The sequence below is a fragment of the Budorcas taxicolor genome, chromosome 11 (genome assembly GCF_023091745.1).
Source record: "Budorcas taxicolor isolate Tak-1 chromosome 11, Takin1.1, whole genome shotgun sequence".
Taxonomy (NCBI): Eukaryota; Metazoa; Chordata; class Mammalia; order Artiodactyla; family Bovidae; genus Budorcas; species Budorcas taxicolor.
Window position 1 is genome coordinate 101858942 of NC_068920.1, and position 144179 is coordinate 102003120.

A 144179-nucleotide genomic window follows, 5' to 3' on the forward strand; every position below is an offset into this window, starting at 1 on the left:
CACCAATCCTTTGTCTGAATTTCAGTCTTAGTTGAAAATCATTTTTTTTCTTTCATGATTTTCTTTCCCCATCTAACAGTATTCAGATCTGTAAACCAGTATATCATTTACTAGCAACTGCAGATTGGCAGGTCTAAGGAATAAATTCTTGTCTCAGAAGGCAGTAAACTGGAAAAATCTTCCTAGACGTAGAGTGCTTAATTCCTATACCACACCACCACAGAGCAGATATTTTAAAACATAAGCACAATAAGATAGAAAAGGGTAAAAAAAAAAAAAAAAAAGAAAGAAAGAAAAGTCAAGGACAAAAAACTTGGAAAGTTGCTTATATTTCTGAACCAGGAGAAGCAAAGACAATGACTACAGGGTCAAGTTTGAGGGCGTCTTCAAAGGGACACTGATAATAATGCATAGCTAGCTTTGTTTTGGGGGCACATAGCCCGCTGGCTTCATATTGGTATTTAATTGGATCATTCTCCCAGTATGAAGCCCTGACCTTTTCTCAGCTTCTCTGGGGAGGAAATGTGGTATCTGTGTCTCTGGATTTGCATCATGGTTCCCCCAAACTGGCTCCCTCTGACAGTAGATTATGTGCATTCCTTACCTTTGGGATCATCCAAAAACTAAGAACAAGAAGCTCAAAAATTTCTTCTCTGCATATTTTACCCTCAAATACCTTGTTGCTTCTCTTTGCCATTAGGAGTATCTTAGCTCAACTGACTCCTCACATAGATAATCTGTAGACTCACTGAAATACACTACATTTTTTTTTTCATTTAGCAGTGAAATTAAAGACCTAAGACTTAGCTACCATATACACATTGATCGTCAACTTCCAAAGGTTCAAGGTAGTTGAGAAATATTGACTGGCTTCCATCCTTAGTCCATTACATTCAAGCAAACATTTCATTAACCTGGATAAAGAATGAAAATGTGTTTCTTCTGAGGTATTTGTTTCCTTTAAACTGGACCCAAATTATTCAAGAAAAGCAAATTTCTTATAGTTTCTTTCATAGATCCACAAAGTCAACAAATTTCCAAATTAACAAACTTAACAGACTTCTCACTCAGTCCTGTCTGACTCTTTGCGACCCATGGACTGTAGTCCACCAGGCTCCTCCATCCATGGAATTTTCTATGCAAGAGTACTGGAGTGGGTTGCCATTTCCTTCTCCAGGGGATCTTCCTGATTCAGGGATTAAACCCAGGTCTCCCACACTGTGGGCAGACGCTTTACCCTCTGAGCCACTGGGGAATCCCTAATTTGATAATTTCCAAATTATCAGGGAGAAGGCAATGGCAACCGACTCCAGTACTCTTGCCTGGGAAATCCCATGGATGGAGGAGCCTAGTAGGCTGCAGTCCATGGGGTCGCAAAGAGTCGGACACGACTGAGTGACTTCACTTTCACTTTTCACTTTCAAGCATTGGAGAAAGCAATGAACCCACTGCAAGCCAATGAACCCATTAGCAACCCACTCCAATGTTCTTGTCTGGAGAATCCCAGGGATGTGGGAGCCTGGTGGGCTGCCATCTATGGGGTCGCACAGAGTCGGACACGACTCAAGTGCCTTAGCAGCTGCAGTGGCAAATTCAGTTCAGTCGCTCAGTCGTGTCTGATTCCTTGCGATCCCATGAATTCCAGCAGGCCAGGCCTCCCTGTCCATCACCAACTCCCGGACTTTAACCAAACTCATGTTCATCAAGTCAGTGATGCTATCCAGCCATCTTATCCTCTGTCATCCCCTTCTCCTCCTGCTCCCAATCCCTCCCAGCATCAGGGTTGTTTCTGATGAGTCAACTCTTCACAGGATGTGACGTACCTCTTGAGAAACCTATATGCAGGTCAGGAAGCAACAGTGAGAAATGGACATGGAACAATAGATTGGTTCCAAATAGGAAAAGGAGTACGTCAAAGCTGTATATTGTCACCCTGCTTATTTAACTTCTATGCAGAGTACATCATGAGAAACCCTGGGCTGGAAGAAACACAAGCTGGAATCAAGATTGCCGGGAGAAATATCAATAACCTCAAATATGCAGATGACACCACCCTTATGGCAGAAAGTGAAGAGGAATTAAAAATCCTCTTGATGAAAGTGAAAGAGGAGAGTGAAAAAGTTGGCTTAAAGCTCAACATTCAGAAAACGAAGATCATGGCATCTGGTCCCATCACTTCATGGGAAATAGATGGGGAAACAGTGGAAACAGTGTCAGACTTTATTTTGGGGGGGCTCCAAAATCACTGCAGATGGTGACTGCAGCCACGAAATTAAAAGACGCTTACTCCTTGGAAGAAAGTTATGACCAACCTAGATAGCATATTAGAAAGCAGAGACATTACTTTGCCGACTAAGGTCCATCTAGTCAAGGCTATGGTTTTTCCAGTGGTCATGAATGGATGTGAGAGTTGGCCTGTAAAGAAAACTGAGCGCTGACGAATTGATGCTTCTGAACTGTGGTGCTGGAGAAGACTCTTGAGAGTTCCTTGGACTGCAAGAAGATCCAACCAGTCCATCCTAAAGGAGATCAGTCCTGGGTGTTCATTGGAAGGACGGATGCTGAAGCTGAAACTCCAAATTATCAGGGTGCAAATGATCAATACTCTTGATCTTGGGCATTAATGATGACTACTCATCACCTACATTATTAGGAAGATATTTATCATGAGGTAGAGTATTGATCCAGACGTGAACAAAGATTACAAATTTTTAAATGTATAAGCTCAAATAAAAAATGGAAATGTATCACTCACTCATAGCTACCTTGAAATTTGTATTACATTTCCTATGTTAACAAGGATGAAAGATAAATTCATATAATTTCAAACTAGAAGCCACCTTCATGTCATTTTAATTCAGTGTTCTCACACTACACATGAAGGAAACAGTGTCCCAAATAAGAAGAGTGACTTGTTCAAGCTCACATAATAAGTCACTGACGGTTATGCATTCATTTACTCAACATACATTTATTTAGTCATATGCTATATATGAGGCACTGGAGTAAAACCAGGAAATATAGAAACTGCATATACCTGGTCTCTAATTTCAGAGAGCTTACGGAATTAGGACCACAGACTCTGTAATGATTTGTGATAAGTGCGCTAATAGAAATAGATATTAACAATGAAGGTTGACAGGCAAAGGAATATTTAAGCTGAGATTGAAAGATAAAATGGAAGTAAGCATATGAAGAGATGGAAAAAAGAGCTTACCACTAGGTATTCGGCCAAGGACATCACGTGTGTGAGAATTCGGAGGTGAGAGGAAAGATGGTGCACTGAAGGAACAAAACAGGATGAGGCAGCCTGGAATAAGGGCTGCGACTCAAGAGGAGACTGGGTAGCTGCAGAGGCCACGTCACGAAAGGCCTGCAGGTAGAGGTAACAACTTTGAACTTCCTCCTTCGGGCATTCTGAAGTCATTAACAGGGCAGTGAGCTAATCAAATTTATAATTTATAAGTTCAGTCTGGCTAGCACTTGAAGAAGAAAAGGGCAAGACTAGAGAAAGGGAGGCCACTTAAAACTGTAACAAGTGAGAGATGGAAAATGTGGACACTGAATTGGGGATATTGAAGAAATACTTAGGAATAAATATGACAGACCCTGGTGATGAAGCATGAAGAGGTAAGGAAGAAATAGAAGGGAAGTACGCCTTCCACATTTTTGGCTGGGGCAAATGAACACTTGATAGTTCCATTCACTAGAAGAGCAATAGGATGGGACCTCTTTTCCATGAAAGAAAATGACGCGTTCTACTTAGGTTAAGCAATTAATGGTCATTCAGGTCATCAAGTGAATAAATATTGCAAAAATCTAAACAAGAATGGAATCTGGGCCTGCAGACCTCCCATCCAGTCCTTTTTCTCTGGAACTGCATGAATGATTCCTTCTTGTCTAAAGGGGCTGAATGGTCAAAGCAACTTTCTACAAAGTAAATATTAAACAATTTTGAGAAATGGAGAGCTTCTTTGGAATACATACTTAAGACTTTTCAATTTTTACAGTCTCAAAAGTTATGGTACAATTTTTCAGCTAGTACCTTATCAGTTATAAAAGAAAAAAAAAAGAGATAATCACCTTACATTTTATGCACTTATCACATTATAGCTCATAAAGAACTTTCACAATTGTGAGTTACCACATTTAATCTCCCAATGGAAATGTCCTCTGCACTGTTTGCAGTCACTCCCATGAAGCAGATTTCCACAACTTCTAGTGAGATGTCCATGTCAACCCAATGACATTGCTTGAGTACTCAGATCCACAGTCAGCTGCCCTCTGGTATCTGATCTATACATGCTCATCTGTTAATAAGGGAACCAAATTAGAATATCCTCAAGATCCTCTCTAGAGCTTCCCTGGTGGTGCATATGGTAAAGCGTCTGCCTACAATGCAGGAGACCTGGGTTTGATCCCTGGGTTGGGAAGATTCTCTGAAGAAGGGAATGGCAACCCACTCCAGTACTCTTGTTTGGAAAATTCCATGGATGGAGGAGCCTACCAAGGTCCTATTTGGCTTTAAGTTTCTGTGATTGCAAGCCTGAGGTCTAAGGTTCTAGGATATTGAAATTTTTCTACATTATTTATAAATTAGAGACACACATAAGGAAGAAAAAGAAATATATACCATGTTAGACAGCTCCAAGAGGAAAGTGATAGCAGGAGGAAGGAGCTTCAGTGGAGACTCACTGGGATGGTGAGCTGACAAAAGAGTGAGGAAGCCATGGAAAATAAGGGGACCTGGGTGCGTTATTTAAGCGTCATGTTGACTCAAATCCTTGCAACAGTGTTCCTGCTTTCCCAACTTAAAGAGCAGGAGTAGATTCCTAGCCCAAAGTCTGCTCTGCCTCATCAAAAATCACAAAGGGGACACTTATATTTTCATCATATCACCATTAAGAAGCAGTAAGCTCTTCTTTTTCTTGGTCTTCATGGGGACAAACTGCAATAACTAAGAGCAAAGAGTCAAGGACTGCAGGAGGGGCAGAGGGAGGAAAGGGTGTTTGATATTTGATCAAATCACGGGTCATGTGTATAACATTTTTTTTTAACAGACACACACCACCTATACACCCATCACACATACATATGTATCTATATGTGCACATGCTCCCCATACAAATACATGTGCACACACACCCTCAAACACATGCACATCCCCACAGTCACACATATGCATACCATTCTCCATAAACATATGGGCAGCACATTTCCTCTTTGCCTGGGCTACAGAGCCACCCAGCCCTCCAGCTTCCTTCCAATGGACTGGCCATTGGAAAGACACTGAGGTTTGATCTGGGAAACAGAGGAGTGGTCTCCCAAGCTATACTTGTTTCTTCTTCTTAATGTGCTCTTAGCACGATATCACCAAGTGTTTTTTCCCTCCAAGGACAATATCGCCCACAGCTCTTTTCTTCAAAGGAGCAGAGAAATGAGTGGGCTGTATAGTGTTCTGCTTAAACCCATAGTTTCTGCTTTTTAAAATGTGTTTAATGAGAAGACTTGTCATTTGTAGAAAGGAACAAAAAATCAAGGGCACATTTAGATTTTTCCATACTAATTAAATGCTTATTCCCAGGGAAGCATTTGGGTTTTCAACCAAATCTCCAAAGTTTGTTGGCCTCCTGGATTAAACAAGTCCATTTCCCTGCGACCTGGCCCTGACTTTTGTTTCATTATGTAGATCTGACCTTTACCTCACAAAAGTCTTGGCACGGAGAAGACACAATGAAAATTTTCTCTCCTACTGAAGTGCTGAATTCAAGATGGCTCCCATGCAGAAGCTCTGCTGTCACAGGACCCAGCTCTGAGCCTTGCACACGCTGTTCTGTCTGCCCTGGAGTACTGATGCTCATCACTGCCTTCTCAAATGAGCCTCAGAGACTTTTCCAGCCAAAACTGCCAAGCCAAACCACAACATCTCCAAGCAAGACGGAAAAGTAAATCAAATCCCCAATGGCAGATGAGACTTGAGAGTGTCATACTATCTCAAGCTTCTGTTTCGTACAATGTTCAGCATAGTTGAAACATACAAACGGAGCATCTTTTCTTCTCGGTCTTTCTTGTATTTTATTTTTAAGGATTCAGGAGCAGCAAAATAATCAGCATTCACTGAACTGAGTAGGGCATCCATGTATACTCTTACAGGGTGTCAAAGTATAGGATGTTGTCCTGTAGAAACTTTTTTTTTCTTTAAATACAGAGGGGCTACAGTCTGGAATATCCAAATGTATCAAGACTTTGCATCCCTATGCTGGGTTATTTGAAACTCCAAAAGACACACTACAATGGGGAAATTACTTAATCTGCTTCAAGATTTATTGCTATTGTGCTCCATACACCAGGTTAAAATAGAATACCTCAGAGAGGCCTCAGCGGGTCAGGAGTCTAATTTGCACTGCAAGTATTTCACAGCACATTACAAAGTTTTGGACAGAGCCTTTAATCCTCAAAATCATTAAATTCTACCTTTGCATTGATATGCATATAAAAACATTCTGCCAAATGAATCTGCTTTGTGTTGCCCTCAAAATACTGCTGCAACACAGAAAAGAGTAAGAATCTGAAACATTCTATGGCTCACAGGGGTACAGTTTATCAAAAGGTGAAAGAGAGTTTGTGTAAAGCAAAAAAAGGAACTATTGTGTTGGATTGATTTAAGACTAAAATATGCTGTTCAAAAAAATAGATTTTTCACCTGTCAGGCAGTCGTTTTTACAAATGTATGATATGAGTACTGATTAGTGAACATGTTCTGTTTTATGTGAATTATAATATAACCCTTTGCTTCCTTGCTTTTCATCTTAGAGTTTCCCCTTTTGTGGGACTCATATAGTGTTTCAGTTTCTAGGAAAAAAAGGTTAAGAGACACATTCACTGCAAAGTAGAATTGATCTTCCGAAATCATCAAGTGGGCTTAGAGTGCAAGAGGAAAGCAGTGTTGAGTAAAAACAAAGAAACTTCTGCGCAGTGTGGAGGCTGTCAGTACATAAGGCACCAAATTCCATTTTCATATAAGAAATACATGAGCACTGGCTCTCCTGACACTTACGCTGACATTTCTCTGAAATTCTTATGACTTTGTCATCAACCCACATATTTTCAAAACAAATTGTCTCATGTTTGTTTGCTTTAAAAACAAGATGCCATTGTCCTAGATGAAAATGCGACTTTACAGTAAAAATGTCAGCATGAAAACACAAGGAAGGAAAAAAACTGAGAGGAAAATAAAAAATAGAGTCTAAGTAGTCTTTTCTACAGGCATGAATATTGGTGATTAAAAGTGATTTCAAAAACTATGGCGAATATATTCTTATATCTCATAAGAATACTGGATGAATAACGATAGGATGTTTAAAAGCAATTTGTTTTTATGACACTTTTTTGTGAACTTGCAGAAATTAGTGACAACAGCAACAAAATCAAGGGCTATTGACATCTCATAGCTGAAAAGCATAAGCTGGCATCATTTTGCAACCTTGTTTTCCTTGGTTACAGGCAGAGTAAAAATAAAATATATCTGGCAGTTGAGAAATGGCAGGGTAGCTTCTGGAAATTGTATTATAGATTATTCACCAAATGAATTGTTTCTCTTTACTAAGATGTGAAACAGTAGATTGCAGGAAAAGCAATACAGATGTAACTCAAAACCATAAGGCAACCCCACCTCCAAACCCACCACTTTTTCAAGTAGGCTGTGCTAGGCTGCAATTTTGATAATATTCCAATGTCTGTTTGGAGAGAATCGTTGACTCATATCCAAAATCTGCCCTTCTACTCTTTTCAGAAAGTCAGACATGAAAGGAGATTGAATTAAGTTGAGACCACACAATCTATTTTATCATTAAGAAAATACATATAAAAAATTAAATGAAAAATCACATCATGGAAGCTCACTCATTTGCTTAGTGATAGATAGAAAACATAAGCAGCAAGTATATGACAACTTTTACTGGATATTTCTCAAGTCCAAACAATGAGTCCTAGAATTTAGCATCTAAAGAGAAGCTTTCTATGATTGACTCTGAAGGAATGGCAAGAAGGATGACCGATGGCAGGGAAACTCGCTGGAGATCCAGATCTCCTTCAAGGTACCAATGTGCTAGTACTACTTATTGCATCCAAAGAAATGATGCTTTCAAAGTATGGTGCTGGAGAAGACCCTTGAGAATCCCTTCAACTGCAAGGAGATCAAACCAGTCAAACCTAAAGGAAATCAAACCTGAATATTCACTGAAAGGGCTGATGGCTAAAGCTGAGACTTCAGTACTTTGGCCACCTGATACAAAGAGCAGACCCACTGGAAAAGATCCTGATGCTGGCAGAGATTGAGGGCAGGAGGAAAAGGGGATGACAGAGGATGAGATGGTTGTATAGCATCACGTACTCAATGGACAGGTGTTTGAGCAAACTCTGGGAGATGGTGATGGAGAGGGAAGCCTGGTGTGCTGTATTTCATGGGGTCACAAAAAGTCAGACATGACTTAGTGACTGAACAACAACAACTTATTGCATTCAAATGCGCTCAGCTCTTTCTGAAAGATTAGCCATGTCTATGGCCTCATTCAACTGGAACAGTCTAATTTGTATAAGCCAGCAACCGCAAGTTTAATTTAAACTTGTCTGTCAAATTTCATTTCAGTTGTCTTCATAACTAACTTCTGAACAGTCAATGATCAAATTATATATAGTGTTGGTCAGAGATTTTCTGTATCCAGAACACAGATATGACTATTTACAATCTTGATCTAGATGTTGTTTTCCCTACCTTTTTCTACATTATGTAATTACTACTAAAACCTCCATGCATTCGTAGGAATGGAGATACAATCACCTGGACTCCAACTTTCTGCAGCAATGAATGCCCTGATGCTGGTTGCTTTGCCACTGATAGTTGGGAATTTAAGCAGCTTAGCAGTTAGGGAGAGAGGACACAAAAACAGGCTGTGCTAAAAAAAGAAAAATAAGCCCAGAAGCTTAAGAAAATAAGACAAAATATGATAGAAGAACTCTGAAGAATTAGGGAGTAGGTTATATAGGTTAAAAAAAAAAACAGATTTAAAACAAAGAGTGTTGTGAATGAAACATATGTATGTGGGTAAGAGTAGGGAGACTATAAGTTTCAAAAATAATAAACGCATCTGGCTAAGGGGAACAAATTAAAAGTGACGATTACTATAGATGAGAACATGCATTCACCAAATGTCCTCTAAGGTACCCATTTTCTACAGATGGTCCAGCCCTGCTGCCTAGAGAAGAAAGAAACGAAGAGGCTCCATTCAAATAGAGGGTTATTAAGCAGTCGTTTGAATCCAGGAGCCTCTAAAATTATTGTAAGTCATATTTTTCCTTGTTTTAATTAAAAAGGCTTTAACTCTCCCCTCATCACTTGTGGGCTGAATTGGTTTCATTTAAGAGAGGCAGTTATGTATGAGAGCGACCACTCTCTACTGAGTTAGGGGATCTCTCATGCAACACATCTCACCAATTACAAGGTAGAGATGCAATACTATGATTTATCATACATTTTACTGTTAAGTAATATAGCATTATAGATACAATTTGTACCTATCTCTGTGCAGATTAGAGAGGTGGCACATGAAGAGAGGGTCATTAAACACAGAGCAAGGGCAAGGGCCAAGCTCTTCTCTTTAACAAGCTGCTCCAAGTACCACCTCTCTAATCCATGGAGAGGAAATAATAAATTGTTCCAGTAGCCTCTTCCAAGTCGTGCTCTTTGGGGCTGCTGGTTTTATTAAAACAAAGAGATGTAGGGGAAAAAACATCATTTCTGTGTGCAAAAACAACTTTGGATTTCTTGAGATGATTTCTCTCATTCCAAAGGTGATGGGATTCTTCACACTTGCATGAATATGGATGTGTGTGTAGACACACATCACACTCATGGATGCAAATCCATATCCCACAGAAGCAGAATGCATATTGACATTCTAATTTAAATAAGGACAAATTACAGAAATTTGCTGCTCAGATAATCTCATTTAGGTGTTGCATTAGACCACTACTAGCCACTAAAATTATAATGCAAGCTATGTATGTAATTTTACATAGTAGCTGCATTTTTAAAGTATAAACAGGTGAAATTAATTTTTTATTTAATCAGATACATCCAAAATACTATCATTTCAACATGTAAGCAAAATTAAAACTATTAGCGGGATACGTTGCATTATTTCTTTATGCTTAGTCCTTGAAAGTAGGTATATATTTTATAATTAAAGCACATCTCATTTCAGGCTATACATTTCAAGACATCAGCAACCACATGGGGCTTGTGGCTTCCATGTCAGATAGCACAGCATTAGAGCTACGCACATCTTCAGTGACCCCATGGTCTCCATTATGGCTTTTCTGCTTTGTTTGGAAAAGGGTGTGGGGTGTTTTTTTTAGCCATTTTACCCAAATAAGCAGAAGTTCTCATAAGTACAAAATGGATGAATGATATTTCACTACACTGAATATAGCTCTTTTCAATTCCACTGAGATCTAGGCTCCTGCTGCTGAAAAGTTAAGTTCCTTAAACTCTATCTGCTCTATCTATATTTCCTTTCTAAGGTCAATAAATGTGGACATAAATATCAACCCTAACAGACAACCCAGACTACTCTTATTGGAATACCCTATTTGTAATATTTTTTCTGTAAGTCTTCCGTAGCACTACTTCCAGATTTATTAAACTCAATTAGACTTTCTTTTGCCCTGACTATACCCCCTTTATAACAGGAAAATTATATAATCCGCTTGAATGGCAGTACAATGAGGTAGGCAAAGATATAAGGACACCGTCAGGCTGCCTCATAAACCCTAGCTAGTCATGGGACAAGTCATTGATTTCTATTGGCAATCTAATGGTAATGTCAGACTGTAACTTGAATTCATTCTTTGCTCCTCTCTGAGGTAAACAATGGGCCAAAGAGTAGAAATGTACTAAAGTGAAAATACAGTAATACTTTCAGAAATAATTGGATAACCTGACTTGTTTGATATCTGAGAAAGCATAGGCTAGCAGGGCCTCACATAACACCTGAACTAATTGCCCCCAAAATTAGTATCTGTCTCTGGAGATTGGAAAAAGCAATTCAACTGTGACTAGAGTTAGGGAACGAGTCAAGAGAAAGATGAAAGGCAGGTCATTTGAGGGAAGAGAGGAAAACAGAAGTCCATTACTTTCATATTAACCTCAGTCATTCTATCCATTAAGATATATAGCTGTCATACAGATATGACTGTTTGTTTGTGGGAAAGACCATGAGTTTAGTTGGGTCAGACGGATTTGTTCTAAACGGTGGCCCTAGCAGTCATATGCCATGCATTATTAATGAATTTCTGTGCATATTAGCTTTCCAATCTGCAGTAATGGCTCAGCATATTTGTCCAGCTTCAGTTGCCTGAAATGCATGTGCTCCCATGATCAACAAATGCTCCATCATCTATGGGCTAGGGAAGAACATGACTCAACATCTGCTTAGGAAACAGGCATATGGCAACAATGAAAGAAAAATAGCTTGTATTTCTTCTTAAAGGTTCCTTCCAGCTCCATATTACTTAGTTTCTAGCATCACCACCTTGCCAGCAAGATCCCATTCTGGGGAGCTAGCCCATATATTTTAGGCAGTCCAAAGTTCTTTGTGAGGCTATGTCTACTATTTGAGTTAAGTTCTTCCAGAGTAGAGTCAGTGCAGATGGTGTCTGTATTCATGTAAATTCTGTTAGGAAGAGGCCACAATAATTTCTTCCTCTGTGCTCCCAAAATCCTTTGTGCTCACTAGTCTATGACTGGAAGCCAGGATTATTGTCACTTCCATTGTTTGTCCCTGTGTTGATGAACGATTGTCCTACAGACTCTCATGTACTGAGATATATATATATTTTTATAAAATTAGGCAGATGATAGCTAACTATCTAGATAGAAAATAGATAAATTTATATCTGTAAGACACACAGACATAAAATTAGGTGGGCCATAATGCTTACTGATATGATAATCATAACCCACTATATTTGAACAGAACAACAGAAAAGCATCTTCCATGTCACTTTGATCCTCACAGCAGTCCTGTGAAGTCAAAATTCAAATTGTTCAAAATTGTTGTCCCCATTCTAGCTTCTAATGGGTTGTGTACACATACATGCTCAGTAGCTCAGGCATGTCTGACTCTTTGAGACCCCCTGGACTGTAGCCCTCCAGGCTCTTCCTCTGTCCATAAAATTTCTCAGTCAAGAATACTCCAGTGGGTTGCCATTTCCTCCTCCAGGGGATCTTCCTACCCAAGGATCCAACCCATGTCTCCTGGGTCTCCCATATTTCAGGCAGATTCTTTACCGCTGAGCCATTAGGGAAGCCCTGATCAGTTGAGGTTGTCCAGTTTACATCACAGCCTAACTCCTGTCCCTTAGACTCGCAGTTCTCACTTATTCACTTATGGATCTCTGTTGGTCTGTGACAAAATTTAAAGTGATTCACACAGACAATGCCAATATCTGATTTTTTTTTTCCCCCTTGAGAAGAGCTCTTAAGTCTAATATTTATGTTCTTTCTATTTTTAATCCTATTCAAAGGTCTTTTATATTCATGAAGTGATATCAATAGATAAAAGGAGCCTTTTTAAAGCACTCAGAAAACTAAAATGTTGACAAACTTATATCCATTACAGAAAAGGAGAAAATAGGAAGTAAGGAAGGAAAGGAGGAGGGAGGGAGGGAGGAAAATGTTTACTAATTAGTGAAAGCAAAACTCTGGGAACTGCAAGGTTAGGTAAAATGAGTTCTATGGCCCTTTAGCTTAGGTATTCTATTTTCTTTGGGGAAAACAAGGCCAAGATGAGAAAGAATCAAGGAATCATGGGACAAAAACATAATAAAGATTCCAGCTAAAGGGAATCAGAGGGCTAGACCAACAAAGACAGTTACATTAGAGAAACAAGTGATATGCAAGGTTCAAGACCTGAAAGAATTTATTATAAAAACCCAATGGGAAACAAAGAAAAAAAATTAAAACACTTCAGAAAATCGTATTTAGCAGTCATCATCAACAACATGGGGCTTCCTTGGCGGCTCAGACGGTAAAGAGTGACTACAATTCAGGAGATCCAGGTTCGAACCCTGGATTGGGAAGACCATGCGGAGAAGGAAACGGCAACCCCTCCCATACTCTTGCCTGGAGAATCCCATGGACAGAGGAGCCTGGCGGATTACAGTCCATGGGGTCGCAAAGAGTCAGACCCGACTGAGCGACTAACACACACACATCAACAACATGAAAGGCTTAACCTGAAAAATTAGAAGGAACAAGTAAGTCCTTGCTATGGACTAAATAAATGTTTGTGTGCCCTCAAAATTCATGGGTTAAAACCTAAAGGGAGATCACTGTGACATGGGAGTGAAGTCCTCATGGTGGGATTAGAGCCTCTATAAGAGAGACCCCAGAGAGCTAGCTCATCCCCCCCGACCCCCACCTCCTGCTACATGAGAACACAAGAAGTCAGCAGTTTATGAACCAGGAGAGTATCCTCCAAGATACCACATGTGCCAGCACCTTGATCGTGAACTTGCTGTCTCCAGGACTGTGAGAAACAGATGCTGTTTAATTTTTGATATAGCAGCCAGAATGGACTCAGACAGCTCGCCTATCTGGGCATGAGTGAACGTGGACCACAGTTCTGATGCCATTTTGCATGTGGCTAACAAGTTGTTAGCTTCTTGAAAACTTAGTTTCTTATTCTATGAGGTAGGAAGTGATGAACATACAGATCCTGGTGAACATATAGATCTTCAAGATATCTTCCAGCTCTAATAGCTCAGTGATAATAATGATAAGCAAATCGAACTTTTATTGAGTTAATATTATGCAAGAACTGCTCTCAATCTTCATGGCAGTGCTGCATGGTAGAGATCATTACCCCAATTTATCTACAAGATCACTGAGACCAGGAGAGTCAGGAAAGTATGAACTGCCCGAGGCCTTGAAGTCAGCTAAGTAACTGAGCTGGGATTTGAACCCCAGTTTGCCCTCTTGATTCCATCACGATGCCTTACTTGTCTACTGTGCCATAGAACCTTTATCCAAAACCCAACTTTATAAAGAAAGGAATGGCTTAATTATTTAAAATATTTTCATATTTCATAGACTATCATAACTATGAAAGAAACATCCTGGAACTAGCATCAAAACCCCTTTTGACCCAGAAACACCTCACCATCATAGACCCAGTGTGCAACGAAGTCATCTCACCAACACTGCACCTAGTAGAATTTTTTTCTTCTGAGATGGATTTTTATTCAAATCTTGGACATCATAACATGATATTCAGACTTGAGTCAGACTTGGAATTCCTAATTAAATCATTAATATTTGCCATAATATGTCCATTTGTAATTAAACAGAGCAGAAATCCAGCCCAGGCCTGTCTCCTCAGAGGAAAAGAAAATCATTATGACTAGTATTGCTGGATCTGATCACTGTCTCCTCTTTTCTTCATCATGTGAAATGCCCAGTCCCCATCAGCCACCACAATGGCAGGAGAGCTACAGGCCACCCCAAATGGTGTGACAACTGCAGGAATGATCCGCTGCCAAGGCACGGGTGACAGACAAATGCAGGGCATTTTCGTCCCTGGGTCCCCCTCAGCAGAGTCCTCAGAGGTAGCGAGAGAAGGGTGAAGCAGTCCAGGAGGGCTTGAGAATTGTGTCCTGAATTCCCCCACCTCCAGCTCTAAACTGTAAAATGCTTACTTACCTAATGTCACATTTCTGGTGCCTGGTTTTTGCTAATAGCTAACATGGCCAGCATGACTTCACCCGTGCTGTGTCCCTCACATCCTATATCAGCTCACTGAATCGGGCTATAGTCTGAAGGTGGGTGGGCAGCCCGGGCAGGAGCACAAAGCACCTCCCCAGGGCTCCCTGGGACTTTCCTCTCACAAAACCAAAGCAAAAGCAACATGGCTACTGGCAGTGCCAAGAAGCCTCAGGGAGAACAGGAAACAAAGCGGGTAGTTTCTGAGGCCAAGAAGATTTTGATTAAAGCACTTCTCGGGTTTCTCTCAGCCTGTGGCCTGAGGTCAGCACACAGATCTCAGTCTCTCAGTCCTGGCAGAGAGTAGGTGGTCAGGAGGAGTTCTTGCCCTGCGAAGACCCCGGGCCAGCTCCTGACTTCACAGGGGACCTTACAACGTGCTCCCAGCTCCTTTCCAATTGTCAGAGATCATATTAGTGCAGTTGTGAAGGTTTGACATAAGGATGAACAGAAGGGTTGTTACTGGTTACAGAGAGGAGAGAAGTTTCCCTTCCAAAGGAGAACAAAATCCTCTCCTAATGAATAATGCTGGGGGTGGGGAGGGGAGTGGTGGCCTCTCTCAACAGCCCTCCCCGCTCCCCACCCCCACTTGCTCACTCTCACTCTCTCAAGTTAAAATCACAGAGCACAAGGCAGAAGAAAAAATGTGTTCCCTGTTGACGTTTGTCCTAATGTGAGTCTATAAAGAGCTCATGGTCATGTACGGGGACAAATTGTCCCTATTTCTCAAACCAAGGACACACACACAAAAGGTCAGTCACATTTTGGCATTTTGTGGCACAGAGTGATTCCATTACTATTAAGCCTTTTCTCAGCATCCCTTGTCTTCACACCACCTCAAGCCACCATTAAAATCTCAGCATTGTATCAGCTCTTAATGGAAGTGAGACCCATGGTTGACTGCAGCATGGAGTGAGGGTAAAGCTGTGAGAATATGCCTGGTAATGATCAAAAGGAGAGAAATCTAGGGAGCTCTCAGATCCAGAGAGAGGCGGGGCCCAATTTGTGCCAATATGGGCAAGTCACCAAGAGGCCAGATAAAAGGTCCTCACTTGGAAATGAAATGCTAAGCTTTCCCAGAAAATAAATTAAACAAACATAGTGACCCTTTAGGTTTGATATCATTGCATTAATAGTAATAACAATAATAAAGCTGACATAGACTCACAACCTGTAATTTGTAATATTTAGCTCCACGTTTCATATCGGTATAAAAGTTAAAGCATATTTTTCATTAATGCCAATACAAATTGGATTCTTTTTCTGCCTCTAATTGACCCCACCCTCTACTCCTGATTAACTCTTCCTCTACCTCATTTTTGCAGGTGCTTCCTTATTCAGTGTTGAGTCAAAAATCGAGGCTGTCCTTCCCAGAGGGACCTTGAATCCCACTTAACCTGGCTGGTGTGATGCGCTCTGCAGGAGGGAAGCAATGAAGCAGAACAGGGTGATCACAAACTGAGAACTGTTCCTCCAAATAACAGAAAGGGAGAAATTGGACAAAGTGCCTTTTTCATCATCTCTCCATTCCTGTCCCATTTTGCATAAGGAATCCCTGGGCATTCTGATAGGTATTATTCTCTTTGCATTTGCAGAATGACCTCTAGGGAGGTCACTGTCACTCCCAAGGCCTATGTGACCCTGTCAGGGCTGGCCATTCCAGACCAGCCACAGGCAGAGAGCATACTGTACCATGGAGGGTAAGGAAGGTCACTGGGTTGGCCAGGAGAGTCTCTCATCCGATAGCTGTGTGTTTTGCAACCAACCTGGAAACATTAACACAAAGGCCTGCCAATAAGCTACATGGTGTTTGCATATCTTATACACACCGAAGGGAGAGAAAAATGCCTGGTGGGAAAAAAAAGAAAGAAAGAAATATGAACTCAGCTATTAAGCAGCTATAAAATGTTTTGCTCTCTTCCCTATTTCAAAAGCTTCCATAGCATAAATAGTGGTCAAAAGTTCAGTGAACTGTCTTGTAGTGTGGGGTTCCATTCAAACGGGGCTATTTTCTGAGAGTCTCCTGACACCATATCTAATTTCCAAAATGAATATGCTTTAATTTTCCTTCTTCATGCATTGTGCTTTTTCCTCATTTAAAAAAGCAACAGCCTCTGGCAGTAAAGGACATCACATTTCTGTGTGAGATGAAGCTTTTTTCCCTGTATGCAGGGGAATGGCATGGGTCAGGGGAGAAAAAATATATGCAAAAAACAGCACACCCCACTGACCCCAGTATATTTTACATTACAATTTTGCCATTTCCAATATAGGTTCATTTTGCAATGGACCATATCAACCATATTTCAGGGCTTAAAAAAAAGTGGGGGGGAGGGAGTGGTAGGCGAGGCATTGTCTGCATACAGTATGTCCTAGTACCAATTGTCTGATTAGGGTGTAGTGTCACCTAGAGAGAACATACACAGACATGTACACAGTTCCAGCCACTCAGTGCAGGGTGCCTTTGCAAAATATAGCAATATATGTGGATCCTGCCAATTAAAAGAGGCATTAGGGGACTTCCCTGTGAATGTAGTCAAGAAGAGGTAACTATTTTTAATGATGCAAATGTCATATTCAACATCTCTAAGCTCATTTGAAAACACCAATGTTTCCATTGTAGTTTTATTGAGAAAATCTGCAAATAGAAACTGGGGATCTCAGCTGTCTTAATATATCTACCTACACATAGGTGCACATGCTCAGTCACTACATAGTGTCCGACTCTTTGCGACCTCATGGACTGTAGCTCACCACGCTGTGCCGCCCATGGGATTTCCCAGACAAGAACACTGGAGTGGGTTGCCATTTCCTTCTCTAAGGGATCTTCCTGACCCAGGGGTTGAACCTACATCTCCTGCATTGGCAAGTGGGTTCTTAACCACTGAGCCACCAGGGAATTATCTGCATATCTATTTACACACTTTGATGCTTTTGAACTGTGGTATTGGAAAAGACTCTTGAGAGTCCGTTGGACTGAAAGGAGATCCAGCCAGTCAATTCTAAAGGAAATCAGTCCTGAATATTCATTGGAAGGACTGATGCTGAAGCGGACACTCCAATACTTTGGCCACCTGATGCAAAGAACTGACTCACTGGAAAAGACTCCAATGCTGGGAACGATTGAAAGCAGGAGGAGAAGGGGACAACAAAGGATGAGATGGTTGGATGGCATCATCAACTCGATGGACATGAGTTTGAGCAAGCTCTGGGAGTTGGTGATGGACAGGGAAGTCTGGCATGCTGAAGTCCATGGGGTAGCAGAGTCAGACATGACTGAGAGACTAAACTGACTGACATTTACATACAAGTGTGTATCTCAAGAGGTTGCGAACATATAGAGATGTATAGACATAAAAATACAGAATCAGAAACTTACTTAAGTCATCTTTTTCTAACTCAAGTATCTCCTATAACTTGGCAATTAATTAAGATATTCTACATGATGATAATCTTCTTAAATTTTGACATATACAAATAAAGATGATGTGTTTATTTTTTCTTGGCTGAGTCACTCCCTATTATGAATAATTACTCTTGCAACTGAAGTATTTTCTATTGGTCAAGCCCTAGTAGATCAATGAATTGATTAACCAGAAAGTATTTTTTGAATAAGATATATAGAATCTGTGAAAGGCATATAAATCATGACCAATGTCTTCAAAATACCTGCCATTCAAGAGATGAAATCAAATGAATAGGCTTGAAATCATTTGACAGTAAGCTTTAGAATCTGAAACACCAGATGAATATTTGGTACTTCATTTAAACTGCCTTGTATTGGCAATAAGATGTATTAAGTTGATAAATTAGTGATGTCTAGAGTAGTCAAAGAAAGCTTGATGAAAGAGGGGATACTTCATCTGGAGGTTGAAAGATAGATAAGACAATAAGAAAAGAAAACAAAACCATAGGAAAAGGCTGGTAGTTTGGACATCACAGGTAAAAGACACAGAGGCCAAGAACTTATTGGGATTCCCTTCATAATTGGTCATGAGCATATCCATGCTTCATATAGTACACAGTACTTGTAATACTGGCTTTCTCTTGGGGAAAAAATATCAGTGATGAGCAATATAGACTCAGTGTCCTAGAAACTGAGGCCCCCAGGCACTCATAAAACAAAGAGGAAGTGAATGGGGACTTACTTCACCGAGTCCATATGCCCAGTATAACAACCGTCTCATGGAATGCTCATTACTCCCCATGAGCTTTGGGTTATTGTTCCGTTTTGCAGATGACAAAAGTTTAGGTAAGAGAAGTGAATATGCCAGAGGTCACTAATAAGTGTTGGTGCTGAGCTTAGGCAGTCTACCTTTAGAATCAAAGCACATATAACTAAACTGTACTTCCCTCCCAAGAATCAGTGATATGAAAAATGAATAAACAAGAAACAGTGTCTCATAAAAGGCCAGAGACTCTTCACACGAAGATAAATAATGGTCATTTGGAAAGCATATGATAAAATTGGTGCGGACTTTGCTTTAGGAAAGCCCTATTAAAATCTAAACCTATTTATCAGGTATATTAAGGAGTAATTACTCACGAGATGGCAGTTCTCACCATGGGGTTACTTTAACCAGCAAGATCTCCAGGCACACTTAAAATAGAACTCCATTTACAATGAATTTCAGGCACACTATAAAAGATGAAGGAAGCTGCCTAATACCAAAGTCTTTTAAGCCGATTTGTTACAATATTACCTACGTCAACATCGCTCAGCACTGTCCAATAAAAATAAAATGTGAGCCACATATATGATTTAAACTTTTAGAGTGGAAACATTTTAAAAAGAAATACGTGAACTTGATTTTAATATTTTAATATAATATATCCAAAATATTATTTTGATAATCAATATAAACATTATTGAGATTTTTTTTCACTTTTACTTTTTTGTATTTCTTTCAACATCTGGTATATATTTTATATTTACAGTTCTTCTCAACTAACATTAGCTGCGCTTCAAGTGCTCAATAGCCCCATTCAGCCAGTGGCTATGGTACTAGATGGCACAGATCTAACTCTTTGTCTATTTTAAGGTTACACTTGGCTCTTCATTGGGACAGACTATTGAGAACCTTAATTCTAGAAGCAATCCATATACATATAGTTAATGTCTTATTCTCTAAGAGCTATCCCAATTGCACTAACAGATATATTCTTATGAACCCAACTTTCCAGTAGGAATGTAGCCATACCTTTCTCTTCTGGCATGACTGGTTCACACAAAGTATTACTGAATCTCACCAGCTGTATCTTTGAGCTGAAGGCATTTATTTCTTCCTTTATTAATGCAATAACTTCCAAAACAGTGTTGGAAACAATCATGGTAAGCAGAATGGGAAAGAGATAGGTGACTTAATTACACCAGGAACCCAAGCATTAAAAACTTGATACATAACAAGAAAATGAAACATGGCTAGACAGACTCTCTGTTTAAAAGGGAAGCTAATATTACAGATATACAACGGGAAGAGAAATTTTCCAGCATATACAAAGAAGAATGGTTTCCAAGTAAAACAGTTTTACCTCATGCTGTAGATAGATGTTTCATTTCTGTAGCTGCATGTACAATTTTTACTACAAGAAATTAATTATCAGTGCTTAGAAATATGATCACTAACTCTTTGTGATTGCCCTCCTCTCCTCACTCGTGGGTAAGGCATAGCTATTTATCTACATCAAGTGACTTGATTCCAGGATCAAAGGTCTAGTCCTCCAACATGAACTGGATACCCTGCCAAACTCATGGCACAGCTTTATTCCTTAGAGCTCTTCCAAGGGCCTCTGATATGAGGGAGTCCTTCTGAATGATAGCAGGCAAGCTAGCCTCCAAGCATTCAGCTCTGTAGCCATCTCACTTGGTAGCCCCAACGTTCTCTAAAATAAATGAAACAAGTTTAACATTCTCAGGCAGGGATCATTCTTGTAGACAAGTTGTCGACACATTCAGCACACATGATCCGACAAACCGCAGGGGAGGAAGAGAGTGCAAGTGATCTGAAGAAGCCGGCAGCACTCCAGCATCTGCAAGGATATCGTTCCCCATTTCATTTGCCTATTTCAGTAACTGAGAAACAGTAACATTCTTCCAAAATCGCCCAACTAACTAAAATAACTTGAAGACTCTGGGGTGCCGTATATTGGCAACAGTTCAACAATAAACAAATAAACAAAAAACAATAAATGAAAGCTTTAATTAGATCATTTAAGTTACGAGTATTAAAAAAAAACAAACCTATATTAGGGAGCAGATATTGGGATGTATTCAATGTGGAGTCCAGATACAGACATTGCAAGATGAAATCAGGCAGAAGGCTGGATCTTTTCCCCTAGTACTTCAAGTCTGCATTCCTTTTTCCCATGATGCCCCATTGATTTGCAATTTAAATTGTGGTATCTGTACCACATTTATCGCACCTATTGCTTATCCGCATATAAATCTATTTTAGAGCTGAGCACTAACTTAGAAAGATTTGTTATAAATGTCTTATTTTAATATTTTATGCATGTACTATAATTTGATTCAAACTGCTGTTTGTCTAAAATACATAACGATGTGTGCTGTGATCGGGCTTCTGTTCTTCAGGAAATATATTTAAGGCAAAACAATTAACTCATCTGTGCATCACACTCAGAGTCAGCTCGTGTTTTGAATTACTTAAATGTACATTCATCTTCTGTCCGCATTTCTATAGGAATCTTGTTATAAACCGAGGTATGAGCATCTCATCTTCCCTAGGTCAAGATGGGAATCCCTCTTAAATTTTGTCCTGTATCCCCCTTTCCAGGGTAGAGGAAACCTTCCTTGAAATCAACAGGCTGCCTCCAAGTAAAGCTACAATAAAGGGGCCCATGAATCTGAATGTAGGGATGGAAACTATTTTGGGGGCCCATAGCAATGCAAGATACTATCCTAGAGCCTTCAGATATTATTTCTTAATCCTCTCCAAAAAACTGAGGTGCTTATTATCACACTCATCTTGCAGATGGAGTCACTGAGGCTCAGGAAAGGTCAATAAATTACCCAAGGCTCCCCGAGGACAAGTGGCCAAGCCTCTTGATTCTAAGCCTTTACTCTTTCCACATACCATGCTGCCTCCAGTGCATTCCATTTTAATATACCCCAATTCAAAAGAGCACCATTCAACATAAAAGCTAAGCTTTGTGATACATTACTCCTCAGCTGTTTTCTAGTTCACTGGAAACATCCTCCCATGTCTGGTGGGTGACTGAATAGACTGCATCTCAACTCAATTCCCACAGTCTCCCCAAGATGATGAATACACTCATCGCTCTATTAAAAACAGTTCTAATGGTTTGTGTCTGTATGTATATATGAACGAATAAATAAGTAAATTGAAAAGTAAAGAGATGAAAAGGTAGACCCAGTTTATCTAAAGCATGTGCATGGATTCACAGATTGATGTGAAGACTGACCTAGCGGAACACAAAGTGGAAGGCAAACTCACTCTTCCCACTCCAAACCCCAAAGCGCATTGTATGAGCAAAACCTGGTAAATTAAAGACAGTCTTCTCTGACAGATTAAATGCCCCTATGATAATCTCTCACAGCACTAAGTAGCTTAGTCCTTATCACAGTTGCAATTTTACATTTGTCAAACTATTTGACTATTTCCCCCATAGATTACATCTTTCTTTTCTCTCCTTCTGTGGCTTCTCTAGTCCTAAGCACATAGTAAATACTCAACAATCATTTATTGAATGAATAACAAAGGAATTTCATATAAATTTGTATCATGAAAGGATTTTGTTCCATAAAGCCCAGGCCAGCTAGTAAAACCATATCCCTCTTCCATATCAGTTGTTTTTTTTGGTTCTTGCCCTGTAACCTGCTCCGTGATATAGCCTGGAACCATTCCCCAAGTCCCACTACCAAAATGTGGGTTGTGAAGTCGTTGCACTGATACATCTCATATGTGAAAGTACTAGTGGTGTGTGTGTGTGTGTGCATGTGCGTGTGCATGTGCATGTGTGTGCGTGTGCGTGTGTGTGCATGTGCGTGTGTGTGTGTGTGTGTGCCCAAGCACAAAGGTGCACTCTCAAAGCTGGGAGAATATCATTGTTGGTGTTCCTTTACTGGCTACACGGCAAGTTCTTCGTCTCCAATAATTTGGAATAGTAGTAACCTATTGGAGAAGGAAATGGCAACCCACGCCAGTGTTCTTGCCTGGAGAATCTCAGGAACGGGGAGCCTGGTGGGCTGCCATCTATGGCATCACACAGAGTCGGACACGACTGAAGCGACTTGGCAGCAGCAAGGGAAAGGATCTTCATTGTCCATCATCATATCCCTAGCTCTATGGAGAGGACTTGCACATTGTAAGGTCTCAACAAAGGGATCATTTGAACCAGGTTCCTGAAGGGAGGGCTCAGAGGAGAAGCAGCCTGAAATCATTCAACTGGGGCAAGCAGAGTAACCTTCTCACAAACTTCAAGCCAAAATGAAAACAGCCCCAGCACCCTCACAGGGAGGTCTTATCCTAGGACCTCTCAGTTTCTCTCTCATGCCTTCTGCCAGACAGACCAACAGCTTATGACTCTGGCAGAAGAGATTCAAGTGCCAGTCATGTGCCAAAGTCTGCATTCAGCCCATACTCCTTTTTCTCCATCTCTGCCATGCCTTGTTGGAAGGGACTGTAAGATACCAGATTCAGTGGTCTGAAAAGCCTTATGTTCACCAGTAAGGAAATGTATCTGTTCAGCCAAGATCCATGCGAATACTGACGTTTTTATCTTAATTGTTAGTTAATTTTCTTCAAACATGCATTCGCTAATACCTTTGGCAAATGCCTGTATTTTTGCTAATTCAACTGAATTCAGTGAACAATACGCTGAGTCCCTACAATGTGCATGGTGTGATGCTGCGTATCACAGGAGATCAAAAAAAAAAAAAAAAAACACCACCACACACACACACACAACAGATTAATGTCTAGCTTTAAGGAGGTCTAATAGGAGAGACAGACATGTATGCAAATAACTGCCACTCAGTTATCTGTCCTTTTGGGTTCCAAACTTTGATAATGTGGGATTTATATCTTGTGTCTTCTGTCAACGAAGTTGCTAATACTGGGCTTATTGACAGTCTTAAAATGTCTACATAGGAAAGACCTAAGGTTAAAGATTTGGAAAGGACAGAAGAGCTTGAAGTTGCAATTACTTCAAGCTGTGTATGTAAACCTGAAAAATAAAAGTTTGTTTCAAAGACTAAGGAAGCAGGTTAGAGGTTTGGTGTGAGCAGAAGATGGGCATCAGCACCAGTGGGATAAACGTTTAGGAGACTCTAATCCTGCTTTTTCTTTCTTTCCTGTAATCACCACAATCTGCAATTACATTGTTTGTTCATATTTACTTGATGGTCTGCCTTCCTCACTAGAGCATTGGAAAGGGAACCAAGCACAAGGCCGTGGTTTCTCCCATGTGGGCAAAGACCTTGTCTGTCTTGTTTATTGCTACATCTCCAGTGGTTTCTGGCACACGTTAGGCTTGGGATCAGTATTTGTTGAATAAATGTATGATGAACATCAGAGAATACTGAACTCACAAGGAGAAAAATGCATACTAGTCTAACTCTATGCAGAGAAGCAGATATAAACCTCATTGGGATAACACAGGGCTTCCCCGGTGACTCAGCGGTAAAGAATCTGCCTTCCAGTGCAGGAGATGCACGAGATGCGGGTTCAATTCCTGGGTCGGGAAGCTCCCCTGGAGAAGGAAATGGCAACCCACTCTAGTATTCTTGCCTGGAGAACCCCATGGACAGAGGAGCTTGGTGGGCTCCAGCCTATGGGGTCGCATAGAGTCAGACATGACTGAGAGCATACGCCTACACACACTGGATAACAGGAGAGGAAGAAGTGTCATCACTTTGCTGCTAAGTCACTTCAGTCGAGTCCGACTCTGTGTGACCCTATAGACGCCAGCCCACCAGGCTCCCCGTTCCTGGGATTCTCCAGCCAAGAACACTGGAGTGGGTTGCCATTTCCTTATAATTATTCACAACATGTCATTTCTAACAGACAGGGGCGGGGGCAGTGATTGCATTTCCTTATTATCATTCCTAAGTACCTTTGAATGGAAAAGTAAACAGTAAAGAACCACTATGAATGTCATCACCAAAGGACCCCTCTGGATGTCAAGGTCAACACCCTGGAGAAACACCATAAGCCGTCAACACTCATCTTCTGGAGAAGTAGCCCACGGGGCCCCTGGCCTCACTTCTTCATCCAAAGATTTACTTGGCAGTGTGCTTGTATATGTCTAACCTTTTCTTTTTAAAATAAAAACCCTGAAGAAGAGAAAGTTCCTGCTGAGACCACTTGTCTGGCATCCGGGGAAGGGCTCAGAGGACTGCTCATCTATTTAGTGACAGAATTTTCCATGCTCCATAAATTCTGTTGCTTTGTAACTGCAACCTTGTGGTTGGTGTGTATCCTTTCCAATGCTCTCGATCTCTCTTTGCTTTTACACTTCTGGGTCTGGTGCCCTGTAGGAGGTTTGTTTTGGATATTCAGTAATCTTGAAGCCATAGAGCAGCAATCTTTCCACCCTCTATGATGAGTACTCAAGGGGCTACCTCTTCAAATTAACTATGTAAATTTTAGCAGGAAGTGACAATGAGAATAAAGAAACACTTCTCTCCAACTTGAATCACTAGCAAAACAGTTGGCAAACTTTAAAGTGAAAAGCCAATAATTTCTAGAAAGAAAAAAAGCAATTGAGTAATTACAGTTAATTCCTCTTTTATACTAATTATTTATATATAGGTTGTTCTAGCCTCGATTCAGGCTAGAATTTGATGTTAGAAGAAACAGGCAGCATATTAAAGCACCCTTTGGCCCAGAGATAAATGCTCTCTTCCCGATCTAGACAGAAGCCTGAATCCCAGGTAGTCCTTGCATGTAAATATCAGTGACCACAAGGTGAGAGTGGGTGGCTTTTCCATTAAATCAGAAAGTTATGCAAAAGATGTTGCACATTACCTGGTAGAAGATAAGCTCATTAAATGGTTGTTCCAATATCCACCATCTAAATCCATTCCAAATAGAGAAGAAAAACTCAATAATATGTTGGTGGGTTTTGGTATCATCTTTGAGATAAAAGAAAAAACTTTTTCTTGTTAGGAATGGAGCATATGTCGATCCAGTATATATCTGTATCTATACGTATGTGTGTCTTGGGCTACACTTTTCCATCAGAGATCCATCCCTGGTCCTTCATCATTAACCAAAGCAGAGGAAGGGAATGAATCAAGATCACATGGGAACGTTTTACTCAGAGATCACTGGCAGCTACCCAACAAAATAATTTAGTGCTAAGGAATATATTTCACTAAGCCTCCAATGGCTTTTCTAACTTTACTCTTTATTTCCTTCATAAAAGTCCTCTCGGTCTGTAATTATCATGCTACCATCTTTATATTTTCTTGTTGATTATTAATGTCTGTCTACTCCATTAAAAAGTCATCACCATGTGTACAGAGACCTTGTCAGTCCACTAGAACTTAGAGATAACTGTCAAGTCCCTTATTTCTAGCACTCCTTCACTCCTAAGACTTCAAATATGGAAAATAAGAGTTTCCCTCACTGACCACTTTCTCAGTTTTATTTCAATTCTTTCTAATGCATGCAGTGTTTTGTCAGCAGAAAACTTGACTCCCTATTCACACAAGGCGGCTTCCCTGGTAGCTCAGTCAGTAAAGAATCTGCCTGCAATAGACCCAGGTTCAATTCCTGGGTTGGGAAGATCCTCTGGAGAAGGGAATGGCAACCCACTCCAGTATTCTTGCCTGGAGAACCCCATGGACGGAGGAGCCTGGCGGGCTACAGTCCATGAGATCTTAAAGAGTTTGAACATGACTGAGTGACTAACACACATACAAGAAATCTTAGACCGTCTGTATCCTAATTGGTTGTGACAAACAGAAATACTCCCATGCTAGTGGGAAGTCAAGAGGAAGGGAATTTTGTTGTAGGGAAATAAAGAGGTCTCATGGAATCTGGAAAAACTGCAGAGCCAGTTGTGAGAGCTCAGAAAGCACAGAAAAACATTCAGCCTTAGAGATTCTTTCTCATGGTGTGGTGCTTTCCTCTTTGCTCTATTTTATCATAGCTTTAATTTGTACATAACTGCCATGGCCACGTCTAAGCCTGTTCGCCCTTCCATTGCCTAGTTTTTTAATTCAAGCACTTCCTGATAATCAATGAGGCTACCTCAGTGCACAATCACAGAACTGCAGAGAAGGGGACTGGATTGGCTCAGTCTAGCTTTTCTTAGAGGTTTACCAAGATATGTCATTGACATGCCTCTCTGGAGTCACATCCCTTCATCAGAAGTCTATTCTTGGTCTGTTGTTATTGGCCAACACAAGCAAGGAAGATAATAGACCAGGGTCATATGAGAAGAAGAGGCTGCCAAAGGGCAGAGCTTCAGAGAAAGGAAGAGTGGGCAGGCAGTGCACAAAACAGGGCAGGGCACACTATCAAGTCCCTGTTAGCTATGGTGCCATTTATACATATCTCAGAACATATTACCATGTAGCTTAGATAATGTGGTTCACTCCTGTCTTCCATCAACATATAAAAACATAATGATTAAGAAAAACGAGGGACTTCCCTGGTGATCCAGTGGCTAAGACTCTTCGCTGTGAATGCAGGGGGCTTGCATGCAATCCTTGGTCAGGGAACTAGATCTCATATGACACAACCAAGAGTCTGCATGCTGCAACCTAAGACCCTGCCTGCCGCAACTAAAAGATCATGCATGCCACAGTGAAGATCAGTGATCCCACATGCTTCACCTAAGACTGAGTGCAGCCAAATAAAACGAACATTTTAAAAAATGAACATACTGTTCACAACAGGTTACGCAGTATATCCGCTAGTATATTCCACTTTCCATCCTTTTAGCATGAGTACTAGATAATAGTGAACATGTTGCTTGTATTCATGATGATGATAATTAATCATATGAGGCTTATTATATGTCAATCCATTTTATAAGCTCTTTATATCTACCAGATAACTCTCACAAAATCCCTATGAGGTGGGTGTGATTATTAATCCAATTTTGAGATGAAGAAATTTAATCACAGAGAGCTGGGCTACCAGGGAGCTAGTTAATAATGTGACCAGACCTGATTATGACTCATTTTAAATACGGAAATAAAAAAATAGTAATTGGACTTCCCTGGTGACTCAGTGGTAGAGAATCCACCTGCCAGTGCAGGATACATGGGTTGGATCCCTGATCCAGGAAGATCCCACATGATATGGAGCAACTAACTCTGTGAGCCTGTGTTCCAGGGCCCAGGAACCATAACTATCGAGCCCACACACTGCAATTGCTGAAGCCCATGTGCCCTAGAGCCCTTGCTCTGCAACAAGAGAAGCCACCGCAGTGAGAAGCCTGTGCAATGAAGAGGAGCCTCTGCTTGTTGCCTTTAGAGAAAGGCCCAGGCAGCACTGAAGACCCAGCACAGCCAAAAACAAATAAGTTAAAAAAAAAAAAATAGCAGCTGATAACATAAAGTGCTGTTTGATTCTAAATCATCTTTTGATATGAGAAGCTTCACTAATGCCATATTTTGATGACAACTTGTAATAAGTGCCAGCTCTGTGCCTTGTCAAACAATAGGTTATATGCAGCTTTATTTCTTGCCTTGCAAAATTTGCCAGTTGTTATTTAGAATCCAAACAGGTCCCACTACTAAAATAGAGAGACTGCAAAAAGAATTATCTTCTTCCAGCTCCTGGAGTCATGACTGAGAGGGAAAGATGCCAGCCCTCAGCCATTGGCTCTCACACCTAAGGGAGAAGAACACTGACCAGTCTCACCCCAGGAGATTTCCCTAGTTTGCCCTCCTCACTTCCATTTTTAGAACTTTTTTATTTCACTCTTTTGATAAACAAAAACAGATTTCTGGGGGAAAAATAGCATAACAACTTTATTTTTTTCCCCAGAAAGCCACTTTCACAGCAGATGGAACTCAGCATGCTATCGCCCAAATCTTAAGCAAACCTGAAATGTGAAGATTCCCTTATACTGAGGGCCAAGCATCATCCCATTTTGTGTCTCTTTAACTGACATTTTGAACCAGTGTACACTTCCTTAATCTGGCCCCATTATCAGCCTAATAATACCTCCCGATATTCATAAATGCCTAGCAAGACTTTCAGCTGTTTTGTATGAAGGAGAAATATCCAGCTAAATTGAGAAGATTACCACATCACCACATACATCAGTGACAGGCTCTGTGCTATTACAGTTGATTTTTGTTGACAGTTGGCTGTAGGCAGTTGTGTTTCAAATGCCTTTTTTCACTGGGAAATTAAACAAAATCCCATGCAAAATGCAGCCCTCCAGTTCAAAAACTGTAAATCCCAAATTAGCATTTCATACTTTAAAAGGTAGCACAGCACAATTTTCCATTGAAAGGTCTGTACAGTTGACACAAATGGGTGCTTCAGACATGACACTAATGTTACTGGTGCCTTTTAAGAAAGCCACCTTTTCAGATATTATTTTTCTTCTCTCAATAATCTGCATATACTACAGTTCTTGCCTATGGAAGAATAAAAGGGAGGAGAACTGACTTAACTGCTTTAAGTAAATTATATTCCCAGAAATTTCTAAACAATAGGGAACATGAAAAATAGATGGGTTAATTAAACCTCCTTGAAAAGAATAAAGGAAACCTTAACATCCAAAGGTTAAATATAACTTCTTCAACTAAATATTATCAAGAAAATGGTACTTCTATAAGGTGGAAGTAGTTTTCAGGCTTCCCTGGTAGCTCAGATGGTAAAGAATCTATCTGCCTGCAATGCAGGAGACCTGGTTTCGATCCCTGGTTTGGGAAGATCCCCTGCAGAAGGGAATAGCTGCCCACTCCAGTAGTCTTGCCTGGAGAACTGCATGGACAGAGGAGCCTGGCAGGCTACAGGACATGGGGTCTCAAAGTCACAAGTGAGTGATTTTCACTTTCACATGGTGGAAAGGTACCCGTGTCTAGGACAGTCATGATATAGGAGCATCTCAACTTTGCTTTGAAACAAATTAGAGCCCAATTTAACAAAATTTTAATGTGAGGGCAGGAGTATCATAGGATTGCCATTAAACAGGGCCATTTAATTCTTAAGCCTGGAAATCTATTTTCCTTCCTACCCAAGAGACTCTTAGAGTGAAAGTGTCTTAAACAGTACCATTCCATCATCCAGAACAATTGCTATGTAACTGGAAGACCAAAAAAAAAAAAAAAAAAAAGTTGTCAGTTGGCTATCCAGGACACAAATATATTTACAGAAAGAAATATAATGTTTATTTATGGACTATAGTATAAGCATAAAATACTAGCCAGGCAGTTTCTACCAATACTTCTGCAAACATTTCACCAACAGCACTAGACTCTTGGCCATAGAAGTCAAATGTCCAGTGGTCAGAATTACCATGTAAAGGCCAAATGGAGATGAGAAGTATGGACCTGTACCCTGACCACTTTCAAAATGTGAACAGAACAAAATTCTGCACTCCTGAAAATAAGAGTTTATATTCTATAAGTCTGCATGATAAAAAGACAACCACCACTTCACTTCTGAATGGTGAACATGTTAAAAAAAAAAAAAAAGACATTATGGCCCCATGTAACTTAATGATGGCTAAAAGCATGGGACCAAGTTCCTACAAAGAATGGAAAATTTACTTCATCAAAATGGCTGCAAACCTTGAACTTCCTCCCAGATGTTTCTGACTTAAATGGCCCAGATGTAAATTTCATTCCATTTCTGTTGTTCTTTATTAGCAATGTTCTAAAGGTAACTACTAGCCCATGAGTTCAGATAAACTTTGCTTCCACAAAGCTTAGTGCTTATCAGATCTGAAGCAATTTTCTTGAGTAAATGCCTTAGCTCTGCCTTCTCCTTCCTCCCAACCATATAATTTGTCTTTCCATAAAAGAACTCAACCTCAAGAAGGTGGGCTCAAGAAAAAAAAGTCATGCAAACTAATTTATGGTGATGGAAATATTCATGGTTGCCTAGGGCGGAATGGAATGGTAAACGACTGTAAAGAGGCATGAGTTATCTTCTGCAGTGTGGTTGGATTTGCCCTGAACTTTGATTGTGGTGGTGTCTACATGGATATTACATGGGTACAGTTTATTGTACCTACAATATATTCAATCAAGTTGACTCAAAAAGAATATAAGTAATTAAGACAGAGATGTCATATTCTCGTGAAATAGAATATCATAGAGAAACATAGTGGGAACCTAAGAAGGAACCCAGCCCCCAATTAATTTCATAACAAGGAAAATCTAAACACTATTAAGTCTGTATTCTTAATCGGAGAGTAAGCAAAGCCTAAATTACATTCTTGCCCAGATAAGGACAAGAAGTGTCCTGATAAAATGGGGGTAATTAACACCATAATTACATGAGAAACTAACTCTGGACTTGTTACTCTATTTGGGGTCAATTAAAAAAATTCATTAAAAATAAAGTCCCTAATTCTCTAGGGAATTATTGAGTGGTACACCTTTTGTTTTAGTTTAAGATTTCCCAAAGTTCGTAGGACCATCACCTTAATTCTTCTTTATATATTTCTCAAAGACACAAATACCTCTTCACAATTCTGAAAATTATTGTTTACAAGACAGAGGTTGTGTTTATGAGCAGAAGTTTAGGTTCCCAAAAACAATAAAGGCACTTCAGTGGAGGATATTTCTTCTCCACTGTCAGTCAATAATGGCTCACTAAACAGAATGGGAGAAATAGAGGAATATAAGAGGTATGGCTTTAAGAGGTTGGTATTATACAAAATTCTAAATTATAAAACAATTACAAATCACAAATATAAATTATAAATAATTGTTCCACTTCAAGAAGATTTTGTACTGTACAAAACTGGTATAGACCAAAAATATCTATGCTTTAAATATAAATCTCCACAGCCCATTTAAAATGTTATTTGATTTAATTGTTTAGGGAAAACTTCAGGAATATCTTGAGTATAAAGCAATTTATAAACAGGTATTAATTTAATGTATCATCTAAGAATACACAACATACCTTCATTTAAAAAGAAATCAGAAGACATCATGTAAGTGCTCTAATTTTGGTCTCTATGACATTCCTAATGAGGCAGGCAGGAGGAAATGCAGATTGTCCCATTTTTGGATGGGAAGTTGAGTGCTGAGAGCATAAGTGATTTTCCTGGAGTAACTCACCAAATTAGAAGAGATGGCCGAATAGCTGATTTCCAAATATAGTACTGTTTAAGGAGACAAATGCTTCTTCCTTCTCTAGTTATATTTGGAAAATACCATATTCCGAATTATCTTTCATTCTTTGCAAAGAGCTTCTCATATATTATACCTTCATTCATTTGTTCACTCATTAAAGAAACAGTCATTAAAAATCTACTAAATGCCAGCCTCCAAATGAGTAACACAGGACCTCTAACTTCATGAGTGTTAGATTTTAGTTGGGGTAAAAGATAAATAACACTTTAAACACCAAATAGTAGAGTCCAACGATATAGGTAGGTATAAGGTGTTAAGATGGGCTTCCCAGGTGGCTCCGTGATAAAGAATCTGCCTGCCAATGCAGGAGACTCAGGTTCGATTCCTGGGTCAGGAAGATCCCCTGGAGAAGGAAATGACAACCCACTCCAGTGTTCTTGCCTGGGAAATCCCGTGAACAGAGGATCCTGGCAGGCTACAGTCCTACCTAGGAGACTTCTTAGTTAGGCCAGCTTCTTGTGGCCAAGAGAAATTAAAGAATTCTTGAAAAACATGACATCTGAGCTGAGTTTCAAAGACGTTATGCAAGTTAGCCAAGAGAATGAAACAGTGGTAGAGAGGAGAAGGGGTGGGGTGATGGTAATACGATGTATGTGCTCAGTTGAATCCGACTCTTTTCCATCCCCTGGACTGTAGCCCGCCAGGCTCCTCTGTCCATGAGATTTTCCACCCAAGAATACTGGAAAGGATTGCTATTTCCTTCTGCAGGGGATCTTCCAGACCTAGGGACCAAACCTATGTCTCCTACACTAGAGGCAGATTCATTACCACTGAGCCACCTAGGAAGCCCCAGATAAAGAAGATAAAACTTACCAAATCCTAACATTTTAAAGGAATTGAGAATAGAGTACTTGCATTTGAATAATAAAAAGGAAAAATTGGGGGGTGTGAAGCAACATACACAAGTTCTGTTAGTTGACAGCAGTTAGTTGACTTTGCTTCTACTGAGCTCTTTCTTCACTGTTTCCCATTTCCAATTCAGGTGAAAACAGTAATTAAATGTTGGCTATTTTGTAAAACATGGTTTGTATTGGTCATTTTTCACCTTTAAAAAATAAAAATAATATATAAGAATAATATTTTTTAAATTCTATATTTATTCACAAGTTCTGTGAACTTTGCTATCATCTAGCTTTTTTTAAATTAGAAAATAATTACAATATTTGTGATCATTTTTGCCATACATCAACATAAGCTGGCCATAGGTATGCATATGTCCTCTCCTTCGTAATCTTCCACCCCATTTCCATCCCCATCTCACCCGTCGAGGTTGCCACAGAGCATGGCTACGGGTTCCCTGTGTCATATATCTATACATCAAACTCTCACTGGCTATGTGTTTTACATATGGTATAGCATACATTTCAATGTTAAGGAATAACAATTTTTGAAAATATTACTTTCTAGTTGAGACTATCAGCATCCATATCATTAGCATATCACTTTTTTTTTTTTTCAAATGGTTTCTACACATTATTTCAAAATAAACAAGGGATTAGAGCCTATCTATTTCAAAACAACCCAGGGATTAGATCCTGTCTCCATAATGCAAATTGGGCGCATATGGTTGGAAGAAAGAAAGAGAAGAGAAGAAAAGTAACTTGACAAAAATCACATGGTAAGTGACAGAGTACACACGCAAATGCCACTTTTCTGAATTCCCAATTCAAAATCCTTCCACTCTCAGTTATCTCTGAGAAGCATGCAAAGGAAGACTTTTAGTATTTTTGCCTTAATATGTCACTGTGATTTTTTATTATTGATGTAATACATGCCCATTATTCCTTACCTTAACTATCAGAAGTATTATTACTGCAGGTGAGGGAGGGAGTAACATGGTATAAAGAGGTCAAATACTTAGAACTTTCAAATAGATGCCACCAATGCTCATGTTACATAGTCATATATCCATAATGTCACAGTTAAAACATACAAGAGTAAATCTATTTCTGATGTCAGAAAATAATAGCTTTTATCCAGTCATTCCACATGCCCCCTTTTTAAGACACAGGGGGGAAAATCTTTGCCTTATTTAAGTACCATAAATTCAGAGAATGAAATAATTCACCATGTTATTTTTCAATCACTCAGCTAAATTCAAGTTCCCTTTGACACTGATGCTATTCCCAATTCAACATTGCTTTCAACCCTCCCTTTCAATTAGCTGGGCTTCTGTTTGCTTACTTTGTCCGTGGTTATAGCCTTCCCTCATGGACCTAAGATCACTGTTTTCCTTTCTCTTTATGCTCTGTGAGCATCAAGTATCATGGGGCATGCGTGTAATTGTCATTCAGTGTGAAAAAGCCAGCTGGAGGTATTACAATCATGTCAATACACCAGTCAGCAAGAAAACCTCCAAGCCAATTGTTTCTATTTAGATGTAATATTCCATGGATTGAAATTTGCTGCTCCTACAAACTTCTGAGTGATATTACCATGTTTTTATATTTTTATACAACCAACTAATAAAAATATGTGTGTATGCATGAATATAATAAATTTATATCTATAAATGTATATAATTGTACCAAATAAAAGAAAATTCATCATACAGAACATATGCAGAATAAGAAATTAATTATCTGTACTATAAAAGATGAAATCTTGGGGCTCTGAGAGACTGTGAGAGGTTAAGTGGAGCAGATCAGCTCACTTGCTAAAAACTAAGGTGAAATTAATCAAACAAAGACTGCTATTTTTCTCTACAGAAAATTTTTTAACCTTAGAACCTCTTTTGACTTCTACTTTGATATTAAGTATGGTGCCCCAAGTCCTTTCTGGGTACCAATATCTTGTTCAATAATCACTTAAGCTCCTTTCTGCTGCTCAAAAACAGTGCATATTTTATTTTCTAGATCTCCTCTAGGGGAGAGAATTATATGTGGTAAGAAAAAATACTTTGCTAACCCTTGGGATGATGGTGGAAGAAGTAAAGCAGGCATTCTACAGTGACAATAGATAGCTGACAAGCTACCCTCTAAGAAGGTTTGAATCCAGTCAACAGCAGACTGAGCTGTGCCGAGAGAGCATGCAAATTTGGAGCAAAGACTGGATTGTGTCAGGATGTTAGAAAAGGATAGAGAATTGACACAGCAACCCCCTGCTCCCACCTTCTCCTACATAGCATAGTGCCCTTACCCTAGTTAAACGTGGAACAAAGGCACCAAGCTATTTTTCTGCCAAGCATGCCTACATGTCTTATAGTCCAGCTACCTGGAGGAATAGCAGGGAAATTTGATTATTTTGAATGAGGAATCCTCTTTGCCTAGCTGTGAACAAGGCATTTGATATCAATCAATAGTTTCTAATGAATTTTTAAGCTGAAAATTCTTGATTCAAATGAAAACTTACCATTAAAAAACTAAAAGTAACAGTAACATACTCTGGATGACTCTAGGTTAAAATGGGGGAGACCATGGTAAAAAGCTTCAAACACTGAGTGCTTCTGGGGGAATCTCACACCATCCCTGGTGCCCTGGAGAGACAGGTTACAAACCACCAGACTACACGACCTCAAATCTTCTTTCAGTTCTGAAACTGTAGGAATCTCTTAAATCTTGCCAAAAGAATGAAGTGGTTAGTTTTAGAATGAGAGTTACACCAGTAAAACGGCAGATAGACAACTCTCAGTTCCGTTTTTCGACAGGAAAAAAAAAAGAAAAACAAGGAGAAATTGTTAGAATTGACTGTATCAGAGCTCTGGAAGACAGCCAAAGACTTCCAAAAACTAAGTAGATGTTGAACCAAAAAACAAAAACAAAGGCAACTTCAAGACAGTAGGAAAGCTTTGTGGCATTTTTTACCTGCTCATGCCCCAAGCCCTCCCCCAGAATAGTGGTGATATCAAAGCACCAGCAGTTCAGATTTCCACCTGGTCCCCGGCTCAGGAGGGAGCAGAGTGGAGCTTATTCATAAATGACTGTGTGTGTTTGTTCTGACCAAGTGGGACCTGAAGGACTAGTACCAGGTGCTCACCTCTGTCTCACCTAACTAGAAACTCAGGCCCTAAAGAACTGGTATTGATCAAAAACACTGCAAGCAAAGCTAAAACACCTCAGTTGCCTGGGGCAAAGGATTACAGTCACAACATACAACAGACCAGCTAAGGCCTGAGAGTAAGAGCTGGAGAGAGTTTCTTCGGTAAGTTAGAACATGTCAAAGCAGGCATATATGCAGGGAAATACACAGAATCATGTGTATCCCCAGAGCACGATGAATGCTCAGAGAAGACCTGAGAATACACAAAACTTTTTACCTCAGACTGATCCCTACACTCAGTGAAAGCTTGACTACATTCTAGAGAGTGCCCTGGCTTAGAGTCCATCCGAAAATACTGGGAGAGGAATTTGTTCAGCACTGGCATTTAAGGGAAACTTCTACCTGAACATAAACTAAGGTGCAAAGACTTCAGTGGCCACACACAACAAGGAATACAGTCTTTTCAAAAATAGTTTGGATAAGTCATTAAACAAATGACCTACTACAGCATTTAGCAAACCAACAAAAATCATCAAACTCTAGCGAAAAGGATTGAATTTGATTTCCAAACTGCAGGAGATGAGAGAGAGAAAGGGGCAGAAAAAAATACCTGAAGAAATATTGGCTGAAAAGTTCCCAATTTTGGTGAAGAACATGAATTTATGAATCCATGAAGCTCAACAAATCCCAGGAGGATAAATTCAAAGACATACACTGAGACACATTAGTAGGCCATGAAACAAGCCTCAATAAATTTTAAAACATTTAAATCATACAATATATATTGTATGACCACAATGAAGCGATAGTTTTGTAGGAAAACTGCGAAGTTTGCCAATATATGGAAAGTATACACTGAAATAATCACTGGATTAAAGAAGAAACCACAAAGCCTTCACTGCTGAGTTCTACCAAACATTTAAAGATATAACTCCAATTCTTCTCAAACTTATGAAAAAAAACAGAAGAGAATGGAACATTTCTTACTTCCTCTACCAGTCCAGCAAAATCTGAATATAAAAGCCAGATAGAGCCATTAAAACAAAGAAAACTCTATCTTTTATGAATATAGATGCAAAAGCTCTCAGTGATATCACACCAAACCCAGCAGCACAAAAATTATATATCATGTCCTAATATGATTTATTCCAGAAATTCAAGCGTGGTTAAACATTAGAAAATCAATCAATGTAACACACCACATTGATGAATAGGGGAAGAAAAACATAATCATTTCTATCAATCCAAAAAGGAATTTATTTGACAGACTTGTAAACTGAAATCTATAAAACATTGCTGAAAGAAAAGGAAAAGCATCCTACATTCATGGGTAGAAAGATAATACTGTTAAGATGGCAATACTACTCAAAGCAATCTATAGATTCAATGTGATTCTTCTCAAAATTACAACAGGCCTGTTTTGTAAAAATGTAAAAACATATTACTCTAATTCATGTTGAAGTGCAAAGGGTCCCAAATAGCAAAACAATCTTGAACAAAGTCAAAGGATTCAAATTTTCTGATTTCAAAATTATTATAAAGCTATAGTAATCAAAGCAGTTTGATAGTGGCTTAAGGATAGGCATACACACCAATGGAATAGAAGTGACAGTCCAGAAATAAACCCCTACATCGACAGCTGCTTAAATTTGAGAAGGATGCCAACTCCACTCAGTAGGGAAAAGAAGTCTTCAACAATACTGTTGGCGCAATTGAATTTCTACATGCAAAAAAAAAGAAAAGCAAATTGGACCCCTATTTCACATCACATACAAAAATTAACTCAAAATGAATTAATGTTCCAAATACTAGAGTTAAAAGCATAAAACTCACAGTGAAAAACATAGGGTAAATTTTCATGACTTTTGATTTGGCAACGAATTCTTATCACACTAAGAGAAACAAAAGAAAAAATAAATCAGATTTTATTAAAATTAAAATGTGTGCAGCAAAGGACAATATTAATAAAGTTAAAAGTGATTCAACAACAAAAAGACAAACAGTCCAATACAAAACTTGGCAAAGAACTTGAATAGACGCTTCTCTGAAGATGATATACAAATACTCAATCACGGGAAAAATTCTCCGTATCCTTAATCACTGAAGTGAAAGTGAAGTCGCTCAGTCGTGTCCGACTCTTTGCTACCCCATGGACACTAGGCTCCTACTTCCATGGGATTTTCTAGGCAAGAGTACTGGAATGGGTTGCCTTTTCCTTCTCCAGGGAACTTCCCGACTGAGGGATAGAACCCAGGTCTCCCGTGCTGTAGACAGATGCTTTACCGTCTGAGCAGGGGAATGCAAATGTAAATGACGATGAGATACCACTTCATACATGTTAAATTAATTTATTAATTAAATTTTAAAGCTCAGAAAACCACAAGTGTTGGCAAAGATGTGGAGAAGTTGGAATCTTCATATATTGCTGATGGAAATAAAAAATGGTACAGCTGCTTATGGAAAGCAACTTGGTGGTTCTTCAAAAAGCTAAACATGAAATATGACCTAGCAATTCCACTCCTAAGTATTAATATATAGACCAAAAGAATTCAAAACAGGGACTGAGACAAATACTTATGTGTCAATGTTTATGGAAGCATTATTTAATAACCCAAAATATTCATCCATGGGTTAAAAACATGACATATCAGTATCCTCAGGGGGTGGATTTCAGGACCCCCTATGGATAGCAAAACCCACTGATGCTCCAGTCCCTAATATAAAATGAAGTACTATTTGCACATAACCTATGTACAACCTCCTGTATTCTTTAAATCATCTCTAGATTACTTATAATACCTAATACAATATGAATGCTATGTAAATAGTTACTTGCTATTGTTTGGTCACAGTCATGGATGAAATTTTTGCAACCCCATGGATCCCATAGCCTGCCAGGTTCCTCTGTTTATGGAATTCTCCAGGCAAGAATATTGGAGTGGGTTGCCATTTCCTTCTCCAGGGGATCTTCCCCACATAGGGATTGAATCTGCATCTCCTGTATTAGCAGGTGGATTCTTTACCACTGAGCCACCAGGGAATACAACAAATTCAACTTTCTTTTCAGAACTTTCTGGAATTTTTCCTTCTTTGTATTTTTGATCCATAGTTGGATACATCCAAGGATGTAGAGCCCACAGATATAGAATGCCAACTGTATATTCAACAATGAAATATTAATACATTTAATCATAGAAGGAGTAAGTTCAAATTCATGCTGCAACATTATAAACAAAGATGCTAAGTGAAATCAGCTAGAGACAAAAAGACAAATATTGTATAATTTCACTTATATTAAATATCTAAAATACACAATTCATAGGGATAGAACATAGATTAGATGTTATAAAGGATGGAGGGGGCGAGAGGAATGGGGAGTTGTTCCTTAATGGTTATAGAGGTTCCATTTGGATTGAGGAAAAAACTGGAGATAGATAGTAAATGAATGTACAACATTGTGAATGTAATTAATGCCAATAAATTGTATACTTCAAAAACAATTAAAATGGCAAATTTTACCAATAAAAAGATTTAATAAGTGACTTAGCAGCAGCAGCAGCAGCAGAAAGGACCCTAAATTTAATACAGTCTCTATTAATTTAATAGAGATTTAAGGAGGTCATTTACTATTCTTTAGTGCTTCACTTTTATTTCTGTTTTGTATCACTGGGTTAGCAGTACCTCTTTAGCATGTCCAAAAATCTAGCAAAGTTCTCATTAAGCTAGCACAAGAAAATCTGTAGAAGCAGCAGAAGATTGTATGTATGCATGCATACTTACATATACACACACACTATATATAGTGTGTATACATACATACATTCATACATACATATGTGTATGTATATACACTACAGAACAGTGCACATATATAATGTATATATGTGTCTACACTATATGTGTAGTATGTATATATATGCATATATATATATATATATATATATATATATATATGTATGTGTGCATACATATATATATGTTTACTTCTTCCATAGATTTTCTTGTGCTAGCTTAAGGAGAACTTTGCTAGATTTTGGATATGCTATATACAGTATGTGTGTATATATATATGTGTGTGTGTGTGTATATATATATATATATATATATATATAAATGGCCTGCTCTTTCATATTCAGATATAATTATTTACCCATAAAGCAACATAGACATTAATAAAATGAATGTAAAAATACTACATATAAATACATAGCAAAGGATATACAACATTTTTGATAAAATAAAGCTTCTGATACAATCTTGCATGAGTTTTTTTGCTCTTTAACACATATGGTCTCTAATACTTCCATGATTTTTTTCTTCCTTATTTACTTTATATATAGTGTTAACATGTTAAATATGACATGAAGACTATTTTGTGGCTTAGAAGCAATGTTTTAATGAACTCCACTAAGATTTTCTTCCCTGTATTATTTGCAGCCTACCACTGGTGAAATGTCTCCTGCATTCTCTTGTCTTCTGAGAGCATCCCCTCTTCTGGGTTTCTCCATGAGTTCAAACTCCAATCTCTGCCTACTCCAAGCTACTCTTGATTAACTTTGTTCTTTCTGAGTAAAACACAGCAGCACATAACAACCTCACTTCAAAACAATACCATTTTCCTGTGAAACCTAATATAAGTGAAATAAAGTTTTATCTTTCAACACAACACCATCATCAGGAATGCAAAACTGCTTTTTCCATGGTCTACATACGCATAGCTATGTAGCAGGGTGTAGAAGAGAATCATCTGTATGTCATTGATTCAGGTTCCAAATGAAATCTGCCCTCCAGATATCCATGATATTCAGTGGATAGCTTCAGGGAGAGGCAGAGATATCTGAAACAGAGTTGACAGTGGGAAAAGAAAGAAAGAGAAGGAATGTAAGAGACACTGGTGAGGGATATTCACAATATCTATCAATGTTCAAAGAAATATGGAAGAAAGGAACTCAAAGCTCACAGAACCTGAAAGAAGGCGAAACAAAGCCAACTGTTTCCCTCCAGTAAAGAATGGAGGAAAAGGGAGCTGAGGTTCTAATGGGATAGAATCTTAAATAGGAATTTTCAAGTAGAACACTGAGATTCAAAAACTGAAAATTTCAGAAAAGAAGACAGAGCAAAGAACTCAAAGAAGCAGCAAATGACGTGGAAGAGGACCAGATTTAGACGCAGCAGGACCTAAAGGACAGCATGGAAAGCAAGTGCAGAGTAAGGGGAGAACACTATTCCATAGAACATGAGGTGGGAGGAGTCACGTGCATGTGGCAGATAAGGGATTATGAAGAATTCTTAGGAAAGGTATTTCTTTGTAGTTATGGTATTGGGAGTCACACAGTAATGGCATGAAGGTGATGAAGTAGGAAAGGGTATCAACATATAGTCAGTTCCTTCCAAAAGGCTAATAATGAAAAGAAAAAGAGCTTGAGAAAAAATGGCCTGTGGAAGTAACAAGGCAAAATGAGTTACTATTTTATTAATATTTTTTAAGACTCAAGGTAGAAGTAAAACTTAAAGAAGTAGATCAAGTCATGGGAAGAAAAGGGCTAATGAATGGGGGCAAGAAAGTGGAGTAGTAGAGAATGAATGAAGTCCTGAATCTCTAGGTGAAGGCTGAATCTCTAGCCTTGGGACGAGGAAGACAACAACTAAAACAGAGACAGGAGAACTGAAAGCCCAAAGAAAAGATTTCAACAGAGGAATCACCCAGAATGACTCCAACAGCCTCAATTCAACAGGCCCAGTTGTCCTCTGCTGAAAATGAAAAGAGTAGGGGTGGCTTCGAGGTTCAAAGACAGAAAAAATCATTTGAAAGAGAGAGTCAGCAAGATAAGGAGCAAGCAAGAGATGAATAAAGGAACTATCAAAACAATAAACAAAAGCCCTTTTGGAAATAATGGAAATTCAAGGGAAGACTAGAATTTCATTAAAGCAGGCATTGAGAGATTCACATGTAGGATAAATTAAGGATAGGGTAGCATTTGCTTATGAGAAAAACAAGGTTCCTAGGAAAAAGGCAGAGGAGCAGAACAGGACAGGAAGCCAGGGAGCTGGGTAGAGCTGTGGGAGTGGTATGAGATGTTTTGTACCTGCTAAGAAAAGCTGTGGGTATCTTATTTAGTGGGCAGAATTTCATTAACGATGTGGGATTCAGTCAAGGAAAGGCTATCTGGTTCATGATTGGCAAATGATACTTGCCACCTCTTCCCCTAGGCTCAGGAGAGGAATGTGTGGTGCTGAAAGGGACAGATTTTGTTTTCACTCCTGTTGGCTGCCGGCATGGGGCCCAGCAAAAGCAGAGTCACGCAAGTGCAAACTTGCTGCTTTTTAAGCAACGACGAGCTGGCAGGGAAGAGATCCTCTCTTTATCATGTATTTATTTATTTATAATTTGTATACCATCCATATCCAAATGGATTTGAAGCAGTTTGCAATAAAAACACATGTACACATGTCACAAGATACTTAAAATAAAGGTCAGAGAGAGCCTAGAAAAAAAGGATCTTAAAGCATGTTGCTCTGTAGGAAAAGTAGCTAGGAAGAGGAGACAGCTTGAGGACAAACAGGGCCGTCTGAGGATAAATGTTTCCAGGGGACGCCCTTCCTTGCTGGTTTTGTCTATGACAACCACAAGAGAAAACCTTTTGTCTGGGAGCATGCCCAAAGCAAAGGTCCCAAGCCTAGGATGAGAAGAGCAGGGTCTGATGCTCAGTGAGAAGACACTGCCAAGTCTATGGGCATTGTTCCCACTGCCCTTAACCCAGGCGGGCACGCTGCTGGGGTGCGAATGGCTTTCCTGATAATCAGCAGAGGAGCCCAATCCACCGTCTCCAGGAGACTTATCACATGAGACTTTTGAATGCCAAGTCAATGAAGGCTAAAAAAAAGATCTAGACCCCAGGGCCTTGGAATCGGCTCCATTTCAACGCTTCATCTAGGACACAGCCACTTCTTCACACGCATTAAAACCTCACCAAGGCTGGTTTCCAGGTCAGCACAAAAGAACATTGAATGCCATCCAAGAAGTCCTCACTCTCTAAGAATCCTAATGGGGCAGCACTGTGACCACACACCGGGCAGGCACAATGACCAAGCGGAAAGCAGCGGCCTGCCATCCAGTCCCAACGGGTGTGTGTAACCTCTCTGTGCTCCCATGCAATGCAGTTTTCTTTTGATACAGGACAGGGTGCTGCTCCAAGAAATTTCAGAGAGCCCTTCTCTTCTCACACTCTACCCCCTGCCAGTGTCCACCTGAAGCTGACCACAGCTAGAGCACTGGCTCACAGGCCATGCCAACTTGGCAGTGGCAGATAAGTGCTAACAACTTGTCACCTTCTATGCCACAGACACGCTCTCCATCATGGCTGTGGCTGCTGTTGGGACTTTTTATAAAACGGGCAATGCAGATGGGTTAAGGCAGGGGTCCCCAGCCCCTGGGCCGCAGACCAGTACCCCCACCTCGGTCCTGTAGAAAAACCATCTTCTGCAAAACTGGTTCCTGGGGCAAAAAGTTTGGGGACCTCTGGATTAAGAGATCTTACTTAAGGAGTCTTGACTTTTTTACTAGTAATATTCACAGGAAAATATGATTGTTAGCAAGAAATAAGCAAATGAATAGAAGAATGCATAGAGTACTGACATCAGAAGAGATGAAGTGTAAAGACATACATCAGAAGTTTTTACTCATGTAGTTCTATTCCTGTTTTATTGATGAAAATGGCTCTCTCTTTTATGCTTGACACACTGAGTCTACCTGAGGGGTTAAAAGTGTTCTAGGTCAATGATACCTGTAGGAAATGCAAAAATCCAGGTGCTACTGGCTTAGAGAAGAGCCAAGTTTTGGCCCATCCATGCTTTCCCTACCTGTGACCTCTTCCTGGGACTGAAGAAATGAGTCACATAGGAACTGGCAGAGAGTTGTTAGGCTGGACCAACCTCATCAACAATGTAGATCACATCTTGGTCAGCTCATGACACTTTGCTGTCAACTCTCAAAGCCAAAGAGTTGATAAAGATGGGATCACAGTGTCTCCATTTAGAGGGTAGTTTTCAAGCTTTCTGTGTCCAAGATTTATCATATTTCTCTAGCAGGTTAAGCATTCCACTAATTCCTTCTTTACACAAGGAGATGAAAATAGACAGAAGAAGCTACCATCTCAAGTGTCTGGAAATCACCCACTCAAGCTATTTTATTCACTAAGGATGTGCCCTGCCCCTGTTATTCTAGGCAGTCAGGTATTGACTTTCACTATATTTGCTACACTAATGGTTTCTCCTAGTATCCCCACCACCCTAACCAATAGTTGAGTTCAAATACTTTGACATCTGTCTCCATAACTTCAGGCTTTTTCTCCACCAGCCTGAGAGAGGATTGCCTTCCTTCCATTCTGTGTCATGATCTACAGTAATAGGTTCAAGAGGTGGAAACCTGGTTCCAGCCTCCCCGATGCTTTGACTCACCCTCGTAAAAAGTTATTGGTGTCAGCCCTGGTCTAACAATTGCCTCTCCTCCCACACCCCTTGGCTTCTATAATTTTACTTCCCCCTGCTGCACCATACAATAAACTCTAATGAGCTCTCACATTCCTTTGCCAAGCACCCACCACCACCATGTCAAACAAGGAGAGAAAAATAACTTCCTGCGGAAAATCCACATGGCCATGAAGTTCTAAGTAACTTAACCAACATACAGAAGCAGGTCACACTCTACAAAAATGGAAATGCATCAAGGACAGGGAAAAGAGAGAACATGATCTATGTTCAGGAACTGCATCAGCTCCAGTCCACCAAAAGAGTAGGGGAGAGGGGAAAAAGAGGGGGAAAAGAGGAACCTGAGAATTTGAACTGAGTATAATGTCTCAATATTTTGTCCTAGAATTTGTATTATATATTGCAATATGTAACAGGAATCCCAATATATATGACCTGCTCACATATTTGTAGTTAATATCAGCAGGAAATGAACCAACATTCCTTAGCCCCTTACTATGTGTTTGGCCTGATTATCTTACATTATCTAAGAGTAGAAGTACAGGTTTAGAAACATTTCTCTCCACTCCCCACATAAACATTTTCTGAATACTTCCATCAAATATATATATATACATACATACATATACATGTATATATATCATCACAACCCTAAAGGCATACAGACAATTGCAGGCTCAGGTTCCTTTTTTATGTTCTTGTGCACAGCTCACACTCAGTTGATTTCAGTTTAGAATACTCCAAGGGCCATAGGAGGGAGAGGTGATAAGCTCTGCTTCTGAAACTACCATATGACTGCTGTAATGACTGCCCTGCATAGGACTGCATGCTTCTTGCACAAAGAAGGAAGATGTGACCAGGCAACTGCCTAACCCAGAGCTCCCTGTGGAGGAGCTTCCTGGACCATAATGACACTATGAGCACTTACCGCCTATCTCTTCTAGTGGCTACTTAAAAAAAAAAGCCCACAGGGAAAAAAAAGGAGAAGCAAACATAAACACTAAGATCAGTGAGAACAGGCTTGGGCAGGGCTGACTTGCAGGGGAAAAATAGATGAGTCCCCAGGGAACCTGTAAGGGTGCCAGGAAAGTTAAATTTGAAGATGAGACTGAATAATCACTGAAAAGCCTTTTACAAAATACTGCTTTCTAAGCTTTCACATACTTGATACTTTCCCCCTTGTGTATCTCCCTGCGGTACTAGCTGAAAAACTCAGAATATTCTTCAAGGTGTTCATATTTTCAAAGGGATAGCTGGAGACAGATCAAATTCAGGTAAGAATACTTCATAAGGCCTGGACGAGGAAGAAATACATTTGAGTAGAATTAGCAATGTTGATACTGAAGAGGAGGAGAGGTAAACCAAGACTCTGATCTCATGGACAACTTAGTAGGTGAGGAGTGGGTTCAGAAAGTAAAGAAACTTGTCTGTGGGCACACAGCAACTAATTGGGAGAGCCAGAGCATGAACATAATGCTTTCTGATTTCAGCTGCAACACTGGCTGCTTTAAACTCCACCCTTTAAGTTGGCCTCCTAGCCTGTAATATATGCTCTAACTAATCCTTGCTTCACCTGGCTACTAGGTTTATCACAGAAAATCACAGTCCTCTAGACATCACCCATTTGATATTTCGATGGCTCCATGACCAGTTACCTACAGCTGAGTTTCTCAGATGTTTTCCCCCTAGCTCTGTACATCTGGATGTTCATGCATATGACACTGGATTTCTTGTATTGATACAATGAGTCTTGTAGCTATAAGGCCACTTCCTTTCTTACTGGTAATTCAGTAATTGCACTGGTATGCAAAAGAATGCCAGTGACACTGTTTACCCAAGTAATCAGTTAGCTGCTTGGATAGGAAGTGAAGTCCCTTATATACATGGATGGATATATATATATATATATATCTCCTCTTCATCTGCTGAAGCCCATGCCTCAAGTACTTCTGGAAACTTCCAGAGTATCTCAGTATCTGAACTGTTCTTTTTCTTTTTATGCTCTAAGTTACGTTTACTCAAAAATAGTTTCCAAAATCTTTTTTTGTTGTTGTTGTTTTCTTTTTTTTTCACTTTACAATACTGTATTGGTTCTGCCATACATTGACATGAATCCGCCACGGGTATACATGAGTTCCCAATCCTGAACCCCCCTCCCACCACCCTCCCCATATCATCTCTCTGGGTCATCCCAGTGCACCAGCCCCAAGCATCTTGTATCCTCTATTGAACCTAGACTGGCGATTCATTTCTTACATGATAGTATACATGTTTCAATGCCATTCTCCCAAATCATCCCACCCTCTTCCTCTGCCACAGAGTCCAAAAGTCTGTTCTATACATCTGTGTCTCTTTTGCTGTCTCACATACAGGGTTATCATTACCATCTTTCTAAATTCCATATATATGTGTTAGTATACTGTATTGGTGTTCTTTGTGCTTCAGTTTTTCCAGCTACTCTATTAAGTATAGTACTTTTTCAGCTCCCTTTACCAGTGAAGAGATATGTGGCAAAGCATTCTCTCCATCTTGTGTGGCATTATATTAAAGGAAATTGATTCTGAATATTCACTGGAAGGGTTGATGCTGAAGCTCCAATACTTTGGCCACCTGATGCAAAGCACCAACTCACTGGAAAAGACCCTGATACTGGGGAAATTGAGGGCAGGAGGAGAAGGGGGCAGCAGAGTTTGACATGGTTGGATGGCATCACTGACTCAGTGGACATGAGTTTGAGAAAACTCTTAGGGATGGTGAAGGACAGGGAAGCCTAGTGAGCTGCCATTCATGGGTTGCAAAGATTTGGACACAGCTGAACAATAAAGTCAATGTTCTTTGAGCCCGAGTATGTAATGTATAGGTATTTATAGCCTCTGTCATCTCAGGGCCCAGATATGTATCAGGGCTGGATCAGGAGAAGAGTCCAGGAGCAGCTATGAGACCACGGGCTCCTGTCTGATGAAGGCTTTGGCACAGTGTCTCTCTGTGCTGCGTTTATTCACCCCAAGGCTGATGGCCTTGAACCCATGCTGATGGATGTAGTGGATATGGTACTGCATGTTACTCATTCTGTCCCACTAATTGGCCAGGTTGGCCCAGTCATGCCTAAATTGCAGCAGCGGACAATAGCAGACTTCATGATATGCTAAGGCTCTTACCACACATGATTATAAAAGTAGCAGCTTTAATTTACATAAAACAAATGTAGGTCAACAAAATCTCTACTTGTTATTTTCCCCAGGGTCAAATTCCTGATATATCTCGCAATGGATTAGGATAGGTCAGCTTATTACAATACTAAGGTAAAAGTGGCTGGACCATAGAAAGACAGCAAAATCACCACTCAGCAATTTCCAAAGTGGACATGCCCAGCATTGTTTCCCATTGCTTTTATGTTTAGGGACTGCACTTCAGTCCATGACTGGAGCACTACCCTGACAAAGGCAGTGCTCTGGTCATTTCTGCACCATTCATGATGGTATTCCGGAAGCCTAAAAGCACCCCTCACTCATTCCCACTGAGGAAATTCTGTCCAAATGTTAACCACCATTCAAGGCCCAAATACTGCCTCCACCAGGAAGCATTCCCTGGTGACATCAATCCAAACTCTTCATCAAGTAAACCTGAAAGTCTGAAGTGATCCTTGAATACAGAGACTATATTAAATGGCAGGCAACATGTGTCATTTGCTTGATTGAAATGTTTGGGAACACATGTAAGAATTAAAGATTTTAAAATTAAAAAAAATAAAATAAAATAAAATAAAAAAAAGAATGAAAAAAAAATTAGATGGGTATGCTGGTCCTTTGTTGTCAGAATCCAGAGTTGAATTCCATAACGCTGCATCTTCTTTGTTAAATGTCCTTTCTGTGGTGAACAGTACAGACTAAAATTTCTCATAACCATGTTTGTGAAAAAAATACTATATTGAAGGAATTTGAACATTTTATACTTTCATGTGTCTATTTGCAGGTGCTTTAACAGGCTCTATTTTTTTTTTTAAATAAATACAGATCTTATAGTAAATATCCTTTATATTTACAAAGCAAAAGCTGATGTAATAATCCTAGACTATATAAAACTTTTACATTTCTACCTGCTGATCTATTCATCTAAAGAAATCTTAACCTGTCCATGCTCTACAGTGAACAGAAGTGGAATGTTCTATAAGGTAACCAGGTTGTAACCAGGAAGGCAAGTAGATTCTCTGTAATTCCCATTTGTATAGAAACTTATAATACCATATAAATCCTAGTGGTATAATAGCCACCACCTCCTCCTTATACCCTCATACTGGAGTTGCTTTTGTGTCTTTCTTTTGGGAGAGTTAAATCTGAGGGTAGTAGTCACTATTTACAGTAAAAGGTTATTAGAGCATTTTTCAAGGAATCAAAAAAAAAAGTTATAATCAGAAGATGTAGTAAAAGCAAGAAACAGTATACCTTGGGGAGCTTCTCAAGGGCTTTTAGAATTGAATAGCATCCTTGGGGGACAAAAAAAAACTAGAGGTGGGATGAAAGTAATGAGATTTTCTTGTAACTTTTTGACTAGAAGAACAAAGGTAGTCAAACGGGTTGTGATTTGCTCCAGGGGAATACATCACTATCCATACGTATTGACTGAGTTTGACGTCACTGTGGATCACAACTGTGCTGCTAAGAATCCCACGCTCCCTGGACTGAGCTCCAGGAAGATGACACAACCTTGCCCAAAGCTACAGCCCATCCTCAAGACTCTCCTGCCTCTGAACCAGCCATGTTTTTAACCATACACACTCTTAGGGATAAATTCTTTCAATTTTTTCTGTCATCTAAAAATGCTTTGAGTTCTTCAATTATCCATCAGTATTTATTGACAGTTTACTGTGAGCACAGCAGAGTGGAGACCTAAGATTTTTCTGACATATTAAGAGTTTATAACCAAGCCGGGGTGATCCTCTGCTGTGAAAGTACTATTGTGGCTTAAAGGAAAAAGAGGGAGGGGTGGAAAAGGGAAGAGAAGGCTGGGAAAGGGAAGGGAAAAGAAGGAAGGCAAGAGGAGATTTGACTATCAGCCTTGGGAAGTCACTTAACCTGACTCCTTCACAGGGTGCTCAGAGGATTCCTGGAGGAGGCAGACAGGTTAGACTGGTAAGAACAGCACTGGAGTGCCCTTTGACCTTGATTGACAGTTCAGCTCAAACAGCATTTCCCAAACTGGTCTGCAGTACATTTTGTGGGAATTATGAATGTGTGACCAAATGAGGGAAGAGGGAGGAGGACCATAAATTAAGGAAGACTGGAAAAATCTGGATTCACCAGGCTTTTTCTTTGAAGTCAGGAGCACATGCTCTTTTCACGTGCTGATATTCGCTGTGAATCTGCAAGAAAGGGGTATAGGAAATATTAATTGTATTTCCCAGATTTATTTAACAGAAAGAGTTTTTACTGAAGTCAGTCACAAGACTAGTGTTAAAAAAGCCACAGAGTGGGAAATGTTGCTAGAGCATATAAGTGACTTACACCAGGACTGAGAGGGTAGAGAAGTCATTCTCCCTGAGCCTCTCTTATAGTGCAAAGGAATAACTCTTGGATCAGGTAAGTCCAAGACTTCTCTAACATAATCTCTTCTTGGCCTCTTACTGTGAAATTTACCTTCTAAAGTAAAACAGCAAAAACCTTGTTTCTGCTGATCAGTGACAGCATCAGTTGCAGCAGGAAGAATAAGAATCTGACACAGAACATTTGGGGATCTTCACAGAGCACTGCTTACTAGTTAACCTCTTGCGGGCAGGCAGGAGTTACTGCCTCTAGGCGTTAATATAGCTGGAGAAATATCTGTTTCCAACAGGATCAGCATAAGAAGAAAATCCATTGCAGATTAGTTCTTTTAATTCAAGCTACTATCAGACTCAAATGCTGTACAGTTCCTGTGCTCCCTCCAAATTAAATGACTGGAGGCAATTTTTATTCTATTTTAAATTTTGTCTTTTCTACCAAATAGCACAGGACATCCCTCCCTGCCCCATTACTTGGACGGTGCCAATTTTTGACTTTGATTTCCGAGTCAGCTTTTAAGACATTGTGTTCATGCAAGTGGACTCAAGGCCTTCAGAAGTAGGTCAGGCATTTGCTGGAGGTCATTACAAGGCTACAAAATAGAGCATGCTTAATTCTGTTATTTATGAAGATTTTTTTTTTCTTCTCTCTCATGTGCATAGAAGACAATCAGTACTTAAATAAATTTTGGAACTATTCCTGAAAATTTCAGACTGTCAAAGATGCCTGTGACCTCCTTTCATCCCAGTCACCCATGAGAGGTTTAAATAAAAGCATGTAAAAGGAATGAAGTGGGCTTGTCCACCAAAGACATGAGAAACTACATTACCTTTTGCACTTCTATTCTAAACTGTCATGCTTAAAACACTCCAGTAAGAAAATCCTTGTGTGTGTGTATGTGTGTATGTGTGTGTGTGTGTTAAGTCACTCAGTCGTGTCCGACTCTTTGTGACCCCATGGACTGTAGCCTGCCAGGCTCCCCTGTTCATGGAATTCTCCAGGCAAGAATACTGCAGTGGGGTGCCATTTCCTTCTGTAGGGGATCTTCCCAATCCAGGGATCAAAGCTGGGTCTCCTGCACTGTGGGCAGTTCCTTTACCATCTCACCCATCAGGGAAGCCCAAGAATATCCTTAGTACACAGAGTTCCTAGGTGGGATGATCTAGTCATGATTTCCACCTTTGCATTCTACATAGAGGTGGAGTGACTTAACTGAGATAATAGATTATGCAATGATATTCCAATAAGCATTGAAGTGAGAACTCAGGAGGAGTAAGCAAAAGCATTAACTAACTAGACAGGGAACAGACTCTGTGGTGGCCAGGTCCTGCCCTCTACATTGAGGTATGCAATTCCCCAGCTGCTGGGGATGTGGTGAGTGACAGCTGGAAACCCCTTTCGAGAGTCCCTGGCTGAAAAGAGCCACCTCATCAAATGCTGTCCCTGAAACACCCACATTCAATGCAAGTTCTAAAGAGTCTTCCCCTTGAACCAACTGGAGACCACTCTGCAGGACCATCCCAGCTGCAGAGTGCTCCAAGAGATCAGATGAGGCCTTTATTGTCACCGCATGACAGTCCTGCCACTCCTTTGGACCAGCTCTGCTCCCTTCCCTCTTCTATGTCTTGTTCTGAGAAGCTGATTCCCCAATCAACTTCCTTCATGCTAATCTCCACCTCAGAGCCTGCTTCACAGGGAACATCATCTAAAACAGAATTCAGACTCCAAGGTTATCTATTTGCTATCCCTCATCCAGTGTTTCAGGTGTCCTGTAATACATGATTGCATGGGTTTGCAGTGTGTAATTTTGTTAGTTTTCTGAAGGTAAAATCTGTGAAGGAGGACAGAGTATAGTGTAGACAGTTTAGATGTCAAGAAGAAATTCCTGGTCCAGAGTTATCAGTTCTCTCTTCCACCTCCCCAGAGGGCAACACAGAAATATAAACTTGATAGAAGAAATAGAAAATAATGTCTCATTATGGCAAATTTATTTTCAGTGACTAAGAAGACATTTATCAAAATAAGCCTTGTCAACAATCAACTCTGGGCTACAGCCGTTCATTAATGAAGGGAAGAGAATTTTTAATCTGCTGGGGAATCTCTTATCAATTGATTTCATATGATTTACTCTGGGTTTTATTCACCAAGAATTATGAGCTGTTTCTGTGCCTGCAGAGACTCAATATTTTTATTGTGTGGCATTGTCCCCAACTCTGCCCGAGTCTGTCGTGACATTAAAACATGTTCACAGACACTGGCCAATATTGTTTTATCTTATCTTGACATCATTACCCTGTCTCCATAAAATCAGACTAGCTCTGTCATTCCAAAAAAAGATATGAATTTGTCACATTTAAGTTATGGAAAAATTGGCGGTACATTTTGAATATTATGAAAAGCTTCTGGTTGTGTTCTGCAGACCTAGGCATTGGAAGAGGTGGCAAGCAAAAGAGTTCAATACTGAGAATTCCAGGGACCATGACTTTGATTTGCCTGGATTCATTATATAAACCAATCAGTAGCTAGTTTAATCATTTTAGAAGAGAGATAAACTTGATATAAGAACAAAGCAACTGAACAGAGCATTTCCTTCTGGTAGAAAAATTACTAAAGAAACTCAAACAAACATCTAAGGATGCTCCCGGATCCAGAATCCCAGGAAAGGCAGCTATATGTTCAGAAGGAATGGTTTGCACATGACCTGAATAACTGACTGACAAATAGCCCTCCTCCACAGAGGAAATATGTATTTCTACCTGATGTAGCAGGATCAGTGAAAGGATTTTATAAATGAGGACCCTCTTCCTTTGATGTTTTAATTATTTTATGCAACTAAAATTTGAATGCAATTTGGTGATTTTAAAAAGCACATACAGTTATAGTTATGATTATTAATCAAAAATTCAATATATAGAGTAATAGCCTTGCTTCTGCACGCCAATCCCATTTCCTTCATTCAAAGTAACCATGTTTATCACTTTGGTATGTTTCCCTCTAGTTTTTCTCTATTTATATACATAGGTTTAATTTGTGTCTTGTTTTAACATAAGAATCATACTATACATACTGTTCTGTATTTGCTTATATATATATATATATATATATTTTTTTTTTTTTTTTTTTTTTCCACCTAGAATGCTTTGTTGATTTTTCCATGTCTTGGGGTATCTCCTGGATAGTCTTTACGACAGTCATTTGTATGGCTGTACTTTTCATTCTTATTCTAGGACTCATTATATTATTCATTATTTATTATATTCATTTTTCATTACATTATTATTAACAGAGTTTACCCTTTTAATCTGTTAATACATTAAATTTCATTACTGTATTTCCAAACAACATATATCCTCAGTGTGTGTTAGTCACTCAATCATGTCCAACTCTTTGCAACCCCACAAACTGCAGCCCACCAGGCTCCTCTGTCCATGGGATTCCCCAGGCAAGAACACTGGAGTGGGCTGCCATTACCACAGTAAACACTAGCAAGTAATGATGTACGATTTGAAGTATTACTGAATTTAATTTTTTAAAATCATTTTATTTAGGGTATTTATATCTATAGTAGAAACAATATTAGTCTATAGTTTTACTCATGTGTGCTTGCTTATACAGAGAAGGCAATGGCACCCCACTCCAGTACTCTTGCCTGGAAAATCCCATGGGCGGAGGAGCCTGGTAGGCTGCAGTCCATGGGGTCAGTAAGAGTCAGACATGACTGAGCGACTTCACTTTCACTTTTCACTTTCCTGCATTGAAGAAGGAAATGGCAACCCACTCCAGTGTTCTTGCCTGGAGAATCCCAGGGACTGGGGAGCCTGGTGGGCTGCCGTCTATGTGGTCGCACAGAGTTGGACATGACTGAAGCAACTTAGCAGCCATAGCAGCAGCAGCAGCCATGCTTATAAGCTTGGCAAAATCACTTTGGTAGATTTCCATCATTTTTAACACTCTAGAAAAATGTATAAAATGTGAGAAATTATCTTTTTCTTAAATTTTTGGTAGACATTCTAAAATTTTCTGAGTAATGATTTTATAAAACCAAATTATGTACACATTTTTGTTACTTTTAACATTGTATGTCTATTAAAATTTTTTAATTTTATTAGATTAATTTTATTGGGTCCGTTCTAAAAAAAAATCTATTTCAAGTAAATTTCTGTTTATAGAAATATTAACAGCCATACATTCTTTCACAGTCCTCACAATTTACCTTACATCTGTCAGTTTTTTCTATAGTAAGTGATAACATTTACTTGTTACAATTCTCAATTTCTAAGTAAAGAGTACTTTTGTCTATACTTCTTTAGGTCAATTTCTAACTTTATTTCTTTGTGGCCAAAGAATTTAGACTAGCTATTTCTATGATTTAGCATTTATTGAGATTTTTCTCTAGTCTAATACAACATTCAGAAAACTAAGATCATGGCATCCGGTCCAATCACTTCATGGCAAATAGATGGGGAAACAGTGGAAACAGTGGCTGACTTTATTTTTCTAGGCACCAAAATCACTGCAGATGGTGACTGCATCCATGAAATTAAAAGACGCTTATTCCTTGGAAGGAAAGCTATGACCAACCTAGATAGCATATTAAAAAGCAGAGACACTACTTTGCCAACAAAGGTCCGTCTAGTCAAGGCTATGGTTTTCCCAGTGGTCAGGTATGGATGTGAGAGTTGGACTGTGAAGAAAGCTGAGCACTGAAGAATTGATGCTTTTGAACTGTGGTGTTGGAGAAGACTCTTGAGCGTCCCTTGGATTGCAAGGAGATCCAACCAGTCCATCCTAAAGGAGATCAGTCCTGGGTGTTCATTGGAAGGACTGATGTTGAAGCTGAAACTCCAATACTTTGGCCACCTGATGGGAAGAGCTGACTCATTTGAAAAGACCCTGACGCTGGGAAAGATTGAAGGCAGGAGGAGAAGGGAACGACAGAGGATGAGATGGTTGGATGGCACCACTGACTCGATGGACATGGGTTTGGGTGGACTCCGGGAGTTGGTGATGGACGGGGAGGCCTGGCGTGCTGTGGTTCATGGGGTGGCAAAGAGTCGGACACGACTGAGCGACTGAACTGAACTGAATATACTATTAAATTTTTAAATGTTTCACTGAATCTGAAAAGAACATACATTCTCTATTTATTAGGTGTTATCATTTATATCCAGTACACTTATACCCAACAAGAAAATAATTTTACATCTATATGGAGATATAAAACCAAACCTTATTATATTTTTTAAATCCCATAACTTCACTTAACGTTTGCCCACTTTTTTTTTTAAGAGAGAGATATGTTAAAGTTTTTTATTTCTGTTTACAGATTTCCACTTTCTCCTTGCTTGGTAAAAAGTTTACCTTTATGTATATTTCAAAGGTCTATTTTCAGATGCACAAAAATTCATGATTATTGGATATCCTTGATGAATGAATATATGATAGTCTTCTTTGTTGGATCTAAAACATGTATTTTAAATTTAATTTTGTCTTCTATTAATATTGAAATGTTTTCCTTTATAATTGACATTCTCCTGGTATTTTTTTCAATCCTTTTTATTCTTCTCTTATATGGTTTTGATATATCTATATAACATCTAGCTAATCATTATTATTAGAAAATTAGAAAGCAATTTTATTTTAAAAGATAAATGTAATCCATTCAAATATAATGCACTTATTGATACTTTGAGATATAGCCCTTTCATTGCATTTATACTTTAATGAGTCATATATTCTTGTTTTCCTTAGGTTTTTTTTTCTTTTGTCTTTTGTTAAAATGATAACATTTTCTTGCTCCATTTTTCATTTATGCTAATGCTTTCAAAGTTCTAAACCCTTTTCCTAATGGTCAGCAGTGGCCACAGGACTGGAAAAGGTCAGTTTTCATTCCAATCCCAAAGAAAGGCAATGCCAAAGAATGCTCAAACAACAGCACAATTGCACTCATCTCAAATGCTAGCAAAGTAATGCTCAAAACTCTCCAAGCCAGGCTTCAACAATACATGAACTCTGAACTTCTAGATGTTCAAGAAGGATTTAGAAAAGGCAGAAGAGCCAGAGATGAAATGGCCAACATCTCTTGGGTCATCAAAAAAGCAACAGAGTTCCAGGAAAACATCTACTTCTGTTTTATTAACTGCACGAAAGCCTCTGACTGTATGGATCACAAACTGTGCAAGATTCTTAAAGAGATTGGGAATACCAGACCACCTTACCTGCCTCCTGAGAAATCTATATGCAGGTCAAGAAGTGACAGCTAGAACCGGACATGGAACAACAGACTGGTTCCAAGTTGGGAAAGGAGTACATCAAGGCTGTATATTGTCACCCTTGCTTATTTAGCTTATACGCAGAGTACATCATGCAAAGTGCTGGGCTGGATGAAGCACAAGCTGGAATCAAGATTGCTGGGAGAAAAATCAATAACCTTAGATACAGAGATGACACCACCCTTACAGCAGAAAGCAAAGAAGAACTAAAGAGGCTCTTGATGAAGTGAAAGAGGAGAGTGAAAAGGTAGGCTTAAAACAACATTCAGAAAATGAAGATCATGGCATCTGGTCCCATCACTTCATGGTAAATAGATGGGGAAACAATGGGAACAGTGACAGACTTTATTTTTGTGGGCTCCAAAATCACTGCAGATGGTGACTGCAGCCATGAAATTAAAAGATGCTTACTCCTTGACCTAGACAGCATATTAAAAAGCCGAGACATTACTTTGCCAACAAAGGTCCATCTAGTCAAAGCTATGGTTTTTCCCATAGTCATGTATGGATGTGAGAGTTGGAGTATAAAGAAAGCTGAGTGCTGAAGTATTGACGCTTTTGAACTGTGGTGTTGGAGAAGACTCTTGAGAGTCCCTTGGACTGCAAGGAGATCCAACCAGCACATCCTAAAGGAAATCAGTCCTGAATATTCATTGAAAGGACTGATGCTGAAGCTGAAATTCCAATACTTCACCTATCTGATGCAAAGAACTGACTCATTTGAAAAGACTCTGATTCTGCGAAAGAGTGAAGGCAGGAGGAGAAGGGGATGACAGAGGATGAGATGGCTGGATGGCATCACTGACTCAGTGGACATGAGTTTGAGCAAGCTCCGCGAGTTGGTGAAGGACAAGGAAGCCTGGCATGCTGCAGTCCATGGGCTCACAAAGCGTCGGACAGGACTGAGAGACTGAACTGAACCATCAAACACTTAAGCCACGTTTTAAAATACAAAGTTTTCTATCAACATGTAGATTTTATCACAATTAATCTCTTTCCACACACCAAAACAACAAATTCTTAGCAGGATTTTTTTTTTTTTCATTATCAGAAACCACCAGTTCCTCACTCACTATTCACCACCAGCATACTGTGATTTTATCTCATTTAGTATATGTATCAACAACTACTTCCATGTGTTGCTGATTTTCTAAATATTTAAAAATCTAAATATTTAGACAATATTTACTTTCTAAACACAGACTGAAGAGTCTGTATTTCACTGTTCTGCGTGAACGTTGGTTTAACTCTATACACGTAAGACGCTGTTCCATTGTCCTCTATTAGTGTGGCAAGGAACAAGCCTGATGCCAAGCTGCTTCTCATCCCTTTATGTATGACTTCTTCTTGTCCTCTGCCCACCACCCCAGAAGACTCTAGAATTTTTATATCTATACTCTTGCAATTTTAAGAATATGTTTCACTAGGTTTTAACTCATCAATTCTGCTTGGTACTTTCAAAATGAAACTTCATTTTAAAAATGAATCTTTTCAAAATGAAAACATATTCTCCAGCTCAGAAATTTAAAAAGATTTTCTCTATTTCTCCTGCTATATCCACTATTATTTATGCATTGAGCTTCGTGGATTTATTCTCTATTATTCTTGCTTTTCTCTCATGTTTTCCATCTCTTCATCTTTTATTTTTTTTGCTTCTGGTCTGAGAGATACATGCAAATTTCTCATCCAGATCATGAATGCAAGTGATCCCAGTCAATTATTTAGCTTCCCCTTTATAATTTCAAAAAGTATATTTTTAATTTTCAAGAACCCTTTCTCATCCTCTGTTAATTTTTCATAGTAGCCTGATTTTATGTATTATGGATGCAGTGCCTTCTTAAATCATTCTAAACATATTAATTTGTATATCTAACCTTCTCTTCTGTTCTTGCACTCTTAATGTTTCCCCCTGAGATCAGTTGTTTTGTTTTTTCCTTTGTAGTTATTCACTTAATTTTGTAAAAAATATATCTGCAGATCCTGATTTTCCGTATGTAATTGTGAATGAAGGACCATACTGATTCACATAAGTAGGTAACATGGGTTTATTTTGTGTTGTATAGGTGTTTAACCTCAATAATCCTCTGCTTTATATATAAATTCTCTTGCTTATCAAGTAGAGCTTGACATGGGCTCTGAGTACATGAGCATGGACATGGAGGAAGCTGAATTTTCATTTCAATACAAGGACATAATAAACCTAACAACACCCTTCATGCCTACCAGCGTGGTATTTTTCAAAGCGAGGTTTATAGAACATCCAGTGAAAATCAGCTTTAGTGGTAAACAGAATGCATACTTCTGAGCTCTTGTCCTGAGTTCCTTCATCAGATCTCTGAGCTTAGGTCCTTGGGATCTGCATTAGTTACCAATATAGCAGCTTTACCTGCTGCACAATAAAGTCTTAGAAGCACAATATTAACAATACTAAGAGGTGATCATGAGTGCTTATGGGCTTCCCAGATGGTGCTAATGGTAAAGAATCCACCTGCCAATGCAGGAGACATAAGAAACAAGGGTTTGATTCATGAGTTGGGAAGATCCCCTGGAGAAAGGCATGGCAGCCCACTCTAGTATTCTTGCCTGGATAATCCCATGGACAGAGGAGCCTGGTGGACTACAGTCCATAGCATTGAAAACAATCAGATATGACTAAAGCAGCTTAGCATGTACGTACATGAGTGCTTATATGATTTTAAATAAATGCAAACCCAGATATTGAACCTAAGAGCAGTCATCCAGGTGATCCAGATGAATTTGAATATATGCATATTCATAGATATACAAATTCTTTTAGACTATAGAAAGAAAATCTTAAAATAAAAAAAAATCATTATAGAAAATTTACATGTAGATGAACAATTTAATCCTTACAACTCCCAGGAAGCATTTTTAACCTTCCTTTTATAAATGAAAAAACCTGAGCCTGAGAATTATACTTCCTTAGGGTTAAGGAAACAGTAAATATTGGATATGGGAATCATATCTAGGACTCCTGACCCTATGGTACTCTGATGGATTGAATAATGTCCCCCAAAGACATCCAGGTCCTTATACCTGGGACTTCTGAATGTTAACTTGTATGACAAAATGAATTGTCATATGTAATTAAGTTAAGGATCTTGAAATCAGGAGAGTATCATGGATTATCTTGGAGAGTCCCAAGTTGGAATCACAAATGTCTTTACAAGAGGGATGTAGACAGAGAACTGACTACAGAGAAGGCAGTAGTGTGGGGACTGAAATAAGAGGCTACTGCTGGTTTTGCAAACGAAGGAAGAGACCACAGCAAAGAAATGCAAGAAATGCAACTTCAGACACTGGAAAAACCAGGAAACAGATTTTCCCCTAGAGCCTATGGAAGGAGCATGGCCCTCTCGACACCTTGATATTGGCCAAATGAAACTGATCTTAGATTTCTGACCTCCAGAAATGCAAGAGAATGAACTTATGTTAAGTCACCACATTTGTGATAATTTGCTACTGTAGGCCTAGGAAATTAAGGTGGCCACTGGTTAGATGGTTCACAATATTCCAGTTCTCTTCCCAAATCCATGATAAGATTGCATTTCCCTGTTTCACATAGAAGCTAGGAGTGACCGTGTGACTTGCTCTGATCCATAAAATGTAAGCAGGAAAGACATGTTAATTCTGAGTGGTCAATGCACAATTCATCTTACTCTCTTTTATCTCTGTGGTCAAGAGAGCGTTTCCTTCAGCCTCAGAGACTATGATGAGCAGACTCTCCTGGCAACCTATATCAAATACACAGGAGAAAGAAATCAACCATGGTTGTATCAAGCCTCTGAGATGTGGGAACTGTTCTCCAGTGAAGCTTATCATAAGCCTATCCTGACAATCACAGATTATAAAATCTGTACTTGTTTCACAGAACTAAGATGCCACCTCCATGTGTATCTGAATATTCTCCCCAAACTCCCATCATATTCCTAATATGTTAAGGTAGTTTTTACCTGAATCTCCCACAATTCTGAGCAGACCATGGTGTGCCCTGTGGAATCGTCAACTAAATGGTTAAGGCAAAGTGAAAGCGTTAATCACTCAATTGTGTTCAACTCTTTGTGACCCTGTGGACTGTAGCTGGCTAGGCTCCTCTGTCTATGGAATTCTCCAGGCAAGAACACTGGAGTGGGTAGCCAACCCTTCTCCGGGGGATCTTCTCAACCCAGGTCTCCTGCACTGTAGGCAGATTTAGGTATCCTAAAAACAAAACAAACAAACAAAAAAAACTGAAAGGGAGCCCCAACTTCCTTCTTATAACCCCAGGTCCCACAATTCTCTTTTCACTAGAGGATGCTTTTTGTTTGCTTCCATCATAAAAATCCCTCTCTCTCTTCATACAATGGACTTGAGTTGAGGCCAGCGTCTCCATGTTGACATAGAGGAGAGGGAGGCCAAAAGCAACCAGATCTCAGTATTAGAGTCACACTAACTATCCAGTTATAGATGCCTATACGCGGGCTACTCCTTGGCCTTCACCCAAGGGATGAAGGTGTTATCACTGTTAACTGCTTGTTTCCTTTATTCAGAGTGGATCTGCTTTTCTCTTGGAACATCCCAAAGAGGCTATCCTGGCGCCCCCATCTCTTCCCTAACCCTCACCTCTACCTCTGAGCATGGTAATTTAAGATTTACAGTGATTTGGTTTTCTTCAGACAGATTAAAAAGATAACGTTTTAAAACTGAGACTGCTCAGCTAACCTGTAGGGATAGTGCAACCCATACCTACAGTGATAGGTACCCTATCCAAATTCACATCTCCAAAATGGACACAGGGATATTTTACACTTACATGGCGTCCTGTACTGGGCATGTGATGTGAAGACCTGTTCTCCAGAAGGAATATGAGATGGACTTAGGAAGGCACGTGTGTGTGTGTGTGTGTGTTAGTCAGGCAGTCATGTCCAACCCCTCATGAGCCCATGGACTATAGCCCACCAGGTTCCTCTCTCCCTGTAATTCTCCAGGAAAGAATACTGGAGTGGGTAGCAGTTCTCTTTCCAGGGATCTTCCTGACTCAGGGATCAAATCTGTGTCTCCTCCATGGCAGGCAGATTCATAACCGCTGAGCCACCAGGGAAGCCCTTAGGAAGGTATAGATGATGTCAAAAATAAGAAGCAATAAGTTTAGCAAATCCCTGCCTCAAAGCCCTGCCTTTATTGGTGCAGAGATCTGCTAAAAGCTGTTATTTAAAATATCTGCAGATAGTTTGGCTCTGTGAATAATTGCTATCTGCGCATCTCAAATTCTTTACAGTTTTCTGTTAGACATATCTGTACAAGGCTATAAATAGTGAAGCAATGTCGCTCACTGTATAATACAGTCTCTCTTGCTTTTACAACTCATCATGAACTTCTATGTAATTTATTTTTTATTGAAGAATTCCAATTAATGGCTTCCTGGTGATTTTAAAGCCTCAAATTATCAGTCTCTGAAAACAAAGCAGAGAACATAATTATCATAAACTGAGAATTTTTCATTTTGAAGCTTATCTGTTTGTGCTAAGTATCTTGTCTGTAAGTAATTAGTGCCTTTATTTTTTTTTCAGTAAAAATAATGACCATTCTATGCTACACATCCAAATTTTGTTAACTGCTAGATGTACTGTATGTATTATATTTGAAAATGGACCACCTTGGACTAGTTTTAAAGTATTTCATCAAATGATAATAGCAACAACAAAATACATCTGTTTGTCAGAATAAATTATGTGCCATGTATTTAAAAAACCTATTATATCCCTTTGCTTTCTAAGAATAAAAGCCTCAGAAAAATATGTACTTGCCATTTATTACCAGGGCTGTAGAACAAGAAAAGGCTCATTTTATCTTCCATTTATAATTCCTAACTGCTAATCAAATTGATCAGCCAATAGCTTGGCTGTAGAGGGTCTTTCATAGGACCATTTCAAAATGTTTTACTAGAGATAAAACAAAATTCAATGAAATTAAACCAATTTGAATGACAATGTGAGCCAAACATTCCTTCAAGTATTCTGATAACTCAAGTTTCCCCTGGTTTTTTGTTTTTTGTTTTTTAAAGGAAGGTTCTATTGATGAAATAGGAATTGCCACATCTTAAGAGAGACTTAGCTGCTCAGGGAAAATACTGTCCAAGCGTAGTTTGCCCATTAGGCTAGGAAACTGATTTGATCTAATGTTAGGGTCAGTTTCTTCCTCTTAAAAAAATATTTTCTCAAGTTAAAAAACCTGAAAAATACAGATATATATGTTGCAGAGTGTCCATTATCTACCTTACACACAAAAACTATTCATTTTCCTGCTTTTAATATTTTAGCATGCCTATTCAGTGAAAAAGAAACAGAGATTTTTTTTAAAGGGATGAAATATATATACTTGTGTCTTACCTTTTATGAGTATTTCCTTATACCCAAAATAATTTTTTAACATATGACTTTAAATAACTGCATATTTTACAATATGGCTGTGTGTAACACAACTTAACTGTGCCCTTGTGTTAGATATTTATGACATTTCTAAACTTTTTTCTCTGATAAACAATGGTGCTATGAGTATGTCAGCATGTGATTTTTTGAATAAAACACTTATCATATGATAAAAACTTAAAGGACTATTATCAAGTCATAGGTTTGAAAATTTTAAAACTCTTTGCTCATACTAAAAATCCACTGTGTGAAAAGACTGACAATTTATATGCCCACATCACTCAGGGAGCAAAGCCTTTGTGCCCACACTCATGACCATTGCTTAATATAAGGCTGACTTAACAAAAATATGGCATCTTTTTTATTAGCATATTTTTGATGGGTTAAAAGGTTCAATAAATTTAATGTTTTATATATATATATATATCAGTTCAGTCGCTCAGTGGTGTCCGATTCTTTGCGACCGCATGAATTGCAGCATGCCAGGCATCCCTTTCCATCACCAACTCCCAGAGTTCACTCAAACTCGCGTCCATCAAGTCAGTGAGGTCATCCAGCCATCTCATCCTCTGTCGTTCCCTTCTCATCTGGTCTCAATCCCTCCCAGAGTCTTTTCCAATGAGTCAACTCTTCCCATGAGGTGGCCAAAGTACTGGAGTTAAGCTTTAGCATCATTCCTTCCAAAGAACACCTAGGACTGATCTCCTTTAGAATAGACTAGTTGGATCTCCTTGCAGTCCAAGGGACTCTCAAGAGTCTCCTCCAACACCACAGTTCAAAAGCATCAATTCTATGCGCTCAGCTTTCTTCACAGTCCGACTCTCACATCCGTACATGACCACTGGAAAAACCATACCCTTGACTAGACGGACCTTTGTTGGCAAAGTAATGTCTCTGCTTTTGAACATGCTATCTAGGTTGGTCATAACTTTTCTTCCAAGGAGTAAGCATCTTTTAATTTCATGGCTGCAGTCACCATCTGCAGTGATTTTGGAGCCCAAAAAAATAAAGTCTGACACTGTTTCCACTGTTTCCCCATCTGTTTCCCGTGAATTGATGGGACCAGATGCCATGACCTTAGTTTTCTGAATGTTGAGCTTTAAGCCAACTTTTTCACTCTCATCTTTCACTTTCATCAAGAGGCTTTTTAGTTCCTCTTCACTTTCTGCCATAAGGGCGGTGTCATCTGCATATCTGAGGTTATTGATATTTCTCCCAGCAATCTTGATTCCAGCTTGTGCTTCTTCCAGCCCAGCATTTCTCATGATGTACTCTGCATATAAGTTAAATAAGCAGGGTGACAATATACAGCCTGACATACTCCTTTTCCTATTTGGAACCAGTCTGTTGTTCCATGTCCAGTTCTAACTGTTGCTTCCTGACCTGCCTATAGGTTTGTCAAGAGGCAGGACAGGTGGTCTGGTATTCCCATCTCTCTCAGAATTTTCCACACTTTATTGTGATCCACACCGTCAAAGGCTTAGGCATAGTCAATAAAGCAGAAATAGAGGGTTTTCTGGAACTCTCTTGCTTTTTCCATGATCCAGCAGATGTTGGCAATTTGATCTCTGATTCCTCTGCCTTTTCTAAAACTAGCTTGAACAATTGGAAGTTCATGGTTCATGGATTGCGGAAGCCTCGCTTGGAGAATTTTGAGCACTTTTCTAGCGTGTGAGATGAGTGCAATTGTGTGGTAGTTTTAGCATTCTTTGACATTGCCTTTCTTTGGGATTGGAATGAAAACTGAGCTTTTCCAGTCCTGTGGCCAGTGCTGAGTTTTCCAAATTTGCTGGCATATTGAGTACAGCACTTTCACAGCATCATCTTTCAGGATTTAAAATAGAGCAACTGAAATTCCATCACCTCCACTAGCTTTGTTCGTAGCGATGCTTTCTAAGGCCCACTTGACTTCACATTCCAGAATGTCTGGCTCTATGTGAGTGATCACACCATCGTGATTTCTGGGTTGAGAAGATCTTTTTTGTATAGTTCTTCTGTGTATTCTTGCCACCTCTTCTTGATATCTTCTGCTTCTGTTAGGTCCATACCATTTCTGTCCTTTATCGAGACTGTCTTTGCATGAAATGTTCCCTTGGTATCTCTAATTTTCTTGAAGAGATCTCTAGTCTTTCCCATTCTGTTGTTTTCCTCTATTTCTTTGCATTGATCACTGAGGAAGGCTTTCTTATCGCTTCTTGCTATTCTTTGGAACTCTGCATTCAGATGCTTATATCTTTCCTTTTCTCCATTATTTTTCACTTCTCTTCTTTTCACAGCTATTTGTAAGGCCTCCCCAGACAGCCATTTTGCTTTTTTGCATTTCTGTTCCATGGGGATGGTCTTGATCCGTATCTCCTGTACAATGTCAGGAACCTCCGTCCATAGTTCATCAGGCACTCTGTCTATCAGATCTAGTCTCTTAAATCTATTTCTCACTTCCACTGTATAATCATAAGGGATTTGATTTAGGTCATACCTGAATGGTCTAGCGGTTTTCCCTACTTTCTTCAATTTATGTCTGAATTTGGCAATAAGGAGTTCATGATCTGAGCCACAGTATTCCACTGTTTCCCCATCTATTTCTCATGAAGTGATGGGACCAGATGCCATGACCTTAGTTTTCTGAATGTTGAGCTTTAAGCCAACTTTTTCACTCTCCTCTTTCACTTTCATCAAGAGGCTTTGTAGTTCCTCTTCACTTTCTGCCATAACGGTGGTGTCATCTGCATATCTGAGGTTATTGATACTTCTCCCAGCAATCTTGATTCCAGCCTGTGCTTCTTCCAGCCCAGCGTTTCTCATGATGTACTCTGCATATAAGTTAAATAAGCAGGGTGACAATATACAGCCTTGACATACTCCTTTTCCTATTTGGAACCAGTCTGTTGTTCCATGTCCAGTTCTAACTGTTGCTTCCTGACCTGCCTATAGGTTTGTCAAGAGGCAGGACAGGTGGTCTGGTATTCCCATCTCTCTCAGAATTTTCCACAGTTTACTGTGATCCACACCGTCAAAGGCTTAGGCATAGTCAATAAAGCAGAAATAGATGTTTTTCTGGAACTCTCTTGCTTTTTCCATGATCCAGCAGATGTTGGCAATTTGATCTCTGATTCCTCTGCCTTTTCTAAAACCAGCTTGAACATCTGGAAGTTCACAGTTCATGTACTGTGGACACAACTGAGTGACTGAACTGATACATACACATATATATGCTTACTTATATTTACTTTTACCATGTTATAAAAGCAGACTAGGTTTCTTCTTATCCACTTACAGGAACTTTTTATATAGTAAGTATGCCTTTTCTCTTGCATAATTATTGCAAAAATCTTACCTCAGTATGTCATAGGTCTTCCAAGTTTATTTATATTTGTTATTATTTTTAGACATATATATTTTTAAATCCTGTGATTACTTTTATATTAAGAAAATCTTTTCCCATCATGCTAAATATCTACCTACATATTCTTTAATGACTTCATAGTTCTAAGTTAATCCCTTTAAACTATTAATAATTTATTTTAGCATAAGGTCCAGGGTAATATTCTAATTTTATTTTTCCCAATTGTAAAGTGATTTCCCTAACATCATTTATTAATCAACTATTTCCTTCTCTGGAAATTTGTGGTTTTCTATCACATCTGCATTCTGATAGAATTTGACTGTTTCATGGCCATCTATTTTACTCCATGTATCTATCAGCTATACTGTTTTGATTTTTATATTTAGTAGTTAGGTTTCACTATCAAACAGAATTCTTTACTCTTTCTTTATAAAATAATTGTGTATTTTTTACTATTTTAAATGAATTTTACAACTATGTTGTTAATTAAAATAATCTCCTTCTTGACACTGCACTAATAAAAATAATTTGGGAAGATAGACATCCTTACAGTAATCAACTTTCCCATCCGTGAATAAGTCAAGTCTTTACATTAAGTGCTTAATGCACCTCAGTAAAGTTTTATGCTTTACTTCATATAGTTTCCCCTTTGTACTAACGTCTACAGAACTCCCAGTGTCTAGCAAATCCCTAGCCCAAAGAATCACACAATAATTAGTTTTCTCCTAAAGTAACTAATTTGCAGGTTCAAGCTTGTATTCTACCATTTATGAGCTCTGCAACCTGAAATGAGTGCCTGAACATCTCAAATTCTGTTTCCTCCACTGAAAATGGTGAAATAACTGTATCAACCTAACAAAATTATCATGAGAATTAATAGGATTAACTCATCAACTTAAAACAGCAACTTACATATCTTAAGCCCCAATAAATATTCATGAATACTATGGTTATCTGGGAAGCGTGTTAAGGGAAGAATCAATAAATGCAGCCAGAGATGGAAGCATAGGGAAAATGAGGAACTGATCATGAGTCTAAAGTTTTAAGGTTGACTAAAATAGAAAATTTAAAAATAACAACTATTGATTGTGACAGAAAAGTATTTGCTTTTGGATCCTGTAAGAACCAGAATTTGGCTTAGATGCAAGCCCCATACACCTAAGGGAGGGTTGCAATGTTGGGAAAGAGCTTGACGTGACCAGACCCCAGGATGATCCCCAGGCCACAGAAAGCTTTTCCTATAACCATTAGCAGTAACAACCCCAAATCGAATGGAAGACACACTACAGAGAAGTATTTCTGGAAGAGGAGACTACATTAAACTCATCCTCAGCTCAAATATAGACCATATTTACTCCATAAATAAAGTGGGGAATTAAGGAAGTAATCCAAATAACGTATATTTTCTTCCAAAAACAGCACACCACTTGGCCTGCAATGATTTGAAGATATGTATTTAGATATTTGAGCTCAAGTGCTCTAGTTGGATAATAGTTTCCATTCTCCACTTCAGTGTTCACGTAGACCCAGCCATAGTGCCTTTAAAAAGCCAAGGACTAACTTTAGCCACTGGTCCTGCTTTCAATAAAGTCTTATTTTAATAGAAACACTGTGTCTCTCTTCCAAGTCCCCACCTTTTTTAGGCTGTCTGCCAGATGAAGGCAAGAAGAGAATTCTAGCACATTGTCCCCAAATTCCAGGCAGATCACAAAAATAAACTGTCCCAGAATGTATTCCTTTTAAGAAAAATTGCTTATTCAAGGCTTGCTTTTCTTATTTGCCTTCCTTCTTCCCTTTCCAAACACTTTTTCTTCTAACATCATGCTGTAAAGTTGCCATCTGTCTCAAACACACACATACACAAAAGGGAAATCCACTTACAATGAAAACTGGAAAGAAGAAAAATAAGTTGGTTACAAGTGGGTGTTCAGCAGCATATGACTTTTCCAACCCAGTGGCCAAGTTCTGATTTATCTCCTAGTCAACTGTCTCCCAGCTTAGCTATCAAGACAAAAAGCAAAATGAAAACCTATTTTTTTGTCAATTTACCTTTGCACAATGTCGCCAAGGGAACACTTAATTTTTATGATCCTGTGACACAGGGATGGTCAGAAATTACATTTTATAAACAAGAAAACTGGAAGCCCAGAAAGGTAGAGCACTACTAAAGATCACAGGTGAGTTGAGAATTTCCAAGTGTGTTTGAGGATCCCCTGAATTAGAATCACCGAGGACACTTATTCAAGTGCATCTTTTTACAGCATACATTAGACTGTATCATCCGCCGCTAACAGCCACTCAATAATCACCCATCAGTTAGAATGGAATCCATATTCAGAGTCCACACTCCACGCCACAGACCCCAGCTGTGTCCCTGTCCACCCTCAGACCCCACGGCTGCTCCTTGTCCATGCTCTCTTCTTGGCCATCGTTCACCCACAAGGTGTCCGTGTGTCAGGTCTTTGCATAACTGTTCTCTCTGCTTGGAAGTTTCTTCCCTCACCTCTCCAAATGGCAGATTCTTTCTCCCTGTTGGAGCCCCTGAAAAGCCATCTCTTTCCACACTAGCAAATGTAGCCCCACATCACCATGTACCTGCTTATTTTATCTTCCTTTTATCTTGTTTAGAAATCTCTGAATTTAACATTCACTTATGATGTGTTCAGTTACTTCTCCTCTTCCTCACACACACACTTACGTTTGACTCAAAGCTTCATGAAGGTAATAATCTGTCTTATTCAGATAACAGAAAACAGTGAAAAGCAATTATTCAATAAAATGCAGCTTACTTGGCACCATGTCAGACCTACAGAGTCCCTATCTAGGAGCAGCAGCCTGGAAATCTGCATTTTAAATAGTTTTCTAGATGATCCCAAAGCACAGTAATGTTTCACAGCCCAGAAAAATTAATCCTTTTAGCTAGAGCTTGGCAGATACCCTTGGCTCCTGGTAGTATGCTCTCCTCCACATCAAGTTGCAGTTTTTAAATGGTTAGTCTATTTTAAACAGTGACTTTAGCAGAATAGTTATTCAGAAAGTCATAGTGGTCTTTCACTTAGTTGAAGATTAAGTGATGCCTTAAACTGCTTTTCTAAAATTCAGTATTTCTGTCTCTGGTTTAGGCTTAGGCTTTGAAGGGAAGCCTCAGAACTTCTTGTGCAGATTGAGGCAGAGAATATTCTACAAGAAGCTATGTTCTACAAGAATCTACATTCTACAAGAGTCTACGTTCTATAAGAATCTATGTTCTACAAAAATCCATGACTCAGTGACGCTTGTGGGAATTTTGACAATTTTATTAATTTCTATGGGTCTCATTTTCCCCATCTGTAACGTGAGCATGTTGCATTAAGGTTACTTCTACGGTCCCTTTGTGCTCAGATAGTTTGTGATGCCAGGTCATTCCAATTAACATGAAAGAGCCCTCGCAGTTGTACTTAGAATTATTAAAGGACTCTGAACAGCCCAGCATTCACGCCATGTGGCCCAGGCCAACTACAGTCACAAACAAACCCCTGCCTAATGCTTAGCATCTTCTCTTGTGTCAGAAAGACAAGAAAATGTTCCATTCACATTTAAAAATGCATCTGTGCTCAGTTCATCTGATTCTACTTAGAAGCCGTAAGGGATATTTTGGTTGGGCACCTGGTAAGATGCACAATTGTTCTGTTTGTTAGACAGTCTTCGACTGTTTGTTAGACATCTGCCAATGATTCCAACAAAAAGTCCCTCCAGCATGCATCTTACACACACACACACATTTTGGGAAAACCTACTAAAATGAATTACCAATTATTCTTTTAAGAGGCTCTAAAACCAGACAGACACAGTACATAAAAGTAGGTATAATAATAAAATCATCTTGATATTTGTAAAGGAAAGAGGAAGAGGGCTGTCTCTCTTTGCCAGAATGGGCGCTAGGCAGTCTCTGATACTCACTGCCAGGCAATTCTTTACAATTGGAGTCAGTTGGTATGCAGTGGATGGAGGGGTCTTTGGGCCAAGGTGAGAAGGTGGCAGGGTGCTAATGACAGGTGGGAGAGGAAACTGCTGAGTGAGTGAAGGTATGCCTGGGCCATCACAGCCAGAAAGCAGGCAGGAGATATCATTTCGATCATGCACGCCAAGGGGAAGACTTTGGGGAAAACAGAGGAGTAACATTCACAATGAAATAGAATTTTTCTTAACCAAACTTTTAGAACTTTTGTTCTCCATCTTGGTTGAGATTCCATTTTAGGGTTCAAAACCAACAACACATTCTACCCTACCTATGATCCATCTACTTTAGAAGGAAAACATATCACCCGATGCATTACAAATCTACTCACCTCTCAGTGTGACTTTATATTTAAATGAGTTTAGATGATTTATAGGTATGAACACAAACATAAGATGTATGAGGTATGAATACAGACACACCAGCTGACTTCTTAAGCCTCACATGCAAATCAGTCTCTTTAAGTCTCACTTCTCATGTAAATGATGACCAATGAAACTATCAAGTGCCTTATATGGGCACTTCTGTTGTCTTTTGATGCCTAAGGATCTGGGCTGGGAAAAAGAGAGGAGGACTTGCCTTAAGTTTGATGAGGCCACACCAACTATTGAGGACCAGCAGGCCTTACTTGTTCAATAAACAAGCAATGGAGCGGTAAGCAGACCTCAACCTTACCTCCCCTAACCTGCAAATGTGTTCTCCTTCATAAAACATTACCCAGTTGTTGACAGTTAAGCACAGCCTAGATAGAGGTTTTCATTAAGTCTTTGTGTACTTTTCAATTTCAACTCAAACTGTAGATAGATGTGATCAAGAGCCCGTAAATGCTACTTAAAAGGCTGACAGCATCCTCCAACAGTGCAAACTGTTATCCAAGGAAAAATGACTACTAAAGATCTGAAAGGAAATTATCCTGCCAGTTGGTTAGCAGAATTTTTGTAACTTGCGTCAGCTAAGACAAGGAAACCCACTTCTCATTACCAGAAAGTAGATCTCCCCTATCAGTCCCACAGGGTAAACTACTGATGCTTATAATGTGAAAGTTAAAAACTATACAAACATCTCATAATTTCTTTTCAGGCTATTTTTAGACAAAGCCTTTAAAGGAATTGTCCCACAGACTTGCCCTCACTAACTCACAGGTCCTCTTAAAAACATCTTCAGGTTGAGAGAGGAACATCCAAAGAGCCAGACGGCTCTAATTTCTGACAGTTGTTCTCCATGATGCAGTAATGCCAAGGGTTGAGGGTGGGTGGCGGTGAGAAAAGATGGGTAGTAAATAGATCCAGAATTTTCTAGGAAGACAGTCTAAACAAGGCTGTAGGAAAAGTCACTGAAAATGTCAGCCCAGCCAACAGAGGAAAGGTTCAGAGGGCAGCAAAGGCATGGCATATACTTTTTCATCTATTCAATCTGACCCTGGGCCCAGTGCCATAATCTTTTTTAAGGTTAGTGGTGGGAAGGCTGCCGCCTGAATGTTTGCAGAGGTCTCCTAACATCCTCTGCTGAGGAACTTTAAACCTCAGGTACTATTTCAGAGGAAATGGACAAGCACAAAACACAGACAGAAAATTAGCCGCAGCAGACCCTGGATCTAAATAAGTTCCACTAGCCTTTCTGAAATCATTTAAAGCCTGAGGGAGGGTGTGTGTGCAGGTGTGTGTGTGGGGGCGGGTGTGTGTGTGTGTGTGTGTGTGTGTGTGTGTGTGTTTTCCCAAACTGGACCATTGTGTTTATGTGCGGACCATTGCCCAAATACTTTAACAGGTTATACTACAGAGAGGAGGAAAAAAATTTTTTAAACTATTTAGCTAAGCAATTTACAAATTCTTTGCAAAATAATAATAAAAAGAAAGACTTTACCAAAATTGCAGCTATAGCACGTCTGTGAGGGTAACTTAGTAAAATACTCAGCGGATGGCTGCAAACCTCTAATGGAAAGTTGTGTAAGTAGCTGAGGCCAAAGTAGGCATTAATTACAATGAAAAATCAGTTTAGAGTAGGCCACAACTAAATTGGAAGCTGGTCCTCTAGGTAAAACAAAGAAAGTGAACAGCAGCCTCAGATTTGATTACATGGCAATACAAGAAAAATGTGCTGTATGTTGTCTATTATTAAAGCTGCTTTGGGGCCCTGTGTTGGGTGCCTCAGGGACTTTAATAAAAAATTAGTAATAGGTCTGCTGCCCCAGCTCACTGTGGCTTTTTGGAGTATTTGCGGATTCAGCCCTGGTCCTGCAGTGCAAATTAAGTCATTTCAGACAAGCAGCCTCAGAAAGTGTTATGTGATAGCAAAGTTCAAATACCGCACTTTGGCTCTAAAAGGACACAGCCCCCTGCCAGAGGCTGATTCCGAGTTTCAAAGAAATAATAAAATTCTATCATAAGGAGAAGGTGGGGAAATGAAAAGCTAAAAAAAAGAAAAAAGAAGCAACTGGTTGTTTTTGTGTGTCTTTGATTACCCTCACCAAATACGAGTCCTGATATGTAAACTATATGAGTGTATAAAATACTGCCAACGAGTGAATTAATGGCAGTGAAGGCAACTATTAACCTGGGATTTTTCTTTTTTCTCATCTCACAAATGTTAACTCTATAACTCTTCTTATATTGATGTAGTGATATTAATAATATTGTCTTTATTACTAATATCACCACTGGGTCCATGGCACGACCATATATATGCTAGCCATGAAACATTAACAAAAGTTCACCCTGATTAAGAAATCAAGCCTATAAATCTACATTCTTTCAAAGATGAAAATGTCTGGGCAAATTATTTTCTACAAGACAGTTACATGAGGTGTATATTTCCCAGCTTTTTCTAGGTACACCATGGACCTGATGACGGCCATTTGCTATCAGAGACAAACAGCCCTTGGTCTGAGAATCCTGACTCAATAAATTGTGGGTGCTTGAGTAAAGGGTGAGTTTCCAACCTGGACCATTGCCCAAATATATGAATAGGCTTAATAGGGAGCCAGAATACAGAGTTGCTCTAAGATATATTTAAGAAGTACATGCCTGTGTGAGCTTAAGTGTGGGTGTGATAATAGAGTCTGGGCCTTTGAATCAGAAAGAAAATGAGCTTTTGTCCAAGTAATTTAAAAATTCTTTGCCATAGGTATTTTTTTTTTAATTTTAATAAATAATGAAAATCCCAGTCCATGTCCCTGAGGAATTTCCCTGGCCCAGCATCAAACAGTACCTCCTCAGGTTTAGGACTTGAGTAACCTGTTAGCAGAAAGTGCAGTGGCATAATTTGATTGATTTCAAGAGGTTCCAGGAAACCCCAGTTGGCCTCAATCATCTTTCCCATCTGATGACCAACACCTGAAACTAACCGAGTTGGATAGCTCCCTCTTTAGTTCAGTTCAAAATGTCCTGCAAAATCATCTTAAGAAGTAAAATAAATAAATGAACAGAAAACACAGGAAAAGAAGGAGAGCCTAGCTGGACAGGGAATGGATCTAAGAAAACTGAAAATACACTGTATCAAAGCCATGACTTCTCTAAGGATCATCTCTCAGAGCCTTGGGCAGTCTCTATGGAATCATAGGATGGCCATTCTTCTTTAGAGAATAGAAAGAGGAGCATGGAAAAGGTAAACTTCAAATGGGAATGCACCATGAATTCAGTCCCCAGGAATTATGCAGACTTAAAAGCAATCATGTCCCTCCAATCACTCTTACAACACGTATCTGTTGAGCGTTTACAAAGTTGACTTTTCTGTTCAAGCTGTTGTGAAATTAGAAGTGAAAAATACAATCCCCTTAGTCATCACCCCCAGATCTCAATGGCCAAAGTCTCATAAAACTTTGCTGTTCCCATGCTGTTGAAAAAGTAGAACTGAAAAGCAAAGACAGGGAAAAAGACAATAAAAGTATGCGCAACACAGAAAAAATGGTAAAAGGGTCACTGCTTAAAGTGTACCAAGACCTGATAATATTGACACTCATTCAAACTTATCAACTGGAAGATAACAGGTGGCTTCAGTTCTTCCAGCACTCTGGCTGGGAGTGATCCTATCATATTTCTTTTCTGATTATATATATATATTTTAAAAATCTAGTGGCAATGATTAATGTTTTGTATTCCAGCAACAACACCTGTTTCAAAACAAACTGCAGTATCATCTTGCACTGATAATGCATTACATCGTCTTACACATTTTCAAAGTAAGGTACTCAGTATTTCACAAGTTACATAACAATCTTGATAAGGATATTTCAAATGTATCTCTTGTTCAATAAATAGCAGGCTACTGCATTATAAAATATATATACATATATATATACACACATATATATACACTCATACATATATACAGGAATCTCAGAATAAAAACCTCAGAATGGAAAATCACATATTGAGGTTTGAAGCAATGATAGACTACTTCTGTTTATACATTTATATTTTAAAGACTGTTTTTAAAGCTCATCCTTTCAGAGTGGAGATTTTATTCCCCCATAATTTGTTATAAACAGAAGACCTTAAAAAAGTAAAACTTTCCAATCTGGATATGTTTTCCCATTGTTTATGACTTCTTTTTAGACCTATGCCATCTGCACAAAACCTTAATGGAGGGGCTTGACTAAGTTTACAGGTATCCAGTATTTAAATAATAAGAACACATCTTCCCATATTATGCTGTCATTTTTATGTGGAAGTCAAAAATAATTTAAATCTTGAAATTTAAATTGAATTCACTAAATCAATCCCTGGCTCCAGATGAATCTGGAAAGAAATATATTTTTTACCCAAGTGAAAAATTATAAAAATTTCTAGTGTAATTCTCTTCTCCAAAGAATTCTAATTGTGAAGCTGTAAAATTCAAGTGTTTAATATGTCATATGAGGAGGGATACATGTACAGAATTCAAATCCTTGAATCTTCAACCAGCCCCAAAAGGCAGGGGCTATTTCTATCTTGGGTCTTACTCAGAACCAAATTCCCATTACTCACGACAGTACCTAGCAATGTCAATAAATAAATATTTGCTAACTGGCTTATACAGCAATGTCAGAAATGTTTTGGTAACACTCACTAAACCTGAAAAGATGCCCATTCTTAGCATTTAGGAACCTCAGTGTGCACATAAGGGCAATCTTTTTCTGTCAAGTTTATCTTCAAGATGATATTCTTTGGAGTCAACAAGGATGTGTGTGTTGTGTATCCCTCGGTTTGCATTTAGGAATAAAACCAAAGTCCAGCCCTTCTCTTCAAGACGTGCATTATCCATCAAGTGAGACAGACAGAACCCTGTAACAATAGAATGTGATTATGCTTTAGTATGAGTTGAAATAAGGTCTAATGGAAGCATGGTAATGGTGATGTGCTCCCTCTATCACGCTTCTTGCGAATGCAGTCTTGGAGCTGGGCTGAAAACTGAGGCCCAGCCCCAACTGGAACTGCCAATTTAGGAGACACTGGGAACTTTTGCAAGCAGTTTCAGTAAAGAATTAAGGAGATGCCATGGAAGAGGGGACTGAGAATAAGAAGAGTACATTTGTGAGCTATGAATAAACTTGTTTTCAGAAAGTATCGTTATTTTCAAGAAGTATCTTTGAAAAGGAAAATATGAGAGAGACTGGATATTTACAGGAGGAAGACGTGTGGCCACCCAAACTGAAGATGCAAGAAAGATTAAGAATAGTTGGAGAAATGGTCCAGAATGCAGGCTGCTGTCCTCAGGGCTTCATCTAAGGAGCTGCTATATCTTCTTCCAGACAAATAGGGAAGGAGTAAGAAAGGACAAAGATATAAATAAACTTTAAATGGAGAAGAATATTGGAAGCCCTGCTACCTAATAAAAATTGTAATAGCTACAATAGAGGATCTATTGTTTTGAGTTCTTTAAACATAGACTGTCATTGAATTTTCTTGACAAGTCCTATGACGTAAGTAAGGTTTTCAAAATAAGGAAATTAAAATTTAGGACTAAAGTCAACTTGGCCAAGTTCACACAGATGGTAAATGGTGAAACCAGAATTCTAACTTAGTGAAGTCCAGAGTTCATCATATTTTCCACCATACCAGACCGCCACCCATGACCTTGCAGGCTGCCCACTAAAAGAAAGGAGGCTAAGGACAGAATTTATTGCTTAAAGAAATGATAAAATAGTCCAGGGATTGGTTCCAGGACACCCTCAGGACACCAAAAAATCCTTGTATAATCAAGTCCCTTATATGAAATGGTATAAGCTTATAATCTATGCACATCCTTCCATTGACTTTAAATCATCTCCTGATTACTTACAATACCTAATACAATGTAAATACTATGCAAACAGTTGCAGTATGCAGCAGACTCAAGTTTTGCTCTATGAAACTTTCTGGAATATTTCCCATCCCTGGTCAGTTGTATCCTCAGATGCAATACTCCCAGACACAGAGGAACAACAGTATCAGAAAGGAATGGAAAGAAGTTAACTTGCCATTAAAAAAGTTATTTTCAGCAGCTTTAAAAGTTCAGCTGAGGTTGGAAATCATAAATTTTTATCAACCAATGAAATCACAAAATTTCCCTCAGCATTGGCAAGAAAAGAAAGAAGGGTGTTTGGGTTGATCTGGACTTGGAGGGGGGGACAAAGTCAATAATAAACTGGAGTTGTGAGAAAGAATCATTTAGCTGAAATGTGGTTTCAACTACATTTGAAATGACTGTTGTGCCCAGGTCAGATGGGGGGAAGTGATTATAAAAGGGAGGTGAAGAATGGGTGTTAGGATCAAAGGATCTTGATAGAAGTGAACTAACCTGAAGGCACGGGAGGTGTGGACTATGGGAACAATTCAGAGTAACATTTAAAAAGGTTTAATAGTAACATTAAAATCCAAGCCATTCAGATGAGTCGCTAAGGACTGAAGTTGAGAAGATAGTGGGATATAAGAACACCAAGGAAAAATGTATCAGCAGCATTTTAGTATATTATCAAGTTGAGTTTAACAAGACCCAGGAGATTTGTTAGACAATATAACTCATTGGGCCAAAATCTTAAAGAAAACTGAAGAAAATCCTGGAATATCTGTAAGTATCAATGGGAAAGATAGACAGATAGATGGATGGATGGTTGGTGGATGAATGTTAGAGAGAGAAAGGGCATATGCTTCAGAGAAGGAAATTTGCTGAACAACAGAATATTGTGCTTTATCTTAGAATATCAAACTAAGTAAACAAATTTTACAATAATTTGTTTGTTTCACAGAGATATATCATTTTCATCTTAAGAGAATAATAGGTTGAGGACAATCAAAATTTTAAAGTAGCATGCTTAGAAAAAAGTAATAGTGATTTTCTTTAAATAGTGGTATTACATGGTTTTAGTGTGGTTTTTATTTCCTTCTTTCTACTTTCCTATACCTCCCAAATGTTCTAGAGTAAACATATATCACTTGCATTTGAAAAGCTAATGTTTTAAGAAAAAAATGTTTTCTATCACACAACAGGCATAAAAAACAATACAAATTATAAGCATTCTGCAGGCTTTGTTGAAAGTCCTGGGAATTGTCATATTTTAAATATACAGATTGGTATAGCATTGTAAATCAATTGCATTTCTATTTTTAAAATGATAAAAAAATTTTCAAATTTAAAAAGTTGAATATATAAATGCATATATATATCTCACATAACATGTACAGATACATTGTTCTGTATAAACAAACATATGTAGTAATATACATACATCTTTCTGTATATCCACATTTGTGTATGTGTATATATGTGGCATGTGTGTATATTTAAGTTTAATTATGGGCAAAGAGGACATAAATGTACATATCACCCTCTAAGAAAAGAGTAAATATTAATTTTATCCACTGCTGTAACAAAAACAAAAAGCTTTACCCTAAAATATTGAGCTAAATAATAGTCTTTCTCAAATTCTGTGGGGGTCAGCTTTCATTAAAGAATAAATACAGCCATATTGCTTGATGATGTTAATGAGTAGCTCAATCTATATATCTAAATGTAACTATTCTACGTGACTCATTTTTGATCCACACACTACATGTTGGAACTCTTATTTACTTCTATCTTTTGTAGGAGGTTTTGGGCTGTGTCACTGACTTTCTGGACATTGCTTTCTAGAAAAGCAAGCTCAGGGACTTACAGGCATAAAGGATTCAGACACAGAACGAGGCATCTCCTTATGGAAACAATTATCTGACACATTCCACTTGGCTATAGGAACGCTATAGAAGGGGAAAAGAAACCCCGCTTTGTTTGTGGGAGGGTCTCTGAACACACAGCCTAGGAAGATTGTTTAGCCCAGCTGAAGACGCTCAGGCCCACACTGGGGCCCTGATTCGTTCTACATTCAAACCTTCAAAGAAGAGATCGTACTGTTTCTTCAACAAAGATTCTTCTGCACCTGCTAGTATCAATAAACGCTTTAATCAAAGCATGTTCCCCAAGTTAATAACTGACATCATGATTTTAAACCAAAGTAAATGACCTTGGACAGTAACATTTCCAGGAGTTGAAAACATGAACAGAGAACCAAACACAAACTCAAACTTTAGGAAAAACAGGGTCAGTATTAAGCACATGTCACAACATGCCACCAAGCCCCATTCCGTAATATGTCAACCTACAGAAAGTAAAGACTTTTAGATTTTCCCTCAAAATGTTCTTATAATGTTTTCTAGGATTGCTTCTTCTGAAGTAATACAAAAGAGGGAAAAATGAAAGAACATCTTCACAGGAGAGTCACCCTTAGCTGCATTTTCTAGTCTTGCTTGTCCACCCAACCACATACCCCATTGATAACTCAGAAGAAAGCCCAAATTTTGCAAAAGCATTCATTTGAAACCTTAATTATTTTTTCCTGTATCATCTTTCAGTTAAACCAAAGCATCTGCTTTTATTACTACAACTAGTACTGATGAACAAAAAGGGGGCTTGAATTTCATGAGTCTTTGAGATTTTCACCTTTCACAAATGTATACTAAAGGCCTCCTTAGTCAATATTTTCATAAACAGTTGTAATTAATTCGAGTTTTACTTAAGCTAACAAATGTTTCTCCTTCGCCATAGCAAAGTAAGCTGGTTCACGAAGTTGCTACTGTTCTCCAGGTTGCTGACAGAGGCTGCAGTTACACAGGAATTGGGGTACAGTAAGAAATACACTTGGTCTTTGTCCCCCCATTTCTGGCACAAAGCTCCTAAACCCCTTTCCTGAGTGACAGTGTCACTGGCAAAGCCCATTAACAATTCCCAGGAGATAAAAATGGAATCTGGATAATAAAATAAAATCTAACCTTTTTTTTCCTTTGTGCTCTGTCTAGTTTCATTTGCTCACAGGGTGCTGGGTGCAGAGGCCTTGTACCGGGCTCTTGACCCCCGAGCTCCTGGTTCAAAAGTAACCGTGCTGACATTGCAGTTCCACTGGTCTTATGAAGAAGCTCTGTGCTTAATACCTTGAATCAAGATGGCGGCAATGGGGCGTGTGCAGAGATGCCGTGCCCAGCACTGTGGGAGTGAGCACACCTGTGCCAGCCCTGAAGGAACTCCCCCCCTTCCCCGCTCCTGTTGGTGCTGTTCGGTCACTAAGTCATGTCTGGCACTTTGCAACCCCGTGGACTGTGGCACACCAAGCTTCCCTGTCCTTCATCATCTCCCATGAGGAGTTTGCTCAGTCATGTCCATTGAGTCAGTGATGCCATCCAACCATCTCATCCTCTGTCATCCCCTTCTCCCGCCTTCAAGCTTTTCCAAAATCAGGGTCTTTTCCAGTGAGTAAGCTCTTCATATCAGGTGGCCAAAGGATTGGAATTTCAGCTTCAGCATCAGTCCTTCCAATGAACGTTCAGGGTTGATTTTCTTTAGGATCGACTGGTTTGATCTCCTTGCATCCAAGGGACTCTCAGGAGTCTTCTCTAGCATCACAGTTCGAAAACATCAATTCTTTGGTGCTCATCCTTCTTTATGGTCCAGCTCTCACATCCATACATGACTACTGGAAAAACCATAGCATTTATTACACGGACCTTTGCTGGCAAAGTGATGTCTTTCCTTCTTAATACACTATCTAGTTTTATCATAGCTTTCCTTCCAAGGAGCAAGTGTCTTTTAATTTCAAGGCATCAGTCACCATCTGCAGTGATTTTCCAGCCCAATAAACTAAGTCTAACCTTTTTTGCCTTTGTGCTCTATCTAGTTTCACTTGCTCACAGGAGGCTGCCTGTAGAGGCCTTGTACCCAGCACTTGAGTCCAGAGCTCCTGGTGCAAAATGACGTGGCTGGCATCTCATCTCCACCGGTCCTGCAAACAAGTTCTGTGCTTAGTACCTCATTTCAAGATGGCAGCAGCGGGCCATGTGCAGAAAATCTACACACAGCACCGTGAGAGTGAGCACACCTGCGCCAGCCCTGGCAGAGCTCCCCTCCTCCCCGGGTCCTAAGATCCCTGTAAAGCAGTCCTACCTGCCCACGGCTTTCGGGAGGAAGACCCTGTTCTACCACCTCTCTGTTCATTCTCTAATAAAAGAATAAACCTATCCTTTCCTTCTGTGCTGAACTAGGTCTCATTCTATTGGCTTCAATGACAGAGTGGAAGTAGCCTTGGGAAAGATTGAGGACAGGAGCAGAAGCAGGCAACAGAGGGTGAGATGATTGGATGCAATCACTGACTCAGTGGACATGAGTTTGAGCAAGCTCTGGGAGATGGTGAAGGACAGGCAAGTCTGGAGTGCTGCAGTCATGGGGTCACAAAAAGTTGAACACAACTTAGCAGTTGAACAACAGCCCTTGTTGGAGATGACTTGGGAGGGTGGAGAACAATGTTACACATGAAGTGCTCCTTGTGAATACACCTGAGTTTATGCTAATGAGGTGATTTAGGGTGAGGCCCCTGGGAGGCCTCAGGTGGGGCTGATCAGCAGAGATTAGAGGGTTGGAACTTGCAGCTTCCCCTCAACCCCTGATAAGGAACTGAAGATGAAAACTCTATAAAAACTATATATTAAAAGTAATCTAGTGACCTGCATTCTCATTCTAGATCTGTTTTATTATCGCAAGGTCTGCTCTTCCTTCTGAAAATTTCTGAGTGTTTATTTGCCTTTAAATCTTTAAATCATTACTCTAGGTCTCTATTTTCTTCAATCTTACCAATTCATTTATTAAATATGACACAACTATTTAATGAGCATTTACTGTTTTAGACACTATTCTAGGTACTTAGCAATATATAAATGAATAAAAAACAGGTCTTTACCAACTTAAAGCTCATGAGAGAAAAATGAACAAAAAAAAGAATAACTAAATAAAAATTATATAGTATGTTCAAATTTGACTGAAAATAAAGCATCCAGGGCATGAGGGATCCAGGGAGGTAGTGGGCAGGTGCAGGCTTTAAAATGGTACTTAGGGTAGACTTTACTGAGCAAGTAAGTTCTGACAGCTGACTTGGAGGTCAGCAAGTTGAGTGAGCTAAGAGGGGTGTACTCTCACTATATGTTCATGGAAAAATTAGAGGGCACTGCGGTTTGGAACAGAATGATCAAGGGAAGGAAAAGTAGGAGATAAAGTCAGAACTGCATGGATATTTTTCACAAGCTTGTGACATATTTAGAAGAACCAGGAAAGTTTAGAAGAACCACTCTGGTTGCCAAGTTAGGAGGGGAGGAAAGGGTGCAAGAGCTGTTAGGATGCTACTGAAATAGTGGAGGTAAGAGGTGATGGTGGCTCAAACTGGATGCAGTAAGAGAAAGAAAGGAGACATGAATGATTACCAGGATTTGAACGGACGCCTCAGAAGGTTGTAGTAGCCATCCACTGATGTTAGGAAAACTGTGAATAGAGCAATTTGGGGGAGAAGAGGGGGAGCATTGTCAGATCAAGAGTTACATTCTGAATATGTTGAGTAAGAGATGTCTGCTGCTGCTGCTGCTAAGTCGCTTCAGTCGTGTCCGACTCTGTGTGACCCCAGAGACGGCAGCCCACCAGGCTCCCCCGTCCCTGAGATTCTCCAGGCAAGAACACTGGAGTGGGTTGCCATTTCCTTCTCCAAAGAGATGTCTACTAGATATGAAAGCGGTCTTGTTTCTTGACAACAGTTGGATATAGGAGTTTAAGGTTCCAGAGAAAGAGTCAAGGTTAGAAATAAAAAGAACAGTGTGGTGTCAACATTTTTTTTTTTTTTGCTTTACACAATTAATAGTTTGAATTTTTAAGTCTGTAATTAGTATATCACTCCCCCAATCCCTTTATGTGAAGATTATCTGGAGAGAAACAAAGGGGGGGTGGGGGCAAGGGGAAAGTGGCAGAAGGATGGGAAGGAGGAAAGAAGGGAAAGAGGGAGAGGAGGGGAGAAGTAAGAAGAGAGAAAAACTGATTGATTTATTAACTATTGGGAGATTTACAGTCTAAGAATGTTACTTTCCTAAACTCAATCTGCTTCAGACAGAGGACACACTGTTGCCCAGTTAAATCAAATCCTAAAAGCCCTTAATCCTTTTTTTCACAGATACACATCTTTCATTGTTTCTCATTCCTAGTAGAGCCTTCATTAGAAATGGCTCATAACATTTTTAACTTGAAGTTCATCAACCTCCAACCTTTCAAATAATTAAATATTTAAATACTCAGGAAAGCCCACATTTGCGAAGCAAGAATCGTTTTGCAATGCAAATTGTCACCCTTAATTTCTCTGCTGGTAAAATAAGACTTAATAGGGATCCGGTTTGCTTCTAGTGCATGTAAAATAGAATACTTTCCCCCACAGGCTGGGTTCTGGATGGCCCCTCCATTTCAGAACAGCCTTCTCTCACAGAAAGGTGGCAAGAGGGAGAGGGAAGAGGAAGGAAAGGGAATCCTGATGGTCTCAGGTACATTTTCCAAGCTAATTACTGGCTCTCTTCCTTATTATCAACTGTTCTGTGTGAAACCAGAGCAAGCTAGGAGCCTTCAGAGATGGCTTGCAGCTCCAGTGGCTGCCAGAATCGGGCAGACCGGGCTCACAGGTGACTTTCGATTGCTGATGAACCTTGCAAGAAGCAAGGAAGGCAGCACTCTGCTCCCCTCAGTGACCCCTACCTGTGGGAAATCAGTGTGTTTACATCTGCCAGAAGAAGTAGGTTAATCCATGGTGCTGAGTTTGCATTCATCTCCCCACTCCGCCCCGGCCCCACCCCAGCTAAGACCCTAACAGAAAGAACTTTTCTCCCCCTGAATTTAGTTTTGAGGACTGAAATACAGGAGCAAGTGTGGACAAAGAAGAAGAAAAGAGCGAGGGGGAAACTTCCGCTTCAGAATTCGACAGAGCCTTGTGTCTGCTGTCTTCATCTGCATTAAATTGGTCATGACCTTCCAGGTGTCTTTAAGGTTGAAGTGTTTGCTGGACCATTTCGAGCTGAGCCGGCTGGTCCACGTGACCCTCCTGACATCAAGAGGCAGGCTTTTAAAAGAACAGAGGCACCTTGTCAGGGCTCAGGGGTCACTAATAGCCTGCCTTGGGCCCTCCAATAGGTCGTGTTCTGCTTCCTCATCCAACACAAAGGGAAAGGCGAGGGAGGCTGGGGAGGGGATGGGCATAATTATCGTTCTGGTGTTTTGTTCCTCAGGCCCCGAGTTATGCTCCATGTCACTGTGTTAATGTGCCTGCAACCAGGGAGACACATAATGCTCCTCTCAGCCCTGTTTATTAGCAAGATCCATTTGCAAAAGGCCCTTCTTTTGTGCCGCAATATGAATGTGCTTTGATGGCAAATAATTACGGCAGTCCTTTTGACATGAAGATCCACAGGCTGCCCTAGTTAAGCCAGTAATTAGCCTGTCCTCTTTTTTTTTTAATATTATTGTTGAGAAACCAGAAACTATCCTCATGTCTGCACCGGCCATTGCTTTTTCTCCTTTCTAGTCTCCTGCCCTCTCCGACTTACTCTCTCCCGCTTGCTCGCTCGCTCTGTTTTCTCTCCTTCTCCCTGTCTCCCTCAGCACTTTGGATAAGCGGAATGCAGCTGCACAAAAGCAAGATAAAGCTCAACCATCAGGATGATGAACAATCTGGATGAAGAGCCTTCGAGATGAACACAAAAGCTGGAGATGTGCAGTTGATGGAGGCCTGGACAGCTGAAGAATGCTGTGGTCTAAGGATGAATAGCCCTCATTTGTGAATACACAGATTCTCCACAATGAATAAAAACTGAGCGGAGGTCACAATAAATAAACTTTTTCCCCCCCTTCTCCTTCAATAATAATTCAGGTTCCCGGCACCAAACAGCTGTAAATTGAAGGTTGTGCTTAGTTTTCTCAACTCTCAAAGGGGATAATTAAGCTAAGATCACATTGTTTGATATATTAGTGTAATGATGAGCTACTATATTCTGCTTGTTTCAAGTTATTTTAGTTTTTCTTTCCCATTATCTTTTTTTTAATTACATTTCAAATACATTTTAAATGTAGGAACAGCAGTTCTGAAACAGAGTTTGCCCTGTGTTTGGATCTGTTTGAAATGTATTCATATAACATTTAATTAAAGCGGCTACATCCCCCTTTAGAAAATGCGTGGAGGTAGAAATATCTATATTATCTGACTAGTTCTGACACAATCTTGCCAAAAGCCTGACTCTTTTTCCTTATTGGTGCAAGATAATTAGACCATCATTAACCTCCTGAAGCATCACTGTCAGTATTTCTTGTGTTATAAAATCAGGATTTGGGAAGATTTTCATAATTTTGCTTAAGATCACTGAGGAGGCAAAGATCAGTTCTGAAACATGCTCAGCTTAAAAGATTTCTGAAAACTAGAATCTGCAAGGCCTTTATAAAGGAACTCAGCCCAAAGGAGATGCTACAGACGGTGTCTCTATGCTCTTTCATACACCCTTTCCTATTTGTGAAGTCTTGACAATAAAAAGGCCCAAATACTGTTTTGTGTTTCACTAATGGAGGTTAGATTGTCATTTTTCTTCCGATAATTTTTGAGCTGAAAATGTATTGGAAAATCTGAATATCAAGTAAAAATCTGAATATCAAGTAAAAATCTGAAATTCAAGTAAAAAAGAGAAACATTACATTTCTAGAAACCATTTTTTTCTTTTTTTGATAATTATAAAATATTCTTCATTTAAAAGCAGATTTGTGGCTTTTTGTTGTTGCTGTTCATTTGATTTGTTGGTTACAGTTGATTATTTTTCCTAAGAATTTTTCTATTTTCCCCAATTAGTCCCAACCAGAGTAGGTTCTAGCATATTCACTCAGGAAGGTCTCTAGATATGAACCAGGTATGGAAATTCTTTATGAGCATTAACACAGAAGCATGGAGAAGAAAGGAGACCTCACCTTGACTCCACTATGATCTAAGTCCCCTAAAAGAAGAAGGGCACTTCTTAAAGGTTCTCACCTTGGAGAACTATCGATCAAGGACAGCCCACCCAACGGCATGATGGAAAACCACCATTCCTCAAGGATCCTTCAGTCTACTCAGAAAAGCCCTAGGGAAAAGCAAGCAGTTAAATGTCCTGTCTGAGTGTGCAACAGGAGAAAGCAAGGGCAAGTAAAAAATAAGCCTGGAGTGGCCCCAGAAAGAGGAGTCTGAACCCATGCACAAAGTGTACCTGAGCCAGAATCCTCAGATTCAAGGAGCCTTTTACTTCTTGATATCAATAAACCAGTCAGAAGCAAAAGAAACCAGGCAGTGAGCCTGAAACAAAGGCAGCCACTGCCACCTCTGTTTGCTGCCATCTTGGGGCTGCTTTGAAAAGGATCATTGCCTCTATTTGGAAATACTACACAGCTTTAGGCTATGGAAGCTCAGTTTAGGAGCTCACCTGGGCCAAAAGAGAAAAGCTTAATAAACTTTTAAGTACCGGGAGCAGACCAGATGTGGAAGGATACACAGGCCTGTCTGAAAACTCAAGCTAATTAACATTTTTCTTACCTTTCTCCTTAAGATTTATTCATTTTACCCATCATTTGTTGAATGTCTGCTATATCCTTGGTAGTTTTCCCAGTTATTGAATTGAGCAGAGAAACGAAACAGGTCATGTTTCTATATGTTTCTACTTTCACAGATCTTACATTTCAGTGGGAGGAGACAGGCAATAAATAAAGTAAGTGTATAAAATTTAGCATATGAGATAGTGATAAATGTTGCAAAGTAATATAAGGCAGAGGACATGGAGGAACTAGATGTATTTTACCAAGGCAGTGAAGTCCTACTCAATAAGGTGACATTAGTTTAGAAACTGGGCTTCTTCAATGACTCAAGCAGTAAAGAATCCGCCTGCAGGGCAGGAGACACAGAACATGCAGGTTCAACCCCTGGGTTGGGAAGATACCCTGGAGAAGGAAATGGCAACCCACTCCAGTATTCTTGCTTGGGAAATAAGAGTCTGGCAAGCTACAGTCCATAGGGTTGCACAGAGCTGGACATGACTAAGCACACATGCAAGAAACTTAAGAGACCTGAGGGAAGTGAAGGAGAGAGCCATGCAAAAGCCTTGCAGTTTTATAAGGAAAGAGTTCACCAGGTAAAATGAGCCCTATGTCAAAAGCCCTGAGGCAAGAGCATGTTCGGCATGTGTCCTCATCTCCAAGAAGGAGACAAGGACGAGGAAGAGTAAGCATGGAGCTAAAGGGGGAGATGGTATTTGGGACAATAGATGAAGGGGCTAGATCATGTAGGGCATTTTATCAGGAAGCTGAGTCTTAGTGGTAACTTACCGTAGACGTTTAGGCAATTGGCTTCTAATGAAGTTTACATATATGGAGTACTGAAAGGAAGATTCCAAGGGGATGCAGGGCGGGGTGAGGGGGGTTGACTGATTTGCTGTGATTTCTTGTTATGAAATGTATGTTTTGACTTCAAAAACATGGTTTTTGAACTTGAACTTGTTATTCATTTACAAAGGAGGAACTGAAAACTTAGATGAGATCAGTCAATTGTTCATTGCCCACCCCAAGCCATGGATAAACCAGGATGTGAATTTTGGAGTATCTAGAGGATTGCAAAGCCTTAAAGTTCTCCACTATCCATGTTTTTGCTGTCAAAATGTATGTTTTGACAGCAAAAACACTGCAAACACAAATGACACTCTCCTCCTTCCCCCCAAAATAAAACAAAAAAAGGAAAAAAATAAGCAAAATATTTGAATAGACACTTCACCAAAGAAGACATATGAAATGAAACACATGAAAAGTTGCTCAATATAATAGCCATCAGGGAAATGCAAATTAAATCTATGAGATACTGAGATACTTATTATAACTGCTCTTTTTTTTTTTTTTTTTAATAACTGACAATTCAGAATGCTAAGAAAGACATGGAGCCACTGGAATGTTCATACTTCTGAAAGAAATAGGAAATGTGAAAACCAGTCTGGAGTATGATTTGATAATTTTTTATAAATTAAACATACACTTGCATCATGACCCAGAATACTGGATCATATACCCAGACTCATATACACAGATTCAAGTGAATTCCATACCCATGTCTTCATATAGGAACATATACAAACCTATGCACACATATTTAAGGCACTTTCATTCATAATTATTAAAAGCTGGAAACTACCCAAATGTCTAAGTGGTGAATGGATAAATAAATCAAATTCAAAAGCATTTCTGAAATACTTGAAGAGTCAGATTCAAAAAGACACAGGTGTGATTCATTCTCAGAATTACAGGGCCAATAATAAAATCAGAGACTTCCAGAGACATGGATGGAAAGAGAGAAACAGGCTACAAAGAGGAATGAGAAAATTTAGGGAATTATGGAAATACTCTGTCTAAATTGTAGTAAAGGTTATGCATTGCATAAGTTTGTCAAAATTCTTAGAACTATATACCTAAAAAAGTGAATTTTATTATATGTAAGCTGTATTTCAAAAGATGTTTACTGAAATATTGATATATTCATAGATGAGAATGGGAATCTAAAGATAATAGCTTTTAAAAATTAATTTTAGTACTATCTTCCCTGCTGAAGGAATAATTAATTTGTTAAGTAATCTATCTTCGCTGATAGCCTAATCTCAGGGTTGTATGGGAAAGCAGTATTGTCACCAGGCTGTAGACAGAGAAAAGAGCAGAGACTCAGTCCCTCATGACTAGGACCATACATTTCAAAATGATCTCCATTTTATACATCTCTCCCATTTTGCAAATGCAGACACCTGACTATTTCATCACACCTCGACAAGGCAAGGGCTCTCTGTGCCCTGACCATCACCAGGGCAATCTCCATATAGAGAGCTTGCAAAATACACGTAGGCTCTGCTAGGCTTCCCGCCACATTCACCCAACATATCAAAGACCCAGAATCAACCCAATATACATTAAGTACAACACTTGATCAGATACACAAATGGGATGCTTATTTTTAAAAGCTCAGCATTCAATTAGGTAGAAGAAATAGGTAAATGAAAAGAGAAACTAAAAACATAGTACAGTATACAGAAAGTGTCACTTAATTGGTACAGGCAATTGTCATTTAAAACTGAAGCTCTGAACCTAAAAAAAATGGATACTTATTCTCATCATTCATTGTAAACCACCAAGCCTGGACTTCCCTGGCGGTCTAATGATTAAGAATCCATTTGGCAACACAGGGGATGCAGGTTCACCTCCTGGTCTGGGAAGACTGCACATGCCATGGGGCACCTGAGCCTATGCACTATAACTACTGAAGCCCAGGTGCCCCAGAACCCAGGCTCCACAACAAGCTTCTGCAATGAGAAGCCAGCACAAAGCAACCAAGGGTAGCCTCGCTCCCTGCAACTAGAGAAAAGCCTTCAGGCAACAAGGAAGATTCAGTGCAGCCAATACATAAATTAAGCAATAAAAAAAAATTTTTTTAAACTACAACACCAAACCCTTTTCTGACACCACTGCATTTAATCTTCATAACAACTCTGAGACTTGAACTTGTTATTCATTTACAAAGGAGGAACTGAAAACTTAGATGAGATCAGTCAATTGCTCATTGCCCACCCCAAGCCATGGATAAACCAGGATGTGAATTATGGAGTATCTAGAGGATTGCAAAGCCTTAAAGTTCTCCACTATCCTCAGCTGAGTTGATTGAGGACTAGTCATGAAAGTGGTGAAACTTCAACTAGGCTTTACACAGTATAGAATTCTACAGGGGCAACCGTGAGATCAGGTGTGATGCAAAACTCAACAACTGTTAAGAGGAAAATGAAAGCAACAGAAATACAATGTCTACTTTGCAAATATTATTAGATTGCATCCAGTATGTGTGAGCTCTCCAATATTTTATCATAAGTTTAGTGACTACACAGCTCCCTCCTTTTTATTTATATCTAGCCTCTAAATCAGGTCAAAACATTTCAAAACTAGAGACCTCTCCTGCTGAAATGAATTTTCATGTTAGGAATTTTCTTCGGGGAGGTGGTGATAGAGAATTCATTCAAGTTGGCTTAGGTGAGCTATTCTCTACTATGAACCTCTTGGCTAGCTCTAAGAAGATGGAGAAATGTAATAAGACCCTCCACAAACCACAAATAAAAATACTCACACTTTTATCCCTGAGTTATAGCTTTAAGATTAGACATTTAAAACCAGAATTATCTAATGCAACCTAAGGCCCTTCCTTGAAGGATCACACTTCTTGTTTTGCACAAACAGAAGGGGCTTCTTTTTCATACCCACCCCCCAACTCCATCTTAGTCTTCTGATGCTCAGACAGCCCTAGGATAGGCAAGGAAAATTTTTGAAACAGGCACATCTATGGAATTCCAGTGAAAAATAATTAGAAAAATGGACACTTAGAACAATCTTTTTTTTTTTTAAGTAGTCAGATAGTAAATAGTTTCAGCTTTGTGGGCCATAAGGCCTCTGTTGCAACTACCCAACTCCATGTGGTAACAAAAGCAACCATAGACAATACTTCAATGGGTGTGGCCACCTTCCAGTAACTTTACAAAAACAGGCAGCCCCTCTTGTGGGCTGAGGCATTTTGGGAGCTGAACTGCTATGTAAATCAACAGACAGGCCCTCAGGAATTCTAAAAGTTGCAACACATCAAAGGTTGTTGCCCACTGTTTCAGCTCACAGATCAGACATGCTGCCTACCCAGTCTTATCCACAAGGCCCTCCATTCCCAGTTTGGTCTTTTTATTTGTCCAGAACTTAAACTGCTCATGGATTTCCACTAGCAATTGTGGCAAAGGCAGTGGATTTAACTCCTTTTCTTTACTCGATATCCTCATTTACAAGAGAGAACACAGGGCAAGATCGATACCAGAATAGGGAGATGCATGATGTTAGCTATTCTGTTCTCTTTAATCCCCCACACCATGTGTGATCATCTCTGTCTGTCTGTCCCTCACTCTTTCTCCTTTTCCATACTTGGACTTTCATTTTGCTCTGATCCAAAACAAAATTTATTTTGCTGACCCCACCTTAAACACATTCAGTTGATTACAATCAGGTTAAGGCAGAATTACTTTCTGGTCATTATGAACAGGCAGGAAAGCAAGACTTAAATCTCCAAAGAAGGCTCTCTTCTCCGTTTAAGCCTCAAGGCTCACCAAAGAAGTCGTCAATCAGCAACAGATTTTAAAATTCTCTTAAAAATGTTTTACTAGTTCCCTTTGCTTGGCATTTTTATCACTATTTATATCTGTAAAGTAGTGATATAATTAGTAAAGCTATTAATGTTTCTTATGCTTAGTATTACAAATGCTATAAATCTAGCTTATAGCAAAATAAATAATGATGATAACACTGTCAAGCATCAATATAATTGCTGGACGGCTTTGTGTAAACCAAACCAGTATTAGCCCTGTTAAACAGCTTAATGTAGATCACTTAGCCACCCTCCTTTTGAACTATTCATGGAGCCCAGAAGGAACCATTGAGTAAAAACCCTGTAACTGTCCCATGTTTCACAGCACAGGACAGCACAGGAGGCCCAAGCCCTCTGACTGGTCCTCGATATATTGCTTAAACAGAGGAAAGAGGATCCTTTTAAGAGGACAGAATAAACATGGTACAATCCTACATCTGCTGTATTGCAAACCTAAAGTGATCAAAGTCCCTGAACTCTCAGTTATATATATATGTGTGAACCCTTATTGGGCTGTTAAAATTTTCCACTCTGCAAAAACAAGGATTCCTTCTGATCAACACAGAACCCCATTTTTAGCAGGAGCCCCCTAAACAAAAGCCCACAAATCTGAGTTCAAAACCCTTTTCTCAGGGTGATGAAAACTCCCTTTGTTTTGCTATCTAGTTTATACCCCACTACCTACCTACATACAAAAGAAGAGGATGAAATCTTATCTATAAGCTCTTCCTAGCATCCCTGCTTTCACTAAGCAGAAAGGATTAAAATGAACAGCCCTGCGCACTGGGCCTGAGTAATGGGCCTTCAAAAACCAAAGTATTAGACAAATATATCAGCTATGAGATATAATACCAAGGGCTAGTTCCACAGTATCAGCATTTTTAACTTTCATTCTAAAGTGACTGGATGATAAGAGGGTACAATTCGTATTTGGAATTCGGGGCTAGAGGATCTTTTTAATAAAACTGTTTTTACCATGTAGCTATATATCATTTCTTACCAAAATGCAAAACAAAGCCCAGGTCTTTTTTTTTTTCCCCCCCCTTTCTCTCTCCCAAACATCCATAATGATAGATTTCCATTTCATTTTTTCCTTCTTTGAATATATTTTTCAAGCCAAACTTTCATCGCTGCTGCTGTTGTTGATGGCACCAAAAGGATTCAGGGAATCTTTCTTGCTCAGAATGCAGCTTGCAGACCCAGACAGAGAAGGAAAGGAAGTTGTTGGGTGAATAATGAGGGCTGAGCAGGAGCCGCCCATGGTGGCAGGCATGAGGCCAGAAGAATAGGACTGCATGTGTGTTCAAAAGGACTCTCTCTTTATTGTTATCTTTGGCCTGTTGCACCAGCCGCTAACGAGAGGACAGGCATTACCATTCATTAGCATTTTTATGGCACTTCATATTTGCAGTGCACATTACAAATTGTACTTGTTAACCTCACAACATTCCTTGTGAGATCATCACCACTGACTCACACTTACAGGGCAGTCCATGTTCAACGGACATGAGCAAAATTACGAATCAGAAAACTGCAGCGTTTTGGATGCAACTCTTCACAAGCACATAGGGAATGGCCAGGCTCCTCAATGGTAACTCCACTCTTCCCAGTTTCACTTGTCTTTTATGTGAGTTAATTATGTGACCACCTGTGAGTTAATTTCTAGGCCCATGTATGTTGCTGCAAATGGTATTATATCATTCTTTTTATGGCAGAGTAGTATTTCATTGTATATATGTAGTACATTATATATATCACATCTTCTTTATCCATTCCTTGTCAAAGGACACCTAGGTCGCTTCCACATGCTGGCTATTGCAAATAGTGCTGCGGTTGCTGCAATGAACATTGGGGTGTGTGAATCCTTTCAAATTATGGTTTTCTCCAGATGCATGCCCAGGAGTGGGATTGCTGGACCATACGGTGGTTCTAGTTTTAATTGTTATAAGTTCATAATTATTTCTCATTTCCAATGATCAAGAGGCAAGGTCAAGCAACTGAAAGAGTGATTGTAGATTCCAGAACAAAATTAGTAGCTGAGTTACAGAGAGAGCTCTGGGTAAATCTTTGTCAACTGGACAATCTCACTGACTTAAAAGGAGGATCTCCATTTCTGAAAACTGTCAGAGAGTAACTTCTTCCTCAAAGAAGCTAGAGAGATGAAGGGCATACTTTAGGGAGAGAACCAGACAGAGATCCGCCTAGGAACATCCTTGAAAATGCATGTTAACCTCACAGAGCTACCAGACCTTTCAGCAGAGGAACTCACAAACACAGCATTCAATTGTGGCCGTATGGACTGTAGGCCGCCGGGCTCCTCTGTCCATGGGATTCTCCAGGGAAGAATATTTGAGTGGGTTGCTATGCTTTCTTCCAGGGGATATTCCTGACCCAGGGATTGGACCCAAGTCTCCTGCATTGCAGCAGATTCTTAACCTTCTGAGTCACCAGGGAAGCCCTCAAAACTGTGAACCTTGTCTAAATTGCTGGCCCAGATTCAGGATGATTTCCTCAGTCTCAACATGGCTTATTGAATGCTTACTACCTGCATAATTTTGAAATAATTTCAGGCTTGAAAATGGTATAAAATCAGCACAAAGAGTTCATACACCTTTCATCCAGATTCCTCAGCTCTTAACATCTTACATAACCATTATACAATTATATAAGACATGAAATTAACATTGAAACAATGTTACAATTATATTTGAAGACTATATTCAAATTTTACCTATAATCATATTTAGATCTTTTTATCTGGTCCAGCATCTAATCCTGGATTTGATATTGTATTTAGACAGTTCATCAATTTGTCTTTTAACATTTATGACTTTGATATTTTTGGAGTACAGGGCAGTTATTTTCTAAAGTGTCCCCCAATTTTGGTTTGCCCCCAAATCTTGCTTCCTCGAGATAAAACTCAAGCAAGAGTATCACAAATGCTGCTTTGTCCTTCTCAGTGAATCATATCAGGAGGCACATGATTTAGATTTGACCCACTCATATATAACAAACATCATTATTTATTATGTTGATAACTTTGATCACATAATAAAGGTGCTATTTATCAGGATTTTCCAATGGAAAATTTCTATTTTTCCCTTTTTAACTTACATGTATCTTGGGGAGGTACTTTAGTTCAGTCTCTCAGTCGTGTCCGACTCTTTGCAACCTGATGGACTGCAGCACGCTAGGCTTCCCTATCCTTCACCAACTCCCAAAGCTTGCTCAAACTCATGTCCACTGAGTCGGTGATGCCACCCAACCATCTCATTCTCTCTTGTCCCCTTATCCTCCTGCCTTCAATCTTTCCCAGCATCAGGGTCTTTTCCAATGAGTCAGTTCTTCACATTAGGTGGCCAAAGTATTGGAGCTTCAGCTTCAGCATCAGTCCTTCCAAAGAATATACAGGACTGATTTCCTTTAGGGTTGACTGGTTTGATTTCTTTGAGGTCCAAGGGCTCTCATGAGTCCTCTCCAGCACCACAATTCAAAAGCATCAATTCTTCAGTGCTCAACTTTCTTTATAGTCCAACTCTCACATCCATATATGACTACAGGAAAAACCATAGCTTTGACTAGATGGACCTTTGGTGGCAAAGTAATGTCTCTGCTTTTTAATATGCTGTCTAGGCTGGTCATAGCTTTTCTTCCAAGGAGAAAGCGTCTTTTAATTTCATGGCTGCAGTCATCATCTGCAGTGATTTAGGAGCCCAAGAAAATAAAGCTTGTCACTGTTTCCATTGTTTCACCATCTACTTGCCATGAAGTCATGAGACTGGATGCCATGATCTTAGTTTTTCGAATGTACTTAGAGATGACAAATATTCTGTTTTTCATCATACATCCACATACTCTTTTTACCAACCTTTATAGATTTTTTTATACGCCAGCATTTTGATACACATTTTTCATGAATTATTTCATTTAATTCTTACTGAGGAATCTGAAGTTCAGAGTGATTAAGCAACTCAACCTAGGACTACTACTTGATAGAGCTCTATCAGAATACAGCTACTAACTGATAGAGCCAGAGTTTGGCTCATAGTCTGACTCTACAACTCTTACAAATGAGAGGAGAGGCAGACCAGCATGGACTATGGACCCTGGCCTAGCCTATTCTGCTACCATGGGTGTAGCATTACTTAAAAGTATAGATGTACACACACCAATGGTACAATTTTGACTTTCTAGGTCAAGACAGAACATGGGGAGAATATTGTAAGGGGAACACAGGACATTATATCTAATCCAGCTGGAATTGGCACAGTGTTTCTTTATTTTTCTTCCTTTCTTTTTAATCTTTCTTTTTTCTTTTAATTGGGGCATAACCCTCCAGTCAGCATTGTGCAAAGCCAGGTAAAAGAAATGGTCCAACCTTTAGGAGTTTAACACTTAAATTAATCAAGGCCAATGGCTTATGACACCAAGCACAGCTATCCTAGCGGACAAACCCTAAGAAGAAATAAGGGATCGTCAATATTTAAGACAGGTCTGTCCTGAGGCCGAATGGATAAACAAAGCCTTGAGAGAGATCTTGGACACTGAATGCTTAACAAATGTAAATCCACAGAAAAAAATTCTCTCATTAAATAATACCAGCTTATGCTATTTTACTGAGTCCATATGTTCTGTGAGGACAGAGACCATGTCTGTCTTGTCTATCAATATATCCCCCAGACCTTGCACAGTGCCTGACTCACAGAGTTCATATTTATTGAATTGAATGTTCTGGTCCATGTATCATATTTCAAAGTGTGTTCTAGGCAGAATATATGGCAATAATGAGGGTTCTGGGGGAAGCAGGGGAAGGTCTGAGGAGGGACTCAACCTGATAAATACATTTCTAAAAATGGAAGCACAGGGTTCAGTACTAATAAACATTTCATCTTGCTTTGATTCTATACATTCTCATGTAGCTGGTCTTCAAGAGAGAAGAGCTGGCCAGAGTGACAGATTCTGTTGATACTGTTTTGTTTTGGGTAAATTTATCCTGTTTATGAGCCATCAGTACTAACATAGAAACCAATATTCTGCTTCCTTGAGACATTTCTATCATCAAATCCCAGCCATCCCAGTAATAAGCTAAAGACCCTGACTCAAGTTAGCAGGGATATAAGAAATGATCATCCCATATAACTGACTTCAGACATAGCTAGATATGAAAGCCCAAATGATGTTACCAAAAAGTGTCTGTTTATCTTTCCATCAAGGCTCTGCTTATCTCTGTTGAGCTTAAACTGACTCTCTTCACACCCATGTCAGAACTGCTAACAACACCTCACTAATACATTTTCAGCCTAGCAAATCCAGAGGAAAGAACAAGCCTTCTCTACATATTTGTAAAGAACGTCTCAGCATTATGATTGGTCAGATTGAGTCAGGTGTCCATCCTTGAACCAATTAATACAGCCTCCGGGGTGAGATTGACAAGGCCGCAGTCACATGCCTAGTCCTGTGGTGGGTGGAGCAGCCACGGTGAACCAATTATGTGTAATTTATTTTCCCCACAGTAAAAAGAATGTAGTTGCCAGAAGTGAATAGAGAGAAATAATCCTTAAAGTCATAAGTACCAGATGCTCATTGCAGTCTACACTTAACAGTAGCTGAGAACTGAGGCATCCCTGTTCTCATCAGTCTTTCTTGACCTATCTTGGTTCCACAAATATTTTCTTCTCTGATTTCCACAGGTGTTAACTGTCTAGCACACTGTCCCACACAACTCCATAACTGAATGTGACGTCACTAATAAGAGGATAAGCTACCAGAGGACAGTGTGTTATTGGTCCTCTGCAAAGTTCCTTCCATTCTGGCAGTGCATGGGACAGACACTTTGCAATGACTGTTAAGGTTCCAAGCCAAAAACTTCTGCTATCACGTCAGCTCATCTCAGGCCCCCTTGCTGACGATCTGAAACTTAGTCCAGTTTGGGCTTCTTCATCTAGTGGGTACCTGAACCCAAAGCATTACGGCAGGCAAGAATCTCTTTATTTTGAATCATGACAAAAGAGAGACCCATGCAGGTATTTCAGAACAAAATTATGCCAAGCCCCCAAAAGTCCTTTCAAAAGTTAGCAAAGACTTTCCAAACTAGAAAGCTTAGAAGAAATTCTAAATGAGATTTTTAGGTCATGCCACTGATAGAAAAGGAGCTGCCATGTGAGAAGGGGCTGAGGGGGCGGGGGGAAGACACAGAAATCCCTCAGTCATATAACGCCAGCCTGGCTTCTGCCTCCCACTCCCGCAGTTGGCTTCCCCAGGTCTGCTGACCTTGTGCTGGAAAACTGGTCACATGGGGCTCAAGTTATCAAACTTTACCTGCCTGGGTGTATGCTTCTGACTTTTGGCTGTGTTTCTATTACACAAATGCCACAAATTCTGTCTCTGCAAGATTGAATTGAAGATTGAGCTGCCTGAAACTCCAAGGAGGGGAGTGTCTCTGTCCCCTCTGCTCCAGCTGGAGACCCAGGGACCATCTCCAGCATGCCCCTAATGGCATCTGGATCCCTGGAGGAGATCTGGAGGAGATTTATGTTTATCCAAGTTCTCATGCCCGCTGGCCTTCTGAATCAAAGGTGGAGTTATAAAGCAAAGAAATTTACTGCAAGACTCTAGCATGCACTCGTGAGGCTGAAGCAGTTCGCTCCTTTTTAATAAGGTTAAAAATAGTTACAAGTGGGCATTGGAATAAGGGCCTAAAACAGCTCTTTGGTGCATCTGGGACTTGGGCCTGGCCGACATTTTACAGCCCAGCCTATTAAAAATCGCAGGCCGGAGCTTCCCCGGCCCCTCGCCCTCACCAGGCACACTAACGACACAGCCTGTATGCCTCTGGATGTGTTCAGCCCTGGCATCTGGATCCCAGAACAGTCAACCGGGGCCAGTCAACCTCTGCTGACAATTACGAGAGGTCAATTTAACTACCTGTTGGCTTGTTTCACGTTAAGGCCAGCCAGCTGGGGCAGAAAAAACTTTGGCAAGAGAGAAGAGCAAAACCTGACCTACAGTTCAATGTTGAGATGGCCGAAAATAATCCCCCCAGAAGAAGGGGCAAGTGCATTTGGGGCTGACTGGAGGGAGGAAAGCAAATTAAGCTCCTGATACCTAAGATCAAGCAGGAGAAACTGAGCTCCAGAGAAGACGCCATTCCTCAAACCCTGCCCAGGTCGGAGACACACTCCATCTGCCTACAGAGCAAACCTGTGCCCTTGTAAGCAGAAAGCAGCAGCAAAGCTGCAGTGCCTCCTGCCTCAGTCTGAACGGTAATGTGATTATAAAACCTCAGATCAAAGGATCGAAAGGATCCTGGCCAAATGCCAGGGAGAGTCATGGCTCCTGATAGAACTAAATCAGGTCCAATCTGGATCTGAGAATAATAAAGCAATTAGCCATGAAGTGACAGAAGCTGAATTTCACAGTAAAAGCAGTGCTAACCAGCCATTTAGCATCATGAGAACAAGACTCTCTTTCTTTAGCCACCTGTGGTCACCACCCCACCCCCTACTCTATAACTCCCACCACCTCCCCCCCTTGCAACTCGCTGAATGCGAAAGATTAAGCCCAGGCCTGTACTAACAGGCAGACAGGGGTGGGGCAGTGGACAGACCCCTCATTCAGAGGCCTCCAGAGGACACCTTGACTTGGCTCAGAAGAAAAAGAGCTTACTAACTACTCAGAACTTTTCACAACAAGGCTCTGGGTACTTAGTTAATTGGCAGAGATGAAAGGCAAGGATATGATGAGAAATGGTGGTTTATCACAAATGAAGGAGGAAAAATCAGAACACCAATCTTGGTCTCCGTCACTAAAGAATCTCAGAAGACATAAAACTGCTGGGAGTTTTGAAAATCATACTTAAGCAAACAGGTCTACGTTGATATAACCTTGAAAGTCTGACCATCCTTGCTTATTTCACCCCAAATATATGCACATGTGCACACACACACACACACACAGATTATTGCTAAAATTCCTATTTTTACAAGTGGACTCTGTCTTTCCTACCTGCTATGGCCAGGTAGTAAATCATATGGTCTGTCAGGCTACTCAGTGCTGCTGCTGCTGCTGCTAAGTCACTTCAGTCGTGTCCGACTCTGTGCGACCCCACAGGTGGCAGCCCACCAGGCTCCTCGTCCCTGGGATTCTCCAGGCAAGAACACTGGAGTGGGTTGCCATTTCCTTCTCCAATGCATAAAAGTGAAAAGTGAAAGTGAAGTCACTTAGTCATGTCCAACTCTTCTCAACCCCATGGACTGCAGCCTACCAGGCTCCTCCGTCCATGGGACTTTCCAGGCAAGAGTGCTAGAGGGAGTTGCCATTGCCTTCTCCTACCCAGTGATAAGAGCCACCTTTACCACCAGTCACAAGCAAATGGGATTTCAGAATTACATAATTTGCCCTGTAGTCCTTTGGTCGATTAGTTTACACACAGAGCTTTGTTTTTATCTTTTCTTTTCCAGGAGACTCCTAGAAAAGGAGACAAGAAAATATATAAGGAAGAAGAAAAGAAAGAGAAAGAACAGAAGGAAGGAGTGAGAGAAAAACAGTTTCTCAGAGTTCTAGAGAGATACCTATCACACTTGCAATGTATACATATATAAAAATGAGATCACCTAGCTCTGGCTAGCTGCCTTAATATTATCAATACCTTTGAACATTCAACATGTTCCTATCACCCTGACAAGTTCCTGTGAATTCACTAGTATCTTGAAAAAAAGAAAAAGGAAATCATTTCCATTCTTTTCCTCAGAGAGAACTACTTACACAAATCCTTTTGAAAAGGTCAGAGAAACAAAATAAATTGGGTAACCCATCTGATAACTTTTGGGAAGACAAGAAAAGCATGCGGAAAGGGAAGCAAGTGAGCTTTGATTCAGTAGGTTCCCTCAATGGGGAGCATTCCCAACACTGTAATCCCATTTTTGGTCAATCCGCATGTAATCCAATACTCTCAACAGCATGGAAGAGCCAAAAATTTCTGTCAAATTGGGATAATGGTTATTCTTTGGGAAGATGTTTAATTTTATTATAGGGAGTGCAGGCAGACTATAATCTCTAAAATAGATCCACTGGTCAGGTTAAGAAAAAAAGGATCCCAAATGAAGAAATGACCTTTCTTTTCCACTGAATATCTTTAAACATGGATAAAGTCAAGATGGTACACCTCGTTTTCTCCTCTCTGTGCAGAGAAAAAGAACATGTACATATGTGTGCACAGACGTGCATATGCAATCAACCTGTTATTCTTGTGGCTGTATTTTAAATCACCAAGAGCAGAGATTTATAATGAAAACACAGACAGGCCCGTAACTAGAGCAGCATTAGCAGGCCCCACCACAATACCCATTTAAACTCCCTTTTTCTTAGAGATGGCTGGCCCAACCAATGAGAACAGAGTAAATACGGCTGGCATCTTAATGACCTTTGAGCATTAGCAGATGGCCTTTTTATGCTCACAGATTAGCAGTACATGGTCGTTTATTAATGACCAATAACAGGTGCCAGTGGTCCCTTACACCCCATTCTGTGCCCTTTCTTTACCTTCTCCAAAGAAGCAAGGGTTCGTCTCTGAGTGAACCTGCTTACTCTGGGCCATCCTTTGTTTCCCTTTTGGCTTCAACACAGCCCATTCCACACAACCCAAAGAGCCTGCAAGGATGCAACCTCTTCAATGTCTCAATCTCCCTCTCCCCTTTTGTTTCTCTCTGAAGACATCCTCCTCTGGAAATGAGTCCCTAAGCCTTGCAGCTTCTGAACAACATGAGCCCACCCAGAAGCAAAGGGAAGACCACTGTAATCCCAACTTACTGACAGGAGGATGCCTGGTACAAAAAACCACAGTCAAGCCTCTGTCCAAACAATTAAAAGATTCAGCCAGAGTAGGTGCAGCCATCTGAAGCCTCAGTTTCTGCCAGTTACAGTATCCAATTAATTTCACCTGGAAGAACACAGCAGTCCCCTGCCTTGCACTCCACCCACTCCCCTCACATACAGGACCACTTTCTTTCTCTGCTTGTCCTCTCACTTCCCAGGTCTTGCATCCTCAAGAAGAGAATCATTTGTGAGAAGCCAGTACCCAGTTTTGTAAATAATTCTTTCACCCAGATTTGGGTAAGTATCCCCTTGTCTTAGCAAACACCCTCTTCCAACAACACAAAAGACAGCTTGACACATAGACATCACCAGATGGTCAATATCGAAATCAGATTGATTATATTCTTTGCAGCTGAAGATGGAAAAGCTCTATAGAGTCAGCAAAAACAAGACCAGGAGCTGACTGTGGCTCAGATCATGAACTCCTTACTACAAAATTCAGACTTTAAGGAAGCAGGGAAAACCACTAGGCCTTTCAGGTATGACCTAAATCAAATCCCTTACCATTATACAGTGGAAGTGGCAAATAGATTCAAGGGATTAGATCTGATAGACAGAGTGCCTGAAGAACTATGGACAGAAGTTCATAACATTGTACAAGAGGCAGTGATCAAAACCATCCCCAAGAAAAAGAAATACAAAAAAGGCAAAATGGTCGTCTGAGGAGGCCTTACAAATGGCTGAGAAAAGAAGAGAAGTGAAAGGCAAAGGAGAAAAGGAAAGATATACCCATTTGAATGCGGAGTTCCAAAGAATAGCAAGAAGAGATTAAAAAAAAAAAAAAAAAAAGCCTTCCCAAGTGAACAATGCAAGAAATAGAGGAGAACAATTGAACAGAAAAGACTAGAGGTCTTTCCAAGAGATAACAAGGGAACATTTCATGCAAAGATGGGCACTTTAATAAAGGACAGAAATGGTATGGATTTAACAGAAGCAGAAGATATTAAGAAGAGGTGGCAAGAATACACAGAAGAACTATACAAAAAAGATCTTCAAGACCCAGATAACCACGATGGTGTGATCACTTACCTAGAGCCAGACATCCTGGAGCGCAAAGTCAAGTGGGCCTTAGGAAGCATCACTACAAACAAAGCTAGTGGAGGTGATAGAATTCCAGCTGAGCTAATTCATATCCTAAAAGATGATGTTGTGAAAGTGCGGCACTCAATGACAGCAAATCTGGAAAACTCAGCAGTGGCCACAGGACTGGAAAAAGTCAGTTTTCATTCCAGTCCCAAAGAAAGGCAATGCCAAAGAATGCTCAAACTACCAAACAATTGCACTCATCTCACTCACTAGCAAAATAATGCTCAAAATTCTCCAAGCTAGGCTTCAATAGTATGTGAACCGTGAACTTCTGGATGTTAAAGCTGGATTTAGAAAATGCAGTGGAACTAGAGATCAAATTACCAACATCTGTTGGATCATAGGGGAAAAAAAGAAAGAGAGAATTTTTTTAAAAAATCTACTTCTTCTTTATTGACTACGCCAAAGCCTTTGCCTGTGTGGATCATAACAAACTGGAAAATCTTCAAGAGATGGGAATACCAGACCATCTTTCCTGCCTCCTGAGAAACCTGTATGCAGGTCAAGAAGCAACAGAGCTGGCCATGAAACAATGGACTGGTTCCAAATATGAAAAGGAGTACACCAAGGCTGTATATTGTCATTTTGCTTATTTAAATTATATGCAGAGTATATCATGTGAAGTCCTGGTGTGAATGAAGCAGAAGCTAGAATCAAGATTGCCAGGACAAGTATCAATAACCTCAGATATGCAGATGACACCGCCCTTATGGCAAAAAGCAAAGAGGGGCTAAAGAACTTCTGATGAAAGTGAAGGAGGAGAGTGGAAAAGCTGGCTTAAAATTCAACAATCCAAAAATGAAGATCATGGTATCTGGTCCCATCACTTCATGGCAAATAGATGGGAAACAATGGAAATGGTGACAGACTTTATTTTCTTGGTCTCAGTAATCACTGCAGATGGTTAGTGTAGCCATGAAATTAAAAGACACTTGCTCCTTGGAAGAAAAGCTATGACCAACCTAGACAGCATATTAAAAAGCAGAGACATTACTTTGTCGACAAAGGTCCATATAGTTAAAGCTATGGTTTTTCCATTCATCATGTACGGATGTGAGAGCTGGACCATAAAGAAGTCTGAGTGCTGAAGAATTGATGCTTTTGAACTGTGATGTTGGAGAAGACCCTTGAGAGTCCATTGGATGGCAAGGAGATCAAACCAGTCAATTCTAAAGGAAATCAATCATGTATATTCATTAGAAGGACTGATGCTGAAGCTCCAGTACTTTGGCCACCTGATCTGAATTGCTGACATTAGGAAAGACCCTGATGCTGAGAAAGACTGAAGGCAGGAGGAGAGGGGACGACAGAAGACAAGGTGGTTGGGTGGCATCACCGACTCAACGGACATGAGTCTGGGCAAGCTCCAGGATTGGTGAAGGACAGGGAAGCCTGGCATGCTGCAGTCCATGGGGTCGCAAAGAGCTGGACATGACTGAGCGACTGAACAACAACAACCCCCTGTCTTAGTTGATTCTTGGAGCAGTTCTGGAGGGCATCAGAAGGCAGAGCAACTACCAAACCGACTTCTCTGTGTTCATCTCTGTGGGTGGGGAAAGACAACTCCTGCAATTAACCTGAGATGCTGACTGGCTCTGGGACCTTAGGGTTGCAATCCCCAGTGAGCTGAAGAAGAAGCCCGCCTTCAGACTGGAGCAGAAGCAGTACTCAGAACTGTCACAGAACCTTTAAACCGAACACCCCTGTGCTGGAAGTGGAAGCCTTCTTCTCCAAAACATGGAAGGAGGGCCAGTGGGGACGAGCTCTGCACACACTCTGCTGTACAGAGTGGTCTGCTTTCTAGAATTAGAAGTACTATTTTTCAAAACATAAGTGAATCTACATCATCGGAAAACAACTTGTTTTCCAAAGGAGACTTTTTTTTTTTTTTTTTGGTCTTTACTAAAATGCTAAAAAATATATTTGTCTGTTACTGCTACCTTACAAAATAGAGCTTAGGAAATTGTTGGCACCTTATTTTTAAATAAATTAGAGATCCTCCCAAATGGACAGATTTGTTTCAGCATGAATAGAAACATAGACTTTCTAAGGATTTTTTTTTTCTTTTTGATGAATTGAGGGAGTTACTTTGTGTTTTGACAGGATTGCCCACTAGAAAAAAAAAATCTTATTTTCAGCTTGAAAAGCTGTAGGTTCTCTGATAACTATTTCATCTATGAGGATATTCTTTGCTGTTTGGGAGCTGATCACTTGGAGTTGGGGAAGAGGATTAAATGATTCTAGAGGGATTAAATCACAAAGTCAGATTTAAAAGTAGTCACTTCTCTGGCTTGTACAGGAAAAGTATGAATCGGCCATGGTCCTTTAGCCTGTCTCCCATCCTTCCAGTTCTAAAATGAGGGCGTCTGTATAGTATCTCTGCGCTCCCTGGGGTGATGGCTCTCTCAATTCTTGGTCAAGTTTCAAGATCAAGTCTTTATGCCAGGCTTCATCTTTGCCCCAGGCCCTGATGCTGTAGCTCAGAGGTGTAAAACCAATTAAGAAAATGAATCCCAAGGTGTTAGATTTCTAGATCTGTTGGGCAAGCTCCCCCCTGCCCCAAATTTCCAATGTAAGAGAGTAGAAAAAAGAAAAGGTACTCATACTTAGCCCACAGGGAACACTGTTACAAAGAAGAACAAATGTTAGTGGAGACACATAAACTTAGCACCTCCACACCTGGATACAGCCTATACAGCCGTGATTTTACCCTGTCTGTTGACCAGGTATGAAATCATGATGGAAATGCATGATGTTGAAGCGAGACTCAACAGGCACCCCAATTCAGGACCTCCTCTTTGGAGAAGATATACAGCTCTATCTCCTCCCACCCACCAACTCTCTAGCAGCCAAACAGATCCCTTTCCAACTAGATGCTGCTGTCAGAAAGCCCTCATTTAAACTACTAATATATGTACATATCCTTTCCCAGCCACAGTCAAATCCAGGTCTCAACTTCGTGTCAGGTAGACAAAAAGATAAAATGAAAAATCCATTACTAATTAGACTGTTAAATTAAACTGCTTTAACTTTATTTTATGAGAGGCATAAGGTACATAAAGAGAAGACACAAAGTGCTGTCCGCGACCTTTAGCACCGCTCACGGCCCACCTCGACGCTTTCTGAGCTGCTTGCCTGAAAATCCCTGCATCTGCTAACACCTTCTATTCCCTCTCTACCACTTCTAAACCTGAAGGATTTATTTTTAACAGTCCCTCACCCACATAATGACTTTAAAATTCCTTAGGTTCATACCTTAAAATATAGCTGGGAATTAAGAAATAATGTCAATTAATAGTTGAAGCTCAGAGGCACTAATGGAGTTAGCTAACCACTTCTGTCTGGAAAGCTGTCCTAAGTACAGAAAAGAGTCTGAGGACCCTAAGATTCCTGAGTTGTAGTGCAGGGGTCAGCAAGACCCTGGGCCAAATCCAGCCCATAGCTTGTTCAAAGCTAAGAAGAGTTTTTGCATCTTTAAGTGGGTTCAAGAAATCAAAAGAATTCTATTTTTCTTGACACATGAAAATATTATTAAATTCAAATCTCTGTGCCTGTAAATAAAGTTTATGGAACACAGACACACTCATTCTTTATTTTTTATTTGTAGCTGCTTTCACACTATAAACAGCAGAATTGAACAGTTGCATCAGAGACTAAATAGCCCCCAAAGCCTAAAATATTTACTATCTGACCATTTAGAGAAAAAAATTTGCCAAGCATGGCTTCACATGTTGCTTTGCTGTACACAGAGATGAGAGGAAATTGGGTGCCACTTGTTTCACTGAGACATTGAATGTCAGGGAAAGAAAGCACTGAGCATTTAGTTCTGTTAAGCGAACAACCACGTTAATAGAACAGGGTAGCAGAGATCTTAGTGCCACCCAAAGCAGGACATGAGAGTAAATCAGCTCCCACATCTGGCATTATCTTATTCTGTATTATTATATAAGTTGTTAACTTTGATACCTTTATATATTTGTACAGTAGAGCCAAGTGACTGTGAGGTTTCCCAGCTCATCTGCTATTATCAGATGTTCCGCTCTGTGTTCCACGTCAACGAAGCCTCAATTGTAGTACCTCTGAGAAAGGTTGGCTACCCATTGGTTACATGGATTTTATCTTCCAGGATATTTCTCTTACTGAGATTTTTTTAAAGGGCTGTGATGTGCTCTAGAACAAGTCACATTTGTAAGAAGCTTTCCCTCTCTTTAGGCAATGAAAGAAAATGTGAGTTTCTGTGGCCACATTTAGTCTGTGTTTGCCTGACACCCTTCTCAACACCCATGCAAGTCCAAATGTCTGTTTCCTAAATTGATTACCTTATTATATGTATTTTTTTAATTTTAAAATTTATATGCCCTTTTCTCATCTCCCTCTTTCCTTCCCTCTCTCCTTCCTTCCTTTCTCTCTCCCAGACTTGGAGACCTGATAGACCACAGTTCTAATTCCAATGTTGTCACCAGAAGCTGTGCTTCCATGGGCAAGACACAGGATTTCTGTGAGTCTATTTCCTCACCTATGAATTAGAGATAAAAGTAGCCATTTTGGATATATTTGAACTTTTGTGTGGTGTGTGAGGCGGGCAGAATGTTCTCAGTAAAAGATAGCCAAATGAGTAGATGGATATAGATTTAATTATAGGTGAAGAGATTAATGTTTTTTACTTTCTTGGGCTCCAAAATCACTTCAGACTATGACTGCAACCATGAAATTAAAAGATACTTGCTCCTTGAAAGAAAAACAATGACAAACCTAGACAGTGTAAATAGCAGAGATATCACTTTGCTAACAAAGGTCTTTATAGTCAAAGCTATGGATTTTTCCAGTAGTCACGTATCGATATGAGTTGGACCATAAAGAAAGCTGAGCACTGAAGAATTGATGCTTTTGAGATGTGGTGTTGGAGAAGACTCTTCAGAGTCCCTTGGACTGCAAGGAGATCCAACCAGTCCATCCTAAAGGAAATCAATCCTGAATACTCATTTGAAGGATTGATGCTGAAGCTGAAGCTCCAATACTTTGGCCACCTGATGCAGAGAGCCAACTCACTGGAAAGACCTTGATGCTGAGAAAGGTTGAAGGCAAAAGGAGAAGGGGGCAGTAGAGGATGAGATGGTTAGATACCATCACTGACTCAATGGATATGAATTTGAGCAAATTCTGGGAGATAGTTGAGGACAGGGCAGAGCCTGGCATGCTGTAGTTCGTGGGGTTACAAAGAATAGGACATGATGACTTAATGACTGAACAATGGCAACAAACAAAGATATAGATATATTTATTCCTGTGTTACTTGTACTTTACTCTCTTTAGCATAGTGATAAACATGAAGTGCTTAATAAATGCTTGATTGTATTCATCCCTATAGAGTACTTTGCAAGAAACAATACATAATCAGCTCTATGTTACTAACATAGAACCTGAAAAGGAGGTGGAAGTCACATGCTTGAGGATTTTTACTTCATCAAAGAGTAGTAAGCACATGACCAAGATCTAGGTCACTGTGTGACATATTAGAAAGTGCTTATTGTCGCATGGGGCATACAATTAGCATTCAATATATTCTGGCTGAATTGCTCCAAAATCTAAACCAGAAAGAACAAACTGCAAACAATAAAAAAAATCATGGAGGAGATGAGAAATAGAGGATAAAGTGAGTCAGGAAGAATGGTTTAGAGGAAGAAGTGTGGTTTCTTGGAGAAAGTTCCATCAAGTGTGAATTGATGGAAATAAATCCAAAGAGCATTATAGACAGGGCTAGCATGGTGGATCGGAGAAGGTGATGGCACCCCACTCCAGTACTGTTGCCTGGGAAATCCCATGGATGGAGGAGCCTGGCGGGCTGCAGTCCATAGGATCATGAAGAGTCGGACACGACTGAGCCACTTCACTTTCACCTTTCACTTTCATGCATTGGAGAAGGCAATGGCAACCCACTCCAGTGTTCTTGCCTGGAGAATCCCAGGGATGGGGGAGCCTGGTGGGCTGCTGTCTGTGGGGTCACCCAGAGTTGCACACACTGAAGCAACTAAGGAGCAGCAGCATGGTGGACTGTAGTGACCACCTCAAGGTGTCCAGAGTGTGACACACTTGAAGAAGTGTGATTTGGGAATTAGACAGACATGGGCCAGAATTGTATTCTTTCTCTTCCCAGCTGTATAAACTTGAAGATGTTACTTTAACCTCCCTATTTGTCATCAATAAAAGATTAATAGAGCCTGCTTTACACCATTATTGACACTTAACAAATGTCAAGAATTTTAGCAGTTGCTATAGTACTATTTAATACTAGAGGGTATTGTTGGAGAGCCTTGAATTAATGATGGAAGCTTTTGTTTTGGGGCCCTTGTAAATTTAGCATCCTTTATGAGGAAGAGCTGCCATGCAAATACTAGTGATCTTCAGGGTTCTGCCCTTGACCTTCCTCTTGTCTCACGGTTGACCAACTTTCCTTGAATGATCTCAGCTGGTCCAAACTATACTGAAGCTGCAGGAAAGGTTAGCCAACCAGACAACCACCTGGGAGTCACTAAGGCTTCCTGTTCATATTTCATCAAACCCTGTCTTCTCAAATAGTCAATCAATTATTCTCTCAATTCTATCTCCTTAATGGCTTTTGTATTTCCTCCCTTTTCTACATCCTTACTACCACCTAACTTAAGACCTCATCACCTCTTTTATCACATACATAACTCCTCTTCTTGTCTCTGTCCTGCCAGGTTGCAGGACATTTGAGGAAGAACAGTCTTCCTCAAAAGCAAACCTGGCTATGTTACTCTTCCACTTAAAATCCTTTGTTTTCCACTACCTCTGAGTAAAATCTAAATTTTAGTGTGATAAACAAGAGATTCCATTCTACAGTTCCTTTCAGGGTTCTACTGGCGTTTCACACATATACACGTGTACACACACACACAAACATACACATGCATACGCAGGCTTACTGACCTGCTCACAGTTCCCCAAATACACCCTTTCTCTCTCTCTCTCTATTCCTTTCCCTTTCTCTTGCTATTTTCTGACCAAAACATTCTCTGTTATCCTTTATCACCTGATTAATGCTCACGCATCTTTCAGAACTCAGGCTGGATGTCACCTGAGAAAGCTGTCATCTGGGAGAAACAGTCCCTCATATCCTTCCACTTTCCACATCGAGCTAGAAGCCCCAACCAGGAACACCCATCCACTTTAGATAAATTGTGCTTAATTACACATGTTTGTGTGTCTATCTTCTACCTCATCTCCACTAGTCAATTTACATCCTGAGGACAGAAGACATGTCTTCACCTTGGTATATCTGGAAAAGCACATAAATAGGGTATGTTGTGGGGCCCCATAATTGATGGGGGGATAGATGGATGGGTGGATGGTAGTCTGGATGGCTGAATGGGATTTCAGGGACAGGTATCTATTAATATTTGAGAGCCCTCAGCTGAGTTGCCTTTGAGGCCTCTAGAGTCCATTTGGAAGAGAATCACAGTAAAAAAGAAATAAGATGGCGGTTCAGACTTTGAGGGATGACATAGAAGAGTGGGAGCAAGAAGCACTGACAAATGATGTAAATGAAGTTAGGGAGGTGATGGAACAGTTCTTACATGTGACTAGCCATACGGGATACAGGTTTCAGACAGCTGCACTGCACAAAACATTGCATATTCTCTGATCTGTTCACCTATTGAAGGAGTGAAAACAGAATCAACCTAAATACGTACCCACAAGAATGTTACATAAAGCACAATGTAGCACACCACATAACATCATTCACCCATTTACATATTATAATTACAAAGAATATGTGTCCAGAGTTTTAAAAAACTACTTATACTACTGAGCCTGAAAGTGAGAGCTAGGAAAATCAAGACATTGTCATGACATGGAAATCAAGAGAAGAGAGATTGCCAGGGAGAGGGGGCCTCAGTGCAATAACGAGACAGAGAGGTCAAGAAGGATGGAGATAGGTGATGAATTAATGTCACAGAGGACTTCTGGTATCCCCTACTCAAGACTGATTCCTGTCTTGCATCACAGTAGTAACCTCTGTATCCACATCTGCCCTTCTCCAAAATCACCTGTCCTGTTCAGAACCAACACAGTACCTGCCACAAGTGCTCAGTACTCTTCTCCCAGAGCCAAGATGTCCTTCATATCATCTAGTACTTCGTGGCCACCTGTCCTGGTGTGCTCTTATTCTTTATCTTTGGGCTCTGAGATAGGGTTATCATTGCCCTCATTTCACAAAATCACAGAAGGGCTAAGTGATTTTTTCCCTTTAGTCACAGAGCACCCCCTGATCCAGAGACCCGGCCTGTGTTTTGTCAACTGTCCTTTTTACCTATTCAGTAAGTGTGGTTAATTATTCGATGCTTATGTGACCACTGTTGACTGTGTGTGTATTTTCCCCATCTGTGCTACTTGTGCTATTGCCTGTTGTCTGTGCCCTTAGAGGGCAGAAGCAAGGGCTTCTGAGAAACTTTTTCAGTAATGCCAGACTGAGGGTCACACCCTTCTCAATTTTTTGAGGCTGATGATGCCTCTGGTGATGACAGAAGACTTCGCTCTATTCATTGCTCTCTTTCCCGTCTCCTGCTGCGATGCACTAGCCCTCTGGAAGCCACTCTGGGAGACTTTGGGAAGACTGGGCTGTGAGTCATGGCATGGAGTCACTCACTGTCCTTCTGCCGAGAGACAAAGGGGACAGGAGGAATGCAGTGCTGAGGTAGGACACTCAGAAAGAGGACCCAGAAGTGTAGCTGAATTCAAGGACGTTCTCACAACACAGGGCATGGAATAGAACGTGAGAAAGGCAGTCATGTGGGAGGAGTTTCTTCAATGGATAACATGGTGGAACAACAAGTAAATATTTGGTTTTTGTCTTTGGCAGCTCCTTACACACAGCTCTTAAAACCCTTGAAATCTCAGGAGTGATCGTGTCATTGATATGCTAATGAGATGACTCTGGATGCTTCTAGATGGCTTCAGATGGGGGCTGTCATGAGAAAGACCCATCCTCAGGACCTCAGAGGAAGGGAGAGAGGCTGGAGATTGAGTTCATCCCAAAAGGCCAGTGAATTCATCAATCATGTCCACAGAAAGTGAAAGTAAAAGTGAATTCGCTCAGTCCTGTCTGACTCTTTGTGACCCCATGGACTGGGGCCTACCAGGCTCCTCCCTCCATGGGATTCTCCAGGCATGAGTACTGGAGTGGGGTGCCAATTCCTTCTCCAGGGGATCTTCCTGACCCAGGGATCGAACCCGGGTCGCCCTCATTCCAGGCAGACGCTTTAACCTCTGAGCCACCAGGGAAGCCCACAGAAGAGAACCTATATAAAACCTCTAACTGACAGGATTTAGAGAGCTTCTGGGTTGGTGAACACAGTGAGGTGCTTGGAGAGTTGCACACCAATGAGAAGGGAAGCTCCATGCGCTGTTCCCACCCCCACTCCCATCTCCCAGCCACTGGCAGTTCCTGTATCCTTGATACTAAAGCAAGGAGAGCAAGTCAAGCATTTCTTTTTGGGGTTTGGGCCTCCTCAGGTGGCGCTAGTGGTAAAGAACCTGCCCGCCAATGCCAGAGAAGTAAGAGATGTGAGTTAAATCCCTGGTTGGGAAGATCCCCTGGAGGAGGGTATGGCAACCCTCTCCAGTATTCTTGCCTGGAGAATCCCATGGATAGAGAAGCCTGGTGGGCTACAATCCATAGGGTCACAAAGAGACGAGACTGAAGCAACTTAGCAGGCACGCGTGAAGTCTGTGAGTAATTCTAAGGAATTATGAAACTTCAACTGGCTGTATAGTCAGTTGGTCAGAAGTATTGGGATTGGGATTGGAAGGCCAGAAGCGAGGATAGTCTATGGGACTGAGCCCTGAACCTGTGGGCATGTACTAACCACAGTGTCCAAACTAAATGGAACTGAATTGTTGGGCATGCAGTCAACGCAGGATAATTGGAGGATTGGTTGTTGGTATGGAAAGGCCCACACATTTGGTATCAGGAATGTTTTAAATAAAACTGGCTCAGATAGCATAGGACTCAGGAGAACACCCAGGAGCTTAGAAAACTACAGTTCCTATCTTCCCATTTTCTGCCAGAGAAGCCCAGGCATAGACAGTGTGAGTGAGTGCCTCACAGTGTCAGGCTGGCAGAGCCCAGCTGGCATCTCATGAGCAAGTTTTGCCCCCACCCCTGCTATAGAGAAGGACTGATGAAAACAGAGAGTAAAGGGGCATGTGCCCTAAGGCCCAGGGAGTAGCCTGCCCTTTCCCAAGGACTGAGGGAGGCTCAGTATCCTCACTGAGGCCACCATAATGAGAACTTCATTATGGTTCTCATGAAGTCAGTTTGATCCTAGGCACTCTTCTCAGCCAAACATAGTCATCTAACATCATAGTAAAGGTCTCAGAAAACACTTAATAATCAACAAATTAAATAATAAAAACCTACCAAGAATGAAAAAGACTTGGGAATGCAGAAGTTCCCAAGTGAAGGGAGGTTTGTGCTTCCAAAGCATTAGAAGGGTGAAACGCAGGTCTTACATGGAATTTCCACTAGGTACAGCTACACGTACGCTACTCTTCACCTGGACTCAACTTTTCTCTATGGAGCTGGGTCACTGGTGCCTCCTTGTGTGGTTTCTCAGCCTGCATCTCTCATAAACAACTTGCTGTCATATGATGGACTTGCTTCCATTGAAAGACTTCTGGAACCCAACATGCAGACGTTGCTTGTCAACTTAAGCAGTGCCATTTCTAAACCAGGTAATGGGCTTCCCTGATAGCTCAGTTGGTAAAGAATCCACCTGTAATGTAGGAGACCCCAGTTCGATTCCTGGGTTGGGAAGATCCACTGGAGAAGGAATAGGCTACCCATTCCAGTATTCTTGGGCTCCCCTTGCAGCTCAGCTGGTAAAGAATCTACCTGCAATGCAGGAGACCTTGGTTTGATTCCTGGATTGGGAAAGGCTATCCACTCCAGCATTCTGGCCTGGAGAAATCTATGGACTGTATCGTCCATGAGGTCACAAAGAGTTGGACATGACTGAGTGACTTTCACTTTCAATAATTTACTACATCAAGGGGTTTCCAAATTCCCCTTCTGGACAAAATTTAAATTTCTCAGGATCACCAGGGTAAAGAGCTGCCAAGGGACCAATTGGCATGCATCTCTGCATGTGGACAATATAATGTTCACTCACTGGACCAAGTCTTCAAATAAATTAAGCAGCCACTTTGGGTCTGACTTTTATGGGTTGTGATGCTTCCCATTAGTAGTACATGACTGTTTGAAAATCCAATGAGAACTGATTTAGTTTTCCCCAAACATAAGACATGAAATCCAAAAGCAGTTAACCACATAGTTGCTTGGTACTGGCAGGTGCAACTTGTTTTTCTATCTTGTATGCTTTTCTATTCATAAATACTTGAGTACACATAAATTTATATAAGCAGGTATATGTGCACCTGACTAAGGGGACAGAAAGTGAGGGAAAGAGAGCTACAGAGAGAGAGAGACTGTTGAGATACTATGAGCCTTCTAATTGTTTTTCTCCCCTCGAATCCAAGATTCTTCCCCTGACTTTTTTGGCATACCATTCTGTTGCTACTTTGTTCTGGGGTTTCCAGATGATTTCTGGTCTAGGTGGCAGATGTCAACTGTTTGTGAACAGCAACAGCATCCCTGTGGGCAGCCTCTACTATATTGTTCGGCCACCCTTGGCAATCTCTTGTTCATGGTGTTACTTCCCTTTGATGCTTTTCAGTCGCATGATTTTGTGTGTCTCTCTCACACCTTGTGGTTTTGTTTACTGCACTTTGGGGGCTGACATGGCTGAAACTCATCCCAGAGAGAATGTCCACTGAACAGTTAGAGGCTGAACAGTTGATGCTGGGCACAAGGACTTTTGTTTAAGGGCTTTGGCAGGTTATTACTGGATCATTTTCCAATAAATGGCATCCAAATATACCCAGTAACTGCTGAGCAATGTGCCAACCTGTCCTCCAGCCCCAGTAGATGCCCAATGCCTCTCCTTGGTAGCTGCTGGCTTGTCCAGCCATTCTTTTGTGAGATTCTGACTCAAGCAGCATTGACTAAAAACAGTGGTTTTTGTACCTGTCATAATTAGGAGAACATGGCATTTTTTCCATACAAAAAGACCTCACATTAGGTTGTCTGTTCTTCAGTCATCTCAAATATTGGTATGAATTCCATTCACACAAGCTGTGTCCTTTTAAAACTAGGAAGGCACCCCAGCAAGCATCAAATAACCCTCTAAAGTATTTTTAATGGATATGATGTGTTAAGGCACACATATGAAATTAAAATATCATAAGGCAGGCCTGTAGCTCTTTATAGAATAACTCAAAAGTGGTTTCAACTGTGTGATGTGATCTGAGATACATTTAAATGACAGCACTGAAAGGGATGCTCTTTCCATTTGGTTTTAAGACTGAGTGGCTGAGGCTGTGTACTCACCAGTTGACCTCAGTTAAGTTGCTGGGCTTCTGCGAACCTGTTTCCTTTTTGATATTGTGACTGCTCTAGTGCCTACATGCCATAGGATTCCTATGGGAATCAAATGAAGTAAATCTGGAGGATGCATTTAATAAAACACTGTAAAAACTACTGTATGTTGATCATCATCACTGTCTACCATCTTATTCCCAAGCAGATATTTCTAATTCAAATATTAAACACATTTTTCTTAAATATCACTGTCATGAACTGAGAGCCCTTTGCAATGAAGGCTTAAGAATCAAAGTTGACAGGTGATCCTCAAGTTTAAAAATTAGAATCTATTCATCTGATGGTCATTTTGAGCCTAGGGTTATTTTGGTTAGAATAACGTTATTTCGGATAGAAAAAAAAAATCAAATGGCATCATACTATCATTTCCTATATTATTTTAAACAGTACTGCTTTCTCAGGATCTACATTTTTCTCCCCTTCCCTATTAATGGCAAGCACTGTGAGTCTACACAAGTGCTTTCTAGTCACTGAACTGTCAGAATATTTCTTGCTAACATACATGCCACTGGATTATCTTGTCATACACACAGCCAGTTTATGAATTCATGAATTTTTGCTCTTTCCTCTGTATCCTTTTATTTTCTGTTTTTTCTTTTCCCCCTTGATTTTCCTGTTTGCTTTTGATATTCATAATTCCATATACTTAATTTTAAAGAACTATGGTTTTTAAGCCACTACTTAGAGAGCAACTCTTACTTTGGATCATAAGAGCTCTACTGTCTGAGTCCAGGAGTGGCAAATGCTTTCTACTGTTTAAGATACACCTCCTCACTAAGTTGGAGTGTTCCCTTTTCCTGTGTAATTAAATGAAACATACTTCTGGCAGATGCAATATAGTGATGATTGTCTACCTTCTAAAACGTTGAGGGCAAGAGAACAATTTTATTAAGAGGTTTACTCCAACAATGGTTTTCCTGGTGGCTCAGATGGTAAAGAATCTGCCTATAATGAAGGAAACCCGGGTTCAGTCTCTGGATTGGGAAGTTACCCTGGAGAAGAAAATGGCAACCCATTCCAATATACTTGCCTGGAGAATTCCATGGACAGAAGAGTCTGGTGGGCTACAGTCCATGGGGTTGCAAAGAGTTGGACATGACTGAGCAACTAACACTTTCACTCCAATAGATAATATGCTTTAAATTTTACTCATCTAGTAAGGCATTTTGACATTTGCCAATATATATTGAGCTCTAGTTATATGCCAGGCACTCTGATAGCACCAGGGTCAAGGGTCCCATGAGATAAATGAGGCATGCAGGGTGCAAAATGAAAGACACACTCTGTTGCTCAATGCTGAGAGTATATCTCCCTAATCCCAGGGTAGTAAGCACTGATAAGAGAAAAGGACATAGTGTGACTCTCTATGGAGACTCTCTAGACAGTGACTCTGTCTAAAGGAGACAGACACTAAATGAATAAAACCATACAAAGTAAGAAGTAAATAGGGGTAGGCACAAAGTACTGTGCTTAGTGAAATGATCGATTCAGTTCAGTTGCTCAGGCCTGTCCAACTCTTTGATACCCCACGGACTGCAGGACACCAGGCTTCCCTGTCCATCACCATCTCCCAGAGCTTGCTCAAATTCGTGTCCACTGAGTCAGTGATGCCATCCAACCATCTCATCCTCTGTCGTCCCCATCTCCTCCTGCCTTCTATCTTTCCCAGCACCACGGTCTTTTCCAATGAGTCAGTTCTTTGCATCAGGTGGCCAAAGTATTGGAGTTTCAGCATCAGTCCTTCTAATGAATATCCAGGACTGATTTCCTTTAGGATTGACTGGTTGGATCTCCTTGAAGTCCAAGGGACTCTGAAGAGTCTTCCCCAACACCACAGTTCAAAAGAATTAATTCTTTGGCAGTCAGCTTTCTTTATGGTCCAACTCTCACATCTATACATGACTACTGGGAAAACCATAGTTTTGACTAGATGGACCTTTGTTGGCAAAGAAATGTCTCTGCTTTTTAATATGCTGTCTAGGTTGGTCATAGCTTTTCTTCCAAGGAGCAAGTGTCTTTTAATTTCATGGTTGCAGTCACCATCTGCAATGATTTTGAAGCCAAAGAAAACAAAGTTTCTCACTGTTTCCAGTGTCATCTATTTGCCATGAAGTGATGGGACCAGATGCCATGATCTTAATTTTTTGAATATGAAATGATAGTATGATCTAATTTAAACATGATCAAGATAGAGTAAATGAAAGCCAGTTATGGGGTTATGAGATTTTTTAAAGCATCTGAAATAAAATGGAGAACGTTAGGAGCATGAAGGTAGCATTATCTTTCCAATTATTCAGAGCTGACTGTTAGGGGTGGCTGTATTTGCTGCTACTTCTTCGTGCTGGCACCCTAGAGTCACACAGAGTAAATATAAAGGAGAGATAGGTGGTAACTCTCAAATCAGTCCTCACCACACCTGCAGAGGCCTGCTGCCCAGTCATTACTGATGATTCCCAATTCCCTCATCATATTATGATGCATCTTTCAACAAAGGTAAACAGCCACACCATGGTATCTCCCATTCTTCTCTGCCCCAGAAGTGTATCCCTCCGGGTCTGAATAATATCTGTCTGAATTTTATAATGAGAGAGTAGGAATATAAAAGAACAATGTTAGATTTTCTTTATTAAAAATATGAGAGAGGAAAAAGGAATATTGTGTTTATTGTTGTGAATATTTCCAAAGAGGTAACTAAAATTTTATGGCTGCCTTGTTAGTAAACTCTATAAATCAGTTAACAGCATCTTGTTTTAAAATCTTGTCTGCATATAAGCAGTAAAATGAAGCACACATTGGAAATTCTGATGATTTCAAACTTCAGACTTTCTTTGAAAGTAATAACTTTAATTCAGTTCTTTCTGGCATAAACTTTTTCATCCCATTATGTCAAAAATTGTATTATCCATCCATTTGTCTGTCAGAACGTCTCCCTGTGGGGCAATCGGCTCCTGGCTTCTCTGCTCTAAACTTCCCCATTACATCCCGCTATCAAGAGTCACAATTTTCCGCGAAAGTCTCTGGTGACTTTTGACAATGTTTTACAGAGAACTAGACCAGGAAGCTCAGAGTTAAAGGAAATCTTCCATTCTAGCAATGAATATGTAATAGGCATTACACTGTGCAGTATTCCAAAAAATGTAAGGTTCATTAAGTCTTTCTAAAGCAGGGACTTCTGTGTAGCTTTGAAGGAACCTGTCTTCACAATGGCATTAGCAAATGGCACTTTGGGGCAGAGAATATTAATACTGCGCATTAAGAAACAAATTTGTTTAAATGCTGTATAGCTATATGTAGATGCTGATGATCCAGAAATAAATAAAAAGTGAGTAGTTGTCCAACTTTGTATGTAAATTGCCTTTTGCTTATATACATAAGAATGCTTTTTGCTCCTAAATTCCTTCATATTAACAAGCAGGAGTGTAACTAATATATAAACTAAAGTCATTCTCTTTAATGAGAATGCTAAATATTTTAAAGAAATGCACGGCTGTGAAATATTGTCAAGGGCATTTTTATACTTAAGTTTAAGAACGCTTATGACTTAACTGTTGAATTATTTAACATATTCAGCCTGGAAGCACTATTTATGTATGTTTTTTAATGTTCTTACTTATGTTGGCTTTTCTTTGCTAAGGATTTAGGACCTTTGATTTCTGTTTATAAAATTTACATTTTTAATCTCCTATTTCTATGTATTTCCCATTTGACAGTGGCAACAATATCCAGAAGGAAAGGAAAAAAAGGAAGAATTTCATGGAGCCTCTAACAGGGCTGTACATGAAAGAAACTCAAGTCACACTGCTCAGGGAATGAAGTCAACTTTGGGAGCCAAAAATAAAAGTCCTGTTCAACAAACTACCTGTATAACTAAAATAATAGATACAAAAATATACACCTGGTTTCCAAGTATTTCCCAAGAAAGCATGTGATAGACAGGGGGCTGAGTTATCCAGTGCAATAATGTAATTCCGTACAATCAGCATTCACAACTTTGTGTTGTCAGCTCCTATTTCTCACCTATGTATTGTTTTGCAATTACTGCCTGGCCACAGATTTATCAGAGCAACATAAAAACACATTTTCTCTCATTTTTCTTCAATTAACCTTGATTCATTCATCTTAAACACAGAAGGAATCCTCAAAGACTTCGGAAGGATTTCAAGTAGAGCCCCTATCAATGCCATTCAGGAAACAGAAACTGACAATCAAAGGTAGTGTGAGGGCAAGTTTCATTTGAGTTGTTCTCATTAAATTCTACTCATGTGGTTAATAATATAAAAATTGTAGAGGTGGCTTGGGATAGAAATATATCTAGAATTTGCTTGAAGTGTGATTCCATAAGAACTACAATGAGGGTGGTTTTTGAAGACTGGTGTGTTTTTGTCTAGTGATGTTTTGCTTTATAAACTATATATATGAATATGTATGTGCATATATATGTGTTATATTCATATATGTGTATATGCATGTTTTTTCTATGTACGTACATATGTGTATGTATATATGTATATATTCCAATATTACTATTAATACTGAGTCAACACTTCTCTTCTGCACTAAGTCAAGAAGACAATAATGAGGCCCCTGAGGGATGGGGCCTCAGTCATGCAGTCAGGGGAGGAACTGAAGGTTTCCATGGCTTGTTTAAACTATTAGAGATCTTTTTAACATTGATTTTCACTTTCATTTAGCCTAGTATTCCCTAACATGTGTTCCTTGGGGGTTATTAAGTTTACTTAAAAAAAGGTATCCCAATTAAATGAGTTTTGGAAATGCTGGATTAAATAAAATTCTCAGAGCCTTAAATATAGAACTGTGCTTTCTGAATCCTCAAGAGATAAAAATAATAGCTACTATTTTCCAACCATTTTGACCAGGAATCTCTTCCTCATTATTTTTCACCAGAGCACTTCCAGGTTGGTGTTCCACAGAGCACACTTTGGGAAACAATGACTTTTTTCAGTAAACACATAACTGAACCGAGCCTATGAGACAGGTTTTATGCTGGGAGAATCATTTCATTGTTTCAGAAAATAAGGTTCATCATCAACCACAATGTGAGAAGAGACTGCCAAGTTCATGTTAATGTCCCAGACAGTCATAGTGTTTGCCCAATAGTGCCCAGTGCTCAATAAGCAGGTGTTGAATGAATGAATGAAACAAGTTAATGATTAATAATTAAGTGTAGTTGTGCAGATTATTATATCATTTTTATTCTTATTTCATCATTCAAGGAGATATTCATATAATGTTCCCCTAACTTTCACTATTACCCAATTTCCCTAAAATTCTGGTCAAGGGAAAAACCTAAAGGAAGAGAACTAATTTAATTTCCTGAAAGAGTAAAGAGATCAAAATGCATTTGCTTGTATGTAATGACCATGCTACTGATTTACCATTATCAGCTGTGAGGAGGATTCGTAATATTAATAACTTTTTTCATTTCCATGTCTATTCTCCATTCACCTCCTCAAAACACAAGCTTGTAAAACACACACACACATAATCAACTCCATCACAGAAAGGAATAAAAGGCTAAACTAAGGCTAGAAATTTTACAATTTACTAGATTATAGAGATTTACTCTGTGCAAAGCTAACTGGCATTTTCTTTTATTAAAGAGGTAAAAATGGCAAATAACATTATATTAGTTTTAGTTGTACAACATAATGATTCGATATTTGTATATATTGCGAAACTATAACCACACTAAATCTAGTTAGCGTCTGTCACCACAGTTACATTTTTTTCTTGTAATGACAGCTTTTAAATTAGCAACTCCCAAATATGCAATACAGCATTATTAACAATAGTTGCCAAGCTGTACATAAGTACCAGAATATATTTATTTTAAGCTAACTGGTCTTATAACAACTTTGTATATTGGAAGCCTTATTTAGATACATATCAGCTATTGTCACTATATTTAAAATTGGCATTCTTAATCATTTTTGAAGTTTCGGACAATACTCTTAGTTCTATGGCATGAGCTTATGAGATACATCAATTTAAATTAATTGTGTTTGGGGGCACATTAGGAACTCTGAGACAGCTCAAGGTATTCAGATGTAGCATGGGAATAATAAATGAGGGTACTAGTAAATAAATGAGAGACTAAAGACTTTATGAGCCTTTTTGTGTGTGCACGTGTGTGTCTGTGCACATTCACTCAATCTTCCACGGAATTTTCCATGCGAGAATACTGCAGCAGGTTGCCGCTTCCTATTTCAGGGGATCTTCCCGATCAGGGATTGAACCCTCTTCTCTTTCGTTTCCTGCATTGCAGGCAGATTCTTTATCACAGTGCCACCTTTATAACTAGCTACAAGCCATGCAATTTCAGATTCTTCAGAGAAGAGCACTTCTCCCATCATCCCAATCCTAATGAGCTGACTAAGTAGTAACCCTGAAACAGACCCACTGACACCAGAGAGGGAAGCATCAAAGTTCCAGGAGTGTTGCTGGGACTGGAATAATCAAGCAGGTATTTTTTTAGAGTAATTCCAGAAGCTGGAATTACCTTTTGCCCTTTTGAGTTTCTTCCCATAAAAAAAATTTCAGTATTCAAACACTAGATAGAAACCATGGTAACATGCTGAAAATTGTCCTACGGCTCTTGCAATGACTTTCTTTCCTTGACTCTTCTTATCAGCTGGAATCTAGTCACGATCACAATTTATCCTTTTTTCCATAACCCAGAATTTGCTGCTGCTGCTGCTGCTGCTAAGTCGCTTCAGTTGTGTCCGACTCTGTGAGACCGCATAGACGGCAGCCCACCAGGCTCCCCCAGCCCTGGGATTCTCTAGGCAAGAATACTGGAATGGGTTGCCAATTCCTTCTCCACAGAATTTGCTACTAACCAGTAAAACAACTTAACCTACCTGCAGGCCAATGGGAGAAGGCAATGGCACCCCACTCCAGTACTCTTGCCTGGAAAATCCCATGGATGGAGGAGCCTGGTAGGCTGCAGTCCATGGGATCGCGAAGAGTCGGACACCACTGAGCGACTTCACTTTCACTTTTCACTTTCATGCATTGGAGAAGGAAATGGCAACCCTTTCCAGTGTTCTTGCCTGGAGAATCCCAGGGACAGGGGAGCTGCTGTCTATGGGGTCACACAGAGTCGGACATGACTGAAGCGACTTAGCAGCAGCAGCAGGCCAATGGTATCCATAACGGTGCACTAAGATACTCTGTGATTCTAAGGAGCTTTCTGAATCAGGAAATAATCAAAATAAGCTTGGCTTAATTTTAGTATTAAAAGCTTTCTTGAGAGTACTGTAGTGAACTGATGATGATACAGATTAGTTGTAGAATGACCAGAAGCCAAAAACTAGTTAAACCAGTGGCTTCAAGCAACTGTTCAGGGACATTTCCAGGAGCAGGCAAGAAAGACATGTAGCCAAGTAGACACCAGACATTATCATTATAGTGGAGCAATGGCAGTACAAAGTTACTTACCTTGCAGAGCCTGGTAGCCAGTAAAGATGGAAACTAGTTGATGGTGGGTTGGTATCAGGACACAACAGGGTTCATAGGTAGACAGTCCCACAGGAAGGTGAAATACAATGATTATAGCAGCACACTACAGAACACAGCTCAGACAAGGATGTCCTTATTAATAGGAAATTCCTCCAGTAAGAAGTGAAATGCAGGCACTAGTTTCCAATAGAGCTAGAAAAGTTGATGTAGGCAACTGGTTTGAAGATGGTAATAAGAGGTTCTTAGTTACTAGTACAAACAAGAGGTTGATTTAAAAAGACAAGACTAGGCACAAAAAAGAATGGAATGTTGCCATTTATAACAACATGTATGGATCTAGAAATTATTATACTAAATGAAGAAATAGAAAGACAAATACCATGTGATATATGTGGAACCTAAAATGACACCAATGAACCTATCTGTGAACCAGAAACAGACTCATAGGCATAGAGAACAGAATTTTGATTGCCAAAGGAAGAGGGTTTGGGGAGGGATGGACTAGGAATTTGAGATTAGCAGATGCAAACTATTATATATAGAATCAATAAATGACAGATCCTACTGTATAGAAGGGGAAACTATATTGAACATTTTGTGAAAACCATAATAGAAAAGAATATGAAAAGTATGTATGTATTTATATATAAAACAGAGTTACTTTGTGGTACAGTAGAAATTAGCATAACATTGTAAATCAACCATGCTTCAATAAAATAAACAAAAAAAAGACAAGGGGCTAGGGATGAAAGCCCGTCAATGGTTGCCTAAGAGCCTAGCGGGTTTATATGACAATTAAACCTCAATAAAACGCTCAAATTTAAAAAAAAAAAACGAAAAAGAAAAGGCAAACCCAAGGCTAGACCCAGTGTTCAAGGTCTAAGCAAGACAAATATCAAAACCGAAGATGTTAAACTATACACTTAAGCGCTCAATATTTCATTTGTCTTTTGACCCCTGTCCAATTAGAGAAAATGGTGACACAATGCAGATATTCAGAAGGGTATGCCTACATGAGAGGGCCAAAGAGCTGTCTGCCATGAGGCCTCCCAGAGCCATATTCACTTTGTTGATGTATTTACTCTGATGGACACAGGCAACTGTGTGTGTGCTCAGTCACATCTGACTCTTTGCAACCTCATGAATTACAGCTCTCCAGATCCTCTGTCCATGGGATTTTTGTGGCAAGAATACTGGAGTGGGTTGCCATTTCCTCCTCCAGGGAATCTTCTCAACCCAGGGACTGAACCCATGTCCCCTGTGGCTCCTGCATTGACAAGCAGATTCTTTACCACCGAGCCACCTGGAAGCCCACAGGCAACTACATCCATGGTTAATTAAGGTCTAATCTGAATTTCTGACACCATTTGGGAGCTGATTTGTCAGCACCAAGAACAGTCCATCTCTTACTAGTTGACTCATGCAAGACAAGCTCAAGAGAATCATAAAACCTAAGTGTTCATTTATTCACTTATAATGAGAAATATTACTCTCACTTAGACCAAAATCCTTGAGTGTGACTGCCCAGGTAGTATTCTTCCCAAGGCTAGAGTCTCATGGTTAGGTGAACTCTCATGAGAAGTTTGCATAAGACAGAACAAGAAGAATCAGTTATATGGGTGGCATGTAGATGGCATCACCTAACATATCTATTTTGCCCACAGCATGACATTAACAAACTCAGACTCCTTCTACCCTGGATGGCAATTTGATGAGCCATAGTCTACATCTGGGATCCTCCTCTTTTTCTACCTTTATATTTGATTAGTCCCTTCTCTGGTAAACATTTATTTATACAGCTGTGCCACTTCAGTGACTTGATTTGAAGCCAGGTATTTTTGAAGAGGAAATTCATTCCATCATTTGTCTAAGGAGGAGGTTTTACTTGTCTATGCTTTGACCCAGTGGATGTTGACTTTAGAGGTTAACCCTCAGGAGAAATTCTTTTTGTTCTTATTTATATGTTCCTAGACCACCTTCCCTGGTAACTCAGACAGTAAAGCGTCTGCCTACAATGTGGAAGACCCAGGTTTGATCCCTGGGTTGGGAAGATCCCCTGGAGAAGGAAATGGCAACCCACTCCAGTACTCTTGCCTGGAAAATCCCATGGACTGAGGAGCCTGGTAGGCTACAGTCCATGGGGTCGCAAAGAGTCGGACACGACTGAGCAACTTCTAGATAGGAACTCCTAAGAGTCCCTTGGACAGCAAGGAGATCAAACCAGTTAATCTTAAGGAAAATCAACCCTAAATACTCATTGGAAGGACTGATACTGAAGCTGAAACTCCAGTATTTTGGTCATCAGATGCTAAGAACAGACTCATTGGAAAAGTCTCTGATGCTGGGAAGGATTGAAGGCAGAAGGAAAAGAAGGCATCAGAGGATGAGATGGCTGGATAGCATCACCATTGCAATGGACATGAACTTGGGCAAACTTCAGGAAATGGTGAGGGACAGAGAGGCCTGGTGTGCTGCAGTCCACTGGGTCACAAAGAGTAGGACACAGCTGACTGGCTGAACAACAACAAAAGATAGACATCTGTAACTCCTAAGTACTGGCAATGGTATGTATCTGATACACTTATGTTCCATAAATTAATTATTCCAAAAATTAAGTAGTGAATTCTCAAGCATTGAAAATAATAACCATGTACACGGTACCTGTCATAACCGTCCAAAACCAAAATATTGTTTACCTCACTCGTTCAGGTATCTGACCCTTCTGGCAAAAATCTGTACCCTACTGTAGGAAAAATGAGACCTCTCTACTGGCCAGCAATAGAGCAAAACTTCCTTTTTCACTACAAATGCAAATCAGAATGAGGAGTCTCCTATATCCTTGGTGAACATTCACAGAATACAATTGGGACCCTTGAGCCTGTGGGTATCAGCACTCAGTAGCTAGTGGGAAGCTACCCTATATCCTTGGTGAACATCCACAGAACACAATTGGGACCCTTGAGCCTGTTGGTATCAGCACTCAGTAGCTAGTGGGAAGCTACCCTATATCCTTGGTGAACATTCACAGAACACAATTGGGACTCTTGAGCCTGCTGGTATCAGCACTCAGTAGCTAGTGGGAAGCTACCCTATATCCTTGGTGAACATTCACAGAACACAGTTGGGACCCTTGAGCCTGCTGGTATCAGCACTCAGTAGCTAGTGGGAAGCTACCCTATATCCTTGGTGAACATTCACAGAACACAATTGGGACCCTTGAGCCTGCTGGTATCAGCACTCAGTAGCTAGTGGGAAGCTACTACATGGCACAGGGAGCTGCGTTCAGTGCTCAGTGATGACCTAGAGGGGTGAGATGGGAGAGAGGGGAGGGAGGCTCAAGAAAGAGGGGATATGTGTATACATATGGCTCATTTACATTGTTGTAGAGCAGAAACCAACACCACTTTGTAAAAAATTATACTCCAATAAAAAGAATTGCTTCAGAAACCTAGGAAAATTAGGGATGCTTCACTTCTCTGGCCTCAGTAAGTTCTCAGTAAGATTCTTTTGATCACAATGAGCTGGATATTATGGGACTCAAGAGAAAGAGTCCAGTCAAGGAGTTTCAGTATCCCCTAATTCTCCACACCAAGTAATGAAATTGTGACCCACTCTAGGTGAGGGAGTCTTCAATGGACATAGAAATTTTGTACTCAGAGAACCAGGGGCTCATCAGGAAGTGGGGCTTGCAACAGAACGGCCTTGATCACAGCCTATAGTGAATGCTTTGGAGGAACAGTCTCAGAACCTTCCAGCAAAGGGTTGGAAAGAGAGAAATAATCTGATTCCTTTTAATACCTTTTCTGGGGCAAAGGCTAGATCTTATGATAACATCCAATCACAACTTCTCTGTTCCTCAGCAATTTCTCCCCCAATTGATTTATCAAGATATATACAGCTAAAGAACGATCAATCAGGATTTTATACAAAGAGACTTAAATAAGGGATTCATAGCAGTCACTCATTCTTTTCCTTTAATGCCTATATTTGGGGGAGGGGCCTACAGACCTTCAAAATACCTTAGTTTAAAATGATAGACAATCATCAATCTGCCAAGCCCCTTGACTTTTCTTGAGAAGTGTGAGGGGGTCTCAGGTCCCATTTAAAGGACAGACCCAAGGTCTGGCATAGAAAATATTGTCATATGGACTTTGAGCTTGCCATTGTCCACAAAGGAAGGGCCAGACCACATGCTGAAAGCTGGCACTTACACATATGCAAAATACTTAATTGCTTGGACAGTTTGTTCTTGTTGGCTCTGGTGATCGAGTTGGAAATTAAGTAACCACAGCCTCTGAGATTCAGGGTATGGGGATCATAATTATTAACAGAATGACTAATGGAAAAGTCTCGTAGCTAAAAGAGACATTAGGGAACCTCTAACCCAGTGGATTTGTAAGTCCCTTTTAATAGTAACTTATTTTCATCTTTAAACAAAATTTTACATAGAAATATTATATAAAATCATATAATAATGAAATAATGATGGGATGGAAGCAGATACCTAGGTCCTGAAGAAAAACTGCTTGAAAACTGCTAGTTAGTAGCGTCCCCTCGTTTCACACAAGTAAGAGGTGAGGTGCTTTCTCCAGAGTCCCACGTGTGGTGAGTGGCAAGGAGGAAACTAGAAAATGGCCTTCCGAGCCATAAACAAACACTCGCCCTTCTCTTCAGCAAAGCTGTTCTTGCAGAAAAGATCAGGGGGAATTGAGAACCAGTACCCACTCTCCCTAGTTGCCTTCACCCCTAGTACTGATAACTGGGTGCTGGGTAGTAGCTGTAGCAGTAGGGATGGCAGTGGGGAGAGTAGCTTTAGCAGCAGCCACAGGGGTAACTCAGATTCATAGATGATGTTAAAAAGGTTTCACATTATATCTTTCGCTAGCCAGAGCAATGATGCGAGGTAGATAGGGAAGAAAATTATGATCTTCATTTTATAGATGAGGAAATAGGTCCAGAAAGGTTAAGTGACGTACCTCCTCAAGGTTATTTGTACTAAGTAACAGAGCTGGGTCATCAAGTTCCAAATCTTATGTTCTTGCTCCTACTCTGTAACACTGTCCTTCCATTTCTCATACCAAACTTTTCCAGTTTCCTTTATTTACCTAAAGGTAGGAGTGAAAATTCACCTCGTTGAAGAAGGTAGTCATTATGCCTGGCATTTCTTCAACAGTTTGAACTCAAACAGATCAGGGTCTCTACAATGAGGACCTAGAGTGGGATGATGAAAGGAAAAAGTCTGTTAAAGTGTGAACTGCAAAAAATCGTCTTTATAGGATTAAAATATTGATTTTAGCTTAAAACTTATAAAAGTAGATAATTCTCTCATCTAGACCAAAGCTTTGTCTTTGAATCAGCTGTTTGGAGTTCAAGTCATCTTTCTTGCATAAACCATACCCATGGCACCCACCAGCTACAATTTCAAATTTGTTTCTTTTTGTCGGGTAAGAACTAAAACACTTCCAAGGCAATATGACTGTAAAGTGCTCTTAATTTTTATGATCTTCCTCCAGTCCTTTGCAGATGTCTTCCACACGCCTAATTCAACAGCACACTTTTTTTTTTCAGTGTCTTGCTTTCATCAAGTGATCCCAAAGCATACATTTCAATAACAGAGGAACAACTCCCTTCTTTTTGCAGTCATATTTTATTAATTACTAAATATTCAACTAAATCACACAATGACAGAAAATATATACATAAACCAATTGGAAAACAAACCCATCAGCCGATGTGTTAGCGTATGGTTACAGTGTCACTGATGGTGGCAGAAAGGGAATCGCTTGTGAAAGAGTAGTCTTCCTAGCCACACACATACAGCAGACTGTGGGCATCATCCGGACCGTTTACAGTTGACAGTGGACACTGCTGAATCTCACAGGCTGTGAGCCAGAGATCTGTCCAAAGAACTAGTCCTGAATTCTGAAGTAATTCAGAATTGGTTATGTTACATTGGTTAACATAGCCATAACCTTGGTTATGTTACTTTGCAGATGTGCTGGGAAGTTGTTTCATTGGTCCAGTTTCTATTTCTCCAAGCTCTCTAAAAAATGAAAGCATTCCTTTATTTAAAAAAAAATTAGGAAATTCCCTGGCAGCCAGTGGTTGAGACTCTAAACTTTCACTGGAGAGAGTGTGGGCTCAAGCCTTGCTGGGAGGAAATAACATCCTACAAGCCCTGCCACCAAAAAAGAAAGAAAGAAAAAAAATTTTTTAACTTTACCTCTTTTCATCATTAATTAATAATGAATATGAGAGCCTTCCCCTAACAGATCCTTGAACAAATGGCACTTACCAGAACATCAGGCAGAGAAGGAAATGGCAACCCACTCCAGTACTCTTGCCTGGAAAATCCCATGGATGGAGGAGCGTGGTAGGCTACAGTCCATAGGGTCACGAAGAACCAGACATGACCGAGCGACTTCACTTTCACTTTTCACTTTCATGCATTGGAGAAAGAAATGGCAACCCACTCCAGTGTTCTTGCCTGGAGAATCCCAGGGACGGGGAGCCTGGTGGGCTGCCGTCTACGGGGTTGCACAGAATTGGACATGACTGAAGCAACTTAGCAGCAGCAGCAGCAGAACACCAAGATGAGGGGAACAGACGCTGCTTCAGAAATGTAACATGTGGTGGTTTTCTTGTATCCTGAGTCTGGTCAATTACATGGTTCTTAAGGTGGCGCTAGTTGTAAAGAACCTGCCTGCCAATGCAGGTTCAATTCTTGGGTTGGGAAGATCCCCTGGAGGAGCAAATGGCAACCTACTCCAGTATTCTTGCCTGGAGAATCCCACAGACAGAGGAGCCTGGTGGGCTACGGTCCATAGAGTTGCAAAGAGTCAGTCACAACTGAAGTGACTTAGTACTTAGCACAACTTCTGGAATGCCTTATGGGGTATATGAGTTGTAACTGTGAACACAGTTAGAAAACAAATGTAGAGTGTGCTGCGTTTCAAGTTTGCTACTCTTATTATCACTTCATGATCTTCAACAATGACCTTTCTCTCTCTGCACTACACACCGCGGTCCTAAGGATCACTTTCAACCCTGGGCCATCGCTGTTCGTAAGCTTAGATTTTCTAGGAGTTCAGGGGCAGCAAGATCCACATGGATGCTGTGGTTAAGATTCGCAAGCCTGGTCAACCTTAGAATGGCCTGAAAGGGACCCCAAAATCAGCAGATTTGGTGGGTCCCCAGCATCAGAAGCTGATGCCTAGAGGAAGGAGGAAATGAGTCTGGGCAGCTGCAGTGCACGCTAATCTTCTATTACCCTAGAAATTGTCCACTTGAAAAATGGCAATATTTTTGTATGCTGGCCTCAAAGTCCCTGCTCAAAGAATGCTTGTAGCAAAGCTGTATTTCCTCCTTGAAGGCTTTCTGAAGCATGCATTTAGGTAGGAGCTACCAACCTTTTCTTTCAGAAGCATCAAGGGCTATCTGTCAATCTACCAGCAAGCCGCTCCTCAAGTTCACTCGATGAAGGGTTAGGGCAGCAAGCCCCCACAATAATGTGGAAACAGAAATATTACAAAGTAAAGGCTTATAAAATAATAAAAATTCTACTTACTCCAGATACCTCCCTGTGCCTTTGGCAAAATACCTTAAGCATTCCACATACGGCGGGCATTGTCTTTATAAGATGGCACCTCATAAAATGGTATTAAATATCACCAACGGGGCTTCATATTTCATCCAGCAGGGTTTAGGCCAGGCATGTTCTATATCACACATTATTAGAATGACATCTGCTTTGCAAGTTGTGTACCCAGGAGCCTAGCCGGATCACTCATTTCAGCATTCATTCTCGAGGCTTCCAAGCCTTCATAATGCCTAATATGTTTAACTCATTTTGAACAGAAGTCTAAAGCCTGCCACGGCCCTCTGGCCAAAACTGTAGCTGTCAGACAACGGAGCCAGCTATCAAACATTCATCATTTATCATTAGTGGTGATGCAGTTGAACAGAAAAATGTGCCCACTGTACTGAGAGGCTGTCGATTGTTCCCCCCTATAAAACTCCTCTTCTCAAATAGGGACATTTCTCTGTGGAGGCCTTGCCATTACATTTCGCTCCTTTTCCCACAACACTGAATTTATAATGCAAAGAAAATGGGGAACATATATTCATCCAAATGGCCTCTCTGCTACAAGATGAATAAGAAGATCATCAATGGCAGCGTCAGTGCAGGGCTGCACGTGCCATTGGGGGAAATTAATAGAATCAGTCCAGAAAGAGAAAAAGCAAAAAAGAGAGAGAGAGAAAGAGGGAAATATCACCCACAGGTTTTGCACTGAGGTTGAATCTTGAATAATAAAGGCTTGCAGCTGAAAGTTGGAACTCGCTTTGGAATTACCGTTTTGTCATTAAAGTAGGATGTGTGGGCTACAAACCTGCCCGAGGAGGCAAATTTCTCCACCTTTTCACTCCTCATTTGACTTCTGATAGTGGCTCCTTTTCCCCACCTGTAAACCGTGCCTCTGAATTCAGCTTCCAGCCCCAAAGGCAACTCACATTTTTCACTGATGTTTACAACACCCTCCAGAGGGTCTTTATATTAAAAAAAAAAAAAATAACAGTCAGGTGGTGCTCCTGATTAACATCATTATTACTTGGCTTCTGACTATTTTTAGGATTGCAAAGATCTTCCCTTACCATTTTATGCTTCTTCCACCCACATGGTCACCTTTTCCCACTCAAATGTTTTTGTCCTCCTTCTTATAATTCTGCTGGGTGAAAAATGGACTCAATTAAATGTATTTGAGATGTCTCCAGGTTTATGCCTGTGTCTTCAAAGGGAGAGGGTTAGGGTAGTTATAGCAATGATAATACATCCTTGTAGACTTCAAAGGGAGAGGCCTGGCAAATGGATATATCCCCATGATATTTCTGTTAAAGCTGTTATTATCCCATTTTAGAGCTGGGAAAGCAGAGTGTCTTGCCCAAGGACATGGATAGGAATCAGCCCCAGAGAAAGAATGAAAGCATTACCATGGGCTCCTATACCTTTCCCAAGTTCAGACCATTTTCGCTCCAGTAGCAAGAACAAATCTCATCCTTAGAAACGAGCAAACTTCAGGACAGGTAAATACAGCTGAAAAGAAGTAATCCATTTGACACACCCTGTAGGGACACCAAACTCTTGAATGCTTATGAAATGGCTTGGGGGGTGGAGGGGCAAAGATTTGTTCTTCACTTGCCCTTTCTTTTCCAAAGCCCAATCTTGTCTTTAGCCAAGGGATAACCTGCCCCACTGGGATTGATGAACTAGAGCCTTAACATGGGTCATGGAAGCTGATAATCAACCCTTGACTGAAATAAACTCTCAACAGCCTCATTTCCCTCACATCCCACCCCTTGAGGTTCTCCACTTCCTTCCTGAACAAGAAACGGAGTCAAGACCTCCAAAGGCCCATGCATACTGTGGGTAACTGCACAACTCTCTGGGATAGTCTTTAAGATACACCCTGGCTGGCTCTGTACAATTTTTAATCCTAAGTGTGCCCTAAATTTTCCAGTCTCTAGAGCACGGGTCTCCAATCCATTTTTCTCATTTCTACAACTGTGTTTATCCAGTTCCAGATCTGTCCTTCTGTCTTAGTTATTTCCAGGAGCTCATTTATCATCAACTCAACAACCTCTTCTCTGTCTGTGCTTTTCCTCTGAAAGCACCCTTTACTACAAAACATCGTGCCTTGGAAAGACACGATGATTGACTGTTCTCTTGGCTATGGTCTCGAAATATAGTTTCCAGATTCCCTAATCTTTTTTAATTTTTTCTTTCTTCCCTCTAAATCACACTTCACCTTTTTTCACTTGGTGTCTCACACTGATCAGGGTTATGTATTCAAAGCACATTCTCCATCCGATTTTTAGAGGGAATTTATGGTTTCTAGTGGAGCTGTTCTACTGAAGACTTGATCAACATTAATATTTTCCTTTTGACACTGTTCATTCCAACCCAAGGCTGGCAACTTAGCATCACAGCTGACTTGGGGATAAATGGGTTGATTCAATTAAATTCAAAAAGTGCTATTCGTGCATGCATGCTCAGTCACTTCAGCTATGTTCGACTCTTTGCGACCCTGTGAACTGTAGCCCACCAGGCTCCCCTTGTCCATGGAATTCTCCAGGCAAGAAAACTGGAGTGGGTTGTCATGCCCTCCTCCAGGGCAAAAAGTGCTATAGTGCCATGTAATTCATTAAGCACAGGAAATCTACAAGATGCCATCCCTCTCCTTAAGGGGCTTACAGTTGGTTAGAGAGATACAATGAATGCCTGTGAACTTGATACATAATACTGCAAAATAATAAAATGGTAACAGTCTAAGGAGATGATTAGAGCAATAAGAGGTCAGCAGTATGGACTGCGTAGACAAGAATGGGAAGCAAGTGCTTTACAGAGAATATGAATCTTGTTCTACACATGGAGGGCACCGGGGGATTTAAATGATTAGAAAAGATGATAAAGGACATTTCAACGAGGAATATATCAGGATGAGAGCCCATACATTAGGTCATTGCCTATAAGTCACTTGGAGAAATAGAAGCAAACAATCCTGAGGTCAGGCAAGCTTTGTTGTTCATTACTCTAGTCATGGCTTGGTAGAAATTTTTATCTCTTTTTTTCTGCAATCTTCACCTCCCTCATTGGTCCAACAATAGAAAACTGAAGACCTAAGTAGCAAATGGATTTCCACTAGACAAGTGGCTCTGGAGAAACAAGAACATACTTTTAGCGGGGTAATTACTTAGTTGGTCACAGCAGTTGTGACTGTGTTTAATTCTACAGATTTTCAGGGATCAATGGAGAATGAAAGGGAGTGACCTTGGACCCTCCAGATTACAGAAACAAACTGGCATCTTATTCATATAGATTAATAACTCTCTGGCCCATAAGCTTTTCTGCATGAAGCTGTGCCCCTACAACATGGCTTAGAAGCTAAAGAACATGCTCCCTATCAATCCTGTGTGAAGGTCCAACCTCAACAAAACTGTGAACCATTTCATTTTTACTATCATTAACTCCCTAAATTGTCTTTCCAATTGCATCATCACTGCTACCTAGAAGTCTGTACTGGGAAGAAAAAGAAATACATGTTGAAGAATGTGTGCATTTTAGTAAAGGATTATTTTTAAATTCAAAATTCAGAACAGCAATGATTTTCTAATGATGAAATTTCATGCACTATAACAAGCTGACAGAATAGTTATTTGGAGGGGGACAGACTTTGTAAATTATTCTACATGAATAACATTTTGTCTTCCTATTTATAAACCTAATCTTTATCTCAGAATCCATCTTGACATAGACAGGTAAAGACATGGAAAAGTGTAAGTTTCATGAGGACAAGGATTTCATCTGATCATTACATCCTAAAGCTGTCAGACTACATTTAGCAACTCGCTGACTGACCTCCCAAAGCATTTCAGTCTGGCTCTTTGGAGAGTGCTTCAAACTAGCCCTAAGAAATATAAAGTACAGACTTCCCTGGCCTCAGAAATCCCTCCATCTGTTGTAGAAGCTTTCTCCATGTCTTCCTGGCAGTCATTTCAATTTCCATGACAGAGGGGAAAAAAAAAAAGAAGTTGTGGTCTGTGCCACAGCTTGAAGTTTCATTTAATGTAGATTTTGATGGGTGAACTGTACAATAACCCCACGTTGGAGGCACATTTTTTATATTGAAGGTGAGAGACCAATTAGTAGCTCTAACTCCTTAAGCAGATGGTTATCATATGATAACAGAGGTGCCTGTCCTGTCCTTTGCCATTAGAGTCATCTTTTTCCTAATATCTTTCTCTACAAAGGAAAAGATACGCAGACAGATTGCATGGCCTAGACACCTCTATGAAGTTGAGTTTTTAGCAGGACATGTGGAGCCTGGGAATCTTGTTCTTGAATTAAGGGTGATATTCAAATCCTAAAAACTGACTCTAAGATAAAACACAAGGGAAGAATGTGAGGTAGGTGGAGAAATAAAGCTGGTAAGATTCTTAGGTTCTGGGCTCCATCTCAAGCTGGAAATGGGAGATATGCTAGAGTTGCCCTCAGATACCTGCAAGGACTTCTCTTCCATGGCATGGAAATTCCTGTTGTAAAAGAGATAACAGACTTGGAGTAAAAGATCTGCTTTGCATATCGGCTCGGTCGTTGACAAGCTGGATGACTTGAACCTACTTGCTTGAGCTCCCCAGTTTCCTGTTCTGCAAAAACAGGACTTATAATAATCACTTTGCTGCTGTTGCTGGTGCTGCTAAGTCGCTTCAGTCATGTCCGACTCTGTGCAACCCCATAGACGGGAGTCCACCAACTCCCCCATTTCTGGGATTCTTCAGGCAAGAACACTGGAGTGGGTTGCCATTGCCTTCTCCAATGCATGAAAGAGAAAAGTGAAAGTGAAGTCGCTCAGTTGTGTCCGACTCTTCACGACCCCATGGACTGCAGCCTACCAGGCTCCTCTGTCCATGGGATTTTCCAGGCAAGAGTACTGGAGTGGGGTGCCATTGCCTTCTCTAATAATAACCTTAGAGAGAGATGAAGATTAAGTGAAGTTTCAAGTGAGAAATTGTGACAACTGGCACTTTCACCTTCCTTCAAAATACTTAGCAGGAAGGACAGCACCACACGGGTCAAAATACAATGTCATCTGGGCACTCTCCTCTTGCAGTCAACGCAGTTGTTGTTATTTTGCCATATCTGACCCTTTGCCACCCAATGGACTGCAGCCCACCAGGCTTCTCTGTCCATGGAATTTTCCAGGCAAGAGTACTGGAATGGGTTGCCATTTCCTCCTCTAGGGGATATTCCCTACAGAGGGATCGAACAAGTGTCTGCTGCACTGGCAGACAGATTCTTCACTGAGCCACCAGGCAAGCCCTATTAGAGCACAAACTCAGGAGTCTGATACCTGTGAGGCCGGTTCTAGATCTCGCCACTGGTTAGGTGAGCCTGGGCAAGACAAAGAACTATCCTGAGCCCCAGTGCCTTCATGTGCAAAGGCAGGGGGGCAATATCCACCTTGCCCACAGGACTGCTATGATGATTAAAGGAGACGGTTCACATATTGAGCTTAGCAGAGTGTCTGGTCCATGATACACATATGGCTTCCCCCTTTCCCTTCCTTCGCTTCCCTCTTTCCCTTCTTCATCTTCACCCACTCTTTGATATACGCCAAGCTGCTATCATTTTCAATGTTCAGAATGTACTGCATCAAGGTTTCCGTCCCTGGAAACCCCCAGTTTTCCTCTGTGCCCAGAGAGGGCAGTGCTCCATTCTAAAGGCAGAAGGAATCCTTAGGACCTAGACAGGGGTTGCTGTTTTCCAGGCTGCCAGTCCTGAATTCAAGTTCTTTCCCTCTAGCTGGCCCCAGTTTCTTCATCTATAAAGTAGGAGGATAAGCAGGAATCTTCTGGAATGCCTGGTTGATAGCTCATCTGTCAATTCATGTAGCCCCTCTTCTAAAGTTTCCCTTCCTGTCTGGCCATTGAACTCTTATCCAGGGGGTCATATTCAAGCTGAAACACCTGTACTACTTTCCAAAGGTTTACCAAAAGAATCCACACATGTATATTGAGATTGGGCCACTCAAAGGGGATTTATTAGGAGTTTGCTCTGGCCTCCATGACTTTGTAAAATCTATCCTGATCCTTCAGTCTTCTTAATTTTTATGGTCTCACAGTGCATGCAGCACAATTTAATATTTACTCTCTCCACCAGCTTTGTCAAGGGAAAAACGTTTTATTTATTATTAAGCCTTACTGCCTAGCCCAGTACCAGGCAATTTTTGTGTTTCACAAATGGCTCCCCAAAATGTATATGCTTAAATGACTGAATTTATATTATAGGAAAATTTTGGCTAATGACTAGGTAGTGAATCAGTTGAAGCCAAGGATTCTGAACTTTTTTCATATTCTGGACAGCATCTGGATACAAAAATATAGGAGGTGCTCAAAGGCACATGATGGTCCTTATAAACTCTATCTCTATATTTATGAAGAAATTCTTCTGGACAACTCAAGGACCAAGGAATGGTCTTCAGCAAATGCTCAGAGCTAGAATTGTTCCTAAGGCTGAAACAATGAGGATCATCAGTTCGAATGGCTCCCAGAGGGATGGTAGAAAGAAAGTCGTTCTCCATAACGTTTCAAAAATGACCTAAGACCTGTATGCATATAAACAAGCAATCCAGAAATCCCTTTCCTCACCACCACCAAGAAAGTCTCTTCCATTCTTACACACATGCATATTCCACCCTTTGATGGTCTGACTCTTATAAGGACTTGCCTGACATTCAGCATCCTTTTCCTTGTGTAAAATGGCAGAGATCTGGGGGCGGAGGGGGAGAGGATGGCAATGCACTTTTTGCTTTGAGCTCTGTACCTGCTCAGAGGATAGCTCAAAGCATCTAGAGATGATCCTGATTAGAGTGGTCATCATACAGGGGTCTCTTTCCCCTTCCCACCTCCACTTCCACTTCCTCCATCTCTTCATCCTCTTTCGTCATATCATCCATTGGTGTTTTTCCCCCACAAATAACTTAGACCAAAACAGATGCTACAAACAGATTTCCTGATCCTGGGTTTGAACAATTAGCCCACTCAAAATATCCTTGCCCATGATGAAGTGAGAGGAGCACTGGGGTGAGGGTAACATCTACTTTGCTTATTCTTACCCTGCAAGCACAGCTTGCTTTCTTCTCGTTGAAGGAGACCACAAAGACTCGGTAACTCTCTAGTGAAGCCCGAGATCCTATGACACTGAAACTCCTGCCAACTGAATAAATATTGAGGAAGACGTCTGTGGATTGACTTGTCCTCTCTAAAATAAGGCTTAAAATAAAACCCCTGGAGGGTCACACCCTCTAGCCTGCCAAGGGCCATGTTCTCTAGGGCAGGACAGTTATAATTAGTTGAGTGATCCCACAGAAAGCATCCATGCAAGGAATAGCCCTGAAAGCACCATCTCTCGGCATATCTCCTAAAAATCAGCTGGGCCTTCAAAGGGTTAAGCCAGGGTCAGCAAACCAAGGAGGCCAGTTCTGCCTGTGGCTACCACCAGTCAAGTCTGTGGCTGAGGGCTGCAGATACAGCCTGTACTTTCAACTCAGCACAGTTATTTTTAAGAAATGATCACTCCAAGTTTACAGTGGCATCAAACTGATAATTCAAAAGTATGATTGCTTCCCCAGTTAACTAATCAATCCCTTATCTTTAAGAGTAGAGACAGAGAGAATATAGAAGCAGATCAATAATCAAGTGAGTTCCATTTCATTTTTTTCCTTCCTTTTTTATAGATTATAGTTGTTTTCTTGAATAAATTTTCAAGTCACATAACCTAATAAATTTTTGCTATGAACTTTTTCCTCTCCTTCCCAGGATTATGGTAAGAATTGATGAAAACTATATTCCTTTGTTAGATATGTACATTGGTACCTTTTCTGAATACCTACTAAGTGCCAGGGACTGTACTGACAGCTCACAACACACTTTCTTATTTTATCAGGGATTGTTTCATCTTCAGAGGAGGCTGTAATTTAAGAGTTGAGCTTTAAGGCTGCTCCTAAATTTCTTTTTTTTTTTTTTTCCTGCTGTGAATAGGCCATTTCTCATAATCTCCACCCAAGACTGATAAATTTTCAAGCAATTTATTTGCCACATTTCTTCCTATGATTAAGCCCAACATTGTGCCAGGAAAATCAAATTAACTAGCACTTGTCATATTTGGCCCTACTTCATCCTGGCATCAGACTACACACCACTCACGGTGAGTCAGAGAGGTGCCAGCCGTGCTGTCTGTTATGGTCGTAACACAGCAAGGAAGCTGATGCTCTAGGTGAAACTCCCTCAGTGGAACCCATGCCTTTTTCATTCTATCCATTCACCCAGACATCCATCCATTCAGTCAACAACAGCTGAATGCCTACTGCATGCCATCCCTGTCTTCAACTAGCTTTCTGTCTAGGGCAGCTTGTTATTCATTGCTAAGCTGTGTCCGACTCTTTGTGACCCCATGGACTATAGTATGCCAGGCCTCCCTGTCCCTCACTATCTCCTGGAGTTTGCCAAGTTCATGTCCATTGAGTTGGCGAAGCTATCCAGCCACCTAGGGCAGGAGAAATACATAAAACAAATATAACACAAAGCGTGGCAAGGAAAAGTTCCAAAGGGAGTACAGACCAGAATACAGTTGGTTCTTACTGAAAACATTGGGAAAGGCTATAGAAAGTCTGCACAGATGTAGACATAGAGGACGGACTTGTGAACTTAGCGGGGGAAGAAGAAGGTGAGATGAACTGAGAGAGTAACATTGACATATATACCCTGCATGTGTAAAATAGCCAGAGGGAAGTTGCTGTATAACACAGGAAGCTCAGCTTGGTGCTCTGTGATGACCTCAGTTCAGTTCAGTCGCTCAGTCGTGTCTGACTCTTTGCGACCCCATGAATCGCAGGACACCAGGCCTCCCTGTCCATCACCAACTCCCGGAGTTCACTCAGACTCACGTCCATCGAGTCAGTGATGTCATCCAGCCATCTCATCCTCTGTTGTCCCCTTCTCCTCCTGCCCCAATCCCTCCCAGTATCAGAGTCTTTTCCAATGAGTCAACTCTTCCCCTGAGGTGGCCAAAGTACTAGAGTTTCAGCTTTAGCATCATTCCTTCCAAGGAAATCCCAGGGCTGATCTCCAGAATGGACTGGTTGGATCTCCTTGCAGTCCAAGGGACTCTCAAGAGTCTTCTCCAACACCACAGTTTCAAAGCATCAATTCTTCGGCACTCAGCTTTCTTCAAAGTCCAACTCACATCCAGACATGACCACTGGAAAAACCATAGCCTTGACTAGACAGACCTTTGTTGGCAAACTAATGTCTCTGCTTTTGAATATGCTGTCTAGGTTGGTCATAACTTTTCTTCCAAGGAGTAAGCATCTTTTAATTTCATGGCTGCAGTCACCATCTGCAGTGATTTTGGAGCCAAAAAAATAAAGTCTGATACTGTTTCCACTGTTTCCCCTAGAAGGGTGGAATAAGGAAGTGGCAGGATCAAGAAGGAAGGGATATATGTATGTGTTTATTTGTGTTATTGCTCAGTTGTGTCCAACTCTTTATGACCCTATGTAATATAGCCCTCCAGTCTCCTCTGTCCATGGAATTTCCCAGGCAGTGATACTGGACTGGGTAGCCATTCCCTTCTCCAGAGGATTTTCCTGACCCAGGGATCAAACCTGGGTCTCCTGCATTGCAGGAATGATTCTTTACCATCTGAGCCACCAGCGAAACCCCACTTATAGCTGATCCACATTGTTGTACAGCAGAAACTAATACAACATTGTAAAGCAATTACCCTCCAATTAAAAAAATTTAAAAAGCAACGGAACTGGAAGAGTCAACCTGCCTGACTTCAGACTCTACTACAAAGCCACAGTCATCAAGACAGTATGGTACTGGCACAAAGACAGAAATATAGATCAATGGAACAAAATAGAAAGCCCAGAGATAAATCCACACACCTATGGACACCTTATCTTCAACAAAGGAGGCAAGAATATACAATGGAGTAAAGACAATCTCTTTAACAAGTGGTGCTGGGAAAACTGGTCAACCACTTGTAAAAGAATGAAACTAGAACACTTTCTAACACCACACACAAAAATAAACTAAAAATGGATTAAAGATCTAAACGTAAGACCAGAAACTATAAAACTCCTAGAGAAGAACATAGGCAAAACACTCTCTGACATAAATCACAGCAGGATCCTCTATGATCCACCTCCCAGAATACTGAAAATAAAAGCAAAAATAAACAAATGGGATCTAATTAAAATTAAAAGCTTCTGCACAACAAAGGAAACTATAAGCAAGGTGAAAAGACAGCCTTCGGAATGGGAGAAAATAATAGCAAATGAAGCAACCGACAAACAGCTAATCTCAAAAATATACAAGCAACTTATGCAGCTCAATTCCAGAAAAATAAATGACCCAATTGAAAAATGGGCCAAAGAACTAAATAGACACTTCTCCAAAGAAGACATACAGATGGCTAACAAGCACATGAAAAGATGCTCAACATCACTCATTATTAGAGAAATGCAAATCAAGACTACAATGAGGTACCATTTCACACCAGTCAGAATGGCTGCGATTCAAAAGTCTGCAAGCAATAAATGCTGGAGAGGGTGTGGAGAAAAGGGAACCCTCTTACACTGTTGGTGGGAATGCAAACTAGTACAGCCACTATGGAGAACAGTGTGGAGATTCCTTAAAAAACTGGAAATAGAACTGCCTTATGACCCAGCAATCCCACCGCTGGGCATACACACCGAGGAAACCAGAATTGAAAGAGACACGTGTACCCCAATGTTCATCGCAGCACTGTTCATAATAGCCAGGACATGGAAGCAACCTAGATGTCCATCAGCAGATGAATGGATAAGAAAGCTGTGGTACATATACACAATGGAGTATTACTCAGCCATTAAAAAGAATACATTTCAATCGGTTCTGATGAGGTGGATGAAACTACAGCCGATTATACAGAGTGAAGTAAGCCAGAAAGAAAAACACCAATACAGAATGCTGCTGCTGCTGCTGCCGCTGCTAAGTCATTTCAGTCATGTCTGACTCTGTGCGACCCCATAGATGGCAGCCAACCAGGCTCCCCCGTTCCTGGGATTCTCCAGGCAAGAACACTGGAGTAGGTTGCCATTTCCTTCTCCAGTGCATGAAAGTGAAAAGTGAAAGTGAAGTCATTCAGTTGTGTCCGACTCTTAACGACTCCATGGACTGCAGCCTACCAGGCTCCTCCGTCCATGGGATTTTCCAGGCAAGAGTACTAGAGTGGGATGCCATGCCTTCTCCACCAATACAGTATACTAACACATATATATGGAATTTAGAAAGATGGTAATGATAACCCTGTATGCGAGACAGCAAAAGAGACACAGATGTAAAGAACAGACATTTGACTCTGTGGGAGAGGCAGAAGGTAGGATGATTTGGGAGAATGGCATTGAAACATGTATACTATCATGTAAGAAACGAATCGCGAGTCTAGGTTCGATGCAGGATACAGGATGCTTGGAGCTGGTGCACTGGGATGACCCAGAGAGATGATATGGGAAGGGAGGTGGGAGGGGAGTTCAGGATTGGGAACTCATGTACACCTGTGGTGGATTCATGTCACTGTATGGCAAAACCAATACAGTATTGTAAAGTAAAAAAATAAAAATAAAAAATAAAAGACTAAACAGAGTCTTAAAACTTCTTAACAGCACTTAGAGATATGCTCCCAAAGACAAACACATCACACGTTCACTATTCAATTGACAAAGTAGAAAAAAATCACCCTGAATCTAGCCTTCATTTCTTCTTCTTCTACTGAATGTATAAAATAAAGAAAGTTTTATATACTTCCTCCCTGTTTCCAATCCCAGTTTATAAAGGGTTAACAATGCAGTGCCTAAGCTTTGACACTTACAAGCTGCTCCCCTATATAAATGTGCCATTCCACCTTCTCTACCAACACAAGCACAGAGGTTAAGAAAACTAACTCTGAAATCTAACTGGCTCGTTTCAAGTCACAGCTCAACCGCCAACTAGCTGTGTGACCTTAGGCTAATTACTTACCTTATCTCTGTGTTATTTAGTCTAGATCTGTTTTAAGGATTAAATGAAAAAATGAATATAAACAGTTCCTGAACCACAGCTTTAAGTAGTCAATAAATATAGCAGTAGTACTACTGCATTTATACACATATACTTTATTTTAAAAAGTAAAATCAAGCTATATATCTTACACTGGGTATGTTTTCCAATTAATAATGCATATACCTCTGTTCACATACTAGCCAATTTGATTCCACTTCAATGACTTTATAACAGAATTATTCCAGAATTTAATCAATCCAGATCATTACTGAGAAAACCTTGTATCTACACTTTTTTGCATTCCTCCTAATATTTGTATAGGACAAATATTCTAGAGTCCTAGAAGTGTAGTTTCTAAGTCACAGAATGTGCACATTTAAAATTTTGATCGGAAGTGTTAGTTGCTCAGTCACGTCCAACTCTTTGACCCCATGGTTGTAGCCCACCAGGTTCCTCTGTCCACGGAATTCTCCAGACAAGAATACTGGAGTGGGTTGCCATTCGCTTCTCCAGGGGATCTTCCCAACCCAGGGATAGAACTCAGGTCTCCCACACTGCAGGCAGCTTCTGTACCATCTGAGCCACTAGGGAAGCAGTACCAAAAGAACTTTCAAAAAATTTACACAATTTTAGCCCACTGATTATATTTGAGAGAGTTCATTTCTCCTATATCACCAATAGTAGCATTTGTTATTATTATTATTTGTGTTTATTTAAATATGAGTGGGAATGAATATTGAAATTAAATGATTAGCCCATGGAAAGGGTTTTAAATAGTATCTAGCACATCAAAGTTAAAGTGTTCTTACTGATGGAGCATTGTTTCATGTTACTGATCATAATTTGCTATTACTTGAATTTATTTTTATCTTTGCCTATATTCCCAATGTATTTATTTCTTTAATTACCAATTTTTGGAAGTCCTTGCACGTTTGATATATTGGTTCTATATAGGAAATAAGTAAACATGTTCTCCCCATCCTGTCTTATAGCTGAGTTTAATGTTAAATAGAATTTAGATGAAAAAAAAAAAATTGGTGGAATTTCAAGAGGAGGGAACAGCATAGGCAAAGTCATGGCTTTTAATGGAACTCAGATTTTGGAGCAGATTTTGTTGGTGGAACAAACATGGGGATTTCCAGATGGCGCGGGTGGTAAAAAAATCTGCCTGCAGTGAAGGAGATAAGAGACACAGGTTTGATCCCTGGGTCAGGAAGATCTCCTGGAGTAAGAAATAGCAGCTGGCTCCAGTATTCTTGCCTGAAAAATTCCATGGAGAGAGGAGCCTGGCAGGCTGCAGTCCATGGAGCTGCAAAGAGTCGGACACAACCGAGCAACAAGCAGAGCACACACACGTGGATACGTACTAGAAAACAATTCACATATAAATGGGCCCTGATGCCATCCTGCAAAATGGGAACTTTATTCTAAAGGCACTAGTAAGCCATGTAGCACTAAAGAACAGAAGAGTGATAGGACCACACTCAGCCTCCTAACCAGGGATGAGAGCTCTGAAACTGTTTGGGATCAAGGTGACACAACCATCTTGCCCAGCTTCTCAGTTCTATATGGTTCAGCCACCATTCAATCCTATAGCAAGAGTGGTACCCTATAAATACACAGCACAGATTTTAGTCAGGAGTCCTTAGGAAAGTCAGAAGAAACTCCCCAGTGGGATTCACACATACTCAAAACATTGCAGTTGATTTTAAAAGTTTTTAGAGATACAAGCACATCTACTTGCTGACCCCTTGAAGACTTGATTACGTAAAAGAAACACCTATTCTAAGACTTTAATGTTACATTGGAATTTACTGCTTATAGAACTTGAAACTATGGTACTGTTTGGGGTAAGCAAAACTGGAAAATTTAAAATTTTAGGCCAAATTCACCTTTAAGCCACAGAAATGTGCTCTGGTAGCCAAGGTTGTCCATGGACAGCATTCTAAAGCAGTGTTGCCCAATAGAAACAGACTGCAAATGCCAAATGTGAGCCATATATGTAAGTTTGTTTTCTAATAGCCATATCACAGGAGTAAAAAGAAATTAGTGAAATTGACTTTATAATATATATATTTTATCTAACAATATATTCAAAACATAATTATTTCAATATGTAATCAAAATGTTATTAGGTATTTTACTTTTTTATACAAAACTTTAGAAATCTATTGTTTATTATATTCTTAAGACTATGTCTCAATTTAAATTAGTCACATTTCAAGGACTCAATAGCCACATGTGGCAAGCAGTCCCTATACTGAACAGCCCAGTTCTAAAATATCTCTTCATATCTCCTTTTCTTTAAACCCATTTTCCTCCCAGAATATCCACTTAAACCATCAAACTCTCTTCTGAGACCTTCTAACTATAGTCTAAGTGTAAAACAGTAAGTTTTCTCCCCATGGATCACCACATTTAAGCTTGGCATACCACTGCAGAACAGGAAATGTTAACCCAGGAGGGAAAAAAATTCAAGTATCAGAGAAGAAGAGAGAAATGTCTCTTTCAAAGCAAGTCATGTTTTCAGAAGTCACATCATTCTGGGGACATGAGGGCCTAGAGCTGGGTTGTCATGTGGCTGTCCTCTGTCCCACTACCTGGAAATTCCAAATTGGGTATTGCTTGGATATGCATTTTCTCCACTTCCCTTAGAAGGCTGGGACACCAGTGAAGATTTCTGATATCCAGGACATCCTAAAATAACAGAACACCTGGTGAGCTCTGTCTATCTATGTCATCTTATAGCTGGGGGGCAAAAGAGCCTCATAAATTATGCCTACAGGTAAACATTATACTCCTAGAATAACATTTATTTGGGAGACAGTGAGCAACCTAACGTTTCTCACCCA